The 144,179-nt window shown below is 47.6% G+C and overlaps 4 protein-coding genes across 5 annotated transcripts in view; 2 read left to right on the forward strand and 2 right to left on the reverse strand.

The window, feature by feature from the left end:
* Positions 1-647: 647 nt before the first annotated feature.
* Positions 648-32,776, forward strand: LOC8031077 (ethanolaminephosphotransferase 1). The gene is made up of 9 exons (XM_029969305.4): positions 648-868; positions 9,275-9,343; positions 11,882-12,074; positions 15,287-15,549; positions 17,688-17,793; positions 20,588-20,636; positions 21,601-21,781; positions 28,351-28,527; positions 32,258-32,776. Exons 1-9 carry the CDS (start codon positions 815-817, stop codon positions 32,324-32,326), a joined length of 1,161 nt encoding a protein of 386 aa, XP_029825165.2. The 5' UTR covers positions 648-814; the 3' UTR covers positions 32,327-32,776.
* Positions 32,777-43,188: 10,412 nt separating this feature from the next.
* On the reverse strand, positions 43,189-90,947 carry LOC8031076 (lethal(3)malignant brain tumor-like protein 1). The gene is given in 19 exon segments (XM_042286947.1): positions 43,189-44,836; positions 47,453-47,632; positions 47,634-47,725; positions 49,659-49,717; positions 51,906-52,088; positions 52,271-52,420; positions 55,026-55,125; positions 57,992-58,309; positions 59,409-59,640; positions 64,957-65,051; positions 66,961-67,201; positions 69,799-69,960; positions 74,322-74,403; positions 75,904-76,087; positions 78,405-78,582; positions 83,281-84,054; positions 86,945-87,051; positions 89,260-89,556; positions 90,932-90,947. Coding segments are annotated over 19 exon segments (3,582 nt in total). The 3' UTR covers positions 43,189-44,704.
* Positions 90,948-94,716: 3,769 nt separating this feature from the next.
* LOC115310820 (protein-L-isoaspartate O-methyltransferase domain-containing protein 1) lies at positions 94,717-120,473 on the forward strand. Of its 2 annotated transcripts, XM_029969281.3 has the most exons (7): positions 94,717-95,086; positions 100,224-100,318; positions 102,320-102,631; positions 103,544-103,815; positions 110,885-111,002; positions 114,231-114,499; positions 117,462-120,473. In XM_029969281.3, exons 2-7 carry the CDS (start codon positions 100,306-100,308, stop codon positions 117,804-117,806), a joined length of 1,329 nt encoding a protein of 442 aa, XP_029825141.2. In that variant the 5' UTR covers positions 94,717-95,086; positions 100,224-100,305; the 3' UTR covers positions 117,807-120,473. The 2 variants fall into 2 exon arrangements, with proteins under 2 accessions (XP_029825141.2, XP_029825140.1); XM_029969280.4 differs by lacking the exon at positions 100,224-100,318 and having other exon boundaries at positions 94,718-95,086.
* A 1,938-nt stretch (positions 120,474-122,411) lies between these two features.
* The window catches only part of LOC115310822 (putative inositol monophosphatase 3), a 30,126-nt gene continuing 8,358 nt past the window's right edge, over positions 122,412-144,179 (reverse strand). Inside the window, exons 2-5 of the mRNA XM_029969284.4 lie at positions 142,584-142,740; positions 136,695-136,790; positions 127,739-127,906; positions 122,412-124,082 (exon numbers count right to left, since the gene is read on the reverse strand). Of these exons, the coding sequence (XP_029825144.1) occupies positions 123,835-124,082; positions 127,739-127,906; positions 136,695-136,790; positions 142,584-142,740 (669 nt within the window). The 3' untranslated portion in view covers positions 122,412-123,834. The remainder of the gene's footprint in view (positions 124,083-127,738; positions 127,907-136,694; positions 136,791-142,583; positions 142,741-144,179) is intronic.

The raw sequence follows: 144,179 nt of genomic DNA on the forward strand, positions 1-144,179 counted from the left end.
TAACTAAATATCAGTGTGTCATATTTTAACTGGACGATGTGGAAACCTCCTCCTCCTACGAAGGCGCCTCGTGGTGTCGAACGCATGCGACGTGGGACGAAATCGTGACGTCGTTGGTCTGTCGTCAGCCGAGGAGAGAGAGTTGCCCTGTTCCCGGGCGGCTCTCTCTCCTCGGCCTCGCCTCCTTTTCCCGTTTTCCCCTCTCTCCCCACATTTCTCATTCCCTGCGGTCCGCGGGCGCGGCAAAAGGGGAACAGAGGACCAAGGACGTCATGAAGGAAATTATTTTTTTGCTTGTTTTTGCAATTTTAATATGCCTATAACTTTTAAAATAAAGCGAATTTCGAGAAAAGAAAAAGTTCACTAAGTTAGTACGTTCATTGCGCTCAAGTTCGGTGCAAACTGAAAACAAAACAAAAAAGAAACAATATCTTTTTCATAATGTGCATTGTAATAACTCTATGGTCTAAACATATACTTTTTTACACATAAATATTTACCGTGCGAATAAAAATCGCTATTATTCAGTAAAACTAGGTTACTAAAATGAAAAAAAAAAAAAAAAAAAAAAGAAAATATTGGGGATTAATAAGGCTGCGAGCAAAACCGAAACTATCGAATACTTCGTTTTGGGTCAGCCGCAGTAGCGTCGCCATCAATCACTGCAACTCTCGCACCCAATGCGCATCTCATCCGTCGCAAGCAGCTCTCGATCTCCAATCGAGGAAGGTTGATCCAACGGAGTTCCTACGATTTTCCGTGGTCACAAAATTGAGACTTTTCGACGGATGTGAGCCGTCGGTGCACCGGCAGGATGTACGTTCGCTACCTCTCCGAGGAAGAGCTCAGAGGCTTCGAGAACTACGAAGTAAGTGCGGAGAAATCTGTGCCTCGTTCCACGCCGCTCCCAACAATCGTCGACGCTCTCGCGTCGCCAGCCCATTCATCGGCGTGATCGCAGCTTGCGGGGGCTTCGAGGCGTAATACTTCCGCGCCCCTCGCCTTGTCCGGCAATGGGCGTAGAGCGAAACGGTGGCGCGTGCTTGCGACATGAGCCACGCAAATCCGCTGGCCGTCGATGGCCAAAATCCCATTCTCGTGCCGTCGGGCTGAGATCGCGTGAGCGGGCTGCAGTACGCTAACGGAACCGCGCTAACGAAACTGCGCTAACGAAACTGCGCTAACGAAACTGAGGAGGACCTCTCCTGCCGACTTTACTCCACTTGCTCGTGGAATAAAGCGGGGGCACGTCTCTTGGACACGCTTAATTCGTTTACTACTAGCGCTGCTGAGCTCTCCGGAGTTCTGAAGTCGGCTGCATAGAAGGGCGTGAGCGTCTGCGCGGCTCGGCGCCGCTTGAGAGTTTCCGGAGACGCGTCCGGCACGGCCGGGCCTTTCGGATATTGGACGTCGAGTTTCCCCCGGTAATCGCGCCCCTCGATGGCCCTGATAAACCGTATCGCGCCGCGCGCTTGGTCAGCTAGGGGAGCTGCGTCTCCAGAGAGTTCTCCTTTCAAGTATTCGGGGAGTTCTTCTTTCAAGTATTCGGGGCGCAGTCCGCCAGCCTGGTCAGCAGCTGCTGTTCGGGGCAGCCGAGGCATTCGTTGCCGCGACGCGCAGACTTCCAGGCCAGCGTCTGCCGGTGTCTACCATCTCGAACAATCTTCGCGCGCAGCTGGTGCGCGGGTTTTTCGGGGAACCCGCCTTGCAGGGAGGGCAGAGCGGAACGCTGCCCTGGCAATTGCCTGCTGGTTTGACTCCAGGGTGCACCAGAGCTAACTGGGATTCGCTGCTTTTTGCGTGTCTTGAAAGCAAGTGGAACATAGAAGGCGTCGTACCTTGGCCAACATCGTGACCCCCTTTGGCAATGAGCCAAGCGCCCTCGCAACCTGCATCTAGAGCACGTTATGCAATGCAATCGGCTGATTAAATTGGAGGGTGACCGTAAGATTCGAGATAAGTGGCACGCGTTCGTGAAGCAAAATTTTTATATCGATGCCCACTGCTCGGTTGATAGTTTGGGGTACTCTTGTCAGCTTTCTGTGCTCGCTGAATCAACTACCTGACTAGCTATAACCTCCCCCCCTTCCCCCCCAAAAAAAAAAAAAAAAAAAAAAAAAGAAAATGAGGAAGAAGAGAACCGAGACATGGAGTCTCATTGTTGGACAGCACACATGACGTGGATGCACGAGAAATCTTGCTGGGGTTCAACGCGAAAAATATTAACTTGGACTTTTCTTTCTCTGATATCTTTGTGGACTACTTAATGTGCACGTAAAGGCCCTGTTCACACACTTGCGGCTTCTTAGAACCGATTGCTTTAAAAGCTCTTACGGCTAGAGTAAAGCCCCTTGATAAAAGCGTTTTTTTACAAGTACCGCCAACCATTGTTGTGGAAGCGCGCGAGACACGTGCCATGAGCGGGTGCTCCGTCGCCATTCGCTTCCAAGGCCCGCTCATTTCAGTGCTGCGCCGCCATTTGCTTCCAAGGGCCGCTGGAGACATGGACCTTGTGCACTCGCACATTTGACGCTACTTGCAAGACAAACGCAAACACATCGAGGGGCTTTAGGCTAGAGAACACGCTGGCGCCATCTGTGCGGTGTCGCTGAATCTATAATTCGCTAGTGTGAAGATTTGGCGGTATTTGCGGGGTCAAATGTACCTACTACTTATGAGAACTATTTGTTTATAACTTTGACGAGAGTTTTTTGAGCCAAAAAAAGAAAAAGTGATGCACAAAAAAAAAAATATATATGTGATGGCCAATTGTTCCACTGCTACCCGATAGGTGGTGCCAGTGTGTCCTCTCGTCGCAAAAGATTTCAAGGCACTCAGTCCTAAGAAGTCACAGGTGTGCAAGCAAGCTTTAATACACCAAGTTTTGTAGTTTCCTAAATTTCAGAACTCTAGAAAACAGACTTTTCATTTGTGTGATTCCTAAATTTTTTATATAATTTTTTACTTGTCAACAATAACAGTTTGCAAACCTGTAGACCGCATCATGAAGGAAAGAAAGAAAAGACTGAGCAGGAATAAGGGTGATTGTGTGGGGAAGCTACCAAGCTGTCATACAGAAAAACTCCGGAGACGAGGGGATGCGAAAAAAAAGGACAAACTCAACGCCGTCTCATCCCAGAGGCAGAAAACGAAAAGAGGATAAACGCAAAACAGCTTTTTCTTTTTTGTTTGTTCCTTTATTGTGTCCCCACATCTCTTGGGTTCTAAAGTGAAAGCCGTACTGGTCCCATTGAGCAAAAAAGCGGCGTATATGGCCATAAAACCTGAGCATAAGATGAGCAGCACGCACCACTCAATCTTATGCTCAAGGATGACGCTGTCCTTGGCGTCGTCCTTGAGGTTGTCCTGGACCTCTAGGACGACCTTACTTGTTCCATTACTCGAAAAAGCGGTGTCAATGTGCCCAAAAGATGGCCTTAAAAATATGTCATCAAGCATGCGCCGCTCACGCTGAAGTGCGGAAGCGTGATGTCGCCACCAGAGTGCTGTGTGCAAAAGGTGCGCTTCGGGCTTCCTCTGTGCTCGTTGCGTACTTCGTGCGATGGACTGTGAGGCGACCGCGGCCTCATCTAAGGCCTCGACATCGGCAGCAGCGTTTTTACATTTACGGCTACTTTTGCAGGCAAACATGGCTACCCACGCAAATATGTCACAGCCTTCTTAAGTGTCCTCTAGGCGTTGTTCTCGACGCCATCCTAGACATCGTCCTCGACGTCGTCCTAGAGGTTGTCCTAGATGTTGTTGTAGAAATCGTATTAGAAGTTGTCCTCGACGTTGTGTCGCCTTGAAGTGGTCTGAGAGATGGTCCTCGATGTCATCCTAGACGCTGTACTTGGCGTTGATCTCTATGTCGTCGTCCTATACGTCGTCCCACACTTCAATTAATATGTGTAGAAACAAATATTATTTGAAAACATTTCTCCCGCGGGACTATAATGGGTGCATTAAGTTAGTGATCTCCAGACTCTGGACATCTGCGTTGGTTCAGAGCTTAGCTTAACAATTACACTTTTTTGTACCAAGGCCCCATCTGACGTCTATTTAAAAAAAAAAACGCTTCCGGTTCTGGCTTTTTGGCTTGTGCTTAAACATGGCTCCCGTCACTCAAAACTTGACTCATTAAGTGTTTGTTCGACGACAACTTCAATGAAATAAGTGGCGGAGACAATAGCAACAGCAAGAGCCTGCATTTGGGCTGCACGCGGTTGGTGCAGCGATTAAAGGTACGCCGAACGTCTTGTGAATTCCCAAAAGCCTTAAAGAATGACGGCTGAATGGCCATATTCATCGGCTCGCCTGATCCTGAAATTGTGGTAAGGCACATGAAGAACTTTACAAGCATTTATATACCTGTCTACATCAGTATTTTTTTTATTTCCCACGATGACTAATGATTGCACTAGCTGCCTTGTGATCGCTGTTGAAGTATCCATGTATCCAAGCGGGCACGAGAATAGAACGCGAGACATGTGAGACCACCGCGAGACTGGCCGCGAGAGCGGAAATGCTGTCATCTTACCGAGAACCGACCTGGTTGAGCTGTCGCGCACCATCTCCGACGACGGAGCTCATGGAACGCGCTTTGCCACTGTGCACCGGAAATGAGACAATGTCATTTAGTTTAGCTGGAGTGCACTCTGACCACTGAGTGCGCTTGTGCACGTTACCTTAATGTGCCCAATGCTTTCGTCTTCCTACACGTAAGCAATCTTGAGTGTCCTCCTGTAATTTTTTCAGTATCGAAACTGAACGGGCTAGTCTCGAACCCGCAACCCCAACGTGATTAGTCTTGCCTATCGCGATGCACTTATGGTGCCGAAAGGTGCTGTATCGCACGTACAGAACAAACCAAAATGCAAAATTGCTCGTGGGTTTTAGTTTTCTGTATTTCTTTCTGCCATGTTTCGTTGTTCGTGCCAGTTTCATTGCCGAGCGAGCCGTCGGTAGAAACGGGCTATTGAACCGGTGGACGGCAAGAGCGGAAGGGGCATGTCCCGCTTATCTTTACCTGCAACAGACTGTAGCTACCTTTGCACCTACTTGTTGCGCCGAGTGTTTGACTCTGTGGGTGGAGCCAGAGAGCAGTTAGTGTAAGTAACAATTTGAGCGAAACTAAGGCTTTGCTGGCTCTAGCGTTTGAATGCTTGTGTCCTTGGCGAAAGAGTGAGGCTGTCTAGTTGGTTGAAGCCACAGATATTAAGCCGAGATGAAGCGCAACACCCTCTCTTGCGTCATCCTTCATCTCGGGTTGCGGAGTATAAAAACAATAATCTATATTTTCTTTTTTTACTTTTTAATCGTGTGAGCTCTTTAGCCCGATAACAGGGTAGAAAAACAAACGGGACAAGGGCAAGGTTCTTTAGAAGGCCAGCAGCCCCTTTCGCAGAATGGTGTCCACTCACTTTTGGGTTGATGCAAAATATTATTATGATGAGATGTTTCTTCCAGCACTGCGGGCCTTTTCATGTCAGTAAAGACGTTCAATTCGGTTCTCGCCAATTCTCAGAAAACCTCCTTAGGTTTGATCTCTTGCTGCGCGTGTTTATGCGCCAAAAGAACTAAACAAACTTTTGAGAAGCTAATATGGCAGGCAGGTTCGTCCTCCATTTACGCAGAGGATACGGCGATGTCGAAACTCCAAGCTCCGATTGGAGGATAAAGTGGGTAGGCACAAAAGCTATAGTTTGTCTTCTTGCACAAAGGGTGCCGTGGCACCGGGCCCCGAGTCACCGAGCTCCGGCGTTGTCTGCGAGTCACGCCAATGGTCACATTGTATCATCGACTAACTACCATCGAACAATCTACAGCGAACAAAGAACTTGCAGCCGAGATGCTGTTTGCTGCCCTCTCAAGAAAATGAAGTTTGATGGTGCAGACCCTCACCTTTTCGCGCTTCCTTCTCTCATACAGGGAGAGACTCCTTACCTTCTTGTACCTCCTCCCCCATGTGCAAAGGGATGCATTTTGGTCGACCCGCTTGCTGCACGGTCGTAACGAACGGCAATATAGAAGAGTCTTTAGCGAGGCTGTCCATACACAAAGGCTATAGTCATCGATGAGGTGAGAGTGGCGGGGCTCCGGTTGTCCCGGCTCCGGCGGGAGCTTCCTACCCTAGACGGCGCCTTGGCGCCTCGTGCACCACGAAGTACGGCGGAAGGCGTTGAGCGTGTGCTGGAGGCTTTCCTAAGACGTGCCCTGCCGTTCCGATTCTGGGAGTGGCTATAGCCCACTTATGATGAACTATCAATTGGGCCAAAACATTTTTTTAGGATTTCCATTTGATTTTTTAGCGAACTGTGCTCCACTTCTCATAAGCACTTCACTTTAGCAATGTCCAGGAGCTTTCTCTATACTTTGTTTCACCCGACGATGGACCGCAGGGAAGCCTAATGGGGGGGGGGGGGGGGGGGGCAGGACCAATTGTAAGACATCTGGAAACTGTGCACGCATAACTGGCTTGTGATTAGACTTGGTGGCCCGTAGCTTTGCTCGTCTGTCCTTGGGCGAGACGATGGAATGAATTGCTCATTTTAATGACCAATTTATGGTTCTTTCTTTGGATGTAGTTTGGTCAATTCGAGTGTTGAGCATCCTCGCGATGGGGGTGTTGCAACCGCTGAAAGGTACCAAGAGTCCTCTATTCTTGCTTTCTGTCATTTTAAAGGGATACTCCACGGATTTTGTTTAGCTACCCAAACTAACTGCATTTTCTGAATACCCAGGCTTTGCTCTTCCCGGCACGCTAAATACATAATACCTATTGAGGAAACAACGAGCAAAGGCAATGCCGAAAGCAACATTCAGATGTCCCCACACTTTTCAGTGGCACAACGTCATTGGTGGGTATGAGCGGGAAATAACGGAGTATCTCTCGGCCCATTTTGTTCACGCTGCCGAGCGAGTGCTAAAGTGGGCTTTGGCAGCATTTCTTTCACATTATCGGCCTTGTAATCACTTGAAAGTGGATTTCACTACCCAAACGGCGATCCGGTGCCTGTCACTAGCGCCGCTTTTTTTGTGTTGCAAGTCAAGACTTTCAGTTGGCAGCAGGGGGCGGAGCTATGACAAAATTTTCATTTGTGATTACGTCGCTTCTAATAATAGCGTAGGAAAGAAAAACGAGATGTATCTTAGTGTCACAGATAAACTCGAGAGACACGGAGGGTGCATTGGAAGGAAGGGGATATTTGCCTCCTTAAAATTAATTAAAATACATTCACATACTTACATACATACTTTATTATTCAGTGCCCCAGAACGACTGAGTCTTGATGGGGGCACATTTTGTCCAAGCAATGTGAACGAGATATGTGCAGGAAAAAAAATATTAATGCGAGGTGAAAAGCAACATTTCTAGTTCATGTTTAGAAAACAAATAGTCTGTAAAGGCATCCAAGGAAGTATTTGAGGATATGGCATTGAAATTGAAAGACAGTTGAATACGTGAGATTGGACAAAGCTTCTCCTGAGAGTCAGCATAGCAAACTGGCTTGTTTACTGGAACGTAGAGGCACGTGAGAGTTAAGACAACACAGCAAGCTGTTGTCTACCTGGCCATGAATTAATCTGCGTAACAGCAGTAAGTCACGCCCCACTCTTTGACTTGATAGCATTTGTAAGCCCAGAGGCTCGGCTATGTATGCGTAGTCATAAAAACACTTATGTTTAAAAAATGATCATAAACAATTAGAAGAAACCGCTTCTAAACTTTTCCGATTTGCAATGCATCGGTTGCTGCGATAGAATTCCACACAACACTCGCAAACTCAAGCCGAGAACGGATTAGTCTGCAAAATAGGCGAATAATGCGCAATGAGTTAAAAAATTCTTTGGTCAAATGAGAAATCAAGCCCAGCAATCTTAAAGCTCATGCGACAATTTGAGAGACACGGTAGAAAAAGAAAGATCACCATCAAAATAAATGCCAAGGTCGCGAACCACAGAAACACGCAAAATGGTTGTGGAACCAAGAACATAGGCATTTAAAATTAATTCCCTCTTTTTGCACATTGATAAAACTTTAGTTTTGTCGGGATCTATTAACAAAACATTTGCCAAGCACCACTGAAGCACGTGTGACACATCGTCTCGTACAAGTGCGCAGTCATTGAGAGACAGAATATTAAAAAATAACTTTGAGTCATCGGTGAATAGCAACAACTGAGAATTCTTAGCGCACAATTGGATATCATTAATAAAAATCGGAAACAAAAATGGTCCCAGGTTAGACCCGTGAGGGGCATCAGATGAAGGAACAAAGGCATCAGAAAAACAATTTAAAATTTGCATACTATTACGGTTGGTAAGATATCACCTGGTGAGTGCAGGAGAAAACCAAAATAGCAGAAGCATTTCGTGGTTTACTCTGTTGAACGCCTTCGACATGTCTAAGCAAACTGTATCAACTTCATCGCGATTTAGGGATTTAGGATAATTGTTACTGAATCATAAATAACTGGTGAAAGTCTATAAATATTGCAGCTGCTTGGCAGTCTTTTGTTGTAGACTTTTCTTTTGCTACGTTCATCTCATAGAAGTCAACCATATTTGCACTGTATTAAAAAAAAGTTTTTTTTTGTTTTGTTCAAATTTTTACCATGTTTTTCTAATCCAACAAGTGCTTTGACTTTCTTTTAAAAGGTAGGTGACACTATAGTTGCGCCAAGGACCCAGTAAAAGCTTGCCTTTGATAGTAGCATGCGCAGCCAAAGCCTGGCAGAAGGCAAGGAGCATGCATTGGAGGTGGAGCATCTCCTGGGTTCCTAAACTGTCGCCCACTATAAAACTGAATGTAGGTGAACACAATGACCCGACACTCGTGAGCTAGAGACACTCGTCTGCTCTTCCCTGCTGTGAGGCCGGGTTGACATGCACCTGCCGTGTCTCCTCTCGTCCTACCTCGCCCGCAGGGCGTGTGCACCTGTATTGCCATGGCCCTGTTGGGGGCACGGGCTAGACAAGCTACGCTTTGAGCACTCCATTCGCCAATTGTCTCGTGGGTGCCGCCCTTTTGTTGCCCGCTACAATTGGCAGTCGGCACAATGTGAAAATGCGACTCCCCCGGCTTTAGATGTGCCATCGGGAAGCTCAGACGTCACATTTTTCGGAGGAGGAAAGAGTGTTTGCTGCCTGGCCGAATGGCAACAACAATTTTAAACAATGAGATGGCCGAACTGTTGTTACTGTCGAGCGTAGCCCGTTGGGCGACTCCGGGGGCGTCGTCCGAACGACACTTCTCCTTCTCCCCTTGCAGTACACGTCCAAGGACACCAGCCCGCTGAGCAACTATGTCATGCACCCTTTCTGGGACCAGGCTGTCAAGGTGGGCCCATCTTTCCGTGTTTCCCCCCGAGGCGGGACACTCTTCGGTGAAAGTTGCGCATTTGGCGGTTTGTGCCCTAACAAATTTGTTACGTCAAACTGTGCTAATTCGTGTGAAAATTAAATTTTTTTTTTTTTTTAGGGCAAATGTAGCATCTTTTACCTGGCATTTTAATTATTCCAAAATAATGTGACCCCTAGGTACCAAGTATAGTTGGCGATTCCAGTCGTCCATCTTTTTGACAGGTTCGTGGGGTTCTACGAACAAGTAGACGGATATGGCGACTTTCTCCACGGCGGCTTCTCGGAACCCACGTCCGTCTGTTAGATTCTGCGAGTGATCCGATTAGACGACTCCTTACGTCGGCAGCAGGCCCCTGTGCTTTAATTTGTCCATAGAAAAAAGCTTTCTCGTGGCTTAATGAAAAAATGTCAGACCGGGTAATCTAAAGACCGTGATTCCATCGATGCAATGCAGCTCCGACTTAAAAATGGACAGCAAGAAAAAAAATAATTCCTGCAAATGTTTCCCCGAACTAAGCGTAAATCACAATAATCTTAATAAAAAACAAAAAAACCCCAAAAAACTGAGGGATGTGTGCTTGTTAAGCTCAAGAGAAAAAGTGCAGAAGCCCCCTCTGCACATTTTCTTTTGAGCCTAACAACCACACTCCTTTCAGTTTTTATTTAAGATTATCGCTATTTACAGTTGGGTCGTAGGAACGTTTGCAAGCACACAATAGGGTGGGCTTCGCTGCTTTGCACCGTGGTGCTCGGAGGAGAAGCTGACGGGAAGCATCATCTTTGTTGGCGAGGTGGGCACTTGCGGGTTAGTGCATGCTCAGTATTTTACGGTATAGCACGTTTATTAATAAGATTAAAACTGCCGCATTCTCCACCAATATATATATATTTCTTTTTTATTGAGTTTTTAATATTACCAGCACTGTTTTGACATAGTTAAGTAAGACACTTAGACCTGGTTCTGCAACAGTGCTTGCTTCGACTTTGGAGATTGTCGCATGGAGTTTCAGGTCGGTGTCACTTGTAAAATGGCACCCTCTGAGTATGTTCTTTAGAGACCATGCAAGTGTTGGTCCATTAAAGCGCCCGCTCAGGGGGTCCATTTTTCAGATGATGGCGAGCTGCTACTCTATCTGACAATCTCCAAAGTCAAGATCAGAATTGAGCATCTTACTAAAGCAATGGTGCTCGCATTGCAATAAAAATACAGTGCAATCCACTTATAATGATACCAGATATAACAATGTACCGCTTATAATGATCAGTTTCTAGAGTTTCAAGACTAGAAGTACCCAGCTTCTAGTCCAGATACAACAATAATTGGTTATAACGATTAAATTTTTGTGTTTTCTTATTATTGTTATAAGTGGATTGCACTGTATTTTAATCATCGCATGCAACGAATTTCAGGTGTTGATTTGCCATCAGCCAGATGTGTGTTGAAGAGCTTTACCTGGAATTATGATTGTCTTTGTCAAAGAAAAGAGGGGGAAAGAATGACTTTTAGTTGGTTTTTCAGGAGCCGAGTTCAATGTCTCCTTGGTTGGAGTAACTCGCAGCGGCACAGTGTTGTCCACAAGGGACAGTCCATTGTAGACATCTGTAATTTTTCTGTGGGGAGTGCTTGCTTGTTAGACCAACAGTTCTCTTTCTTTTTACCACTTTTTACTAAGGTGTTACAGGTCCAAAGATATTTAAACCACTTTTTTTACTTCCACTTCTGCAACGCCAAGTTGAGCACTTTGCCTTTCGTAGTGAACCCTGTTTTATGATTGTGGAAACCACAAACTATATTTGTTAAATTATTTTCTTTTCGTGTCAAACACGAAGCAGAGAAAAGCCACAAATAAAAAGACAAAAAAGACAAAAAAAAAGAAAAGCACTGCTGACTCTTTTCACTTTTCCATAGTCTCTAGACTGTGGTTCGGAATCGCTGCGACGGCCGGGCTGGGAGCTCGTCTCGTCTCGTGTTGCATTCTTAGCTAGCTTAGCTATGGCGCCTGGAATGTGTCTTCGACCGGCGCGTTTTGTGTTCTAGAATGCTGGTGCTTCGAAAAAGGTGCAGAATAAAAGGAAAGAAATTAGGTCGCGGGAGACGGCGTGCCGTCGGATGTCGCAATCCTGGCATTCGATCGTACAAGTTCCGCCGAAAAAGATCAGCGAATGCAAGTGTTGCCGTCGTCGCGAGGCAGCTCCTGGCTTCTGAAGCTTCCGTGAACCGTCACGCCGGGCAGCGACCCGCAGCAGAACGGACGTCTGACATATTCGTCTGCATCGCCGTGTTGCTGTCAGGATCGTGGCAGGCAACAGCGTGGCACGAGCGTGACGTCACCGGTCTAAGATAGAGGAACCGCAAATGGGCGTGCGTTGAGGGCATCGGTCGGAGACGCGTCTTAGGGACCATAGCCCTGAGGAAGTCGAGTCACGGCGAAATGTCGACGTCTACCGTTCTGAGGATCTACCGCCGATTCCGACTATCCCCGCGCCTCGCGAGAGGCCTTCCCTCTCTGCGCAGCTGGTGCCCCGTAACGTGGCCCCCAATGTGCTGACCTTCTCGGGCTTTGCCCTGACGGTGGTGAACGTGGTGCTGCTCTCCACGTACGACTATGCCTTCTATGCGTCGAGCGACCTGCACCCCGAGGCGCCCCCCGTGCCCCCCTGGGTCTGGCTGGTCTGCGCCCTCAACCAGTTCCTCGCCCACACCCTAGGTGAGAAAGGCCGCACCTGCGGACCCCTTCTTCGTCACGCTTGGGTTTGCGAGTTTAGTATACGGTACGGGTCACTTGACCGCTATGGGTGTCGCATGATTAATCACAAGATTCACCGGAGTTGTGTAGTAGTGTCGGTCACACGAGTGCATCGTGTGACTTCGTGTGAATCGTGATCGGTCGAGTGCGTCATGCACCTTCTCGTGACATCACGATCGCACGAGCCCATCGTGCGACTTGGTGCAACATCACGATGTGAAGAGCATGTAGCGTGATTGCGTGATATTGTGATTTAAGGGGAAATATGTATATATTTCTATATAAATATAAATATAGGTATAATAACTCTTTGTCAACAGTTTTGTTTCGAGCTGTCTTGAAACACAAGCCCCAAAGAACTGTCTGCGAGGCTTCTGCCTTGAGAACCATACATCTCATTTCATTTCTTTTTCTTATTAGTATGGGGATGTTTTCAAATTATTGGGGACCGTGCCCTAATTTCTTCAACATAAGCCCCTATGATCCGTAATTTTTCATCCGACGTCAAATATTGATACTGAAAAACGCAGGATCTTTGGAAAAAAAACAGAAGCACCCAATGAACACTCCCGTATTCAAAGAAAAATAAACCTACTTGCCGTAATATCTTGAGAGATAGTCCACCTAAAAACAAGAAAAAAATCGGGTGGAAACTAAGGAGCGGGCTAACTTTCGATGAACAATCTAGAAAAGCAAGAAAAAACAAACAAACACTGTTTTAGATTATAATGTTTTGCCAATCTTGTTATTGGGGCGAGGCACAACGAAGCAAAGGTGACAGTACTTCCCAGTCAGCAATGCTTGCTTATGCACCGCCATAGCTAACTAGCCGCATTTACGGCGAGGTCGTCATTGACCCCAACACTAGGATTACTGGGGGTGGGCTATCTTTCGGTGTTTAAAAGAAAATAGCAAATCGAGCCAAAAATAGGGGGCGGGTTATCTTTCGGGGGTGGGGCATCTATCGGAATATCACGGTATATAGTACGGGGTACACAGAAAATCAGTTTGGTGGTGACATAATCATGCAGCGTGTAGTAAGAAAACAGTTTTGAAATGTTACTCGGGACAGAAGACTCGTCTCGCTTTCATGTTAGGGCATTTTGCAGGAACAGTAAAAGCTGCAGCTACATTTTGGCGGTACAGCAAGCACAGGAAGTCCTTGCATTTTGGGTTGCGAAGTTGAGGAGCCATCCTAAAAATCACTGGCTTGATCTTCGCTAACGTCGACCGTATGTGCCATCCACGATGTGCGACAATATGTGCAAACGACTGTATTTTTGCGAGCTTGGTATTTCACGAATTCTTTGGCGCGTGGGTTTCGGAACTATTTCATGAACACAAAATTTTTGGATTGGGTTTGGAATGACCACATTTCATAGCACGGGGAGATATAACCTCTGGATCAATTTTTCGCAATATTTTTCATGTTGCAATGTTGGAGGAAATTAGGCCCTCGCGAAAATAAGTCGTTTACAGTATTGGGTATAATATATCAAATTCTATGTTTTCATGTTTTTTTTTTTTTTTGTTTTTCTTTTTTTTTAATTGAGAAGGTATTTGTTTAGTTTATTTTTTAATGAAAAATTTGGGGCTTATCTAAGTTTATTTTTGCTGGATTCTCAATTCTCTGAATTTTGGAATTCAATTTTGCTGTGTTTTTAATTTTCCAAAATTTGAAAAAAAATAAATGATAGACAAACACAAACATACCCTGAAATCACCCGCACCGAATGATATTTCCTCGACTGGATGTCGCCTTTGCCTTCAAAAGTACTATCCATGCCTCGACAAAACTTGTAAACAAGTGTTGCTTGAATGAACGTCTAAACTTTAAAAGCACTGAACACCTGAATGTAGTCACAGGGGAAGTACAGAAACTGCAGCTGCCTTGTACGAAATTTATGGGTTCATATTTTTCCCTGTCATAAAAATATGACTCTCCTCCCCTAAAAAGCACAAATAGTGTGGTCCAAACTGGTAACCAGAATAGTGGCTTTCAGGCAATGGCCCATTGTCCTGAATGAACTTGCAGCTATTCGGTAAACACCCATTAATCAATAGTTCGAGATTTAAATGGAAACTGAAATGGCCTCTTCTTGAGACCACTGGCCCTGTGCTCCGGCCAAATTTACTGTCTTTTCTTTTTTCTTTTTCCATTGTAAATTTGAATGTCTTAAGTTTTTTTTTTTTTTTTTTGATAAATCTGAAGTGGCAACATTTTTACTGGCTAGTGTTGTTCGGATTTTTTTTCAAATTTATATGAAAACACGGAACCCTTGGAACCACAAAATACGAGAATTTATACAAAAACATGGAACCATTATAAAAAATTGGGTTGTGTGTATGTTTATTCGGCCTAGAACTTGGTCTACCTCAATGGGCGACGAGTCTCCCAGCTGTAGATGAGCAATTTAGCCAGTGCAGTACAACCGCTAGCCTGGGGTCTTTAACGTGCACCACGCAGTAGTGATGCACGACCGCACACCCAGATCGAAACGGGCAGGAGTGGGGATTGAACCCAGGATCCCTGAGTTCTGCACCGTGAGCTCTCGCTCCACGTGCTCCGAGCTGGTTATTATACTTCCTATTAGTTGAGTCAGCCACTGTGAGTCATGAAGTGCAGCAGTATTCTTGGCGCAACTGCTTGTTTGTATCTTGCCTTCAGTTCCCCCAAACAGCTCTCTGGAGCATTCTGTGTGTTGTGCAGCCGGAGACTTCTCATGTCAGGAAGAACAATGTCTTTGACAGGGGGCTAATGAATTGGTTGGGACTTAGCCCACCTGTGCCTCGGCTATGCTTCTCTGCAGAACGACTGTGCACTGCAGGGAAGTGTAGGCCAATCAATAGGCAACTACTAGAGTGTTGAATTACTTACAAGGGAAAGGGAAGGATTGGCTTTCTTATTATTACAGCAAGAGCCTAATAGGCAAAACCTACTTTAAATAAATAAAAAGAAATCAATTTCACTAGCTCCAACACTTTAACTTGCCATAAAAGCATGGCAAGGTGGTGCAACCAACCTTTATTATTTATTTGAAATAGTGCAGGCCTTTTCAGGCACGGGCAGGTTACACGAGAAAATACAAATTGTAATACAGCACCGCACAAAGTATGCCGCGGTTTTGCAGAATGGCCTCTAACGTTCCCCTCACCGGTCGCCCCCATTGCAGACGGCATAGATGGCAAGCACGCCCGGTACACGGGCAGCAGCGGGCCCCTAGGGGAACTGTTTGACCACGGCCTGGACAGCTGGGCGACCCTCTTCATGCCGGTCTGCCTGTACTCGGTGTTTGGCCGGGCCGAGCTGAGCTGCTCCACCTGGCGCTTCTTCCTGATCCTCTGCAATGTCCACTTCTGCTTCATCCTGTCCCACTGGGAGAAGTACAACACGGGCATCCTCTACTTGCCCTGGGGCTACGACATCTCCCAGATGGTGAGCGTCCTCCTCCGGCCGGGCAGAGGCCTCGGCTTCCCTCGGGGTCCTCGCTCTTGGTCAACTCGATGCTCCAGAAGCTGGTTCTAGACGTGCCTTTGTACCATTAAGTTGGTTATTATAGCTGCCTAATATATAATTAATATAATTTTAAATAACTATTATAATTTTTTGCTTATGATCTAATCAAAAGTGTGCTAATTAATCATCACTGGTGCCAAATGCACCATTTTTAATTGCCAAGTTATAATATAAAAATAGTCTAAAATCAGTCAAAACATTCTTGCTAACGTGAGAAATCCATGAAAGAAAATGTAATTTTTGTGGGTAAAGCGTATTTTCCTATCCAAGTCACGACTTTTGACAATCTGCAAGAATTACAAAGTCGCCGATCCTTCCAGACCAAATGCCCCAAAATAAAAAAATAAAAATAAAAAAGATATATAATTTTTTTTTGATTACCAATCTTTTCATAACATTTAGTTACTTTCATTTTTATGGCGGTCGTTATGCCAATCTCAGCCTTTCCAATTCGAAGGAATGCCCACCTGCTTTCACGCCTGTTCACTGCAGCGTGTTGCGTTGTCGTTGAAAGCCGGTGAAACAGTTGTGACTTTTAGTATTGCATATATGAGCGAACGCAAGCGCTGTGTGTTTGCTTTAGCGCGTGTGCGGAGCCCAAAATTGCAGCCTTGGGTTGGCCAAGGCGATGAGGCGCACGCACAGTGTGGGACACGGAACTCTAACGCAAATGCACAACACTTTCGTTTTCTTCTATACACAATACTAAAACTCTCTAGAAAGGTACAATCCCATACCGGCTGCAGCACTATGTTGGGACAGTGAAGAGTGTTGTTTGCGTTCGGAAATGACATTTCGCGAGCCATGATCGCGCGCGGTTCCGCCTTGCTCGCTGAACAGGAGAATCAGAGGACCCTCAGTAGAGCACTTCCCGTTTCTGCCGCGGGAGGGTGGGCGACAAGCTGGAGATGCGAATACATGTTTGCAAGCATGGCTTCCAGGTGCTGCCATCTTGCTCGCCTGGGGTGCACTTGGGCACGGCCATAATCCAATTACGACATTGCGACAGAACATAAAAATACAAGCTATGTATATATTGAAACTAACACCAGAATTATAGAGGAAATGATGCACTATAAATAGTCAAAATTTGATGTAGTTATCGTAAATAATACGAAAAAAATGTTACCCTGCCGCATGTCCTCTTAAGACCACGATAACAAAAGTCGACTTGTGTCATCGTCATATTTACTCTTTGCCTTTTGGTGCTTTTAGTGCAAATGCAGTCATTAGATTAGTACATAGAAGCAATAAGAGAAGGCCTATTACCTGCTGTTCTTTGAGCAAAAACCCGTATGTGCGCGGCGGTGAAGGATTAATCTCGCGCCAACGTGGAAAGTGTCAGGGTGACATGTGCTAAGGCGACATATGACTGCTCCCAATTTTGTAGCATGTGTGCTGCTGAGTCCATTCGGGCTGTGCATGTCCACCATCACACTACTCGTGCAAAATTTGTCACCTCTACAATCATATTTGATGTTGCGGTCGAGCCAGTGTGGCTAAATACGTGGCTCAAAATGGAGTGTGCAGACCTGAACTTGTGACGAAAACAGGCTAACCCACACTGACTAACCGCTGGTGTGGGGGTGACTTGTTTTGCATGGTTTTCTTCAGTGTATGAAAAAACTAATGTAGACACAAATTACCATGCAGCGAGTTTTGAGTAGTGCTGGATTATGACATGGACACAAATTTCGTAGTATCACGTGACTTGACTCAAAGTTGTGTCACATGACGTGGCACCATGACATCACGGTACCACGTGACATAACGTCACAACACCATGACGTCAAAGTGTCACGTGCCACTGCATCATATGATGTAGCATCACGTGACACCATTCCCATGACATACGTGACGTCGGGTCGTGACACTATCCTACCGACGTCGTCGCGTGGAACACCGTCCCCCAAATTGAGCGAGAAGTAAACCTGCTGAATTTTTCGGGCGCGTGGTGGGATTTTTATGGGGTCGAGTCAGACTTTTTCGGTACATTCCGGCCCACATTGTGCGGCCGGCCGGACGCTGTCCTAATATGCACCTTCCCCCCCCTCCAGATCCTGCTGTCGAGCTTTGTGCTGACGTACCTTAAGTCGTACCAGTTCTGGAAGTTCACCGTGCTGGGCTTTGGGGCTGGCGAGTGCCTGGAGCTCATGCTGCACGGTGAGTGAAGCCGGCCGTGGGCTGCTCCGCTCTGCCTCGTCCAGCAAACTTGATGGGCGGATAGATGGATACATATGCCGCCCCCCTTTGAATCCGGGGGGCGGCTTGCGTTACCCAGCGGTTGGATCTCATAGTTGTGTTTTTCGGGAAGATGTATCATCCAGGAAAAAGTAACAATTGGATAACGCTTTTTTGGAGCGGGTACCGCGCAGTCGGTGTAATAGATTCAAAAGCAAAGAAAATTTAGCATAAACACGAGAAAAAGGAATGCATGTCCTCAACTAGCAGGCCCATGTTACACTGAGAAGATGGTTTATGGCTTCGTGCATCATCTCCTTGTCTTCGGCTCTTGCTGTTCACTTCACTAATCTGTTCATTTTTTTTTTGTTTTTGGTGATGCGTGTAGTTTTGATATATACTTGTTATTTCTGCTTTTAAAGTGGGCGTGGGGATGTAGGGAACGCCTCCTTTTACTGTTATTTTTTGCTTTCCCTGGAGGCTGCCACGACCGAGTCTTCCAAGTTGTGCGTGTTTTTTTTTCTCCATAGCATGTCTGTGTGTTGTTGCAAACGTGGACCCTTGTGTATGAGCATTTTATAGGGTCAACTTGTGTCTCTTTAATATTGCTTTCGTTCTCCCTCTCGATGTCTGCCCAAAAGATCCTGCAACTTGTATTTACCTACACTCGAAAAAGAGCAGGCTTTGCTCGAAACGTCGAAAGTAAAGCCTCTGCTGCTGCTCACAATTTCCCCTTGGCCTATAGATGAGGCAGGAAGCAATACTCATGCAGACATTTATTTCACAACTTTCAAGGCTGCAACAAACTATTACACTTCCTCAAATGCAGGTCGACCTTTTGTTGGGTTTCATCTATAATCGCAACGAAAGAGTGTCGACCTAAAGAGCGAGTAAAGTTTGTGAGCCGATTGAGCTAACCGAAATGCTGTGTCATGTCAGCTGCTGCTCATAGCACGCCGGTGTGAAGTGGTGAAGCATCATGCCGGTGCAGAGCAGTGAAACTTGATGCGCACACACTTGCTTGGGGAGGTCCTCTATTATAAACGATGAACTTCATGCGAAATGAGACTATACTAGCGCAATGGGGCGGAGCCAAGTCACCGTGTGCAGCAGAAGAGTGTGAGACGAAAAAGAGACGGACAGGTTAATGACTTTCTGATCTGAAGAAGAAGAGAAGGACGGAGAAAAGAGAAGAACAAAGTGATGGTGAAGGAATTGCTGACCCTCCAAAAGCAGCACACATTGTGGAAAATTCTGGCTTTTCTTTGCAGAACGTTGTGATGGAAAGACTCATTCTTTTTCTACAGCAGAGCTGTTAAGGGCTAGGTTCCCCAGGATCGTGTCCGGTATGTCGACACAAACCTACCTGGACAGCTACCGCCATCTATAAGCGGCGGTGGCAAGCACACAACCAGTATGGTTTGTGCCTGCCGCCTGGAACGCACCTGGTGTCGCTGCGGCGCAGCGATACCGGGTGTGTTCAAAGGCCCTTCCCGCATGCTTTTCAATGGGCGGAAGGCGAACAAAAAGAGTTCGAATTAAGGACTTAACGCAGAAGGCTGCATTTCTCCAGCGCCTCATAATTTAACGAGCCTTAAACGAGAAACACGTTTTTTTGGCCATCCCGCTTCCTGTTATTTTTATCCGTAACATAAGTCTAGAGTATCAAACTGCCATCTTTTTTACTTAAAGCATACGACACAAAAAGTTTACATTTCAATCAAAGACAGAGAAGGCCAAAAAGTTGTTTAATCTCTCAAAACAATGTCTCCAGGGAACTAAGTTATTTTTTTTTACAAATGTGTTCTAGGAGGCGCCTTTTCCAGGCATTCTGCATGACTTCTAGCAGAGAGGAATGTTGAGTATTACTGTAGTTCTCTAATGATAGTTGATTAAACATTGTCGGTGTGCCCCTAAAAGACTACCACAGTGTCCTTCATAATAGATTTACCTTTGCATAGTGCGCTTTATTATGAATAACAGTCTACAGCAGTGGTACTCAAACGTGGGTCCACAAACCCTTTGGGGTCCCTCAAGGCCGCCTTAGGGTTCTTGAAGTCCTCAGCTGTCAGTAAAACTAAACAATAAAGTTTTGATGATAATGCAATTAAATGCAAAAGTGCAAGCAAGCTGAACAAGGATGTCACCCAGCCGTGTTTAGAGATTTGTGTTTGTTCTTTGTCCCCTTGTTCCCCTCCAAGGATTATTTTTGTCAATAAAGTTTTTTTTTTTTTTCATTTATCTTTTTACTAATGGTGGTTGTTTTACAAGGCTAAATGGACCATACCTTGTGTGCCGAGTGAGTAAGGCTGATTATTCTTAGTTTCCGAGCTTCGAAGTTGCATCAAAATAAACTTTTTTGTCATTGTAACCGTTCAGTAACCCCCCCCCCTCCGCCGATCCAGAAGGGGTCTCCAAAGCATTAGTGTTTGAGAACCACTGGACTATGGGGTAACTTTAATGAAGTAATTTTAAGCTGAGTGTTCAAAAGTTTATCCTCCTGGGTGTCCAGAAGTTCATCCTTCCCGTGCGTGCAAAATAGAGCAGGATTACACTTTAAATGGCGATTGGAGGGTTGTGCATTTGCCAAGCCAAGATCTTGGAAGTTTAGTCTAGAATGTTTATAGTTTTGGAGCTTGCGCATCAGTTTCTTAGTATGTGGGTCACATTAGTGGTCAAATGTGCTCGGCTTTTTCTTGCCCATTTATTATGTAATACTGAAGCGGCAGCCTGTAAAGTATCCCAGACTGAAAGTAGACCACTTTCTATCTTGCAGGGGGCTCCTTCTTTATGACCATCCCAATGTGTCTCTACAACATTCACTGGTGAGTCTGGCAGATGCTGAGCTCCCTCAGGTGCAGCCTGTCCAAAATGCGAGATTGTTTTGGTGGTAGAGGAACGTCGGGGGCACTATGCATCGACGACTACAGCGAAAGTGGGAGGTGTCTAATGCCTTTGCTAGTATGCATGTCCTCTCATCTGCCACTGAGCGAACAACAGTTGACTCGGTCACAGTCACAAGGTGGTGTTAACTGTCGTTAAGCCGCTAAAGACAATTGAACCCAACTTAGCTCGCCTGCCTCGGTTGAACCAGTCGTTAAACCGAAGGGATTTCGCTGACTGAGCTCGAGACGGCGGCGCCTGTTACGTTGTCGTTGACAAACCTACTGGTCCGGAATGCACGATGCAGCATCCAGGCACAATGGTGGCAGCAAACATAGTGGGAGCGAACATTGCAGAAAAGGAATTCCTCTGATTTTGGATAGACTGAGACAACTGACAACTATGATTTGAAACAACAAGATGACTGAAGTGTCGTTACTCTGAGGTATGGTGCCCGCAGTGTGTCTACTGACTGGTGCGCTTAGTGACCTATTTCGGGGGAATCGAAAGTGGTCCTAAAGCGGCGACAAATGACGTTGCAGAAGCCGGAGTGTCACGCCGCCGAATGTTGCGATCTTGGCAATTGGTGCTAGAAGTTCTGGCAAAAAGTAGGAGTTCCGGCAAAAAAGTAGGTGCAAATGCGAGCCTCGACTTCTGGCCACTGAAACTTGCGTGGGGTGTCAGGCGACCTGCACAGAACGGGCGTCTGCCACATCCGTCACCGCCGCTTTGACACCGCCAGGATCACATCTGGCGGCACGACACTTAAGTGACGTCATGGTGCGAAAATTGAAGGACCACTTTTTAGGGCGTGTTAAGCCAAACCGGTCAAAGACGCGTTGCACTCAGTGTGCTCCGAAGCGTGGCTTATCGAGTGGCTCTCGCCCGCCTCTCCGGCGGTCCCAGCGCGCGGGTGGAGGGCCGCCTCCGGCAGCGCTCGCTCCTGGAGGTGGTGCGTCCAATGGGCTCTGTGCTGGCACTCTTCCTGCTGTCCCTGGCCTGGGTGCTGGCCTCCAGGGACTCCATCCTAGAGAGGGAGCCTCGCATCTTCTACCTGGTGCTGGGCACCGTCTTCTCAAACATCTCGGTGGGTGGCCCGGGTGCATGTCTCCCCCTTCTCCGGTTGTCTTGCAAACTTTATTCTGTCTCGCTCCGGAGTAAAGGTTCTGTACCTTGGCGTGAAAACTTACTCCTGTCCTGCGAATGATGGCCATAAAAATAAGTCATCAAGCATGCGCTGCTCACAGTTAAGTGCGGGAGCATGATGTCACCGCTGGAGTGCCGTGTGCAGAAGATGCGCTTCGGATATTTGTGGATGGACTGTGAGGCAACCGCGTCTACATGTATGGCCTCGACATCGGCAGCAGCATCTACATCTACGGCGGCTTTTGCAGGCAAATGTGGCCGCCCACTCAAATGCGCCACAGCCTCCTTAAGTGTCATCCTCTAGGCATCGTTCTCGACATCGTCCTAGATGCCTTACCTGGCGTCGATCTCTAGGACGTTGTCCTATACATGGTCCTAAACTTTAATACGTGTAGAAACATTACTCGAAAACATTTTCCCCCCTTCCCTTTCGCATTCCTACACGTAAGCTGTTTTAAGCGTCCTCCTTTAATTTTTTTACATACACCACAGTGCCACCTCGGTGCTATTACTCAATGCTGAAAATAGCGTTGACTTCTTCCTAAATTAGCAGTGCAGTGCTTCATCACTGCCAAGGTCCATTCAAGTCAACACTGCTCTGTTTCTAGTGTTGATTTAGCTCTGTGATGCATGTGGGAACCAGCCTTAAGCCACCAAAGCCAAAAGGGCAAAACAGATCCAAACTGATCGGAGCAGATCATAACAGGTAAACACAAACATACAATGCATTCTACGCCGCTTTATGAAAAAGTACAAAGGTAAGTTAACTTTTGAAAAATACATCTGGTGCTGAGGGAGCTTTGGCTATGCTGCTTCGTAGCCACTTTATCTTTCTTACCCGAATGGTAGTCAGAGGGGACTTATGGTGTCCCAAAATCATCTGACTAAAACAAAAAAACATATAAAAAGTCAAAGCCATTTACAGATCCGTGTAATGCCGAATTGGAGCGCAGCTCTTAAGGAGGAGCAGGGCAGGGTACTGAGGGGAGGGTATACCCCTCCTCCTTCTCCTCCTTTTCCCCTCATTCTTCAATCTCCTCTGGGGGGGGGGGGGTCACCTGACCTCGAGGGGAGGGAGTCGCGTAACCTCAGGGGGGGAGGGGGGGGTCACGTGACCTGGGGAGCACGTGTCCTGGAGGGGTCTTGTGACCTGGGGGGTCATGTGACGGGGGGGGGGGGGTGGGGTACGTGACCCTGGGAGGGAGGGGTCACGTGACCTGGGGGGGGGGGGGTCACGTGACCTCGGGGTGTGGGGGGGGGTCACATGACCTCACAGTTACGCCGATGCCGACGCCGCTCAAGCCGGAAACAGGCCCCCAAGAGCTGCGCTCTAAAAGAAAATTGGGTATTTATTGCTATCAAATGACTGTGGAACCTGCAATCGTTGCTTACATTCATTTAACGTGCACCATTAATGATATTTCGGAATCCGGTGGAAGCCAAAAGGAATGAAGCAGAAAGGACCTTATAATTGTGAAACTCGTGATTAGTAAAAGATGGGCTACCTTCTGCCCTTGGTGGCTTACCTTTCCTGGTTGGGAGAAACTGAATGCTAGACCATGGTCTCACCCCAATGTGAGAGTGCATGTTTGTTCAAATATTTAATTTTTTTCTACACTAGGCGTGAGATTGATTTTCTTGGCACTGTCTTTACTTTGCCTCTCATTTCTTTGCGATCAGTTGTGGTTGTTCCGGCAACGTGGTGCACCAACAGTCGGGCAAAGGCAGGCTGTAGATTCTCAGATGTCATTTGTTGATTTAAAGATTGACTCGTTTGGATGTTCCTTTTTCTCTCGCACCATCAATGAACAGGTGGCGATAGCTTACCGGTAAACATCGCCGATCGGTCATTAACCTCTGCCTTTGACACGGCACTCACTAAACGTTTATTAGCACCGTAGGTAAACTTGTCACACCCGTTGACTTTAAAATTTGTCTGAGCCAACCCGATTATGGTTTGTTTAGTGTTAGTTTTTCTTGCCTTTTTGTCGAGCCATACATTTTACTGGATGTGTTACATTTACTGTCGTTGTCTTTTAGTGAAGCATGGTTCTTTCTTCTCTCAATTTAGTTTTGTATCATTTTCCCAGATACTTTATCCGTAGAATTCCACGTTTTAACCCATAATGTGTTTACGAGTCATTTTCTATACGAAAATTGTCATGGACAAGTGCCACGAACAAGTGACTCGCTGGTAGCGTTACGGACGTTAAGGTTATATACAGGTTTTTTTTTTTAAGCTTAACAGATTTGTTTAAAAAAAAGCCGTGAAAGTTACATTTATGCCACTAGTGGAGGTGAGTTATATGGCCAGGGGGACATATTATAGTGGGCTAATCGTAACGATCAGTCGGCTAATTAATTAATATTCATTAATTAACCTTTTAATTAATGAAAATATACATACAGTTCCAATTAGAAACTTGCTCAGCGTCGTCGAAAACCACGAAATCAGTAATTTTCAGAAAGACTTTGAGTGCGTGAGAAGTGTAGTATTGTACTAAAGTTACCACTCATGGAGCAGGTACAAGGCTGGGGCTAGGTAAGAGATGGAAAAATCGCACGGGTGCCTTAGTGCAACCGCTAGCTTTGTACCTGCTCCACGAGTGGTAACTTTAGTGCACTAATACGCTTCTCACGCGCTCAAAGTCTTTCTGAAAATTACTGATTTCGTGGTTTTCAATGACGCTGAGCAAGTTTCTAATTGGAACCGTATGTATATTTTCATTAATTAAAAAGTTAATTAATGAATATTAAATAATTAGCCGGCTGATCGTTACGATTAGCGTCATCTATGTTGATCTGGCGATTACTATGTCCCCCTGGCCATACAACTCACCTCCCCACAAGCGGCATAAAAGTAACTTTCACGGCTTTTGTTAAACAAATCTGTTAAGCTTAAAAAAACACCCTGTATGGAGGTATAAAGTTTGAGTGGGTCAATGCAGTTGGATATTATTGGGGAGGAGGAGCGACCGCGACGCCCCAAGCGGTTAACTTTAGAACTACACAGACGGGGACAACAAATACAATGACTCGGCGCTCGGCCGACATAACCGAACGCGGCGTCAGCGTTCGGCTGGAGTTTGTGTTCTCCGGAGAGGGGAAGGAGGGGCTCTTTTGTTTCGACTCCGGCCTGCATGAACAATGCAGCATGCACGGTCCCAACTCGGCACAAAAGCCGAGGTGGTCAAGCTCGCATTCTCTGAGGATAGACCCAGCACTTAACGTCGCTTCGTCGATTGTTCGTATTTTTTGCATTAAACTGTGCCCCGCACTCCATTGTAGAAGGTGATATGAACATGCCCATAAGGCCTCTGGGCATGTGCACAGGCCTTGTGTTGAGTAAACACCGAGTATGGGGACAACAAACGGGTCAGAGCGCCCCCTATAGTTCAATCTCTTGCCCAATAGCCACCGAGCTGCGTAGCACAGCTGCTCCAGAAGAATGGGGCTCCCGGCAAAACATGCCAGCAAGAGCGATGTGCCGTCGTATTGTGCGACCGCTCGCCTCGTCGACGTTGTGCGTCGTACAAGAGCCACATGCGAGGTAGCGCCCGTGTGGCACGCTCATTTGCTCTGTCTTGCCCCGACTACCGTCTGCGGCGCACATTGAAAAAACAAGCGCGAAACCCACACAAAGTGTGGTTTGTGTGGTTTTAGCAAGATCGGGGAAGTCTGAAAACACTAAATTGGGGCTGTCCTCTAATAAAAGAAACGAGCAGTCCCGCAATATTTTCAGTAGGGATGCGGCGATAGCTGGCGCAAGTCTGCTGCCTTGCGCCGTACTCTCGTCGAGCCTCGGCGTGTTTGCTGCTCGTGGTGGCTCGGAGATCCTTGATGGCCGCATAGTGCGCGGGCCCTTGTTCTGGGTCGTTTGAGTGGACGGACGCGACTGAACCCTTTTTATCGGGATGCGGCTCGCGCCACCCGGCGGTAACGGAAGCGGCGCACTATTTGCTCCGAACTGCGCCACGGTGGCAGGCTTGCTACACGTCGTGCCAAGATGACATTTTTGTGAAGAATCGTGTAAAGACGAGCTTGAGCGAAGCAAAAAGGCGAAAGAGACGGTCCTCAAAAAGGGGCGTGCGGCACGATTGTGACCTTCGTAGAATGGAAACGCTTCACTTCGGCCTGTTCTGAAAGTAAGCAGGTTGGTCAAATCGAGCCTGTAGCGTGCCTGGGTGTTGAGGACGTTTCCGAAAAACTGTCGCTCCGCCGTTCGCGTTGAGCTTTACCGCTTTGCACCAGAACACATGGGTCGAGCTTTGCATCGGCATGCTAGGAGTGGCGGCCGATGCGGAAAAGATTTTGCATTATCTCTATGATCTCGAAAATTTACTCACTAGTAGTAGAGATCAACCAACAATAAATGAAATAAAAAAAAAAAAATCTAGGGCTATTTTTTAATAATAATGATAGTCAAGCATCAGTCGACTCGTAAATTTTCATGTCAAGAAAAAAGGAAGTTTGGCTCATCATTGATGTGCTGCAGAAACTAGTTCTTACGAGAATTCGGTTGTCGGAGGAACAAACAATGTTTTTGGCATTGAAAACTTGTATGTCTCGATAAAATAAGGGTAAGCTAATCTAGAATTCACCCACATATACATTAATTCACCGCATAAAGGAGTGAATCGGTAGTGCTCTGCAAGAAGCCAAACTTGTTTTACAACAACTGTTGAGGTGAAGGCTCCACCAAACTCTGACTCAATTTAGCTCCAACACTGCTTTATATGCTGCAAAGTAACGCGAGACGGTGGTTCCAAAGCACACATGTGAGTTTATACACATTGTGTGGGTAGAAGGTGAATGTATTTTCATCAATCGGTCCTTTAGGGAATATGCATGTTTCTGAAATTTTGCTGAAATTTTAAGGGAGTAATGTTGGAGGGAGGGGCTAGATGCCTCACCTGAACTGAAGTGTTGCACTTGACCCCGTTAATTTTTTTTTATATCCGAGAAACCAATATTTTAACCTTTTTTTTCCCCCTAAAATAAGTCGTCTTATTAAAAAAGGCTTGAGGTACACCTAAGCACTTCTTATGAGTTGTAAATGCGAAAGCATGCACGCCGCTCTTCCACTCTCTTACGTGTGCGGCGTACTTGCGTCGACGATCGAGCTGGGGCGCGCTGGGCTTGGGCATGGAGCGGTGGAGCCGCTGCCTTGCGGACACGCAGCGCCTAGGGGTGGAGGTCATTGAAACTGACGCACAGCGGCCAATGGGAGCCTCATTGACGCGCGCCAGCCGATGGGACTGAAGCCGAAATCCATCAGCTTTACTTCGCTCCTTTGGGATCGGGGAAACTAGGTGCCGTGTCTAGGCCTTTTGCATGATTTCATGGCTGGGAGCTGGCTTCACTTGGAGAAAGGATTTAAGGTGCCGTTTGGCACGGCTCGCTCCATAGGACAGGTAATGCTTTTGCATAAAAAAAAAGAATGTTTTTATATAAAAATGTGAACCTTGTAGGAATTCGCGTACCACAGCCGATACGCCAGTTCCCACGTGGTCCGTCAACAACCCGAGTCCAGCCTGGTTCTTTTCGGGGAGTGGGGTTCCGCTCCCTTTTATTGGTTCATAAAACAAAATGCCCAAAAGACCCAATCTAAACTGCAAATACACGCAACATTAACAAAGATTCACACTCGCACGGAAAACCAAAGCTAAACACAAGGAGGCCCCCACGCCTTGTGACCCGTAATTACACAAGAGCAGTTGCTCGCACATGCCTGTTCTGGAGCCCCCCGGAGTCCTAAGAGGCTTTTTTCAACATGAGCCCAGATAAACGCCAAATTTTTGGTTGGGCTCGAGAAATAAATACTTAAAAACACAAAATCTTTGGGAGAAATATTGCCCCAAATCCCCCCCCCCCCCCCTCGAATTAAGAAGAAATAAAAAAACCTTGAAATCATGTAACCTTAATTTCTTCTCACGGTTCTATTCACTGCATAACAGTATCGCAACTCCGGATCTTGACATGCACGTATCAGCCCAACCTCTGAGTTCCACTGCCCGTTGAGCATTTGCGAGTTACCAACTGACCTAGTTTTTTTGTTTTCTGTAATAGTTTGTATATGTAGTGTATCTTGAGTGGGATATATTTTCTTACAGTGCTCTCGCGAAGGTAGTAGACCAATTAAAAGACTGTTGTGGCTGTTCTAATTAAGGCACTTTAAGTAAAATTTTGTATTAATGTTATGATACAAATATTCAGCAAACCAGCCCACACCCTTGCTTTGGCTGCTGTATAGGCAGAATACCTATGATGCCTGGAATGCATCTCCGGCTGGTGTCGGGCAATTGCCACATCCACTACCGCTGCCGCGACATCACCAAGATGGCAGCTGGTGATAGCACCACACTCGTTCGACGTCATTCGAGAGACCACCTTTTTGAACTCTAAGCACACCAGACGGAGATGCATTCCAGGCGCTGTACCCACGCCGTAAACAGATGGTGCCACCACTAAAGGGAGGGTGTTTCAAGTGGTTGCGCGTGTTGCTCTCAGTGCCGGCTCATCATCAGTCAGATGACGTCGACACGCTGCGAGGCCTTCAACCTGCTGCTCCTGCCGGTAGCCGCCTCGCTGGCCGCCTCCCTCTACCTGGACGTGGACGAGGCACTCCTACTCAAGGTCCTGGCCGTGGCCGTGACGCTGGCGCACATACACTACGGCGTCTGCGTGGTGAGTCCGGCCTCCTGGCGGCACCCGGGCCTCTTGGTACGATTCACGTTTCGGAAGTACCTCGGTGGCGTTGAGGCGAAGCGCTGGCCTACGGATCCCCAGGTGGCGGGTTTGAATCCCATTCGAGGTACCCACAACCGGTTGGTGGCTCGTGGCGGAGAAGGCACCGAGATTTCAGTTCCTGTCAAAAGGCCTCCGAGTGGTAGAAATTAATCCTCAATCCTTCGCCAGGCCGTGCCAGATGCATTTGGCACGTAAAACTCCCAAATTTGACAATTCTCGCTTCGTAAAGCTGCTGCCAGTTTCCCTTTCATTCCTGTTTCCATTGCGTCTTTCTCGCCTTTCGCGTCATGCAATGTTTAAAAACCGCATTTTAAGGCACAGCTGTGGCTTTGTGGCAAGAGGAAGAGCATGTTTAATGATATTGGATAAACTAAAATACACAGGATGCGTGTGTGATGTCAGCAGTGTTGGGAAGTACTTTAAGTGCCTTGTACTTTACTTGAAGTACATCTTTTGAGTATGTACTTGTACTTCACCTAAAGTACTTTCGGAGGAAAGTACAACTTCCGGCTTATACATTCTCCCAATTGGATCTCGTTAAATTTGTGTCACAAAATGATGCTTTGTCAATTCTGAAGAAGTACTGGGACTGCCCGGAAATTCGACTCTCATCAGAAGTGCTAGCAGACGACACATCACTCTGTTTGCGCTTTTGTACTTTTGTGCTGGGAACGGCTTTCCCACAGCATTTCAAACTCTCGCTACTTTTTGCTCGGACAGCGCAAGCGAGAAGGTTAAAAATATTAGGAGAGGACACTCATCCACAAGAGGAGTGCTTCTGGAAGCTACTGGGCTGACGTCCCAATTATATTCGCCGTCATTTCCGAGAATAACTGATGCACCCCTGATTACACCTAAAACAAAACATACCAGTTAAAAAAAACTGTAGGGGATTGAAAGGGTATCATGAATGACCGTGTTAAAAGTAATTGTACTGTGTACTTTAAAAGTACATTGTATTTATAATACTTGAAGTACATTGCACTCAGTGTGCTTACTATTATCATTGGAGTACATAACCACTCATTTACTTTGTATTTTCCTCCAGGTACTTTTTAAATTTACTTTACCCAACACTGGATGTCCTGTCATAGGATGTCATGGGTCATTCAAACTTGACACCGGGTGATGGGACCAGGGTGTCATGTGATGTCAGTCATGTGATGTCACAGTCATGTGATGTCATAATATCACTTCACATGATTTTGCATGACGTCACATGACATCCAAACTTGACATCAAGTCGTGTGATGTTGTGTGATGTCACGTGATCTGCACGTTGGTCAAGTGCATTGCTTGTCTCGTGAAACCCACCCCAATAACACATTCTGTGTTGAAACAAGAGAAACAAGTTTTGAGGCAAGTGTCGTGGCTTGCTAGAAACTTCGGTGATCTTGTCGAACGCTGCTAGAATGTCATCCTGGAAAGCAGAGGCAAAATGCTTGCATAACTGCTTTCGTCGAACCGAGGTGTCAGTTCAAGCACGATTGAAAATGGGCCAAATGTTTTGATTGTCTGAAGGTCATTTGTGGGCCTTCCTCTTAAACCAGGAAGGGAAAGAAAGGTTGTGGCAGAGTTGGAGACCTTTCTGCGCTTCTTCCCCTTCTTTGTTCTTCAGTCTTGGGATTCCACAATGTTGAGAGTTCATCCCCTAGCTTCTTTTTTGTTATATTTGTCAAGCTACACATCCTGATATTGAGTGTTTTTGCTCATTTAAACCTTTTGCTGCTACCGAACGTCCCTTTTGTGAACTCGAAGCTGAAGTGCAGTCTTTTCTGTGCTGAGGAACACTTTAGATTGCAAAGGTGGTTTACAGTTTTGCCCATGCATTTGGCAGTACCCTTTCGCCACATAATCTGTTCCTTTAATGGGGGCACGGCTAAATGCAGGCACTCCAGTTTACGGAAGCTGGGGGATGCTAGCTGCAGTAATGGGAGGCATGTTGCAGGCAGGCAAGCTTCAAGCTGTTTTGGTGCAAAACCTTATGGCCTGCTCTCTAGCCTCAACTAGCGTGAAGCCGCGTTTAACACTTACAGATCCCGTCGACTTCAACAGTAGAGTCAGCGTTATGCTCAGAATTGCGGTCCACATGGTTAAGATTTTCTGCGCATCACTTACTAATAGATTGCACACAAAGCCTAGTTCTGTATTTCGTCAAAGTATACAAGCTGCAGGCATTGACCCTATGGCGCACCGTGCATTCGCAAGGGCGCCCATCAAACCATTCTGCCAATCTTGGCCGCGAGGCAGCTATGTAGCTGCATCGCCTCAGACACGATCACATGGTCGTGTCGCTGCGGGGTCGATTGGGATCTCGAATTTGGCTCCTGACATGCCGCTTTCTCTCCTAGCCATTGGATGGGGCTGCAGGCGCCCCGTGGTGGGCGAGGAGAAACTTCCTCGCCCATCGATCGATATATACTCGGTGGGCCAGGGGCGAGAGCCTCTTAGAACTTCGGACGCCATCGAGCCCAGGCAAGTGTAGGGCGACCGGATCTAGGGTAATCGCGGGACACGAGGCCTGAAAGCCCTCTTTGTGTTTAGCTTTGGACTTAACGTGCGTTTGTAAATATTTGTGTAATGTCGCGTGTATTTGTAGTTTAGAGTGAGTGTTCTGTAGCGTTGTGTTTTATTGTACCAATAAACGGGGAGCGGAATCCCGCTCCGGTGAAAGAACGAGGCTGGACTCGGTTTGTTGAGGGACCATTTGTAGGAAATCGCGTACCGCCACCGATTTCCCATTTCCCACGTGTCCGTCAACAAGCCGAGTCCAGCCTGGTTCTTTCACGGGAGTGGGATTCTGCTCCCCGTTTATTGGTACAATAAAACACAACGCTACAAAACACTCAATCTAAACTACAAATACATGTGACATTACACAAATATTTACAAACGCACGTTAAGCCCAAAGCTAAACACAAAGAGGGACCCCAGGCCTTGTGTCCCGCGATTACCCTAGATCCGGTCGCCCTACACTTGCCTGGGCTCGATGGCGTCCGAAGTTCTAAGAGGCTCTCGCCCCCTGGACCACCGAGTATATATCGATCGATGGGGGAGGAGGTTTCTCCTTGCCCGCCACGGGGCGCCTGCAGTGCCATCCAGTGGCTAGGAGAGAAGGCGGAACGTCAGGAGCCGAATTCGAGATCCCGATAGACCCCGTGGCGACACGACCTAGTGATCGTGTCTGAGGCGAGGCAGCTACTTAGCTGCCTCATGGCCAAGATTGGCAGAATGGTTTGATGGGCGCCCTCGTGAGTGCACGGTGCGTCATAACCTGTATTAGTACTTCAAAGAGCAGGTCCTGGGACACGTACGATTGTCAAGCAATTAACCTTTTGCCACATTGCCCAAGCACAGAGGAGAATGCTGGGAATGTACTAGGTGCTGACACTGCATGCTTTTACTCTATCTGTATAAATGATTCCAAATAAATAGCCAAAATAAGGCACGGACAAACACGCATGCAAAAGGCCACACGTTCGAGATTTTTGCTTTAGAACAGATACTGCTGCAGGTGCCAATATGTGCAGTGTGCATAACTACACTCGCAGCACATTCCTTGGTGCTTGGGTAATTCGGCAAAAGGTATATCAAGAAGTGCCCACTTCACTCTTGAGGTGAAATATTTCTATGTCATTTTAACTAGCAGACCTTCCAACGCTTGTAGGTGCAGCAGATGTGCAGTCACTTCCGGATCCACTGCTTCTCCCTGAAGAAGAAGCCCCCCATCGAGTGACTAGGCGGAGTGCGGACCGCACTGTAGGCCCCTCCTTCTGCTGTGCATGCCCCCCAGGAGGGGCTCCCCCATTGGGCACGGTTGCCGGCCCGCCACCTACCAAAGAAAGTGCCTCTCCGCACGGTAGCGACGGCCGGCGGAAGGACGCAAGCGGCCCGTGGTACCTGGTGCCTCGGGCACGTGATGTCTGTGGCGGGCGGAACGTTCCGTCTGCTGAGGGGACAGTGCCGTAGCGACTGACAGTGAGTGCTCGTGCCCGGACATGCGCGGGGCTAGTCGCCACCGTTTCGTACGGCGGAAGGGTCGCTGCCGCGCCGAGGACGAGCCGCTCACGAACTGCTGAGTGTGTGACCGATCACAAACGAAGGACCGTGCTTTCGACGCCTTACAAATAAAGCATTTTTGTCGACTGTGCAGGCTGCAAGCCGGCCAGTCGGCGGTTTCTCGGTATCCTTCCGGAGCGTTTTTTTCCTGGCCGACGCGCGTGGCATCTTCCTTGTGGTCACTGGGTGTCCGGCTCTCTTGGTGTGCACACTGTCGAGGCCCAATTGCAGCGTCTAGAATGCTTCAGCCTCGAGGAATCTCCAGCCACTTTGAGATTTCCCATGCTAGAAAGCTCCCTTCTGGTCTTCTTGCAGCGAAACATGTAGGAAACTGTCGATTGTGCAGATTTATATAGTCTGGCTTTGAGCGATGCGTCAGTGCATGGCACGTGTCATGTTTAAGTTCAAAGGGCGATACAACAATTTTTGTACTTTCAGTAAAAACCGCTTAGAATTATTCCTTGGTGTTCATAACCTGTAGAACACACACTGTTTTTGTTTTTTTTTCTCCACACAAAGGCAGTCGCCAAAAAAGTTTAGAAAATGAGCAGCATTTTTTTTTACTCGCAGCCAGAACAAGCAGGCACACGATTTGGAGCCAATTATATTTTCCAACGTTTATTATCACCACGCGCTGAGGTTTCGAAAGTACATGACATCCAGTGAGTTCTAGACATTGTTAGGGTTCAGCTATTGCCATCATCGCAGTGATTGGGCACGGGCCACTACCTATATGCATGTCGATTCATTGATGGTCACTGCGGGAATTAAAAAACTTTGTGACGAAATCCTGGGGACCGCATTGTTGACGACGCTAACAATGCAATTTCGACAACTTTGTCATCAAGTTTTGCGAAGGAGAGACTGAAGGAAAACGTCCAATTTTATCCTTGAAATTAAGCGGCGACGAAGAAGAGACTGAAGGAAAACGTCCGATTTTATCCTTCAAATTAAGCGGCGACGAAGAAGCTTCTTGGTCAATGGCGTATGCAAGTATACTTTTGTCCCACTAGTGCCAATATGCTTGTGTAAAGTGAGAAGCATTCCTTCCAAATATTGTTGCACTGCCCCTTTCAACTGTCCGTATGCTCGGAAAGCGGCGGCATGCGGTTTAGAGAAGCTCGTTTTAGCGAACGCCTTTTTACCAACCCCGGTTTATCGAATGCCTTTATAGAGAACCCAGTTTAGAGAAAATGGCGATGAGCTTCCTTTTAGCGAATTTGGCCGCTGCGAAGCGATGTGTACGGGTAAATCGGGTGAGTTCACATTTTTGTAATGAGCCGCCGCAGACTGCCGCCGCGCAGCGGCGGGAGCGCAGCGGGGGGCATGGCTTAACACGCGCACCAGTGACACACGCGAGAAGTAGGAAAGCCCTTTTTTAAAAAGCGTCCCCTTTTCGATAAACGGCGTTTCTTTTAACTGAGGCTGCTTCCTCAAAACCGTGCTTCGATAAAACGTGCCCAATCTCTAAAACGTTCTTCGATGAAATGGCATTCGATCAACCGTAGTATACCCCACGGAAAGCACTTTACTTTTGGAGAATGCTGGATTGAGAGAACTGGTTTTACTACGGTTGATAGAATGCCATTTCGTCGAAGCACGTTTTAGAGAACGGGCAAGTTTTATCGCAGCACAGTTTAGAGAAAGCAGAGCCTCAGTTTAGAGAAATGCAGTCTTGTGTAGTAACGCGTTACTGTAATTTCGTTACTTTTTTGGTAACTTGTAACTATAACGAGTTACTTTTTAAAAATGTAACTTGTAACTGTAGTTCTATTACTTTTTCTTAGGTAACAATGAAAGTAACGACGTCACTTTTGTCGTTACTTTCCAGTTTCTTATGAATAATATATCACTGAACGAATACAATTTTGCCATTCTTTGCGCTTTCCGAATGGCATGTTCCGACATTTCGAGTGTCAAGTTATTTTTTGCACAACCTTGTGAATACGTTCTTTCTCGCCAGTCACGACCCGAATATAGCCACGTGTAGATTTGGTGAAAACAAAATGTAGTTATCTCCAGCACGCACTTGTACTTTGTGACTGAACACTTGCATCTTAGTATCTTAGTATCAAGTCGCCGTCGTAACGCGGTCGTGACGTCGCGTTGAGGACGACGCCGTTACGCGGCATCAAGTCGCCGTTGTGACGCAGTCGTGACATTGCGTCGCGTTGAGGGCGATGCCGTTACGCAACATCATCAAGCCGTCGTTATAACGCGGTCATGACATCGCGCGCCACATTGAGGACGACGAGGACGTGGCCGTCGATGCCAACGTGGACGTCGACAACCCACAAAACGTCAAACGTCACTATGACGTCACGTTAACGTCGTCCTGACGTCATCGTCAACGTCATGACGAAGCCTTGACGGCGTGCAACGTCGTCGCCTTCGCCAGCATCAACGCCGACACACAGTCACGACGAAGTCTTGATTTTGTGTGACGTCGTCGACGATGACGTCGACGTCGTGAGGCTGTTGGGTCGTCTTCGTGGCATCGAGTTGCGTCATGTCGACGACGTCAACGAACTGATACCAAGCGTCCTTATGACGTTGCATTGACAAGGACGCCGTCATCTTGACGTCCTGTGACGTTGTCGTCGTCGTAATCAGCGTCAACGTTGGACATCGTCGTCATTTGTCAAAGCAATATGACTTTAGAATGCAGTCTTGATGTCGTGTAAGGCACGTTGTCAATGTCGATGACGACGTTGACGTCAAGGCGTCGTCCTGATGTCGCATGGCGTTGTGATGACAAGGGAGGTCGCGGTGACTTTATGTATGTGACGCCCGACGTCTAGGTTGAGTAAAAAATATAATCCGGCGTTCCATCGTTTCTATGACCTTGACCAGTGTGCCGGTCGAGCTTGGCGTTGGAACGAAACGCGTTCTTCATAAAAAGTGGCTTGGATTAGCCGTTTTTTTCCACACACGGAGGTACCTAAATAGCACTCCAGTGGCCCCACTCGTCCTTTCTATACTTCGTCTCACCCTAGCATGGACTAACCGCGAAGGCTGTGCTAGCGCGAGCGGCCAGCCTTGCCTGCTTGACTAGAGCGCTTGCTGCACGAGTGCTCGTGCAGCCGTCGCGGCTTCATTCAAAGCGACTAGCTCGTACTTTTATCACGCGCGGCTAACAATAGTTCATACTAACGTGAGACGAAGTATAGAACACTCTAACGCTGAACTCGCACAACTCTATTTTGTATTTCGTCTTCTTCTTCGTCAATTAAACCAATAAAGAAAATTGACAGCTATAATCTCCTTGTGCAATTATAAAGCGCGAGGGACTGACACGGACATGAAGTAGACAGGACGGCGCTATTCCTGTCTACATCATGTCTGTGTCTGTCCATGCTCTTTGTAATTTCAGTATGTTGGACCAATTAGCCGATGAATTTATATTTTAGTATTAGGCCGGGTAAACAACTCTTTTTCTTACAAAGTGAGAAGTGGAGCAGTAATGCACTTATCGCAAGCCTAACAATATGTTTGGCTTCGGTGATCTCCCTGGTCATTTGGTTACTATGCCTATACCGTGATGAGAGATGGAGTACTAACACACTTATCGCAAGCCTAACAATATGTTTGGCTTCGGTGATCTCCCTGGTCATTTGGTTACTATGCCTATACCAAATACCCTGCACAGGAACCAAATGACCAGGGAGATCACCGAAGTGAAACATATTGTTAGGCTTGCGATAAGTGTGTTAGTACTCCATCTCTCACCTTTTCAGATAAAGAGTTAGTATACCTGGCCACAAGGAGATAATGGCGGACAATTTTGTGCATTGGATTAATACTGGATGTAGAAGAAAACAGACGAAATACAAAATAGAGTTGCGAGTTTAGCACGGTGTGTATGTTGCATTTTGTGTTTGCGCTAATTGTGTGCTGTGAAGTCGGTAACTTGAATAAGATGTTATTTGAATCGATAATCGGAAGTTATTGAAATTTGCACAAGCCTACCATAACGATTCAGCCGTGTAGTGGGGCCCAATTTATTATATTTTCAGCATTAACGGACCATATGGTGTACTCATGATCAAATTTTCGCCATATTGGGGGGTTGCCTTACCGACAGTTTCACCGTTTCACCCGAGAGACAATGGTCTCCTCGACAAAGTGGGAGTCGTAGATCTAAAATATGGTCGCATGGTGCAAGTCCAGTATGAACCCTTCACACATCGTCTTCGATAAAGACCGTTTACTGACCTGGATGGCCCAGTTGACTGCTTGAGTGACGAGTCTTGCGACCTCGTTACCGACAACTCCTTCTTCAGAATTTTGCGGCCGTCTTTCCTTTCTTCTTTGAGCCAAAACTAAACAGCAACCCACTGAGTGCCCAAATACATTGCCCTAATGTCGTGAAAACCGAGTTAAATGCAAATGCACCTTGTCCACAGCCAAAAGATGTGAACCCCCCCTCCCCCCAATATGTGGCTCCGAATGGCACGATGATAGCTGGTGAGAATTCTGCCTATGGCATACAGGGAGCATTCACCGGCGGCCATAGCCATGTGCGCAGCTGCCAAGAAGTGCTGACAGCGAGCTTCTACAGTTAGTTTGCAATGTGCATTTAATACCATCAAGATTTCCGGTCTTAGCAACCTATTAATGCATGCACTCTAAACATCGCCCTCAAACATGGCGTCCAATGAATACCCCTTATAAAGTGAAAATAAGTTTTGGCACAATTGGCACAAACTCCTTGCATTTTGGCAAAATGTAGTAGGATGTAGTGGAGTAAGCGCTTTGGTGCAGCAATCGCCCCGCTGCTCAGTATGTTCGGTGATTTGACGTTGCGAAACATCAGGAGGAATCAGCTTTGGCATCAGTGTTTCCTAAAGCGGCACATATTTCGTGCAATGTGCCACTAAACGACAGACTTGACCCGGTTTCACATGTTAAAATTTTACGCTCATTGAATGAAGCAAGTCGCAATCAACCTTTCCGACGGTGCCGCCAAGAATTGTTGTAGGCTTCTACAGTCAAACCCGTTTATAACGAACAGCAGGAAAAGCTATGATCAGTTCGATATATCAAGTAGTTCGATATGGCAAAAACCATTTACAACTAACTTCTATGATGCGTTCGTTGTAAGGCGAGAGCTTTTCTTTCTTTCTCATCTCTTCACCCACCACCCCCCCCCCCCCTTGTAACAATGCGCTATAACATTTTTTTTTTTTTCATGCAAGCAGAATTTTTTTTTTTTTTTAGCTTGTTGCCCTTTTTAAATCGCTTTTTTTCGTGGGCAAATGCTATGGGATGAAAAGTTTTTTTTTTCCGTGTGCGTTGTGGTCGGTTTGCCTTCCTGCATACCCGACCCCGAGGAATAACACGGAGCCAACAGTTTCAACAACAAGAAACTACATTTAATTGGACATGAACAAGACGATTAACATTGCTGCCGGCGGTGCCGGAGTCCAGGCAGCGACTCTCTGTGCGCCGCCTCTGATGCGCCTTATCAAGGCGGCGCACGCGATGTGTGCGTGGCTGGCGTGACGTCGCCGCCACGCGGGAAAAGTTCGGCACTCCTGCCTCTCAGTCGGGCAACTGGGCTGGGGAGCCGCCAGGGTGCCCACACTTCCCCCCCCTCAAGCTTCGTCCGGCATGTTGATGACCGAGACGATGTCGTGGGCGTCAGGGGGTGGATGGCGCTGCTGGGCGGACTGGCGTTGCAAGTCTGACCGGCGCCTGCTGAACAAGCGCGATGGCCCGTTGGAGGTCGCGCTCGCCAAGTTGGTGGACGCGTGCTCAGCGTAAGAGCAGCGGCTCGGTCAGCTCCAGCTTGTCATTTGAGCTCCTTGCTCAAGGCTCGACTGGCGGCCACCTCGTTGCTCTGGACCGTCTCCAGCAGGTGGCTGCTCTCCATGTGGTCCTTGATCTGAGCCAGCTGCCGCTCCATCCTGTAGAGGGTGGTGGCGGTCCATATGGTTCCCTGGGCCGCCCCTGGTGCGCCGACGTCCTTGGTGGCCCGGTCCACCATGAGACCGGCCGCCGTGTCGTTCCGGTGGCGGCTGTGGTGACGGTGTTGTCCAAGGGCCAGCTTCGTAGAAAAACAAGGAAGCAGACGACATGGGGCTCAGTTGAGGGTTGAGCCTGACGTTATCTTCGCACCCCTTCCAGAAAGTTTGAAATAACGGATCTGAGGTGGCTACACAATCTTCTCCCCCCTCTATTGAAAAGGGGGCAGATCCGTGGAAGTAGAAAACTACCCCCAAAATGCGAGAGAGGCCAAGGAGACAAAAAAAAAAAAAGATTCCTCTCTCTTTGGTGTCACCGACGTCGCAGGTTATACCGTCGCCTTGGTGGAGACAAGGGGGTTTCCGGAACGGGACTGCCATCAGTGTCGTTCCGGCCCTGCGAGGAATCTTCGTCTTCTGCTTGAAAAAATCGTTTAAGGTTGGTGACATGAATAGGTCCGGTTTCCTCACTAGACTCGCAGTGAACTAGTTTGTAAGTGAGCGATGAGCACTTTTTATGCACGCGAAACGGACCTTCCCACCTGTTGGCGAGGGAGGCTGCAAAGCCTCGAGCGGCGTCACTCAGTGTGTGAGTACGCCGGAGTACAAAATCTCCCACCTCGAACTGCAAGTCACGTCGGCCCTGGTTGTACTGTTCTGCCAAGGGCTCTGACTCGAGATTGGTTGCATGAGACCGGGGGGTTGACCACCATGTGGTTTTGCCTTCTGGCACACCGAGCAGCTACGAGCATATCGGAGCACATATTGCCTCATGCCTGGCCAGGTAGCAATTTGGGATAACTTTTCCTAAGTCTTGCTCCCACTGCTGTGTCCTGCCAAGGCAGAGTCATGCATGTATCGGATGAAAAGCTTACGTAGCTTGCGGGGTATCACGGTCCGGAACGCCGACAGGCAAGACGTCTGGCACCGTGGTGAAGTGGGCTGCAGTGGTCGGGTTAGGGATGCAGTCCTCCCGTTTGGTAAACGGAGTCGGCTCCGGTTGTTGTCCCAGCCGGTATCCACCACCAGAAAAGTCGAGCGTCTTGCTTTCGCCTGTAATGAAATCTCGGCCCAAGATCACAGGTACCACGAGTCCTGGCAGATAAAGAAATTGCAGACGCCGCTTCTTTCCATTAAACCGAATCTGCAGCCTCACGGCTCCTCCAGCTGTTATCGCTGTACCAGAAGCTAGCTGCAAACGGGTTTCGCACTCCCGGAGGCTTATCTTTTTTGCTTTGCAGAGTTCGAAAACGAAATCCCCTATGAGCGAGATAGCGGCCCCAGAATCCAAAAGTGCGGCAATGGGAAAATCGAGCAGTGAAATCGTCATGTGCGGTTCAATGATGTTAGGCTCGGGCTGGATTCGACATACCGATGAAATCTGTGCCACGGCCTCACTGCTTCCAGGGACTGCAACGGCCGTCGGCGAGTGGCTGTCTGGTTGCAGCGTCGCCGGCCGTAGTAGTTTCCCTGGTTCTGGTTCCGGCCCTTTGCCACCGTCTCGTGCCACCTCTTGCTTGTAGTTTCCAGAAGTCTTGGACACTGGTTTCGGTGATGGCCGGGCTGCTCGCAGTGGTAGCAGCAGTCCGACGACAGTTGCCTGCTTAGGTCACCCGCACCGAGGTGCCCGTCGGACCGCCTCCAGTGATCGGATAAGGAACCACTATGGGAGGGCCTCCACCAGGCTTGCGACTGGCTGTTGTGGGGAGGGCTTGTTCCGTTGCGGCGGGGGTCAATGCTGCTGGGCTGCAGGTTTGCGACCGCACCGTGCCAGTTTTCGCCAGCACTTGCAGGAACAGACTGATGAAGATGGTTCGCTTGAGTGGTGATCTCCGTTGGGCCCCAGCTTACAATAGGGCATGGCCAAAGACCTCCCACCTGTCGTGGCGACCCCCGCCCGAAACCCTCACGAGCCTCGCTGCGACCTCTGGGGACCTCTCGGGGAGAGTTAGGCGAACATATGCTTATCCCGCACGGGAGATCACCATGCATGCCACGCCAACACTCCTGGTTGACATGGTGGGGAAGGGAGGTCTCGTTCGGACAGTCCACTCAGGGCCCTGCCATGCGCATGCCGGTTCGAGCGCGTACTTGGCTGGTGGCGGCGGCATGTAGTTCCGCTCGGCATGAAGAGCTTCCTCGATGAGGCGGGCGCCCCGGGCTAGCTCTTCAAGGGTCGCAAAGGTGCGGTTGATCAGGTAGCCATGGTACCTGGGGTGACACTGTCTTCTGACCCGAACTACTCTGTCCGATTCTGGTGACTTTGGGTCCGCCCTCTTGAAGAGCTCTTGCTCTTCAAGCAAGAGCAACAGACCAACTTTCAAGCGGAGCAACGGAGCAACGTAACGGACCAGACTTTCATCCAGGTGCTGCGTCCTGCAAGCATTCCTGCAAGCACAAAAAAAGAAACGCCCCCAAAAACCCAACACAAGCGCGCAAAACGATTGCCGCAGTCACAAAGACACAGTCACAAACACGCCAATACAACAAACGTGGACATGACGGAAGCACGAAACAACGATAGGAAACACGGGGTATGGGAAAAAAAGCTTACCGAAAGAAAAAACCAAGCCCCGTGAAATTCCTGCGAGTGGGTAGCATACCACGGTTGGGCGCCATTGTGGTCGGTTTGCCTTGCTGCATACCCGACCCGGAGGAATAACACGGAGCCAACGGTTTCAACAACAAGAAACTACATATAGTGGGACATGAACGAGACGATTAACATGGTTACCACCGGTGCCCGAGTCCAGGCAGTGACTCCCTGTGCACTGCCTCTGATGCGCTTTATCAAGGTGGCGCACGCGATGTGCATGTGGCTGGCGTGACGTCGCCGCCATGCGGCAAAAGTTCGGCACTCCTGCCTCGCAGTCGGGCAACTGGGCTGGGGAGCCGCCAGGGTGCCCACAGCGTACAGGTTTATTTTTAGAGCGCAGCTCTTAGGGGCCCGTTCCCGGCTTGAGCGGCATCGCCGTCGGCGTAACCGAGGTCATCCCAAGGTAACGTGACCCCTCCCCAAGGGTCACGTGACTCCCCAAGGTCACCCCAAGGTCACGTGACCCCTTCCCCAGGGTCACGTGACACCCCAAGTCACGTGACCCCCGATGACGTCATCAGTGACTTCACTGATAACGTCACCGGCATCCGCATCGTCATCATTACTGATGACGTCACCGGCATCCGCATCGTCATCATCGCTGATGACGTCATCAGTGACGTCACTGATGACGTCACCGGCATCCGCATCGTCATCATCGCTAACGACGTCATCAGTGACGTCACTGATGACGTCACCGGCATCCGCATCGTCATCATCACTGATGACGTCACCGGCATCCGCATCGTCATCATCGCTAACGACGTCATCAGTGACGTCACCGGCATCAGTGACGTCACTGATGACGTCACCGGCATCCGCATCGTCACTGATGACGTCACCGGCATCCGCATCGTCATCATCACTGATGACGTCATCAGTGACGTCACCGGCATCCGCATCGTCATCATCGCTGATGACGTCATCAGTGACGTCACTGATGACGTCACCGGCATCCGCATCGTCATCATCATTGATGACGTCACCGGCATCCACATCGTCATCATCGCTGATGACGTCATCAGTGACGTCACCGGCATCCGCATTGTCATCATCACTGATGACGTCACCAGCATCCACATCGTCATTGTCATCATCACTGATGACGTCATCGGTATCCGCATCGTCATCGTTACTGATGACGTCATCGGCATCGTCACGTGACCCCCCTAGGTCACGTGACCCCCACCCAAGGTCACTTGACCCCCCCCAGTACCCTTCCCTCCTCCTCCTCAAGAGCTGCGCTCTAATTCGGCGTTACAGGGAGTTGTAAACGGCTTTCACTTTTTAGCTTTCTCCCCTTCTGAATGCTTCTCTTCGCTCAATTTTGTTCGTAACTTGAGCTTTTCGAATCTTTTCTTTCCTACTTCTTTTTTTGGGAAAGGGACAGACTAGAAGACGATTGTTTGCACGTTTCTGAAAGCATTCCGGGGGGGGGGGGCTTCAGGGAAGTTTGATATAGCCAATATGTTGTTCGTTATAAAAACTACTTTTACATGCATTTTTATTTTTATTTTTCGTGAGTTCAATATCGACAATAATTCGCTGTACGTGGGTTCGTTCTAAACGGGTTTCCCTATAGTGTGCGAAAAAAACTGAAAACGACTGGGAAAAATATGGGCATTGCAAGCGAGCCATTGGCTTGCCAGGGGGCGGCACAGCTAGTAAGTTTGTTCGTCCAAATCCTCGGTGCGCTTCCTTTTGCATGTAACGAGAAGTCCTCTATGCCCAAGGTACATTTTTTGCGCGGTTGGAAAATGGCAGTGAAACGGCCAACTGAGCTAACAAGTCGCCATGTTTTTGTAGAGCTCGGTCACGAAGCACGTCACCTGCAGCGATTGTTGGTAGAATTTAACAAATGCAAAATGCAATCTGTATCGAGGGGCTCGCTACAAGCGACGAGGTAAACTCTGAATGCGTAGTTGATTGCAACCGCCAGGGAGGCGTCATTAAAAGCGGCAAAGAGCGACGCAGGCATTCGAGAAAAGAAAGTTAGTATATTCTCACTGCAAACAACACTCGTTGAAAAGCACAGACATTGTGAAAACAGTTTGCTGTAGTTGACAGTCCTTTCACAGGTTCCATTGCTTGAACCCGGGAAAGCCTCCTTGTTTAAAGCACACCGCATGCGGAGGCGTCGAGCCACCGTCGTTGCCGTTGAGATGCACACACGGAGAGCCGGGCACGTAACAAAGTGTCCTTGCTGTTCCGAAGCGAAGCATCCACGGCGCAAGCTCCGTCCAGTTTTCGTACGGTGCTGCACCCCGCACCACACTTGCACCGGAGAGCGTAAATGTAAAGGTGCACCAAACGGGACTTGGACTGCTTAAATAAAGCAACAAACGCGTTTATTTCCCCCGTAACAGCCAAACAGGAAATGTTATTTAGAACGGAAACACAGTCCTAACTTTGACACTAAACACGGAAATTGAGCCCGAAGGAAAAATTCCTTCGTGGCAGAGATGGAAGTTGCATCAGGCGTGCTCTCGACGATAAAGCTAGGGATTAATTTATGATCACAATATTCATATACGGGGCGTTCGATTTCAATTCAGACAGGTTAGTTTAAAAAGAGCCACAAAAGATAGAAAAATTCGGCGCGTGCAGGCATTATATTGCCTGGAGGAAATGATAAAAGGGGACAATCCTCACGATGAGTCTTATCACTAAAACTCATTAATTAACCTTTTAATGAAAATAAACATATGGTCTTAATGAGAAACTTGCTGAGCGTCACCCTAAAACCTCTAAACCAGTCAAATCTAGAAATATTTGAAGCACGTGGTATACGTGGGGGTGTGCTAAAGTTTTTATTCGCACAACAGGCGTGACGCACTGGTGGTAGAACACAGCCTGTGAGAGGCACTTTTCTTGCTCTGCATCACTCGCGCATCTGGTTTGTTCACGGGCGAGCTTTTTGAGCTTAAACTTGGCTATCCGGTTTACCTGCTCCCCCAGCTGCACACCGCAGTATTCAAACGAGTGCAGCCTATCTTAAAACTCAACTGGAAGAAAGTATACTGCCCTGCACTTTTCTTCACAGGTGCAGGTAGATCAAATGAGCCCACAAAATTCTATCAAAATAAGTGTGCGACTTTTCAAATTTACTTTTATATCAGGTTTACTATCGTTTCAATTGTCTGGGATCGAACCACAGTGATATATTTATATAGTTTTCACTTCGTAAGTGTTTTTATGAAAACTTGTTGACGAGCGTTTCTGTATCACGCCGAAAAAAAACAGTCACCTAATCAGACCGACGAAGGACCTGCCACGTCCAAGACGTTTCTGTCCCTATCCCCGTCTCCTCAACGATCAAGGGCAGTATTATTTCGCTCTATTATGTAGAGTTCCTTTTCCATATTTGGCTGTCTGGAAGGAAGCAAAAAATAGCTGCCGTCCCATTTACGGCAAACCCAAGTCCCGTCTAGCGCGCCTCCCCCCGTGGGGCACCGGAGCGAGTCCTCGGCCCCGAAGCGTCCCCCTCCTCCGGTCAGTCCGGGCTGGAGGTGGCTCTGAAGCGCAGGATGCAGGAGTAGACCTTGAGGGCAGGCCCCAGCTTGAGCCGCAGCGTGCGCACCAGGTCGCCCTGGCCCAGCAGCAGCAACGCCTCCCCGTCGATTTGCTGCGCACGCACGGGCAAAGGTCACAACTCTCGCCCCCGTGCTACGTTTGTTTACTGGCATCGTGACGACAGCTATGCATAAAAAGAGGGACAACGTACCATCTCCGATGGCAGCAGAGACCTTATTCAGCGACAAACCCTGTTATCAATCAATCGATCAATCCACGTTTTATTCTGCCTTAAACAGTTGGTAAGGCCTTGGGAGGGTTACACTTGCACGAAGTGGAAGACAATCACACTAAAATATTTTCACAGTACAGAGCGAGCCTCAGTATTACAATTTTTTTTAGAACTTACGAGGGTAGTGAAAATGTCCGTGTCAGGATTAAAACACTCGTCATACATGGTCTGCATCCAAGTTAATGGAGGACTAGATTCTAAGCTAAAAGGGTAAAAAGAAACCCTAGACCGGTTTCGTCGCAGGGGGACATGAAGTAATATTTCACTCAATAACGGGGGAATCAATAACAGCATTGAGCAGTTTATATAAAAAAACATGTTGCGAACTAGACGTTTATCTGAAAGAGGCGAAAGACTAAGTGCAGCCAAGAGACACGTAATCATAAAAAAACTCTCCATCCAATGGAGCGATCATAGATAATTCTTGCAAATCGTCGTTGTACGCACTCTAACCTTAGCATTTGACTGACGCCCAGAGAATTCCACACAGAAAAAAGTTCAACCTTGACAAAACTAACGACCGAAATAGGTGCAGTATGCAGGTGTAACTGCAAAATTTACGGGTAATGCGTGCAATTACACCTAAAATGCAAAAGGAATCATTCATAATTTTCGAAACATGGTACTAGAATTGAGGTGTGAGTCAATGAGAACACCAAGGTCACATACAACTGAACATCTTGAAAGTCTGAGTCGTGCAGTTTATAGGGATAAACAATGACATTTGCCCTACGGGAGAAAGATCGGCAGATGTGCGGATACTACAATAAATTTTCTTGTTTTCAGCGAACTGTAGCATCCTTGAGTTACTGATACAAGTTGCAAGGTCACTTATAAAAATATTAAAAAGCAAAGGTCCAAGGTTCGACCCTTGTGGTACTCCGGAATCTAACACATCAGGATATTAATTTCATACTAAATACGACACCATGTTTGAGCGGTCACAAAGGTGGCTGCCAAACCAGTCACTAAGACCCGAAGAAAGACCCATATTAAACAGCTTCTTCAACAAGAGATTCTGATCTACGAGGTCAAACACCTTAGAAAAGTCAAAATAAATAACATCAACCTGGCCACGGGACCCAACACCTACAACCTCCACGACGGACAAAACAAGCAAGGGACAAAACATTGCCCTTTGGCATACAAATTAGACTCCACGCATCCTTCCAAGTCTCCCAAAAGCATTCGGGACTCTTCACAAACTAGCACACCCCCCAAGAAGACCTTTCACGCTTGCAGAGAAGTTTCCGTTTCTTCGACTCACCACAGTAGAGGGGACACACTTAGTACTTGCAGACACGATGCTAATCGTCTCCTTTACAACTAAAGGTAACTCAGATTTTGTCCGTGTTCCTGGCGTGACATCGCTCCCCATAAGAGTGGGGAGGGTGGCACAAGTGCAAGGCAAAGGGTTGTTGTACCAACAAAAGAGAGAAGTGAAAAGGGTAGAGTTTTCCTTTCCCACATTTGCACCACTCGCTCTCCATGTGCTCCATTTGCCCTTCGGTGTTCTGGTCGGTCAATTTTCAGAATTGCATTGGACGTGGAGTGGTAATGAGATGCTTGAGTTGCCATGCCCTGCGTTTTAGACTGTTTGTCTAAAAGAATGCGGTTTCAGCTTGCATCTCATTAGCAAAAGCTCGTACAAGTACAGTGCTATGGTAACTCCACTAGCCTTGACGATGCGGCGCAAAACTCCTCGATCCTATGCATAAAGCCAGAGTTATGTGGAATGCAGACTGCAGGGCTATCATAGGGCAAAACATTATTTCCATTGAATTCAGTAATCTGTGGTCACGTGACGTCATTGGTGCGACACGGTTATGCAATACCAACCCTGCAATGCAGCTTTACACAATTTTGTGGTGTCGCGCGACGTCGCATAAAACTTGATCGAGCGATGTTGTGTCACATGACACCGCGACATATTGGTGATGTCGGGTGACCCGGCGTCATGTCACGTGGTCGTGTGACCACATCAAGCGGCACCACAAGATGTAACGGTGTCGTCACGTGACCATGTGACACATAGCGGCACCAACCACGTGACCTATAGTGGTGCCAGCCATGTGATTGTCACGCGCCCCTTTCATTTTGCCGACTATACCAGTTTCTACAGTGCTGCAGCTCCGCACTGATGTGCGAGCAAGAGGCTTCGTCTTGCATCTCATTTGGACCTGTGCTTTCAACGGCACTGCAGAGACTATGCCACCCTTGACAACGTCTTGCGGAAAGGTTGATGCATATACCTTTCCATGCAGCTCTTAGCACCCAGGCGAAAGATGGGCCGTGAAAGTATTCTGGAGAAAGCGTATGCTCAGACTGTGGTCCCCAGCCCAGTAGACAAATGTTCCAGAAGGCCACTACTGAAACATGTTTTATAGACACACTCCAGACTGGGTCTTGCAAGCAGACGAGAGGGCGAGGACCCACCTCGTCCCTGAAGATCTTGGCAGTGGCCTGGCAGCCTGGCAGGGAGCCGATGAAGGTGGCCACCTGCGCCACGGACCACCCGGCCACCACGGCTCCTGACACCAGGTCCAGGTGGGAGAGCAGACGGGAGTGCTGCTCCCAACACACGGACTTCTCGGGGCCGGGGGGAGGGGCGGGGGGGAGGGGCGGAGGGCGGGGCGGAGGCGGTGCCACCGGGGGTGCAGAATACTGACTGGTGCACGCACCGGTGCAGTGTGTTGGTGGCCGCCGAGCCTGCGTGGAAATGCGCGAGGCATGTCAACGGTTGGTCCTCGGATACGCTTACTGGCCCGGCGAATTTGGCAGTTTCCACCCTTGTAAAGCTCGTCACCACGAGCAGTGCTGATGCAAGTTGAAGTAAAACAAATGTAAAACAAAATTAGAAGTTTAGAAAAAAAAAAATAATCTCGATCACTTTCAATAAATTTTTTAAGCAAATGTAGCATCCTTCGTTCGGCGTTTACATTATTCTGAAATAACACGAGCCTTAGGTGTTGAGTAAAAATGGTGTTTCCAATCGTCCAATTTTTCCAAAGGGTTTACGGGGTTTTACAAGAGAGTAGACGCGTCTGGCAACTTTCTCCACAGTGGCTTCTCCAAACCCACGTCCATCCGTTAGAATCTCCGAGCGATACGATCGTCCGATTCCTAACGTTTGCGGTGCACCTTGGGTGCTCCGATTTGTCCCTAGAAGAAACTTTCCCGTAGCGGAAAGAAAAAATTCAAAATTGAGTAATCCGAGGACATCATTCACGGCCCCGGAAACACTTGAGCACGTCCCCCCAAATCCTACGAGTACGGCCGCAGTCGCCGACGGCTCAAGAGATGCATGGCCCCCGCTTCGTGATTCGCTCTTGAGTGTTCTTATCTGCTCGTGCCACTGTCCGATTGACTGCGGAGTTGTATTAGGATATTCAGTACTCGCAAGGCTCCGTGCTTCGGCGACTATAATATTTAGGTTATCGTTCGTTTTGGCCCGCTTTAATCGTCGTCACAAGGTCGGAGTCCCATTTTGACACTTTAATACCTTTTATGCATCATTCATTTTTAGAGCTTTGCTCATTCCTAGAGCTTCAAATTATTTGGAATGTCTTATGTGTCGTTCGACTGTTGCCTACACTCTTTCTTGTAGAACTACACTGCCTGAAACATGTCTGACAGGCATGTTTAGCGTCCTATTCTGCCCAAGAATAGAAAGCAATCCCCAAGTGGCAACAAACGACGTCAGCCGGAGTGTCGCGCCGTCCGTGCCGCAATCCTGAGGGTAGGACGTACGGGTTCTGGAAAAAAAAGTGCAAGGGAATGCGAGAGTCGCCGTCGTCGAGGCGTTCCAACTCCGGCCTGCCAAAGCTTCAGTTGACCATCAACCCGAAGAACGACCTGCTGCACGGAGGGTGCCCGGGATCGCGACCGGCGACGGCATGACACTTTTACGACATTGTAGGGCGAAAATCGAGGGGCCACTTTTCTGGATGCGGGAGATGCTCGAGTCGGGGACGCATTCCAGGCAGCGCCGGGCCGCAAGGCAGCAGCTACCGGGTAAGTGAGGATGCGAAGCGAAAGGAGGAGTTACTTCAGCAAACTTCTCAACCCCACGAAAAAAAAAATAATAAAAGAAAGAAACCAGATGGTTTATTGGGATTATTTTTACATTGAATGAATACAAAACCAAACAACTCCGAGATAGTTGTTTCGTTTAAGAAACAATTCTGTTTAAGCGATTTCCGTTTAACGAGATTCTACAGTAGTTTTGTTCAGAGAGGAGCATCGACGTTGATGCTCCTCTGCGCTGCTCTCCTCAATGGGACTTTCGACGCTGTGGTGCAGACTGTGTACGGTGTCGCGTAACGGTGCCAAGATACGGCATGCGTGGCTGATGCAGAGCCACTTTTGTGAGGTGCGTCGGTGGTCTTTGGACGCAAGAACTGTACAGACAAACCTAATAAGCAAGAAATCAATACATGTGTTCCATATGGGAGCTCCGTAGGACTGGCGGTTTTGAACATAAAGGCCGGGAAAACGTAAAAACCAGGAAAGTATCAGTGAGGTTCTACTGTAAATTGAAAAAGTACAAGCGGGAATAAGAAATTGTGATCGCTTCACTACAGCCGCGCTGTTGCGTTATAACTGGCTTCGTTATAAATGGGTGCGACTGTACAAGACCCACCTTCCACCTTGGACACCTTTTGCGGTCCATTGCTGGTCGGCGTTGGGGGCACCTTGTTTCTGCGAGAAGGACACGGAGCAGGCTTGCAGTGAAACGCTTGGTCTTAAGGTATCCCCCATCTCTTTCCCAACACTCTTGTAAAGAACTGCGTGCAACTTTCATTCGACATTCTTAAACTGGAGGGTGGGGAAACGGAAGGACAGGACAACACAAATCTCCAAACGCAGCTGAGGTTTATTTCACAAAACACAACCTACTCCAACGGTCGCTCTCATCCAAAATATAGTAACACTTGTTCTCGGCTGCACGCCATGTGCATGCTCCCCTGAAAACCACTGTCATTGGCCAAAGGTAATGGAACAATATAGTTTAAATGATCATCCTCGAATAAATTGTTTTCGTTTGACTATCGAGAGATCTGCCCCTTAACTGCTTCCCCACACCTTACTTATTTTTGGTTTTACTCAAACACTAGCTTCGAGGCAGATCAACATCCCAAAAAACAATAAATGTTTTTGTGCTCGACACTACACTATGATGTCGAGACATTACCGAATAATTGCTTGGGTGCGGAGTGGCTCATTTTTAAAAAAGCAAACAAAAATCAGACTGAAACCAGAGGAACTGCACGAGGCACTGTGGCATGAGGGTGTAGAAGAGTCACCGAGAGGCTACCTCCTCCATAGTAAAGGGAAGTGATTGCGCATGCGCTCAAAGTTTCTCTAAGTAAAGGCATTTTTAGTGCTTTAGAGGTTCTATATATTATGGCTTATAAATTCTATTATATTCACCAATAAATATTTGCCTCGGGGAAGGTAGGGCGACTTTCTCAGATTTTTTCTTTTTGTTCCAGTGATGTTCTGCCATTCTTGAAGCGTGAGTGCCACTCAAAACACTTTGCACAATTCACCGCTTTTTGACATAAGCCTGCTCAATCATTGCAAAGGTCTCTGTATTAGATTCGCTGAATCTGACGCAGAATTCATGTTCGCTATTGCTCTGGTCTACAGTCTATGGTGAAATCGCCACTGTGCTCGTGCATGTGGTCACAAAAACTTGTGTAACGCAGTTTGAAATGTTCACAGATAAATGCCCTTTGGCGTAATGACACAGGAAGGTCCCAGCCCTCGACTGCTGCGTGTGCATCACCGTGCTACCCACTCTTTTTACGCTACAAAATCGGTCTCAGGACTTTTTTATTGCACCACATATATATGTGAGTAAACAAAGCACGGCAAATGCTGCCAAGCGATCGATGAGCTAAAGTCCTAGTGACGTGCGCCCGAGTAGCCTATGTTAACAACGTCTCCACTAACCAAACAAGAAAAAAAGAGAAAAAAAGGGGGGGGGGGGGGGGTTTGTTTCGGACTTTGGGCACGCACTTGTTCTGCTCAAAGCATCTGCTCTGACCTTGACAGCCACTGGCTTGAACACCGTGCCAGAGATCTCTCCACTTTAATGCTTTCATAAAACCATTACTGCCACCATTGAGGCACGAAACTAGGGTCAATGTCAAAGCTGCACCGAAGCAACATGCGTAATGGAAGTGCCAAGTTTCACATGACGTGGCCTACTCTGAAAACAACTTTAAAAACAAGCAAGTCTCCCACAGAAAAGCGTGGGAAACCGGGCCCACGAAAGGCTGCCCTTAGCCACATATCGAGGAACCACCTGGTGGTGCCGTTTGCAACCAAGGAGAGGAAAGGACTTTATGTGGCAGCTGCAATGCGCGCAGTGTCCGCATCATTATATCTTACGCCGTGATGTTGGCGAATTCCACGGCTGTGTCCTGTTTTCTTCAACATAAGCCTCGATAAAGGCCATTTTTTACATAATACACCCGAAATCGACACCAAAAAACATTGAATTTGTTTGGAAAAAGAAACCGAGAAAAAAAAAAAAAAAACACCAATTTCAAAAATAATAAACCCCAAAATCACAGAACTCTAGCAATAAGGTAGAGCGACGCTGTACGCGAGTAGGTGTCTGAACGTCAAGGCACACACTCTGCGACACTATTGGCGCGAATGAGCCATCATCAATTTTCTCTCGTTTTTCTCTGACAAAGGAATGTCATCAAGACTAATATAGTGGTGGAAAGTGCATTAGAGTACGAGCAAATTTCGTTGCACGCCTGTAGTTCGAAGTAAAATGCAAAAAAGCTCCGCAGCCGCACAGCTTCCGCGTTAAGATGTTGAGTCGGCCCGTCGAAAGCGACCTCGAAAGGAGAGCCGGGCGCGCACTCACTTGCGGGGGCGTCCCCTCCCGCGGGGCGCCTGTGGCGGGGCGGCGGTGCTCTGCACGCTGTCCTGGCTGCTGTCGTCCCCCTGGGCACTGCGCTCCGCCAGGGGGCACCCCGACGCCTTGTGGTGCACCGAGTACTTCTGGTTCAGGTGGCCACTGCCGTTGCAGCCCGGCGTGGGGCAGCGCCTGCACGGAACCCCGGGTAGGAGAATGGCCGGAGCCTCAGAGAGCGCTCGCAATTTAATGGGGGACAATTTAATGGCGGATGCCTGTTTTTGTTCAAGGACTTTGAAGGACGACTGAACGATGAGACATATAGGCTTTCGCGTTAATAATTAATTAAAAGGGACGCCGTCCCGGAGACCCACCTAAGCCCGTCCTTGGTGTCAGCCGGGGGTGCGGTGCAGACCTCCGCGTCCGGTGCCTTGGCACCAGGCCCAGGGTCCGTGCCGTGTAACCGGTCTGGCACGGGGCCGTCTCGCTCCAGGTTCTCCTTGGAGTACGGGCAGCCGTAAGCACTGCACAAGGACGAGGATTATTCATGAGTAAACACAATTGTCCCGCTTACTGAACTCCCAAGAAACACATCTTAAGTGCCCCTGGATAGTACTCGAATCGCATAAAATAAACTTCCCTGAAAACAGAAAAAATTTATCGTAATATATGTCGCAATATTTGTTGCATAAAATGTATTCCAATATGTATTGCATATTGAGTCGGGAGCAGTTCCAAAACACGCTTCTATTTTCGGGCCGACGTCTTGAAATGGAAGCCTTCTTTGGAACCACTTCCAACTCAAACTGTGCCTTGCAACATAAAAATTATGTTAAACTTTTTTTTTTTTTCCTGTGAGAAGCTTAGTTTGTGACATCCAAACACTTTTGAACACATTCTGCAGTCCCACGGGGCCTTAGCGACATCGGCGATTTATTGGGGAACCTTGCGTTTGTTAAGGAAACGTGGGAATGTTTTAATTCATCTGCTTCGTAAAACCAATCTGCTTCGTAAAACCAATGTTTCTTTGCCTTTGTTATTGCATATCTGCTCAAAGACAAACATCTTTGGCGAATGGGCAGTGGTGATAATTATAAATAAGGGGTGTGCGAATATTTAAATTTTCGAATACAAATCGAATTTGAATATAGAAAAAATCAGACTTCGAATATTGAATTGAATATAGAATATGTGTGCAGTAATAAGAAACCGCGACAAGGGCTGCTTCCTCTGTTGAACCATATTATTATGTCGGTTGACTCCTTGACAGCCTGCACGTAACATTCTTTTAATATTTTTTTTTATCAACAAAAGGGGTTGTTTCAGGTACTCTTGGAGCAATGTGCTTGTTCCTATCAACGTTTGAAGAACACTTTTTTACACGACTTGCACTGAGCTGTCACCGGCGAGTGTTTTGTGTGGTACTGCCAGAGAAGGCTTCCCGGCTTTCGTTTTTTGCTTGCTTGCTGGCTCATCAACTGCGGCTGAGATGATAATCCGAGAACATGTTCGAACAAGGACAGTACTAGCATTAAAGGGGTACTCCACCGATTTTTTGAGCTACCTCAACTAACTATATTTTCTGACTCCCCGGCCTTTAGCCTTTCCACTGTGCTATTCAGCATCGCGAAATTCATAACAGGTATTGTGAAATCGGCAAATGAAAATAGTGCAAAAACCAATATTCAAATATTCGCACACTTTTCAGTGCCGTGACGTCAGTGGCAGGCAGGCTTGCCAGTCGAGCAAGTAGTCTAAAAATAGAATATGCCAATCATTTGTTCCTTGCTGGAGCGCAGATACGGGAGCGAGCTTCCAAAGCACTCATTTGACACCAAGAAACTGCTTCAAATCCGTTGGGAACAACTTCTGTAGTCCAAAAAGTTAACCCCTGCCTTCCACTGACGTCACTTTGTTGTTGTTGCCAGTAGAGACTTTCAGTTTGAAAAACATGGTGAAGACCAAAACTGTAAATTCAATAACTTCGCGAAAAAACAATATTTTGACCTAATATTTGGGATACTATTTTAGCAATGTTTGTTGGTTAGTTTAGCAAAATTTCAAGCAAATCGGAGACAATGAAAAAACCGGTGGAGTACCCATTTAACCAGAGCAGCTAGCATGGCTTACAAATTACCAGACGAAACACACAAAGCAGTGGTAGGCTAGTACTTGTCTGGTAGGTGATGAACGGATGGACGGATGCTAATGGCTGCACTTTTTATAAAAGGCGGTATCTTGCGCCACCTAGTCATTGAGTTGTTATCTATGGCGATGAAATGTTCTTATAGCCTTTTTGTCTTTCTAATTTCCAAACATTTATAAATATTTTGAGACAAATAAGCAATTGTTTTGCTTGCTTCATAAAAACAGAAACTGAAACTACTGCTGTCTCGTGGGGCAGATAAAAGCCTTATGCAAAATAAAAACAAAGCAGATACAGAACCGATAATGAATGCAACATGTATAGATTTCGGTGAATAAACATTCTGAGATACTTCAGAATGTTCAGGGCCAAACGTGACTGCATGAAACACAGATTATTCCTTATTTACCCGAATATTCTGAGTTCTGTTCAACCATTTGCAGTTTTTTCGAATATTCGGTTGTGGCTGAATATTTGAAAACTTCCGAATATGCAGTTCTCAAATCGAATATGTATAGAATAAGGAAAATATTTGATTCGTATCCGAAATTCCGAATATTCACAAACCCCTATTATATATACGTTTACACTCCAGTTGTACGGAGCATATGTGAGAGGCACCGACTCGAGCGTGCAGCTTCCGAAGTTGCTCCTTTGCCCTGTTTCCAAGCATTCATACCTTTGATAATATTGCACGCAGCTTTTGTGATAGTGTTTTTGAAGGGGAACTGTTGTATTTCGTAGTGATGAAACTCAATCCATGGCCGAGTTTGTAGAAGGTTAAACTTAGGGGGGGGGGGGAGAGGGGGGGGGGGGGAGAGGGGGGGTGCACTGCAATTTGGGCACTCACGGAACCCATGATACCAGCTCGTGGAACCTGTGTTCTGCGGAACCTAGTTTGAGAACCCCAGCTCTAGTTGTAGCTCATTTAGAGCTTCTAAGCTGACCGTATCAGAGTTTGTGGAAGACAGCGGACCACTTGCCTGTGGTGTGTTGCAAACATGGGTCCCTTGACATGGCCCAGCCCAGTGCAGCCGGGGGTGGGACACGTCCCAGGCAGCGCGTTGGCACCCACAGGGTGGCCTGGAACACCGAAAGACTGAGTCCCAACAAGCCTGGAGCCGCTTTGAAACTCTTATGTGCATCTGTCTACACATGCTTCCTTCGTACATAGGCTTATTTTTATTTAAAACCCGTTTTGCATTTCTTTCTGAACTCCCAAAATTACAGCCCCCCTCCCCCCCCCCAAAGAAACACACACACACACAACAAAATTATTTTTAAAACTGCTATTTATATTAAAAAAAAAAAAAATCCTCGGAAAAGACAAAACATTTTGTGAATATTTATCTCACAATAATTATTTGAGCAAGTCCAAAACTTGCTTCGATTTCGGGATTGACGTCTTCAAATAGAAGCATGCTTCGAAAAGGCTCCAAGCTCAAAATAACTCTCGCGACAGAAGTGAGCTGATAAAATTCTTTTTGATTATGTGTCCTATCATTATGTGAATTATATGTCCCATCCAGGCATTGGAAAAAGGTTTCTGAGAGTTCAATGTGCCTATAAGTTCAACCAAAATGTCTGTTGTTCCTCCGAGTGGCCAATAATAAATACATTCTGGTACCTAATCAATTCACCTACCCCTTCAGAACTCATTATCTTCACAGTCTGTTACAGATACGGGGAGAAAACAATAATCACTAATCTGCATCAATGATAACCAGAATCTTCTCTTTGTACATAGTCATGTAGGCCGTCCTAACAAGTCACAATTATGCCCATTTTTCGCCAAAAATGAAGCAGAGAGTGAATGATCAATGCTCTAAATACCAGGCTAGTGATGGAACGGTACAACTAGGCAAATCCAAAGTCCAATTCAATGAAGGAAAATAACTAGGCATGTGGGAATATTCTATCCTTCGAGACACTTGGTCGAGTGGTATGCTATTCACAATGCATTTTGATTCAAATACGAACAGCCAAGCTCAGAGTGCTAACTTTCCACAGGTTCCGGTTTTGAGAAGAGCATTTCAATGTGGACTGGACGACTGTTGATGCCTTGTCAAACGGCATCAACTTGCATTTCGCTTCATAGCCAAGACTCAACAGCTCGAATAAAAATTATGATTATAATTATTTTAAAAAATATCATTCCTAACCAGGTGGACGTCCAGCAAAATGTTTACTTTAAAACCTTCCAAGAATAAAGCGGAAACAATAGTTGACTAATTTTAAACAAATACGACAGTTTGCAGCCGTGAAACTTCGTGTAAAAACATTGTTGCGCAAGAGTTGCCTTCTGTGTAATATCACTTTTTACATTTTTTGCTGCACCATCTGTGTTTTTACTTTTTACCAAAGTCACCCGAAAAATGTAGCCACAGGTTTCTACTGTATTCCCTGGTGCTTGCTTGTAAACAAGCTCACTAGCACCCACTATCGGTTTTCTACTTTTCTTTAATTTCCTTCTGTTCCCCGTCCTCAGAAGCGAAGTATGTATCCGTTGCCCAAAAAAATACTGCCTTTCCCGATCACTGTGCACTACGGAAATAAGAAATAAGCAGAATACCAAAGTCTACTGCGTCTACTGGGACATGAAATATTGCGGGGAACCCCTATTACCGACTCCCGCCAAACACGGCGAACCGACGGTTCAAAGGAGAATATCATGTCCGGTTATTTGAGCCAACATGTGGGGCGAATCCTGCACATCATATACATCAAAATTTTTTCCCAACATGATTAATGATCGAATTGTGTTACCTCCCACAGCTATATTCAAAATGAAAACATTCCTGCAGCGTTTTCTGTGCTTATAGAGTGCCTTTGTGGTAACTTGTTATTAACACTTTTGAAGTGTTTATATGAAAATCCTTATTAAAGGTTTTCAGTTACATCTGATGTTAATGCTGGAGTCTATAGCTTATTTTTGCTAAACCCAGTTATTAATTTTGCATATTAGCAATGTTTCTTTCTGCTTTTTTTTCTTTTTATTCACTTAGGTGCCTTGTTTTAGTGCTTTGTGTTGGCTATACTATGTCATATACTAGGTGCCTTATTTCTTTCCCTCAATAAACGCGCAATATTATTAAATAAAAGAACTAAAAATTTGCAACTGTAATTCAATTTGCGAATAAAACCACCGCACGCAGAATTGCAATGCATGAGCAACAGTGGGTCGACGTTCTTGTTTCGACATACACCGATTAATTACGCAATGTCCCGGCGTAATGCCAGTGATGTAACTGGCACCACTCTAGATGGTCACGTGACGTCACAATGTCAAGTGACATTACATGGTGTGCCATGCACACCATAAACCAGGGGTCCTCAGATATTTCAATCTCGAGGAACCTTGCCTAAACGGATAGCCAGGGGGGAACCCCCCTCACTTTCCATGTACCTTGATGCAGCAGACCAGTTCAGGGGCCTACAGAGCTTGTAACCAATAACAGACACACTAAGAAGCGTTTGGCTCATAGTTATGTGTAGCTGGGTGGCTTAGATACTGTAAATGACAAAATTTTCGTAAGGAGCTAATTTTTGCGAAATTCGCGAATCGCCTACAATTCGCGAAAAATACGTCCCGTGAACAATTCGGGCAATATGTGAACGCTACGGAAGCTACACTCGATTCGCGAAAATTAGAACCCGCAAATAATTTCAAATTTTCAGCTTTGGCCCGATTCGCGAAAACTTGAGCCCGCGAAAATTAAGTCGTTTACAGTAAGCTAAAATAGTGTGCAAACTGAGAAGAGACTTTACTCGGGGACGGTTGAGAAAATCTGGCAGCTCCTGCTGAGGGTACTCTGGGGAACCTCTAGGTTCCTGGTTGGGAACATGCCATAGACAAACATGAAATCTGAGCTAGCTTCCATTAAAATGCAATTCTGCATTAAAAAAAAAAAAGAAAAAGATGCCGAAGGAAGAGAGCGGGTGCACCCACTGGGCGGCGGCTCCAGGGGGTGTCCGGTCTTGGCGCACCAGCCGGCGGGGTGTATGTCCGGGCTGTCCTCGTCCACGAAGCAGTCCCCGGCAGGCCCCGGAGGCCAGCCGTCCCAGTGCAGCAGCAGGCCCTGGGGGGGCTGTAGGGAAGCAACCGTGGCAACCCGCACCAGGCGGGGGTTCAGGGGGTCCACCGCCTCCAGGCGCAGCCCCCTCCGCCAGCCGGGGCACAGCTGCCGCGGCCGGAACAGGCGCCCCGGCACGGCCGTGGCTTTTGTCTCCGACAGGTACTTGTCCCACGAGAAGGGGCCCTTGTGGCCTGCAGAGGAAGACGCAATGAGCGCTTGCCACGGCCTTAAAGAGCGGTCCCGGAATCCAAGCCTACTCCCCGGTCCTGGATTTCAGGTCTGAAAACTGGTCCCCGAGTCCTGTCCTAGATTCCAGTTCGGTCCTAGTCTCTAGTCTTAGATTTTGGCGTAGGACTGAATTCCAGAATTGTTTTGAAATTCAGTCCTAGGTTCCAGTTCAGTCTCATTGGATTTCAGTGCAGCACGGAAATTCGGTATACTAGTCTAATTCCACATAGCTGGTCTTCAGTCCTGGAATCCATTCCTATAGTGAAATCCATGACTACAGTCTAGGACTGAATTCCAGTCCTCTACTGAAACCCAGGCCAGCAGACTAAGGCTGAACTGAAATCTAAGACAGGATTCCAGCAGTGAACTCCAGTCCTCTACTGAAATCTAGGCCAGCATATTAAGGCTGGACTGAAACCTAAAACTGGATTCCAGGAGTGAATTGCAGTCCTCTACTGAAATCCAGGGCTGCAGTCTAAGACTGAACTGGAGTCTAGGACATACGGAATCGTAAAAATACTTTTTATCGCTAGAATTTGTCCTATGTTGAAATGCAGGAGTACATACTAGTCTCCAGATGTGGATTTCAGCATGGGACTGTATTCCAGTACTGAAGATCAGTCCTAGATTGCAGTTCTGGATTCCAGTCCAGACTTAGTCTCCGGTCCAGGATTTCAGTAGAGGACTGGATTTCAGCACAGGAATGGACTCCAGAACCGAAAACCAATCCTGGAATCCAGTCCACGTTTTTAGATCTGCTCAGAAGTGGATTTGAGGCTCTAGAATTAACCCTCTGTAGGTATCTCAACACACACACACAAAAATCAATGCAGCCCATGTCGTGCCACATTGCCCAGTGCTATCATACTGTGCTGGCCAAATTGTGCATCTATGCACAATTGGCCAGCACAGTTTTCCTTCCATCAGACACCTCCAGCATGTGTTGCCTTTCGTCCAGGTTTGGCTGTGCGTGCACGCTTGAAACTCGTGCTCAAGTGTTACAGAAGGTAGGAAGCTCGTGCTGGACAATTCCTTTCGGGGACCGGAGCTTGGGGGCCTCACCGCTGGGCGGCGTGAGGGTGTGGCCGTGCTCCTTGGCCCAGTGCACGGGGTGCACCCAGGGCGAGCCGGGGTCCGCCCAGTAGTCGTAGGCGCTGTCCCAGCCGTCGAAGTGCACCAGGAAGCGGCCGGATTCCGGGGCCACGTCGGCCAGGGTGGCCACGCACACCAGCTGGGGGTCCTTCCGGTCGTGGGCCTCCAGCTTCATGCCCACGCGCACCCCCAGAGGCACCGCCTGCGCCGCCGTCCGAGACCACCCGGTGCGTCACACGGAGCAGAGTGCAACTGCTCCCGGCAGTTTCTTGTACGAGGCGGTTCTACAAAATGCCTCTTCCCTTCCGGTGAACCACATTCCACCAGTTTGATGAACGGCGTTTTCCACTTTTGGCATTTATTTTCACGCAGCCACTTAGTAGTTATTTCGCGACGTTTTCAGTGTCGGTGAAAAGCACGCGCACGGTGAGTGGCTTCGTTGACGACAGAACTCTTTAAGTATATGGCCTAGGACGTTTTTTTGGTTGATAAACTCACGCTTACTCCACCTCTTTTCCTTTCAAAGTCACCCTGACAGTTTCTACCGTGGTATATTTTGGACACCGACGGGTCGACCTTTCTTTCACCAGGCGTGTCTTAAGTTTAGTGTTTTACGAATATTCGAATTTTCGAATAGTAGTTTCAAATATTATGCTATTCGATATTCACTTTGAGATGAACTGCGATACAGTATAGACCACTTACAACGTAACCGCTTATAGTGCAGGACCGGGTATAACGTGGCTTTTTTAAACCACCGGTTCGCCTCCCATAGAACTCCACGTAATTACATACCGCCTAAAATGCAGGCGCGGGAAGGGAAATACCGGTTATAGTGCAGTTTCTGGAACAGCCCGCTGACCGCACGCTTCTCTGCGCGACACTAGATAACGGCACTAGCTGCGAGCTGCACTCGGCGGGGCAAGGAGGTTGCTCGAAGAAGCGGGGAGAAGCGAAGAGGGAGGCTTCAGTTGCCATAGCGACTGAGGGAGGCATGGACGTGTCGTAAACGCGCGTGCGTCCCTCCGCTGCATTGGAAACAACCGCAACGACAGACCAATCGCAGGTCGAGGAGAAGTGTTCGCGCGCATTGCATGCCGGTCACGGGCCGGCTGCTTCTGTCCGCAAACAAGGCGTCGGTTGTGATCGTCGCTCATCGTTCCGCGTAAAAGCGCTATCCTTGACAGTGAATTTTCGTTGTGTGTCGCTATGATAACCTAGCACGTACTAGAAGGGAATATCCACCTACTCGTGCGGCGATGTTGTGGCGGCACTCTCAAAACGGCAGAAACGCCCGTGTCGTCGTGTTTGTTACTTCGACTACAGTGGTCCTTTCTAAGCATTTGTGTTTTCAAACATCGCCCGGATTTCTTATTTGGAGCATTTCGTGCCTGTGCTCAAGTTGAAGGTATTACTGGCGCGTACCGTATAAAGGATGCGAATTTTCACGTGTTTTCATCGCCGGAGAAAAGTGATTAGGGTTAGCAATTCTGACGTTAGCAACGTCCGTCCGCAACCCGCGACGCCGTTAAAAGGCTGTGCCAGGCGAAAGTCGCTCATTTCTTTCAAAATGTGTGACACACTTGAGAGAGAAGTATGGTGAAATAAAGACTTTCCTCAAACTAAGCTTTATTTTTCATCTAACATAAAATAAATTGTTTTACAAAGGTAAGTTGTCTGATGGCATGTATTTTGGCCTGAAAAATTGATGTTTTGGTTATAGCGCGGTACCGCTTATAGTGCAGATTTTCGCGACTCCCGCGACATACGTTATATGCGGTCTACACTGTATTCATACTTTTTGAAGTGAGCACGCTTCTTACCAAGCACTGGTGCATTGCGGGGAAGCAATACCGGCGGAGCTTGTTTCAACGGGTGTGGCTTCTCCGCAGTCAATCGGTGCTTGGTAAAAAGCACACCCAAATGGCCTAACCAATCACAACCAACACTTCGAAAAGTATGAATATTGCAGCCACGTGCGCAGTAAGAAAGCTTATTTCCAGAGCGGGATGGTGCATGCACGTGCCTGGTGTATTTAAAAAGAAACAGAAATTTCGTGAATGTTGATATCCACATTGCATTAAAATTTTCAAAATTAAAATGGCATGCATATGAGTATATGTTAAGCAGGGACCCCCTGACAACTTGTGTTAATTATACAAAGGAATTTTCCTTTCAGGGTTTTACCGTATTTACTCGCACAATGAACGCACTCGCGTAATGAACGCACCCCCCCAAGTCGGCTCTCAAAATTTCGACTTTTTTTTTTCACTCGCGTAATAAACGCACCCCCAACTCGGACGTCAAAATTTTGACCCCCTCCCCCCACGAGCGCGAAATGAATGCACTTTTCTATCCTGGTGCAACGAGGTCGCGAATGCATGGGCAGCGTGGGCGAACAAAGCGCCTTGCCGAAGGCGTTAAAAAAAAATCGCAAAGATCTAACGGAAGCAAGAAACAAAACATAAAGAGAAGCTCTTTTTTTTTTTTTTTTTGCACAGCGCAGTTTGGATTTTAAGTTCGCAGGCCGCCGCGCGCAAGGATGTAAGAAAGAGAAGCGGAGAAGCGCTCTAAGCGAACGAAACAGCTCGCGAAAGGCGGCAAAAAAAAAAAAAAAACACAACTAAAAAAAAACAAAAAGGTTTTTTTTCTTTTTTTTTTTCTTTTTGCACAGCGCAGTTTCGTTACGGGGGGTCGTGCGCCGCGCGCAAGGAGGTAAGAAAGAGGAGCAGAGAAGCCCTCTAAGCAAACGAAACAGCTTGCGAAAAGCTGCAAGTAAAAAAGAAAACAAGAAAAAAAAAAAAAACAACCAGGGAACTGAAAACAAAAGAAAAAGAGTTTTTTTTTTTTTTTTTTTTTTTTTTTTTGCACAGCGCAGTTCGGTTATGGGTGCCGAACTGAAAACAAAAAAAAAAGCTTTTTTTTCTTTTGCACAGCGCAGTTCGGTTATGGGTGTCGCGCGCCGCGCGCAAGGAAATAAGAAAGATAAGCGGAGAGCCCTCGCCTAAGCAGACAAAACAACTTGCGAAAGGCGGCAAAAAAAAAAAAGAAACAAGGAACTAAAAAAAAGAAAACGAAGAGGATTTCTTTTTGCACAGCTTAGTTTGGTTACGGGATCGGGCGCGGCGCGCAAAGAGATAAGAAGTTACTTCGATTTTTCAGGATGAAAGGTCCGTTCATTATGCGAGTAAATACGGACACAAAAATTTTACTTCGCGTAATGAACGCCCCCCCTAACTTTGCATCGATTTTTCAGAAAAAAAAGTGCGTTCATTCTGCGAGTAAATACGGCATTTTTATTTTCATGTCCGTGACATCACTCCCTGAACGGGGAATTGTTCTTTTCATTTTGACGTAACTTTACCAAAAAATATATATAGTACATCTTTTTAATTGTTTTAGAAAATGGAAAAGCACACAAAACAGAATCAAGGTTAAGCCAGATGGCCCCAGCAGGAAAATGGGCAAAACCCATTGAAGGCTTTGGAGGCTTTGAACACTAAACTATAGGGGGCACAAAAGAGGAAGCGGAACTCTAAATGCGGAGGACAATAGGGACACAGCCATAGGAACAAGATAAGACTTCAACTAAGTTTTATCTTGTTTTAATGGTCATCTCCCCATTGTGCTCCAAGTGTCCTTGTTTAGGATTGCCCTCCCCCTAATAATTTAGTTCATCACGCTGACCCTGCAATTCTCGAAACTAAGTCACCGTAGTCTTTGAATGGACGATAAAAGGGTCCTTGACAAGAAAATAAAACCCGAAAACAAAGAGCCCTAATCATACGTGATTGAAGAAAATATATTTGCCATATAGCAAGAATATTTATAAATCCCCTCGATTAGGTATAGCTGATCATTGCTATAGGTTTGATTTTATGTCAAATGCATAGTCTATTTATTACCACCCCAACGTAGGCATTGGACTTTCAGAGGCCACAGTCAATAAATATGGTTAGATTAGAATTAGCATAGAAATGGACAAGGGGAAGCTTGGCAACAACTTTCACAAGTTCAGCTGGGTTTTTATTTGATCATGTTGCAGTAGTGAAATGCTCAGTGAAGCGATTTGAAATTCGATCAGAAAATATTCGGCCAAAACCATTATTCGCTTCAAACTCAAAATTCACTATTTGCATACAACTAGGGTAGTACTTAAATTAAATATTAAAAAAATGGTACGTATACAATTTTAGTTTTAGCCTCTTTTATGTTCATGACTGCAATGCAGAAGTACTCAAGCGATCTGGAAAACACTCCCTCCCCACGTAGAAAGGCAGAAGACAAAAGTTCAACAACACAGAGTTCGGAGAGATTTCGAACCGGGAATATGCGACGTGAAACTGCCCTATAGCTCTTCCTGCAATGAAAGAATGTGGTAGGAAAATTCATTGGACACGAGTGCTGCGTCAGTGTTTGGCCGGAACTCGTAACCTCACCGAACGAACACGAGTTGAAGACTGGCCTCCGATGAGTGACGAAGTAAGTCCAGCCCACCACGGCCTCATATTCGCGTAGGTGCCAAACGAGCGAGCTCGCATAGTTGGTGGAAGAGCGTGCGCAAGAGGCGCGGGGGAAGAGAACGAGCAGGTGCTTCGGAGCACACGGGTAAACGTGAAATAGCCGAGTCAAAGCTGGGCTGTGCAAATGCAAAAGAAGCACACTTCACGTTTTACTCCTGCTGGAGGGCCAGCATTGCCATGGTTTTATTTCAGAGATGCTATGTGCAATGATGTTCATGCCATCGAGGCATTAAATATGGAGCGAGTTCCTGTGTGCAACGTCACAGTGAAGCAACACGCAATACCTTCTATGTTGTGAGAAGGGTTCTGAATTTTGATCTAGAGTGCAGTAGTGTGCCAATAATTGCCCGCAAAAAAGCATCGTGTGAAGAGCATCTGGTCTGTACAAAAATCTTTTAATGCATGCCTGGCAAAATAGAACAAACTTCTCTACCCAAAAGAATGCCTACTAGCGATTCGTCCCTGGATGGCTCAGCTACTCAGATACTAGCGCTTAAATGAATGCTACAGGTGGGGCACAATCAAAGAACTTTGGGGGGAACTCCGGGGGAACAGAGCTTGGAAAGTGATGAAGTAGGCCATGACGACATTTGGCTGACCACTGCTGCACAATACGTGTCCAAGTCTCCAAATTATCCAACTTAAACACCAGCCAAGCTGGCCCTCATCAACAAGTTGCTGTATTTCACGGCAAACTAGCTTCCCTCATTTAAACGTCGTTACAACTGACTCGCCCCGATTTTTTATCGTAAATTTCAACAGTACTACTTTCAAGCATGCACGTGACAATGCATGAATTTCGAAAGGGACAAAAATGAGATAGGGGGAATACGGCAGTTGGGGATATTTGGGTGAAATGACATGGCATACGCAAGAACAGATGTCATGCTTACCGAAAGAATTGCTGGTTCTATTTGGGCCACGTGGACGCACCCTCAGGCAACTTATCACTTCACATGATGAAGTTAAAGAGCGCAGCCCAGTCCAGTGCCTACCTGCACGCTCCTGTTGGAGAACAGGTGCTTGGGTGCAGCCTGTGCCCTGCATGCCTTGAGGTACAGGGGCCAGCTGAACTCCTGCTGCGAGTAGCCTGAAACACAGTATGAGGACTCCCTGATGAGACATTCGGGACAGTAAGGGATGCACAGAGAGCACAAAAGCATGGTTTGAACGATAGTCATGCCACCGCCTCTTCGATACAGGTGTATAGAGAGTTATCAATACCGAGGCTCACTCTAAAATCGGCACCTGAACGTAGTGATCTCAAAATTTCGTCAAAAGTGTAGTATTTAAGTGGTGCATGTCAACTGGCGAACTTTGAAGGCGTATCACCCCACCTGAAAAAAATGAGACCACTATTCTTGCTACAGTCAACAACAGGTGTCGAAGCAGACGGTCGAGTAAACCGAGAGTTATGCTTGCGGCACCATCTCACGAGTGGTGTAGTAAGCAGAAAACGCCACTGACTGCTTTCAATTGAATGTGTCGTCTGCTTGCTGTGCCTATTGTGAGATGGCGTAGCAAGTGTGACCGTTGGTCAGCTCTGTCGTCTGCATTGGTATCCGTCATTCACCGTGGCTGGTGCGTTGGTCTCATTTTTCACGGAAGGGAGCTAGGCTCAAAAATTCACCGGGCAAAATGCACTAATAAAAAAATTTCCACTTTTTTTTTACTTATTGATTAAAATGCGTTTTATGAGGAAGGCAGCAAACAATAAATCCAGTCTCAGCCTTCCAGGCACGCGATGCAGTGTCAGTATTGCCACGTCCTCATTTGTACTGATTTTTTTTTCCTCCTTGTTTTCGAAGTTTTCGCAGCTGGCAAAGTTTTCTCGAAGCGTCTCGGAGCCCTCTTTCTTGCCTTTTCTGTTTTTGTTTCCTTTCATCTTTTTTTTCGCAGCTGCATTGTCGTTAATTGGCAGAACTTGCAGCGCAAGTGTTTGGCAGCCGGCCAACTCTCTTCGGCCGTGACACGCTTTACTTTTAAAAGTTAAATCAGAGCTAGCTTCAGTAAGAATGCGATTCTGCATCGGTGCACCTTCGTAAGTAATTTGAGAGTGCCACGTGCACGTGCCAATTTTCGGGGACGATTTTAGAGTGAGCTCTGGCACTGATAACACTCTTTGTTGTCAACGGCTGAGGAGCTAAAACTATGAACCTGAACTATCCACATCTGGGGAGCCAGCACGAGACTATGAACTGGCTAGCACCTTCGATGGTAGCAGTTCCCAAAAGCAACCCACATTATTGACAGCCATGTGGAGCAAAATTTTGTGCTGCAGAGCCCACGGATCCTGGGTTCAATCCTCACCCTTATTGATGCGGAGGAGCACAGTGCTCATGTGTGGTTGCACGTCAATGCAGTGCGATGCACATGGTGAACAGAACAGCGCACAAAAAGACGAGGACAGAGAAAAGGAACATGCACAACACACAAGCACGTTGCAGACCCCAGGCTAGCAGTCATACTGCACTGGCTAAATTTCTCATCTACAGCAGAGGTCGGAGAAATAAAAATATCGCAAAAATGAACGCAAGGATGAAGCCGCAGACAAACACAGCGTCTTCTACTAGTCCTTGCGTTCGTTTTTACGCACCGACTTGCCCATCTTCATGCCTTACTACAGCAGAGATGCCCGTTGGGGCCGATTAACTTCCCACCATCGAAACTACGGTGCCTGGAACGTACCCCAGGCAAAAATCAGTCCACTTCCAGGTGGATTATGGAACTGGAAATGAGGCGGTCCAGCTGGATTCCAACTGGGCCCACCTGGATTCTAGCTGGGTCCAGCTAGATTCTAGCTGGGTCCAGCTGGATTCTAGCTGGGTCCAGCTGGATTCTAGCTGGGTCCAGCTGGATTCTAGCTGGGTCCACCCGGGCCACCTCATTTCCAGTTCCATAATCCAGCTGGAAGTGGACTGATTTTTGCTTGGTTTGTGGCTTTGACCGGATAGTGTTCTATCCAGCACTTATGCATCAAAAGCGGTTGCAAGACATACCCTTAGGAGGCTGCAGGCGGTGCCCCGTGCGCTCGCACCAGCCGGCTGGGAACACGTCTGCGGAGTCGGCATTGGCCCAAAAGTCGAAGGCGTCCGAGTAGCCGTCGAAGTGCAGCCGCATCCGGAAGCCCACCACCTCGGCCACCGTGACCACACAGAAGAGGGACGGGTGGCAGGGGTCCACCGCCTCCAGCTTCATGCCCGCCCGGAACCCGTTGCGCGTCACGGGGACCCCCTGGTGCTGCACCCGCCAAAGGAGACGCCGACAGAGTTCCCAACTTTTCTTTCCAAACATATGCGAGGTATTCGCGAATGATGTTCGGTTGCAAAGAAGGTCAAACAATATAAATCAGTAAACAAAGTGCTATGAAGTTTTACAGCGGAGCTGTTAAGGGCTCATTTCCCCAGTATCGTGTCCGCCAGCAAACAAATGATGACGTGAAACTTTTGACAACTACCGCCATCTATGAACGACAGCGGAAACCAGACAACCGGCTTGCCGGTTGTCTGGCTGCTGCCGTCGCTCATAAATGGCGGCAACCTCTACAGCCTTTCCACTCTGGATTGCTGACTTGTGGCCGGGCATTACTTCATTGCCACCATAGTAGAGCTTTGCTGGTCTTCCTTGTTCACCAAATATAATGAAAATAATAATAATAATAATACAGTCGACTCACGGTAATTCAAACAGCTATAATTCATACTTTTCGGTAAATCGAACAAAACGTGAAGTTTTAGTTGCCCATTTGTATTTACTATAGCATTTTCTTTCGATAATACGAACTGCACCCTCTATAATTCGAACTTCACATTGTTTCGTATTCAATCGGCTATCGCTAGAATTTCATCCGCTATTAATTTTTTTTTTCTTCCTGAAATACCGACGAACAATAATCGGGCCCCAAAATAATTCTTGCTGCTCTCATCGCACGCTGTTGGCAACCTATGCCTGGCTACAAACGGCTTTGGAAAAGACGAAGCCATAATCCGTATAGCAATCCGAAACTTTGTCGCAATGGTGCGGCGTGGGCCGTACAGGGCGCTAACATTGAAGGAAAAATTGGACACGATCGGAGATATCGAACGCGGGGTTAACTGACAGATGTAGCCACGAAATTTGGGGTTTCAAAAAGCACCCTGTCGACGATCATAAAGGCGAAGAGCCGATTGCGCCAGGAGGCGGAGGACTTCACACCGAGCCGAAAGCGTCTACGAAAAGGAAACTTCCCTCAGCTGGAAAAGGCACTTCTGATGTGGTGCCATCAAGCGTGGGCGTTGAAAATCCCGATCAGTGGGCCCCTTCTTCGGGAACAAGGTCTAGCATTGGCTCTTTGGATGGGCCTTGTCGACTTCACCGCCAGTGATAGGTGGATCGACAAGTTTAAGAAGTGCCACGGTCTGATGTTTTAAAACCGTCAGTGGGGAGTCGGCGGGCGTCAACACGGACGTTACGAAGAGCTGGCAGGAAACGCGCCTTCAAGAAATCCTGCGTGACTACCAGCCAGCGGACATCTACAACGCAGACGAGTGCGGACTGGTGTTCAAGTGTCTGCCAAATAAGACCCTGTGGCCTTGTAACAGAAAGTGCGCAGGTGGCAAGGCAAGTAAAGAACGTTTAACGGTACTGGTTTGCCCAAATATGGATGGCAGTCATAAGCTATCACTCCAAGTTATTGGCAAATCTAAGAAGCCGAGGTGCTTTAAAGGCATCCGCAGCTTGCCAGTAGACTATGAAGCTAACACCCGAGCGTGGATGAAGCAAGAACTGTTTGAGAAGTGGCTGCGCCGTACCGATAAGGAATTACAGAAGCAGAACAGAAAAGTCTTGCTAGTGCTTGACAACTGCACTGCTCATGGTGTAGTCAAGGACTTGCAAGCAATCACTTTGGAATTCCTGCCTGGGAATACAACCTCCATCCTTCAACCACTTGATCAGGGCATTATTAAAAACCTGAAGGTTCTGTACCGTGCTCGGGTGCTTTCCCGAATGTTAGTATGTATGGAGAACGAGAAATCTTATGCTGTTGACGTTCTGTGTGCAGTTCACATGCCGGCAGCAGCATGGAATGATGTGAAGGCCACAACCATTGCTAACTGCTTTGCCCATGCAGGATTCTTGAAGGAACAATGCCTCGGTGAGAGCTCCGACGACAGTGAGGTTATGCAAGATATCGAAGATCATGATGCAGTGCTCAGCTCTTTGAAGGAACATGGCCTCGATGTTGATCTTGCAGAGTATGCTGCAGTGGACGATGATGTTGTCACCTGTAGAGAGGCAACTTTGGACGATATTGTCAGGGAGATTCGGGCTACTGAAAGTGAAAGTGATGAAGAGGATGTTGCTTCTGCCCTCGAGAAGCCACCAGTGACAGCTCCAGAGGCACTGGATGCAGTTCACAGACTCCGACACTTTCTGCAGAGTCAGCAAGAAGCCAACTATTGAAACCTTAGTTTTCAAGTCTGCTACTAAAAAAGTGCAAACAACTCTAGACAAGTATCCACATGCACCTTCCACACTGTAAATAAACTTAATTTGTTTTAAGAGCATGTCATGTATTACTATAGCCTTAGAAAAGATGTTTATTTACCCACTTTCTATAAATCAAACTTTCTTTAATTCAAACACATTCTTCGGGCCCCAGAAGGTTTGAATTACTGAGAGTTGACTGTAGTTGATAATGAAAATAAGACCCATCTGAATTTGAAGCAGATGGAAAGATGAACAGGGCTGTCATGAAATCTGTGTTCCATTTGAACTCAATTCAAAATCATGCCTGCACCTGCACCCCCCCCCCCCCCCCCCCCCCCCCCCCCCCTCCCCGCCGAACGGCCACTCACCTCCCTGAAGAGCTTGGCAGGTACTGCGGTGGCCTTCTCCTTCTCCAGGTAGTCGTTCCAGGAGAAGGCCTTGGGAGCACGGACCACGGGGGGGCGCCTGGGCTCGGCGGGACCGTCTGCCGAGGCCAGCCTCCGGATGATCTGCTGCTCCTGGTGCAGGTCCTGACAGGGTGCCCAAGCAGTCACAGGGCGAACACTACGGTCGTGTTCCGATGGAACGACGTCGGCCCTTTCGAGGGACCGCACAAACAAGTTTCTTAAAAGTAATTCCCTATAATTTACTACAGGTGCCCGTAGCTGATGTATTTCTTCTTTGGAAATGCCAAAGTATCAACCCACACAAGTAAAAAAAGAAAAAAAAAAGCTTTTTTGATGGAGAAACATTCAGCTAAGTCTTTGTCGTCGTTTTTTTTCGAAATCCCGAAACAATGTAGTCGGTTAATGTGGCATCTATTTTCACAGAAAAACTGGTGGAAGAAAGTAACTAAAACTCAATTTATCTCCTTCATTTTGCCAAAATAAATAGAATGGCACAGTAGCCCCCACCATGTCATTTGATCGTTATGCGTGGGCAAAGCCAAGTACCTGGGAAAAATAAGTCTTATCTTTGCCATTTTTCACTCGAGCGAATTCATCTTTTGTATATAATAGTATTTAAAAAATTCACCAAATAATAACGTTTCTCTGCGCTACATTAAGCTGCAGTCCCTAGCCTGAGGGCTTCTAAAGTTCCCAATACGAGTCGTTAGAGATGAGCCATATTCTCAAATGACCTGATGTTTCCAATGGATGGCAGCTAAGCGAGAGTGCCCCATTTAATTGGTCACAGCGATGTCACTGTCAGCTAAAGTTTCTACGCCACTCCGACCCTGAAATGCTTAAATACGAGTCTAGAAAGCCTCCTCCTAAAACCTGCATTTCACAGCTTGCGATTTTAAATCAATGCTACTTTTAACTACCTGTTTACGTTGTGAGACACAATGCACTACACTTGCTCTCTTTTTTTTTTTGTGTGTGTGTGTGTGTGTGTGTCGGAGGGGGATTTCTTGTGGCATATGTATCCTAATCACGCACTTAAAAGAAAGATGTTACTACTCTTAAAGAAGGATTTAGTGTGACAGGTTCTTAAAGGGGCAGTGCAATGATTTTCAGACTTTGGCCAATTAACTGCGGAAATTAATCTGCGTCACCTATGGAATGAAAAACCGAAAGCCGCATTATCTTTTGAGTGCTAGTTCTTATTTAAAAGAAATGAAACAAATCGAAGGTCGAAGTGCCTCTCAACTCTCCACGCCGACTTTCGAGTGACGTCTCTGGGGGTTTACGTGGTTCCCCCTTGGGCCCTCTCTTCAGAGACCCCAGCTCCTTCCTCCGCGATTGTCGACTTTCAAAGGATCACCCTCGTCGAAGGTCGCGGCGGGCGATGGACACAAAGGAGAGTTCGCCACGGGGCTGACGGCGAGTGTAGCAGCGAAGGGGGACAGGGTTTGTTGACTTCCGCGTATCCCCCAGATGCCGTCATTTTAGTTCCCGTAGCCGCCACCGGCGGCTGCAGATCGGCAAATAATTTGTTTTTAGAGCGCAGCTCTTAGGGGCCCGTTCCCGGCTTGAGCGGCGTCGGCGTCGCCGTCGGCGTCGCCATTGACGTCGGCGTAACCAAGGTCATCCCAAGGTCACGTGGCCCCCAAGGTCATCCCAAGGTCACGTGACCCCCAAGGTCACCCCAAGGTCACGTGACACCCAGTCACGTGACCCCCCCCAAAGTCACGTGACACCCTCCAGGTCACGTGACCACCCCCAGGGTCGCGTGACCCCCGCCGAGGTCACGTGACCTCCCCGATGACGTCATGGGCATCCGCATCGTCATCATCACTGATGACGTCATGTGACGTCACTGATGATGTCATCAGTGATGATGACGATGCGGATGCCGGGTGACGTCATCGATGACGTCATAGGGGAGGTCACGTGACCTCGGCGGGGGTCACGCGACCCTGGGGGTGATGACGTCATGTGACGTCACTGATGACGTCATCAGTGATGATGACGATGACGATGCGGATGCTGGTGACGTCATCAGTGACGTCACTGATGGCGTCATCAGTGATGATGACGATGACGATGCGGATGCCGGTGACGTCATCGGGGAGGTCACGTGACCTCGGCGGGGGTCACGTGACCTGGGGGTGTCACGTGACTTCGGGGGGCATCCGCATCGTCATCATCACAGATGACGTCATCAGTGACGTCACTGATGACGTCACCGACATCCGCATCGTCATCATTGCTGATGACGTCATCGGAGTCCGCATCGTCATCGTCACTGATGACGTCATCAGTGACGTCACTGATGACATCATCGGCATGGTCACGTGACTCCCCAAGGTCACGTGGGTCACGTGACCCCCCCCAGGTCACTTCATCCCCCAGTACCCTTCCCTCCTCCTCCTCAAGAGCTGCGCTCTAATTCGGTGTTACAGGGAGTTGTAAACGGCTTTCACTTTTTTAGAGCGCAGCTCTTAGGGGCCCGTTTCCGGCTTGAGCGGCGTCGGCGTCGCCGTCAGCGTAATTGTGCGGTGCATCATGGGAAATGTCCCATAGTGCACCGCGCGAGCCCCCCACCGGGGTCACGTGACCTTGTGGGGGGCAACGTGACCCCGGTGCATCATGGGAAATGTCCCATAATGCACCGCGCGAGCCCCCCACCGGGGTCACGTGACCTCGTGGGGGGCACGTGACCCCCCCCCCCCCCCCCGAGGTCACGTGACCCCCCCGAAGTCACGTGAGTCCCCTGAGGTCACGTGACCCCCGCCGATGTCGCGTGACCCCCTAATGACGTCATCATCACTGATGACGTCACCGGCATCCGCATCGTCATCATCACTGATGACGTTACCGACATCCGCATCGTCATCATCACTGGTGAAGTCATCAGTGACGTCACTAATGACGTCATCAGTACCCGCATCGTCATCGTCACTGATGACGTCATCAGTGACGTCAGTGATGACATCATCGGCATTGGGGGTCACGTGACCCCCAAGGTCACGTGACCCCCTGGTTAGTTTAACCCCCCCCCCCCCAGTGCCCTTCCCTCCTCCTCCTCAAGAGCTGCGCTCTAATTCGGCGTTACAGGGAGTTGTAAGCAGCTTTCACTTTTTGCCTAGCGATTACGCAGCAGAATAGCTGTTTTTTGGGGAAAGGTGACGCGTTTTTGGTCACTCGGGCTTGTATGAACAATATAAAAAATGTACACTGGCAATTCTTTCAACATTAAAACCGTTGTACTGCCCCTTTAAACTGCCTTCCTAGAAACCCTGGGGGGGGGGGGGTGCCCCTGACTCCCAGATGTCTGCGACCTATCTCGAGAGTGTTTCTCTCATTTTAGTATTTCTAAGCCATTAATGTGTAACTTTGTGCCAAACTCTCCCTCGAATGTCTGCTATTGTTTACAAGGTCCTTCTGCACTACTCTACTGCATTAATGCCCAGACCAGGCGGTACTCCTCGAGATTGTAAACGTAAAAAAAATTCTGCTTTAGGTAATAAAAAAAAAAAGATCAACACCCCATGTTCAAGATTACACAGCCGTAGAACAGCTTGCTTTCGATTAAATGGGCTACGGACATGAAATGACATGACCGCGAGCTCTCTGTCTTTCGCTTCAAAATTGGCCAGCGAGAACCGCAATGCATTTCGCGCTCGTGACTTCAAGGGCTGCTGCACAACAGGTACGGTAGTTGCGAGCGTTGCCGCTTGGTGGCGTCAACAAGTGACAATATCACCTAGTAGTAATATCCGAGGACAGTATGCCCCATGGCCTATGCATAGCTTGCACGTAACGTCATTCACGGCCGTGCCAGTATTTTATGTGCCACCAGCATTCGGTTCGCAGCGTTCGTTTCACATCGCAGAAGTAGTAACTCGAATAAACCAGCAAGTAGAAATAACCATCAGTACCCAGCGATGGGAACACCTGCAAGCTACATACACTGGGTGCCATATTTAAACGCGTTTTTCAGAGCGCATCCGAGGGGGGGGAGGGGGGGGGGGTGGCATGGTCGGCCTGCCAGACGTCCTTGCATCCTCCAGATCAAGCTCCTACCTAATGTCGGCAGAACGACGATCTTGATGGTGTGGAATGTGCGTTGTGCAAGCCTTGTGGAAGCTTTAACATATATAATGTAGTGTGTTAGCGTTCTCTGCCAAGTCACAATCAGGACTAAGTAACTTTACGAGAGCCATAGTGCCGCCAACTGGCGCTGCTTCTTAGGCACTCGTGACGTGACGCCATTCTAACGGAGCTTCACAGACTGCCACCAGGCGCAATTTTGAAATCTTCCAGTTCGTTTTAAAATGAGTTTTCTCGACTTTTCTGTTGACAGCCCAGAAACACTTGTCTAGACCAGTGTTTCTGGGCTGCCAACACAACATAGGCCACATCTAAACAAAGAAATAAGTGCAAACATTTTGTTTCCATACCCCATATAAAATAAATAAATGAGGGAATGAATTCTGGCCCACCTCTTCCCCGGCATCCTCCCCATTGGGCGTAAACTTGCGCTTCTTGTGCTTGAAGTGTTCCTCCTTGCGCTTGATGCGCTCCCTGTACCAAGAAACAGCTCACGTTATTCAATCTTTGACGCCTGAACATGGACCAGAGAACAGAGGCTGACCAGCCGGCAGTCAAGAGCGGAAATCTTGCCGCGTCAGCAGGGAAACTAGCTAGGGAACGTAACGTAACTGGATATATTCCCTATCCAGTGAACCTAGGGGGTCTTTCATGGAATGCTAGGGAACCCAAGGAATGCAAGCTGCAAGAGCACCACATTGCAGAGGCTTACTTGCAGGTCAGGCAAGTACTGACCACTGGGAAAAGGCTTGCATTCTCAGTGTCATGGAACAAAGTTCATAAAACCGCAGTAACAAGACCACTGCGACGATCACAAACCAAAACACGGTCAACAAGGTTCTCGCCCAAGGAGTTGAGATTTTTAACCCTGCTGAGGTTAGGTTGCACACAACACACTTCCAAAGCTTCAATTTGTGCAGTGGCAGGAGCCAGAAGTTAAAAATAAGGAGCATTCGTTTCCTGTGGTTGGGTGCCCTATTAAGCCTATTTCTTACGAAATAGCACTTTAGAACATTGAGGCGTTCATTAATAATAAAAATAAAACCCACACAACTGCACTCAATTTTGCTTTTCTTGTTTTAACGAAAATGATCCCTTTTTATAAAAAGAAAGTAGCAGCAACGTTTTACACATGCCCCGTCGGCACATTCCAATAAAGGCAGTGCCTGCTGATCAAAGATTAAATGAAGGAATTCCGAGACTTTCTTGCCAATTTTTATCTCGAAGAAAAAAGACACATTGCAGGGACGATTAGGCATTTTAAGCTTAATAATAAAGAAAAGAACCATCTCCCCTGAAGAGCAGTCATTACAATGATCTCCTCCCTTTTGATCCAAGAACCACGGGAGGTGACCGACGCTTTTTCAAGAGACACGGTAGCATATGCGGTGTACGACCCTGGTCGACATTGGCACGGCGGTGTGCCCTTTCCCTCCAGTGTGCATACATACTGCGTTGTCGTTCCTGGCCACTTTAAAGCAGCACTCACATTACAGAGAGAACAGAACTGGACAGTATCTAACTAGCAGAAATAATGTTCAAAAGTTCAAGATGCTTCCTCACCGTCAAATTTTAGTGAAAGACTTACGTTTCACAAACACAAAGCGAGAAATATGTTTCACCCAAAACTCGCCACTCTGCAAGTCCGTTTCTCCACACTGCTTCAGTGGGTGGCTCGGTGGTGTCAACACGTGACAATATCACCAAGTAGTAATATCTCAGGATTGTATGCCTCATGGCGTATACATAGCCCATACATGGCGGTGTCAACACGTGACAATATCGCCTAGTAGTAATATTCGAGGATTGTATGCCCCATGGCGTATACTGTACATAGCCCATACATGGCGGTGGTGACCAATGGCGAGTTGGTGTACAAAAGAAAAAAGAATGCGATGCTCTGCCATTTGGATACTCCAGGTGTCCCTACAGGAGCGCAATTCCCCGAAGGCCACAACTGGCCATGGGGCTCACCTGCTGGCAAAGTTGACGTAGCACAGCTGGCTGCAGAAGTGTCCGTCCCGGACAAACTCGCTCTGCAGCCCGTGGCAGTTGCAGAACTGGCAGCAGATGATCACCTGAGAGCGACGGTCCCGAGAAGGGCACTCCTCCGCGGCTGCCGCGGGGGCTGCGGGGCCCACCTCTCCGTTGCCGGACACTGTGGCGGTCAAAGCAAACGGTCGGAGAAGTCCGTCGAGGCGAAAGCAGTGCCAACTCCAGATGAGACTAAAGAAGCATTAAAGGGGCCCTCCGGAGCTTTCTGCGATCGTCTGTTTATGTTGTTATATTGCGTAGTAGGTGCAAGTTAATATGTATACAAAGTTTTAGATTACAAAACCGTTTATTAAGCAGATGGCAGTAGAAATATATCGGGACTATTTCCTCTTGGAAGACAATCCTCCATTCCCTGCCCATCGCTAAAACTTGCCGAATGGAAATGCTGCATCTCGCGGTGAATGCGAACGTTATTATTGCAACACTTTTTACGCTTGTTGTAAACTAAGAGTTTGAGAAAAACGCAAACTGAATGGGGTGCGGGAAACATAGTCCGCAATTATCGTTCCAAAACCAGCGAACTATATGTTTTTTTCCCCGCAAGCTTGTTGCTAGGGGGTGATGCGTCGGCTCGTCTGGTTCCTGGAGGGTCTGCAGGCGTGAGTTTGCGGGACAAGCGTTCCTTCTTCCCGTGGATCCCGACTCCGAAGCCAGCTTTGCGATCCTTCCACGTCAACGGGTCAAACTTTTCCTAGTCATCTGTGTATTGCGACTGCGTATTGCAGTAGCAGCGCGACGGTGCGACGAACGACGACTGCCGAGCACTAAGTGCGGAGAGATTCCTCCGCGGGTCGGCGGTCGGTTGCGTTGGTGACGCACAATGACACCGGAGTCCTTAGTTTGCTATTGGCTCACGCGTAAAGAGATGCCCCTCCCGTTTTCCGGGGTCATCTCAGTAAGGGGGGCGTGCCGGGGACTTTGATAGCAATTTTAGTAGGGAAATCCGCCGCACATGACCGTAATTTTATGATTTTTAGGATCCTTAGGGCCTGTGGATTGAGTTACCGCCATAAATAGACCATTGCAGAATGCTCCGGAGGGCCCCGTTAAGCTTCCGCTAAAGTGCTGCCCAGAGTTGCCAAAGGTGAGCGTGCTAAGTTGAGATTTTCATAATAAGGTAGGAGGCACAAATGGGCATCTTGGCACAAGGACCTTGCCACGCCCTTCGAACATTAAAGGCCCATGTGATGCCGCACAAGCAACACCATTATTGGCCGGTCTAATGTCGTGTGCAAGGTCTCTTAAAAATGCCGTACCACGCAAAACAGCCCAGAACAAGATGTGGTACAAGGAGGTGGTGTAGCCAGAGGTCGGCATTTTAGGTCGCCCTCACTCACCCTCACCCTCACAGCCACACTCACCTAAGCCCCTCACTCACCCTCACCCTCACAGCTACACTCACCTTCAGCCCCTCACTCACCCTCACCCTCACAGTCACACTCACCTTCAGCCCTTCACTCACCCTCACTGAACCTCACGGCCCTCACGCCCCTCACTCACTCATGGCCCTCACGCCACTCACCGTCCTCACGGCCCTCACCGCCCTCACGGCCCTCACAGCCCTCACCGCCCTCACGGCCCTTACGGCCCTTACGGCCCTCACGGCCCTCACGGCCCTCACGGCCCTCACGCACTCATAACCCTCACGCCACTCACCGCCCTCACGGCCCTCACGGCCCTCACCTCCCTCACGCCACTCACCGCCCTCACGCGCCTCACCGCCCTTGCGGCCCTCACACCCCTCACGCCCCTCACGCACTGATGGCCCTCACGCCACTCAGGCCAGCTTCAGATGGGGCAATTTCGCCCAGAAACTTTACGTCGCAACACCAGCAACACGGGCCGCCCGCGATCACACGCAGCAACGAATTGCTGCAATTTGCCATCGTCATCATAAAATTTTATTTTTCTTGCACTATTTAGACACAATTACGCGTTATAAACGTGTTTTTATGCATTTAAATCTCGTTAAGAATACTAATGCACCTTTCTGAAACAGTTTATTTCCAAAAAAAACGATCGATTTCAAACCAGAACCAAGTCTTTCGGTGTCATCATCACCGGCACGAGGTATCACGTGAAAATTTCGCGTCCCTGATTGGATGCAGCCGCTTCAAACGCATTAGAATTGCTCTGAGTTGCATGGCCCTCACGGCCCTCACGGCCCTCACTCACCCTCACACTCATGAATTTTCCTGGTTCAGAAACTCACTCACCCTCACCTCACCTGTGAAGATGAGGGTGAGTGAGGGTGAGTGAGGGCCCTCATGAGTGAGGTTTGCCGAGGTATGGGTGTAGCATGCATGCAATCCTTTCTATTGCCTAAGACAAGTGATGGGGGATGATGGATGAGTGATGGAGCAATGATGAATAAGGAATGGGGTGATGATGAACGAGTGAAAAAAAGCAAAGGGCGGCACCTTTGGCGGGGGAGTGCTCCTCAATCCTGGCTGCGTCCACTGTGTACTGGGGCACCACGAAGGACTTGAGAGGGCTCTCTGGGTCCGCCTGCTTGGGAGCTATCTTCACCTCCGACGAAGGAGGCGCCTCGCCGTCCTCCGTCACCACCTCCAGAACCCCAAACTCTCCCAGTCGGAACTAAAGAGGAAAAAGTCAAGCTTTAGATCCTGGGTTCTCAAACTGGGTTCCCAATAATCCAATATCTACCCCTTAATAAAGTGGTTTAACAATTTGAGCACTGCTTTAGCAGATCTCAGACACCCACTGATGCATTACTGTTTACAAGGCCTGCAGGGTCCTTTACTACTTTACTGCATCCATGCCAATACCGGGAGGAGGTCTTTGGCTGCCGCCCAAGGCAGACGGGGGTTCGAGGACCCAGTTTGAGGGCCCCTGCTCCAGAGGTGTGCACGTGTAAACCCCCAGCTCGCACTGGCGTGACACAGTCCAGCAAGAACGGCTAATTTATTTGACACGCCTCTCAAAAAGCAAGCACATCGAATTTTGTTACGAGCATGGTTACTAGAATGCGTCTGGCTGGTGTGTTTACTGCGTCCTAAAATTAGTGCCTCCATCAGACGCCTGTTCTCCTGTAGGTGAACCTTCCGCTTAACTGTGCGTGAAGGCTTCAGCAGCCAGGAGTTGAGACTATACAATGACAGCGACGCTCGCATTCACTCATACTTTTCACTGAGATTTCTAACACCAACCGCCAGGATTGTGACATCTGACAACATGGCAAGCTGGCTCGTGTGACGTCATTCGTTGCCACTTCGAAACTACTTTTGATGTATGGGCGAGATAGGACAGTAACCACGCCAGCTGAAGACAAGTTCTAGGCACCGCAGTTAAGCGTTGCGTTGCCCCAGGTTTCTTGACCCAGTTTCAAAGCATGGAGAATAAAGAAAAAAGACATCTATCGTATATAGATCATTTTATTTAGATGTTTTTCTTTATGATCTACACACAGGGGTGGAACTCATGAAATGTACCTGGGAGCAGCCACGGGAGCAGCTGAAACAGCTGTTTTGGAGCAGGTTGGGAGCGGCTAAAACTACGTTCTGGAGCAGGCTAGGAGCAGCTCAGATCAGTTTTCATTGCACTTCAGCTTGCGTCTTAGACAAGCACGGGAGCAATTTCAATCGTACTTAGCAGAACAGATGAACATGAATGGTTAGGGACCTAGGTAGATGGGATAACAGTGTAACAGATGCGAACACTTGAAACTTGGTGAGCCTTAATGAGAATCATAAAGCCAGTACCCTGTTTCTCAAGATAGCGTCCTTGATATTTTCCGAGCGGCTTTCAGCTGCTCAAAATGCAAACCAGCACTGCTTATCGCACAACCCACACGTGCTCGACATAGTAATTATATGTGCGAACCCCGTGACGTGCGCAAGCAATGGACGTGCAGTTGCACGGAGGAACAGGGCAACAAATTTCGCGTTTATCCTATTGCGCAACTCGATTACGAAGCAGCAGACTACGATTAACGAAGTTATCGTATTTGAAGCGATAAGCAGGAGCAAGGTTAAAGTACGCCGAGCAGATCTATCACTCGCAAAAGAGCTGCTGGCCGGCAAGGTTTCGGATCGGACCGCGTTTCAGTTCAATCAAATCACGATTTATCTTGCGAGAATGCGGTTCCAACTTCTAACGATGAAGTACTAAAAGGAATATCTTGCTCATTTGTTTTCAACTGGCTGACGTCCGGATCCCGGGCCGCAGAGCCTCAGGCAATCTGACGCTTAACGACTCGACCTCACCTCAGCCGACTTGCTTAACCGCTTATGGTTGAAGAATAACAATCCAGTCGCAGGTGGTGTGGCGCTTAGAATCCGAGTTTTTTCGCGCGCTTCCGACTCGGGATACCCAGGGAGAATAAACAGAACAAAGGATTGCAAGGCCAACCAGGCTGAACGCGCTCATTGTTGCCAATCGAGTCAATAAAACCGAAACCAAGACAAAATAAAAAGTTTCTTGGCGCACGTTTTGCGATCTGGCGCATAATGGCGCGAGGTATTGGCTGTGGCGCAGTTTCTGCAACATGGCGCAGGATGGCGCAGACATATGCATCTGGCGCAAAATGGCGCAAATGGCGCAGCCGTTCCACCCCTGTACACATGTTCTATTTTACATGAAGTGATCAGTGGGCCCCAGTCACTTCATTGATTGGCACCTCGTTGAACATTTTATAAAATCACTTCATACAATTTCAATGCTTGACCAAATTTGGGGCAATCGGTGTTTTTTAGAATTTTTACATGTCTGTGACTCTCAAGGAACCTTAGTAGCTACTTAAAGGAACACCGAAAGGGTGTTTATGCTCGTCAAGGTTTTTATTTGAACATGATCGACAAAAGCCCAACTACCCAGAACACAAATTGCGGCTCGAAATTCGTATTCTTTCTGCCCAGACACAGCTGGCCGAGAATTGGCCGGTTTCAGAGGCTCTCACCCTTTCCCATGGTCACGTGCCCTTCAAGCTGGTGCATACCAAAGATATTCAAAGTCGTGGGTCAGCAAGGCACACATTCAATATTAAAAATAGAAAGATATATGAACCCCCGTTTTTGTGGCTTCCAAGAAGCTGCAGATACGGTGATAGAAAAAAATTGTTGCACAGATCACAGGAGTTAGATATACACAGGATCCTAAATTTGGCGACGTACCGCGGGCTAGATGATGCGATAGTGGAGCAACGACAGACTAACGTTGCGATGGACGTGGGATTGCCACTTTGGAACTGTGGTTTCTGGTACTGGCCAGTCCATCTTTAAGCACAGAACGGCGAGGAGAAGGGATAGAAGTGCGAAAATAATCGCACGACAAACGGTTCAAACAACGTCCTCGTCACTGTCCGCTTCAGACGGCCGAGAAGTGGAGGAAAGGAAAAAAAAACTGGGTAGGGAGTGATAGCCACGTGACTTCCGGCAACTCTCTCCTCCAAGCCTCCATGCACATGTTTCGGTTTTGAGCAGTTGAGTTTTTTTACTTCATTAAAAATATATGTCATTCTGTAGCAAAATATTGACTGGGTAGATTTTTAACACTATACTAAATCGCCTAAAAAAAAATTGTGTGTGTGTGTGGGTATCAGTGCTCCCTTAAAGGCCGATCTACAAAATCGTCTTCTCCCGGACAGAAAACCGGTTCCAAGTCTCCTGCTCTCCCTTCCCTCTCTTCCCTCCTCTTCATACAGGAGTGGGTCTTCAAGCTACTCCCTGCACAAAGGAGGGTCTCCCTCTCCCTCAAATAGAAAGAAGGAATATAAGGAGAGTTTCCTCCTTTCTAATTGCTCATCAACAATTAACCCCTTTGCGGTCGGGATTTTTTTCATAAAAAAATGTGCCCCAGTGGTTGGGTTTTTCTCCAACGGAATACTACCGGGTGATTCAAAGAGACGGCAGGCCCCCTAAATCAACCGGAAAATTCGGTTTCCTAACCTATCGCGCTACGACTTTGTGCGGCATTGCCCACAGATGGTGCATTTTTTTTTGTAAAATTTGCAAAGAGCGAACTTACCTGAGGAAAAAGTTAAGAAAGAAAAAGGCTAAGCTCCTATGGAAACACGGCGACGCCACCAGTCTTCAAACAACACGGCGCCGTTTCGTACGGGACACAAGAGATGGTGCAACCAACGTTGCCAACGAACGAGCATACGGCACTGAGAGCCAGCGTCTTTAGCAGACAATCTTTTCGACTCAAAAGCGGAGCGCGTTCTGCGGGCGGCGACTGGCACGGTAACAACAAGGAACTGCAGTTCCTTGTCTGCTAAATACGCCGGCTCTCGGCGTCGTCTGCTCGTTCGGTGGCGGCAGTTGGCGTCGCGACCGCTTGACATAACAGATAGCAGCAGCTCCTAGAATGCTTGCAGTTTCGTGTTTGGGCAAGAATTTTCCAATCTGTAATTGCTGAAGTGTTGTAAGTTGGGTGAGTTCCTGCTGTACATGTACATCAATGACCGTCAAAGGGTTAGATTATTTCGGTTTTGCAATCAAATCTTAAGATAATCACTGCACTGGTCACTTTTTCACCTGCGTAACATTTGGTTGCTGACAGGGTTGGCCGAGCTTGTACGTCGGCCCATAACGTCAATGGCACAACCCGAGGTACGTCCCTCCCATATGGACCGAAGAAAGTACCTAAACTCGATGCAAGAGCCGTCAGAAGAGTCAGCCCCCGAATTCCCAGAGCAAAGAGATGTCACTCCACACGAACCAGGGAGGTAAAGAAGGGAGCAGAACGTGGCAAATCCTGAGTGCCAACATCGAATGTCCCGAGAGAAAGAAAAAAAAAAAGAATGTGACAGAAGAGAGGAGACAAAAAACAGGCAAAAGGTTAGTTGTGTGTTTGTTTTGCACCAATGTGTTGAAGTTGCTCAAGCACTTGTCAACCGTATTTATTTTTAACAATGTGCAATTCCGATATTCTCAGGCAAAGTAAGCTAGAAAAGAACTTGGTACAAACCTTACAGGTGATGTTTTGTTGCTTTTTTGTATATATTAAGGTGTTGTCAGCAATATGAGCCTATCAAGACCACCAACTAGGACCTCCGACTTCTGTGACCCACCGTTCCGAAGTGACGTGAATGGATGGGACCTTTCCCTCTCGATTATTATATTAACTTTATGATACAAACACACCCTTTTTTTTTTTTGATGTCGCAGAAAGGGAGAACATATCTGCCTCCAAGACTGGTGCTCACTAAAACAGGCTCCGCCTAGTGACCAAGCACGCATTGGTGCACTGTGAACCGAGCACAGCGGTGTTATGTTGTGGACAGAGTCTCACCCACAGTAAGTTAATGCGAGCCCCCAAAAGCGCCCGGCTCACCCTGATGTTGCTGCCCGGAAGACTGGCGATGCCGTCCTTCCACTCCATCGCCTGGATCGGGTCGAAATCGGGCTGCGTCGGGTCCGCGTCGGACCCGCCCGTCGTGCCGCTTGTCATCGTCTGCGGAACTGCATTCTGCACGGTCACCACCGAGGTCGGCAGCACCACGGGAATGGGCGTGGGCACCGACGACACCGTGGCCAGCGGGGCCGGCACCGTAGACGTCGGCACCGTAGACGCAACCACCATCGACGCTGCAGGCACGGCACCCCTCGCTGTGGGGACTGTCGCCGACGAAACGGTCGTCGCGGGAAACGTCGTCATAGAAACCGGCGCCGTAGAAAATGTTGTCATGGCAACCGTGGTCACGGGAACGGTCGACACCGCTGGGGAGACTGTCCCCATAGAAATGCTTGCGGTGGGGACCGTGACCACGTTGTTGGGCAGGAGAGCCGTGGCCACCGAGGACATGGGCGGCGGCGGTGGCTGCGTGGTGAGCACGGCCGTGCCAAAGGATTGGTTGCCGGCCAGGGTGGTGACGGGGGCGAAGAGGGTGCCGAAGGTGGCCTGGGAGGCCGGGATCACCGTGATGGGCTTGCCCATCAACATGGTGGTCGTGGTGACCGGCGTCAGCGTGCCGCCCGCAGACACCGTGCACCCGATCATCTTGTTCGGGGTAAGGCCCGTCTGGGACGTGGCCAGGGACACGACACCCCCAGGGCCCCCAATGGAGATGGGGGTCAGCTGCACACAGTTGTCCACCCCCGTGCAGCCCTAGGGAAAGCGGCAACTTTTATTCCCCAACTCCTATATATAATACACAATCGCAGCCGTGTAACCGACCGTTTGCACTCAAAACATTGCACTGTGCCCTGGGATTAGCACCCATCAAAGATTCGTGGCTAAATTGAGCGTATGGTTGTGTCCTGAACTGTTCCCGAAGCGCTTGCTATTCTAGCGGACGGATATGTTGCCGGGGTGGACGTTTGTCCGAAGGTGGTTGGTTCCAGAGCAGACGACTCTTGGCTAGCAGATGACAGCCGGTTCCTCCGGGGCTCATGCCTCACATCTGGCGTGGTGACACAAATGCTCACGTAACATGGGGTCCCGTGCCTCGCTCCGGTGCTCTTATTGGCTCGCGGGGCCCTAGCCTCCACAGTTCGCCAAGTTATCGTAGAACGGAGTATAGTGTCAAGCTGTTGCCTGCCCTAATCCTGGAGGCAGCACAGCAGCAGCAGTGCAAAGAGCAAATGCCTGCTCTTCTGTAGGTCACTCTCTGGCTCCACAGTTCATGGAAGCTTCACTAGCCACAAGTTGGGACGCAGCAACAACAGCGACACTCACATTCGCTTGTCCTCTTTGGCAGAACTTCTAAGACTGACCACCAGGATCAATATATTTTTGCACTCTAAGTTACCTTTGAAGCTGAGAGTTAAACATTTAAATTAACTTTACTCAACTAGGTCATTGATTACTTCAAAAACAAGTTAGTTTTTTTTTTAAATGCTTCTTTTATGGGGGCACTGGTTAGCTCAAGTGTCCTGCAAGGATCTGTGTTAGGGCCCCTGTTACTTCTTATTTATGTTAAAGATTGAATTGAAGCTTATTTTTTCCGAAGCAACCAAAAGGAGAACAGACATTAAAAGCACAAATGCCTGACAAAGGTCTGTGACCCCTTTGCAGGTCATACATCCAGTACACAAACAAGCAAAACATTCAGATCTACTACACACACATACCATAACGTTCCGAAAGAATGCCCACCCCAAATGAAGAGATAAATGGGGAAAAACATGGGGTTGGCTATCTTTCGGGAGGCCACAGCAAAACTTTTCAAAAATTATTGATAAACACCGGTTTGCAGCGGATTGATAAACACTGCTAGAAACCACATGACGCAGGAACTGATACTCCAGATCGTGGACACTGCAAATTCGTGTTTCATGATGCGATAAACACGCGGGAATTAACTACGAACTCCTGTGTCACGGGAAAGGATACCGCAGCTTGCGGACGCAGCAGATTCGCGTTTTACCATGCGAAAGACCCGCTGAGAACTCATATCTCACGGGAATGAATACCACAAATCGCGGATGCAGCAGATTCAAGTTTTATGGTGCAATAAACACGCGGCAACGCACCACAAAGTTGCCTGTCACGGGAACCGATGCCGCGTGTGCAAATCGCCAACAAAAACGCGGGAATCCGCTACAAATTCATATACCACGGGAACAAATACCGCCGATCTCTGATGCAGCAGAATCGCATTTCACGATGCAATATACACGCGAGACCAACTCGCATGTTACGGGAATCGATATCGCGCATGCAGGTTGCGGACAAAAAGGCTCGAGGTACACCTGAGCATTTGTTATGAGTTGTGAATGCGAAACCATGTACGTCATTCTTCCGCTCCCTTGCTACAGTGTATTTACGTCAACGGCAGAGCGGCGCGCTCTGCCGACAAGAAGAAGGCGCCTCTCCTCACCGCTCTGACCTTGAACGTTTCGTGTTAGTGGCGCGCTGACAGACACACAGCGCCATGGGGTGGCCGTCGTTCAAACTGACGCGCAGCGGCTAATGGGAGCCTCGTCGACGTGCGCCAGCCAATAAGACCGAAGGCGAAAATCAATCAGCTTTACTCCGCTCCATTGGGATCAGCTGGGAGCTGGCTCCACTTGGAGAAAGGATTTAGGGTGCCGTTTGGTGCAGTTTCAAAGTTGAGGACATCGGCTCGCCCCATGACAGTTAATGTTTTCGCATTAAAACGTGGTAATTCACTACAAACTCTCATCTCACGGGAACAAATATCGTGGATCGCAGATGCAGCAGATTTGCATTTCATAATGCATTATACACGCGGCAACAACTCGCGTGTTACGGGAGCTGATATTGCATGTGCAGATCACGGACAAAAACGGGAAACTTGCTATGAACTCGCTTGTCAGACGTACCAGTACAGCAGATCGTGCGGCAGACGCGATTCCCGTCGGACATCGCGTGACGTCTGACAGGAATCGGGGGGTGGGCTATGTTTCGGAATTTTTATGTTACAGATATTTAGCCTGAAAAAACGGGATGGGCGAATTCTTGGGGGTGGGCGTTCTCTCGGAACTTTATGGTAGTTGTACATGAAACAAAAGAGACACCATATTTAGTCTTTATACAAATCATAAAATAAAAAAAATTTTTTAAGGCAAGCAAACAAATTTACAATTGTAAAGGTGGCTAAAAATAAACGTCATTGCCATCATAAACGCCTTTAGGTCTTTTTTAAATTTAGAACAAGATTTGCTAAAATCAGGAAAGATTCTGATATTGTTCAATATTTGAGCCTCTTGGTAGTCCTTAGTGAGCTTCCCATAGTTTGTAGGAATTTGTGGAAGTTGTTGCAAAGAGTGCCCAAAGGTGTACGTACATATTAATGACAGATTATGTAGTCAATTTACTGGTCCATCTTGTGCTGACAATTGGGCAAAAAGAAAGATGATCTAGGTGCTCGCTTCTATTCAAGTTAAAGCAGCAAAATTTATTTTAACAGGTACGACAGAGGGTGCCAAACAGACCAGTCGGAGACGCGTTCCAGACACCAAGCTAAGGCTGCCCGACACCTCCAGGCTTTTCCCATGGTCCTGGTCGGCAGCGAGTAGCACCAAACACATACCTGTGCCTTGGACACCGGCACCATGCCCGGCAGACCGGAGACCGTGACGATGATGGGCTTCTGCACGGCCGGGTTCAGCTGCCCCTCCGTCCTCATGTCCCGAGTCACTGCAGGCGACACATCGGCAGTCAGGAGAAAACATACTCTGCCACAATGCACAAGAGGCTGTGTTCCTTCTGTTTTAAGGCGGAATGTAGATTACGACCCGTTTTCTGCGAGAAAATTTTCACGAACGAGCATCATGGACGAGGGTCGGAGACGAGCGTCGTGGACGAGTGTCAGGAACAAGCTTCATAAACAACCAACAATTACAAATGTCACTTTCGTTTTTTAGGCTTCCGTTCTTTGATAGCCATTGCACAGGCCATCGTAGGCAATTTTCAACCCCCTCTCACCCCCAACTGCTACAACAACGAAATGCCATAAGTTCCGGCGTTGCACCAACGCCTGCTTTGCACGTTTTGCACATCACAGCCTGCGGGCCTCACAGAGAAGAGTAGCTCAGAAAATTGGAACGACCCCTGCACGGGAGTATCTACATTTGCGTAGTACTTCGGGAGGTGCCTATCCCTATATGGTACCCAAACGACAAAGTGCCATTTGGGGTGGTCCACTGGCACATCACCGTCAAGCGCCCGACAAGGTCGGAGGCAAACTACCATGGTAAGGGCTGTGGTAAGACAGGATGCATCCTGTCTTACCACAGCCCTTATTATGATAGTTTGCGGCGGGAGTCGAACCCGAAGTTCACGTTTCTCGCTGTCGTACGCCTCAGCTTTGACCCCGCTATTTCGCGCCTCCCCGTTTCTTCTGCAGCGAGTGCCCATTCCCTTCCTACGCACACTCTCATCGTAGATGCGAGCACGTCCCCCTTGATGGCTGCAGTGCCGGACTTCGAACGTCCCCTACCAGAGGCCAGAGCAGGTGCTAACTGGGCACGAGGGCGGGGTCGGTGTTTGGCTAGCATTCAATCAGCGAGGTCGGGGCCGGCGTTTGGCTAGCATTCAATCAGCGAGGATGCGAGTTCCAGCCGAAAGCTGACACAAAAAACATTGCGACGCTCTCACGTAAAGAAAAGTGCATTTTAGAAAACTGCTAGGAGCCAGTCGTATCGGACACTCTGCATTGAAAGTGTGCAGGGCAAGAGCCACGTTTCTAGTCTGCAAAATGTAGCGAGACTATGATGCCTGCAACGAGTCTCCGACTGGTGCATTTAAGACATTTAAGACATTCTTAAAGGGACACTGACAGGGTATTACTGGTCGCTGGGGTTTTTATTTGAACATGACCGACAGGAGACCACCCATCCAGAACACGATTTGTGGCTCGAAATTCATATTCTTTGCGCTCAGAAACCACCAGGCGAGAATTGGCCAATTTCAGGGGCGCTCACTCTCTTTTCTACAAACTGAGTAGGGAGCGATAGCCACGTGACTGCTGGCAACTCTTTTCTTCGAGCCTCAGTGCACACGTTATGGTTTCGAACAGTTGCAGTTTTTGCCCTTATAAAATATATATGACACTCTATAGCAAAAAGATATTGATTGCGTCGTCTTCTGACACCATACCGAATCGCTTGGCAAAAAATAAGAAAATTTTAAAAGGGGGAGAGTGTTCAATGGGTTCCCGCATAAACGAGTGGCAGACCAGTTCCACTCGCCCACGAAAGAGCTCATTGCTCGCGAAACATTGACAAGCACCTTTCGTCGTTCGACCACATTCAGCGGGGTTCGATAGTGCCTGCTGTCCTTCTGCGACTAAGTGTTGCAATCTTTGATCAGTCTCCTAAAATGTAAATCGGCCGTGCACGAATGTTATTTCGGGATTTTTAGGATGCTTAGAGCTAATAGATTGAGTTACGACATTAAAACGAGCATCTCAAAAAGCACTTTAGTGCACCTTTAAAAGTGGACCCCGATTTCCGCTTGATGGAATCATGGAAGCGTCACACTGTCGCTGCAGCCGCAATCCTGGAGCGGTGGTGGAAGTGTTAGACGCCCATTCTGCCGCAAATCACTCTACAGCTTGACAGTCCCTGGAAGCTTTGGCAGTCGGGAGTTTGAATGCTGCGACGACGGCGACACTTGCGCTCCCTCCTACTTTTTGCCGGGACATCCAGCGCCAACCGCCAGGATTGCAACACCCGACAGCGTTCGGCTGACATTACTGACATTATTTGTTGCCACTTGGAGACCCCTTTTGATGTTTGGGCGGGACAAGACGCCAAATGACCCGAACGGAGACGCGTTCCGAACACCGTAGCGAGACATTCGTCCAAAGGGAGTCCAGATACGCCGACTGCGAAACGTCCTCACGTGTGATGGTGGTCATCTGCGGCGGCACTTGGCTGGACAGAGGCAGCGCCCTCTGCACCAGGTCTGCGTTGGCGAAGGCCAGGTTGATGAGGGCGGTGCCACTGGGGCCTGCCAGGGGTCCCGCCAGGGGGCCCTGGGGGACGCCGGGGAGGGGGGCCTCCCCCTGGTGGGGCTGGTGGGGAGGGCCCTCGACGGGTGCGGACATCGCCCCCTCCGCGGGCTGTGTCTGGCCCGACGAGACAGGGGTACCCGTCTGCACCATCCGGTCCTTCTCTCGGCCAACGCTCTCGGGGGCGACTGCGGGAAGAGTGGACGGCTTTTAAATACCCTCTCCCAACGAACGAATGTCGTAGCGTGTTCTGTACGGAGTTTCTTAAAGGGGGTGATGGAATGATTTTCCGACTTTAACCGATTAATTGCGGGAATTAGCCTACGTCACCTATAGAATGAGGAACAGAAACCAACATTTTCTAGCGCGTGCTGGTTTTTATTAAAAAAGATAAAAGAAATTTAAGGCTGGCTACACCGAGTTTGGCACAAGTGGTGCGGCAATTACATCAACGATTTGTAGGACACGTATAGCAACTCCACCCAGTTGAAAATTCCCATTAGATTCCAATTGGTATTTCCAATTGGTACCAGCTAGGTTTTGGGACAACCAATTGGTCACCCATAGGGACCAATTGGAACCCATTAAAATTCCAACTGGAAAATTTTTTCCAATTGGTGAGACCCATTGGCTAGAGTGCTTCCAATTGGAACCCACTAAAACCAATTGGTTCCAATTAAAACCAGTTAGAATTCCAACTCAACCTTATTGGAATTTTCAGCTGGGCAGATTCAGTGTATTTGTGCACCCCTGTTTCGTTTAAACAAATCACCCTGCACATCTTTGTTCTGTTACCTCAATAGCAATGACATCTGCCTGCAGTACTGCCGTCAACCACTACTTCTACTGCGTCAGCCTTGCTTGGTTTCTTCATGCAGTCATGCAATTTTTCGTATTTCGGGTATAGAAACCCAGAGCGCTTTTCATTGTGTACAAAGCCACAGGTGAAAAAAAGTTTTTCTTGTTAAAGACACACCATCACACGGAAATTAGCTACTTTACACTTACTTATATAAATAACAGTAAACAAACAACTTCTGAACAAAACATACAGTTCAACAACACACTTATGCACACCCACGGCATTAGGTTTTTTTGCGGCGCACTGAAGTTGTGTACTAATTAGTTGCTTCCCTAATACCACATATGTGTAAACATCACAAAAAAGGTATTTTTATTACGAATATACTACAAATATCAGCAATATTGTAAGCACTCTAACACATTCTTATCCAAGGCTTGGCAGGCATAAAGTTCTGTGCAGATTTCATGTTAGCTAACGAAGATTAATGCAGTTGTTGCTGAGCACGTTTTCTTTAACTAGACAGCACAGTCATTGCAACCACATTTGTTTTTTGCCAGAAAGAAAGACAGACCATCCACACTGTTTACAGAATTGTCTTCCCTCTGCATTTTCCTCCCTCCCCTCAGCCAAGTGCTCTAGAGACCTTCAAAACTGGGTGCTCCTTGGCTCTGTGGTCCCTCCCTTAGACGTCATTTCCACTTTCAATTTTGGGGTCGGGCTGCGTTTAATTAAAGCTTTCCATCTTATGAAGGTTTAACCTTCTCTGGTGCTCATTTTTGTGAGGCAAACGAGCGCTCACAAACTCGCAGCCAGTTTGTATACACAGACGCATGGCTCTGACGTCATGCGCGTTGGTCTATAAGCGTTCTGGTATACTCTTTTTAGCTATAGACCCCTTAAAAAGTGACGCCCTCTTAGATCTACAATTGCTGCAAAGTAGCGCGCACGAAAGACACCATAAAAATGGCAAGTCTATCAATATAGTCTCCTGGAAGTGACTATTATATCGGTTATAGACTTGTCAGCTTGTTGATGTTTTTTTGCGGACGACACTTTGCAGTATTTTTAGATTGATTGTAAGGAAACATGATATTCGAAAAGCCGGGTCTATAAAAGATATATCTGTTGTTTGTTTAGAAGGTGCCTCCACAGAAGTTTTTACGTGTGTATTCGTAATGAACATGTTAGTATAAGTATACATTTAGCGAAAAGAATAAAATAGAAAAAGACACATGAAACAAGGTGCCCGTCTGTGTCTTGTCCTCTTTCTGTTTTAATCTTTTTGTGAGAGTCCATATACCCACCCAATTAGGACCTCTTGTTTTCAAGCACGGAAGAGTCAGCAGCAGCCGTGATCACATTCCGGACCTTCTGAAGCATCTGTTGAAATATGACTGTTAGCATTCCAGTACTTTTTGTTTTCATGGCACAAACCAGGACATAAGTATGGTTCCACAGTAAGAACAGTGACATACAAATAATACATATAATGTTCACTTAAATATGTTGCTCTAAAGAATACGGAACACATGGATAAAGCACTCAATATCCAGTGGAACTGAAGTGCACCAAGTGAGAGTGATGCACACTGCATGCACATGCTGCCAAATAAATGTTTAGGTGCCAATCCAGGTGCATGTTTAGCTTCCAAAAGAATATATGCTCAGATTTCGAAACTAGGACAATACAATAAGTGTCAAATACGCTAAATCGCAGAACCCTGTTCCCAGGGTTCCTGCGAAAATGCCGAAGCACAGCTAAGCGAATACTATAATTAATAAGAGAAATGATCGAATTAAATCTGGTATTTTAACGTGATAGTATATGTGTAGAGGTATTTGGATAGGGAAGGCTTTTGAGCTCGCGGGGTGAAGCAACGACGAAACAATAATACTTTTGATGTTTTAAGCGTAGCACGTAAACGACAGCGAAAAATATAGTGGACGCAAATGCCGTAGGTGGCTCAAAAGGCCGCGTGTGCATCGGGCACAAGTTGCGCTCGACGAGATTGACTCGACGATAGGTTTTCAAGATCGTCGCTCTACGGGATTTTGGCCGTTACAGGAAACATCCCACCGTAAGTTGTGCTCTGTCATTGGTTTTTAAGTTGAGGAAAAACAAGGTGCGCCAGAGTTTTGTTTCAACACTTGCGTTTTGGAGAGATTTGTGTTCTCGCCTGGGGAATGGTCTCCAAATATGCGCGATAACTGCTGGTCGATTCTTCGTGCGGCGCAAACTGTCGCGCAGAGAACTGCCAGCGAAACACAACGCTCCCGGTTTAAAACAAAGAAGCCTACGAGCACTGAAATTGGATCTCAAGTATGTTGCGTTAAATTTTCAGCGAACCAAGATTTTTTTTCGACTTTCCCTCTCCCCTTGCCCTCTCCTTCGCGCTTTCCCCTACCCTAGAGAGCCAAGGGAAAAGTTTCGCAGGACCAAAACTAAAAGCCGACACTGCGACAAGTGTCCCTGAAAACATCGGCTCAACAACCTTGCGTGTGTCGAACTCGTCGTACGGGACCCACTGTTCATTTCTACTTTTCAAAGTCAAAGAGAAAATATTCCTGGCGAGTTGTCGAAAGGCAGAGAGGAAAAAAAAAAAAAAAAAAACGGGTTAAAATGAGCGATTGCAAACTACGAAGTTTGCCGCAGAAACAGAAGCGCGGACATAAAGAAAAACGTTACGACAATTCCGAGCGAGGTTTTACGGTATTATTGAAATGGTTCTCTCCTTCGGCAAGCCGAGATGTTTCGAGAAATACTTTAAAACGGTACGTACAAAATGCAGCCGTCGCCATAACAGTTCTTGTGACAAAAAATCCGCTCGCCCTTCTGCGCATGCGCGGGCCAATGGACGGAGCCGATTCAGCCGATTTCGCGCGTGTACTCTGCTATCCTCTGCGTGCTGCGGGCACTTCTGTCCAAACTTCTACGGGCTAGGAGAAACAAAAACTTACCGACGCTTATTTCATTCTAGAAATGCATTCGTTTGATTTTTCTGACGGTGAATTAGACGGAAAAATTTTCGTATTTTTCACTCGATTATTAAATTTACGGGGACTCACTATCCGCACTATCCGGTTTCGTTTTATGGAATCGGGGGCGATATGCACTCACGCTGAAAAGCATGAATGCTTACGCCTAAGTTACTTTGGCTGTTTTTCCTGCCTTCTACACTTCACGTGGTTTATTTTCTTTTAATTTCCACTTCAATTTTATCGTTTCTGCGCGCAATGTCCAGTGGCATATTTATCGAATCTCACTCCAAACGTGTGCAAAGCAAATCCCCTGCGCGCCTCGCTCAAAACATGACACGTTCTTGTATCTTATAAAAACAAATATTTAAAAGAAAAGAAATGTGTGAATGTACATTTTCAAAAGGGTGCGTAATTGTTTTTTTTTTTTTTTTGTATCTTCGTTTGATGCAAATGTACCATCCTGCCGAGAAAACGGAACTATAAAAATTAGTCAACAATAAACGTTGGTTATATTTTTGTTGAGGGCTCCATAAGTTTTCTTGGTACTATCGCAGTTTTTGTTGCCGTATTTATCTTATCGTCCCTGTGTTTGCGAACTTTAATACGATTGTCAGCTGAGCCCAACCTTGAGCTCGAATGGTTGCAATGGTTGGAAAGCGCCTCTGACTGCGATATTTCTGTTATTTAACGTTTATTATTTTCTTATTTTGACTTTCTGAATTGTTCAGATCATCGGTAGAAAAGGCTAGAACGCGAACGAGCTGGTGTAGTTGAACATTTTAGCACAGTTCGCTTGCCGACTGAACACTAGCAAACTGCAACTACATGTAAAAAAAAATAATAAGAAAATAATAATTTTAAAGTGAATTTTGCATTGCCGCATTCTCCGCCAAAGTGTAGCACTCAGTAATTCAAAAGTAAATTTCTGAAAATTTCAACGGAGAAATAAAGGGCCCATTCTTGCCCGTTTTTTTTTTTTTTTTTTTTTTTTTTAAATTTATTTTACCATTAAAAATTTGAGAAAATCACTTATAACTTTTGATGAAAATACGGGTCAGTGCTGGACCGCTAAACAATCAATAATAAATAATTTTTTTTTTTTTTAAGGATTGAGGCGTTACAACTTGCAACGCCAGTGACACTGGTTCCCGCTGGCGAGGTGTTGCCTGGTCGGCCTGGTCCCAACGGCCTGGTCCAAGCCATAGGTCCACACTAGAGCCCATTGCTAGAGCCACTGCCACTAAATAGCTTATTTTGCTTATTTTGTAGTTTAAATACAAAAGCGCAAAGGGCAAGGACAGAACAAAGACAGGGTTCTGTACCCAACTAGCCCAAGAGGTAATTTTAATTTTATTTAGTGGTTCGAGTCTAAACCATAGAGTTACTATAATGTGCGCACATGAATAACTCTATGGTCCTTTGTTCTCAAAAATCTCAAACATCCAAGGAGGTTGCAAAGGTTGTAAACATCAGTCCAAAATAAACATCGATAGCTCGGCTTGGCTTGTGTAGGCTTCTTCCGGATCTAAATGGCTCTGGGGATGAGTGGCTCCATCTGTGACAAGCGAAACGAGTCGTCACAATCAACAACCACACTGATCGTCGTCGACTTTCGTTTGCTTCCGTGGTCGACGCCTGTGGTCGGCGCAGTGGCGACAGGGTGACAGTGGTCGAGCTGCCTGGGCAAGTTTCCTCGGAAGTGCCTAGACTGCCGTGGCGTGTACACCGTAGACGATTGGCGCTCACGCTGGTCGAGATTTGCGTCGTCCGTATCTGTGGGGGGGTCGTGAAAATCGGCAGTGCCCTCGTATCAGCGGACCCCGAGCCTTAGCAACAACAAACGAGGGGCAAGTGTGCCCGATGCCTGCGCAGCCGAGTTGTCTCGCCTCGTAGCCGACTGCCTGGGGCCAGCTGTTGGGCACCGAGGCCACCGAGGTCAGTGGGAACTCCTTGGATGTCCGGGAGGGCCCCCGCGCTGCTGGCTGCGCCTAGGCCGCACCAGCTGCGCCGCGCGTGTGTACGCACAACATCCCTTGTCGCCCCGTGCCACGGTCTGGCCTGGTTGGTACGGGACGCAGAACCATCGTAGCTCGAGACCGAGCCTTTCCGAAGCTCTGTGCAGCGGACGCGAAGATCGCGTTGCTGCACAGAGCTTTTGGGAACCACGTCGTCCGAGTGTGGCAACTTTCCCTCCGTTGGCGATCACGGGACGGAAACTTGCGCCGACGCTGGAGGCAGCTACGTTCCCACAGTGCGAGCCGATCGCCTCCCAGATGGCACAAATGGTCCGAAGGTCGTCCCTGGGATCCCCGAAGCTCGGATTGTGTCCGTCATCAAAAACGGATTTCGTTAAAATTTCCATATCGAAAGTGGATTCTATCAGGAAGGGGCAACTTCAGATCCCGAAGTTACTTTGCAGGTCGTGACAAAGGATGCAGTGCAAAGTTCGGTACATTAATTGCGAAGTCAATTAAGCTAATTTGGATCACACACACTTTTTTTCTTTCTAGCAATAAATTGGTAATGTGGTGGTGCAAGACATAGCCAGTTTATTGTTAGAAAAGTAATAGTGGCCAACCTTTTTCTTTGCTAAATGCCAGTTGCAGAATGTCTGGAGAGCGAGCGTGAAAACATTCGGTAAAAAACTATTAGTTTCATTATAATTTCTTCTACAAGGTCGAACAACTTTTAGGCCTTTTCTGACTTTCACAATCTCTTGACATTTCTTTACTTAGAACAAAAGATAAATTTACAAAAAAGGAACTCCAGAGGAGCATTCCTCCTTAAATTTCACTCGGGAACGAAAAAAATAATGACCCTTTTCTTTAGTCCTAATACTACATTGACGAAAGTGCAGTTTACAGTGAAAAAAAATAAAATAGAGAAAAAAGCTTTGAAAGTGTTTAGATCCGTACCTTTTAGCACCGTGGCACCAGAAACATTCAGGGACAAGTCAGCTGTGCAGCGGAAACAAATGAAACTGTGTAGAAGCTAATCTTCAGGGTTTGGTAATATTTATTGTCGAAACCTGAATAATAATTGCAATATTTCTAAAAATTAATTTTTTGTTTTCAAGTTGCATCAACAGGAGTCTCCAAATCTCCGAACCTCTCTAAGGTGAAACAAGCATTAATCCTGCTTGCACCTATATATCTTAAGGTTATAGCTCCCAAGTGCATTGCAACCATCTTGTGCGCTGTAACCCTAAGATGAATCACCAGCTCGCCCAAGCTTCCGTATTAATGCATCTATATACTTCCTTTAAAGGCTGGCCTACAGAATCATCTTTTGTCAGGCAGAAAACCGATTCCTTGTTTCCTTCTCTTCATTCCTTCTCTTCTCTCCTCCTTTCCCCACAAGAGCGAGTCTGAACTACTCCCCACAAAGGCCGAGTGTCTCCCTCTTTCTTGAATGGAAAGGAAAAATATAGGGAGTTTCCTCTCTGGCTTCTCATCGGCCTTTAAGAAGAACATAAGCTCGCCGTGTTATAAGTGCGTCCCGACAAAACCTTGCGGAGTGAAAGGCAGCCGTGGCTTATTTAACACGAGCCTTTTACGAGCATCAAGGATGGCAACTGCATTGTGACATGGCACAGGCAGAGCCTTCTATGCTCCGTTTCACCTTACGATAGGCTGCAGCGGACGCCACGACCCACCCCAGCCGACCCAGCGCCGTAAAGATATTGCGTAACTATGCCGTGCGCCAGGTCGCGCGTCACTGCGCCGTCTCTCTCATAAAAGGTCATGTGGCGCATACGTGTCACCGAATTGGCTTCTATGGCTCGTAGCGCCTGCTGCTGTTCTTCGTAATTTTAAACAGAATTTTGAATACCAGACGGGGCAACCCGGTCGAATAGCGCGGCAGCAGCCACCTTAGAAGACAAACGGTAGCTGCTTCATATCTGATTACAATCTATTTTTGTACCTCTCATCAACTGCTCCGTTGTCGAAATGCGTGTCACTGCAGCTGTACCACGTCGGAGCGAGCAATCCTCTGGCAGCTAAGATAGGCCAAAGCCCCTGGTTTGCATTCCCCGTTGATTGTGTTCGGCGAGACCACCGCTGGTTTGACCGGTCCAAGTTTGACTTCATCGTGTAGGCTAGCCACCACTGCACCCACACAGTCCTATTAAGAAGGAGGGAGATAAGATCCAAACCTAAGTAATTAGAAAAAAATTTTGATATGCATGCATGCACTGAAGCAGCCTTCCCCACCCGGATATATTAAGCGCCCCAATTTATTTTTTTTTATCTAACAAAGCAAGTCTTGAAGAATTGTCGGCGTTTTAATTAAGTTCCATGGCCGCGTTTTTACCCTCCTCAAATATAGTGTGGATATCTGAATTAGGCTATCAGTAGTAACGAGTGAAGTAATCTAAATATCGAAGGTAAAAGAACCTGCGCTTACTAGGGTGACCACCTTCCCGCTAGCGAAATGCGGGACACGCTGACGGGGGGGGGGGGGGGGGGGAAGGGGGGGGGGGGGGTGTAAGAGAAGAACAGTATTATATTTTGACTGTGGCAACTGCAAAAATAAAAAAAACTTCGTGTGCAGTCGGACTGGTGGAAATTTATTATGATGCCTTTCAACCCGAGACTGGAGCAGGAGGAGGAAACATTTGTTTGTGCCTTTTGCCCCAATTTTAAATTTAAAAAAAAAAAAAAAAACAGTACGGAAAAAGTAACAATTTAAGGAAATTTATCAACACACGCCACGAAATGTGGCTCTGCTAGCGCATTTAATATCCTGTCTTGACCAAAAGCATATACAGCTGAAAATTGTATTGCGGCAATTAAGCCAATAATTTTCAGTCCCAGTGATATATTTTAAGCTTTCATGCCACATATGCTGACCAAAGGGGCCTAAGTTGAAAACATAAAATCGACAGCAGCAGGACTCAATGCATCAAAAGGATAGAAGAAGCAGTAAATCTTTTAAGGCTTCTGATTTCCTGTCGATTCTTATTTTTTCCAACATTTTCCTAATCGAATTTCGAACCTTATGTTGTTATTTTTGACCGTTTCAAGTTGCAGTTTTCTTGCCTTGTTTAGTCGTCTTCAATAAATAAAAAAGGGCTTCTTACAGCAATCTTTTTGCATTGACATAGCACGATTTGAAAATAATTAAAATAATTTTTTTTAACTTTTGGTGAGCCTGTCTTTTTTGCAATATTTTGCCACCAAGGGTAGGGAGGCACAATGGCGCATGCGCGTCAGTTCTCCTGCAAGAACGCAGTCGCTTCCCGCTATGCTTGGATAGACAATGTTCTACAATCGCGATTCACATAGTGTTCACCAGGGATCTCCGCGCTTCCCCGCGCCCCGTTGTTCGTCAGCGCCATGAGTTGCGTAGTGAATTCTACGACAGTGTGAAATGCGGGACATTTGGGAGATTTGGGAATTTCTCGCGGGACGCGGGACACGAGCCCTCAATGCGGGACAGTCCCGCGAGTCGCGGGACGGGTGGTCACCCTAGCACTTACAGCAGGCTATTCATTCCTTTAAATTATTGAAGACAAATTAAAAATGACCATCTATCAAAAACAAATAAATGATTTTAATAGAAAACATAACTTTGTACATGTAGTGTGTAAATATTTGTATTCAGCATATTGACAAGTTTGAATGCAAGCACACATTGTCTGAGCAACAAGAATACAGAAGGCATCTGACACCGATGACAATCTTATGTCAGTATCCATAAAGTATAGCATTTTATGAGGCACAGAGTCGGTAAATTAGAACGTTCCGGTTTTAATTAGTATGTGTGGTGAAACAAAAAACGAGATGCAATAAAAAAATTAATATACAATAATATGGTACGCACAAAGTTCTTCAATCGTTCCTTTTTCCAGAAAAAAAGATATCCACCAGGCAGTTATTTTAAATTAAATAATTTGTGTGAACGACGATAAATATGAGGAGGGACCGTTCAGAAACAGTTCTACTCAACAACGAATTGTTGAGCAATCCGTCCTACCATTAACGACAAGTTTGCAATATGCTGTACAGAAACAAAGTATACACCTAAGGTGGTATTGGAATAATAATAATTCACACCTAAATAAACAGTGATGCAGACACCTACTTCATACTTGCAGAAAATTGTTGTAAATGCTTGAAACAAACGGTGCACATCGTGAAGAGTACTTTACTAAACTCGCGATGATGCGCCCTTGTATCCCAACGAAGTGTGCCTTCCTCAAGCGCTAGGCCGGTGCGCGGCCGGCGCGCGGAAGGTGTTGAAGCGAGACAAACAAAAAGACAAAACATTTCTACACTTGGTGACGCGACGGCTAGCGCCGGAGCAGCGGACAACGGCAGCGATCATGGCAGAGTTGTGAAAGCCGCACAACCTGTGCGGAACACGAGCGCCTGCGGTGAGGGCGAGAACTACTGAGTGAGGTTGATGAGTAAGCGAGCGAGGGGCGCGAATTTGTGTGTTCATTGGGTTCACGAGTTTGATGAGGGGTGCGAGCTTCTGAGTTTGGTGAGGGGCGTGAGTTTTGCGAGTTCATCAGTAGGGTGAGTTCGTGAGTGAGGTCTTGAACGTGAGTGCGACTGTGAGGGTGAGTGAGTTTTTTACTTTTTATTTTGAGGTAGCTGTGAGTGAGTTCAGCCAAAAATGCCGACCTCTAATCCTATCCAGCCGCACAAAAAAAAGAAGTGTTTGGGGGAGTTCAGTGTAAGTGTGAAGGCCAAAAGCCTGAGCTCCTTGCTTTATAATATATTTTGGGGATACAACTCTAGTTGTGGCACCTACCGACACTTCTAGCTGATGGCTTTATTGTCATTAAATGTGCCAATCAATGTTCTTCACCAGGAAGGCCATGAACACAGGGAAAAGTCGGAAAAGCTGCAAAGGTTTTATTGCACAAACTTGTCGGGAAGAGACTTCCTGAAACGTTTGTCAGTTGAAGTCTCTGCATCTGCTCTAACGTCTGTCTATGTGCTGTCACTGTAAGATGAAATGTGCCTAGATGGCGCCATTAAAGAATACCTGAAGCCATATAATCTGCTCAGATTAATTTGACCAGCAGTGGGGAGAAGGTTCTTTACTAACGACTTTGCAGCTCTAAAATACAGCTCAACTTGCACAGCCAGCCTCTCCGCCTGAGGGGCATGCCAGGCCAACGAAAGTTGACGGAGTAAAACATGCTGCAGGGAGGTGAGATAGTGGAGGCTTCTTCCCGTTATGCTCGTAACAAATGCTTCTGAAGGCACATTCATCAGACATTATCTTTGTGCCCAGCTTCCATTGCGGGAATAGCCAGCAGCTGCTTTCCTTCCGAGTTAGTTGATCCACCAGGTGCAGCCACACAATGGACCTTATCCCCCCCACACTCTGCCCGAGTGACTACAACCGAGGCAAAAGCCAAACAAACTGGATCGACCTTGTGTTAGTGCTCTGAGAGATCGAGAGAAGTGGCTGGGATATCTCTTCTCCAGATTCACTGACACCAGGTATTGTCGCGAGCTTCTCAGCCTTCAAAAGGCTGGTTCATAGCACACGGCATTTTCATATTTTCGCTCATCATTCCTTCTTTCTTGGCTTAAAAATATTTTGACAATGCTATAAACAATCATTTCTCATAAATAGTATGTACATTTGATCTCACCAAAACTGGGAAACCTTTGCTCTAGTGCAATCGAGTTGCACAGTCACCTTGTAGATGGCGCCAGCTTTTTCTCTGGTTCTAAGCAGATGCGAGTGTGTGAACGGGCCTTAACTATTGCGCGTGTAGCCGAGGGCACACTCATGTGGTCTGTTGCAGACTAGAAATAGCGGGGCAAGCCCCTTCCAAAAAGCTCCCTGCCTGCCGCGATTGGCGGTTTCCTCCTATCCACTCGCCCCCTCCCCAGCTCCACTATTCTTAACCTGCGACTGGCTACGGTCAGAGGAGGCTCCCCCATCTCCGACGAGACAGCCTGTGCCGAGCAAGCAACTCGCTCACTTTCCGACTGATTGAAACATGTCGCCACACCAGACTCCACCCATAACAAGCTGCAATTGCTTAAGCGGTACATAACCCCACCGATGGATTTGTTACTGCGTGTTGTTAGAAAGTATGCCACAGTTATTGCCAATGAGCTCTCGGTATCGCCGGTACCTGGACATGGCTGTTGCTCAGTCTGTACGACAGCATCCTGTTGTACGCTGAGAACTCTTTTGTTACATGAAATGCGTTCAACACCTTTTAAAGCTGCTTAATGACCTACCGGAAAAGAACGCACATTGGATGCAAGTGCTGTGTGCTGCAAGTGCAAGTGCTGCACTTGCAAGTGCTGCAAGGGCTGGGACCCTGCAATGATTGAATACGAATCCCAGCCGAACGCAGAAGTACCTTGTGTCCATTGTGTCACCCACGCTGACTTCCGGTAGGCGACAGAAAATCCAGTGGTCCCCCCATTTACCTATAGCAGTTGGAACCAAATACTAATGTCGGATGATCCCTACACTGTAAAGGAAAGCCAGCTTGCCTCTTCTTGCTTTGCATTGTCAGAAAACAAGACACTGCTTGCGCAAACTTTGTCGATGGTTTCCGAGGCATTCGAGACGGTCACAAATTCTGGCCACGCTTGCCGAGGCCAGAATTTGTGCTCCGCGCTTGCTGCCGAGGTCACGATGGGGCGGTGTGAACACTGAGATGGCGTCTAACCAAAGTTCCCCCGCCCTACACGCTTCCCCCTGTCGTGACCTCATAGAGTTGCTAAATAAACCACGCTTCGAAGTAACGACACCTGAGCCGATCCGTCTCATCGATTAAAATCACTGTTGTCGGTTGTCTAAAGATTTATCTGAAATCATAAGTAACGCTTTTTCATCTTCTAAGAATGTTAAAACAGCCGGAAACGGAGCAAAACAATATCGCCCGAGTTTTCCGACACCGTACTTGAAGCTCGAGAAGTCTAGTTTTCCAATTGTAACTGTCGCCAACTGCGCCTGCTTTGGGCTAGCAGGCAATGGAAGGGTGGCACCCACAACGTAATTGAGGAATAGGGTGTCGTTACTCCACACGTGACTTGTTTGATGGCTTTGTGGCCTCGCCTGGCTGCTTCTAGAGACCATAAGTGGAACTTTACCAGGCAGTGGCACCCACAAGACATTTGTGGAAACAATGTGTAGCCGCTCCATGCGTGGCTTATCAGTGGGTTGGACCGCTTGCAGAGACCATGGGCGGTGCGGTGAGCGCGGGCGAGGACAACGATGAGCTCATTGACAACCTGGTGGAGGCGGACTACATCAAGAGCCCCCTGGTGGAACGGGTGTTCCGTGCGGTGGACAGGGCGGACTACTATGCCGACGGCTGCAAGGAGAACGCCTACCGGGACCTGGCCTGGAAACAGGGCAACCTGCACCTCTCAGCGCCCTGCATCTACTCGGAGGTGCTAGAGTCCCTGCTGCTCGAGCCGGGGCTCTCCTTCCTCAACTTGGGCAGTGGCACGGGCTACCTGAGCACCGTGGCTGGACTCATCCTCGGTGAGTGGGGGCGGGGAGCGCTCGCCCAAACCTAACTGGACGTTGGCGCTTAGCCGTCGTAAAGTCGGTCTGCCTTTAAGACATTGCAGACGAGAAATTTTTCCAGTGTGGCATTGCTGCCATCTTGGCGATTTTAGCGTGCATCATGTAGCGGTGGTAAACGACCGTGCGCTGGTGCGATGCTCACCGGATGCTCACTCCTACGGCGCGAGCTTTCACCTTACGTGTTCCGAGTTGCAGCGCATTAATGCACTCGGCAACCGATACTCTGGAATGCCTGCCTGGTACAGGTACGGCGCTTGGAAACATGTATCTACGATATTTACTTGCATAATGGACGCACCCCCTCACAACGGGTACCAATATTTGGACATTTTTTTTCCCTTCCGTAATGAACACACTTGCAATTTTCGGCTCCGTGAGTCTCGAATTGCATCCAACTCACCAAACCAATTTTCTTTTGCCGCCAAGCGGTCTGGCCAAGTCAAGCCAAGCCAAGCCGCCCTCGTAATGGCTGCAAGTGCGTAGTTGCGGAAGTGATCAACTGTGAAACCGAGCGGCACATACACTTGACAACTGGAGCTTAAATTAACATACTTTTGTATATCAAATTATCGATATATCGAACTATTCTACGATCTGCTTTGAATTTAATATATCTGGGTTTGACCGTACTCGTGTTCTCTCATGCTTTTAGCCGAAGCTTCTAGCACCAACTGCCGAGATGGCGACAACCGACACCGTGGCACGCCGACTTGTGCGACGCCATTTGTGGCCACTTGGAGATTGTTTTAATTGCACCCGCAATACAGGACCTTAAACGCACCAATTGGAGCCACGTTCCAGGCACTCGTGCGAAAACGTGGCGGTCTGGAGCGAAGGAAGGAGCTGACGCGGCGCCCCCCCATGCAGGCCCCTATGGGGTGAACCACGGGGTGGAGCTGCATGAGGACGTGGTGCTGTATGCACGGCGCAAGGTGGGAGAGTTCATGCGGGGCACGGAGGCCCTGGACGAGCACGAGTTCTGCGAGCCCCGCTTCGTGGTGGGCAACTGCCTGGCGCTGGACCCCGGGCGGCGCTACGACCGGGTCTACTGCGGCGCCTCCTGCCCCCCCGAGCACTGCGCCTTCGTCAAGGGCCTGGTCAAGGTCGGCGGCATCCTGGTCATGCCCTTCAACGACCAGGCAAGCGGGCGTGTCCTTTGCCGGCCCACTCTTAGCCCATTGAAGAGCCCATTCGCATGGTCGGCTTAAGGGTATTTTTATTGTAGGTCCATTTTTAATCGGTCAATCGGCCCGCGCTCTTGGGTCGCCAGCACACTCCACACACTGAGGATCTTGACCCGATTCGCTACCGGCAATAAAGGTCCCTTAGCTAAAGGTGCCTTTGTAATCGCACGATAATTTATTCTGCATAAAACATACCACAAAATTTTAGTTAAAATTGGAAATTTGCACGAAAAGTATATGAGACATTCGTTTAGCCTTCAGGTGTTTGTTGCTCTCACTACTAATTTCTGGCCATCTAATCTATCGATTGAGGAGTTCTTAAGGCGATACGCGGGTCTTTAAATGGTAAAAAAACATAAAATTTGGGGTTTTTCAAAAATCACATGTTTGGATAAAATATAGTCTGAAGTACCTGCCTGCAAAGTTTTAATGTCCTATTCGACGTCTAAGTATGAAAAAAAAACGATAAATGCGATGCCTCTGCGACGCTCAAATCGCGAATCCAACGCAAAAAATAGTCAAACTGTGCGCCCGCGTCGCTTCACGACCGATCGTTGGATCGCGGCCATCTTGGTCTTGTTGAAGAGCTGCTTCGCTTCCCTACGTCCTCATCCCACTCACTATCACGACAACCTTGGAGAGCGTCCGCATTCCGCGTGTTTTCACGACCGGAATAACGATTGCTCATTGGCCCTCGCGCGTACGTCACAGGTACGTCGTGCCGCGCGCGCCTGTCATGGGCCAAGACGCGCCCCTTTCCACTTTTGCTCCTTTCTTCCTCTCGGCGCTCGCGCCTCCAGCGGCGCAAGGGGAGCATGGAGAAGTGTCGTCTGCTTCGTCTTGGCCCGTCTGCTTTGTTAGTTCCGCGGCTCAGTGCACGTTGTTTCGAAATTCGTTTACGTTCGCGTCGGACATCGTTGGTTTCTCGCTACGAAGTTGCGGGAGTTTTATTTCGAGCGATCGAAATGTCAAGAGGGACTCTCGATTGAAAGAGAGCACGCGGCGGACGTTCGGGAGGAAGACGCGACGTGCGTGGAACAAGCGGAAGACATTACCTGCAAGTGCGCCGCTACGATCTGCGCCACTGCCGAATGCATTGGATCTGCCGGGAGCATCGGCTAGCCTTCCCGTTGACGATGTTGTGGCCAAAAGCTCTGGTACAGATGGCTCAAGTTTTGCCGGCACCACTCGCGTCGACTCTACGTACTACTCTACGGCCGAGCAAGCGCAGCGCGTTGAGCGATCGGAGCAATGCAAGCGCGTTTTATTGGGGAAGTCAGCGACCCAGCGGAAGTTCAACCTGCTTGAGGTCAACGGATCATGCCAGACAAGTGATGCCGGGACCCAGTTTGTCATCGTCGACATGAAAGTCCCCAACGACCTCTTTGCACATGCGAGGTGTGGAAGCTGCGGTGTGGGATCCCTCACGCTCAGCAAGGCCGCGGACAAGGAGTACGGCTTGGCCATCAAGCTTGTGCTCGTCTGCAGCACTTGCGACCTCTAGAAGAAGCAGTTCTCCTCTCCCAGAGTTGCTGGAACAGCAAAGATTTGAAGTGAATATGAGGGCCATGAAGGGGATCCAATCCTTTGGCAAAGGAGTGACAGCCCTGGCAGACTTCTGTGCCTACATGAACATTTCTCATCGGGGCCTGCACCACAAGAAGTACCAGGGACACCTGAAAACGTTTGTTCGGGCATGTGAGAATGCGGCCACCGACAGTGAAGCCGCCAGTGTTGCTGTGGTCAAGGAGCTCTACACAGGCTTCATGAACCCCATTGGCAACATCGATGTCGTCTTCGACGGATCATGGATGACCCGAGGACGCAGGTCCCGCATTGGTGTAGGCTGCGTAGTGGAGCTGTACTCTGGCCTCGTCATTGACCATGTCGTATACTCTAACTTCTGCCTTGGATGTGCCTTGGGACCGGAGCCCGAGGACGATGGCTACAGCGACTGGTACGCAACCCACGACTGCCAGAGGAACATTGAGTGCAATGCTGGCCGCATGGAGGTGGAGGCTGCGCTCACAATGTTCCAGAGGTCTCTGACCAAGCACGGTCTCCGCTACACCACCGTCCTTTCGGATGGAGACAGCCGGACATTCCATGCCTTGTCCGAAGTGAATGTTTACGGCTTCATCAAGATAGAGAAGAAGGACTGCGTGAACCACGTCCACAAGCGGATGGGAGCTGCCTTGAGCAACGTTGTTGAGAAGAAGAAGGCACAAGGCGAGTCACTTGGTAGGAGAGGAAAGCTGACACAGGAAAAGATCAAGAAGATCACTAACTATTATGGCTATGCTCTCAGGAGCAACAGCCATGACGTTCCAGGGATGAAGAGGGCGGTGGAAGCCACACTCCTGCACATGACCTCCACAGACAGTGCCCCAGACCACAGCAAGTGCCCCGACGGATCGGATTCCTGGCACAAGTTCAACAGGGCCTTGGCAAACAGTGAGCCTCCGCCGCCGCACAAGAATCCTCTTCCGGATTGTGTTCGGGCTGCACTTGAGCCAGTGTTTGAAAGGCTCAGCAATGAAGACCTGTTGGCATGGTGTAGTGAGGGAAAGACGCAGAATGCCAGTGAAAGCCTGCATTCGGTGATCTGGACGCAGACTTCAAAGAATGCGAATGCCTCCCTGGACAGCGTGAAGAGGGCTGCGGCTGAAGCTGTTGCTGTCTACAACCAGGGAAGGAGGGCGACCAACGAGTCCATTGCCGCAAGCCTGGGCTACGCCACCGGTGACTGCCTTGTCCGCCGAAGCATCGAAAAGGACAGTTTCCGTTTGCGTAAGGCAAACGCGGTGCACCAGAGCAGCAGTAGCATGAAGGAAAGGTTCTCCAAGCGACACCAGGCGGGAGCATCACGAGATTTCAGCCCCGGATAGCTGTAATGGCTTTTTCCAGTGCCATGTGGAACAAAGGCCCTTTTCAGGGCCAAACAAAATTGCGTTTGGAGCTTGAAACTCTTGCTCGCCCCTCCCGTTGTCCAAAGTTGTCGGCTTGTCACTTTAGAAGCAATTTTTTGCATATATCAGTAATTCTTCACCATTTTTGCAATGTTCTTGAAAACAAAATATTGCAATTTTTAAATTCATTTGTTCAGATTGCACTACAATGCATTTTGATAACTATTACTGCATAAGGGCTTTCACATAACTTACTGTAGTCGGCGTCAAAACAGGAAAATGTGATTTTATCAACATTTCACTCATTCTTTACTTCTTTCATATTTTTTTTCTAATGTTCCCTTGAATAGATTACATCATTTTTTATGTCAAGTTGTTCATGAAGACTTACACTACACCTTGGCGGCAATTATTATTGTAACAAGTATGTAGCGCCCCCCTCCAGTCCGCCCGTCTGTGGCCGCCAGGCTCGGCGGGCAACATTGATCACCGCGCCCAATAAACACCGTTGAGCGTTTCTATGTTCAATGTCAAAACTTTAACTTTGATTTTCTCATCTTCGTGTTTTTTGTCAACATGCTTAGCCTTACGGGGGTTTTCATAAAGTTCTTATCATAACATTTTGAAACTTTTTATACCGTTTTAATCAGAAAGGACTGGACTACAGAGTAAAGCTATTTTTTTGCAGTTTATAATGCCAAAGAAAATTTTATGATAAATAATGTGACCTCATTAGTGTCATAATTGTCATAATTAGCATATTTTTATATAATAATGTAATTTTGTGAAAATATGAATAGCTTTATAATGCATGGCAGACCTTTAAATATGCATCTACATCAATAAAAAAAAAAAATTTTGTTTGAAATGGCCCTAACGACTCGTAAGAAATTACCAAATTAGGCACCGCTATATTTTATAACTTGAAAACTAATTGAGATATTTTAAAAAATAATTTTATATTTGAAAGCAGGAAGAAGAAACACATATGCACAGTAATTTTCATTAGTATAGCTACAAAAATAAAATAGTCCATTTTAGAACCAGCGTCTCGCCTTAACTGTATGGTGCTGTTTATTTATTTATTTATTTATTTATTTTTTCCTCAAGGCCAGAGGCATTACAGAGGGGGGGAGCAAAGAAAAATACAGAAAAGGAAAACAAGCCTAGAAATAAGTTAAACACGCTCAACAAATAAAAGATGAAATGGTAATGGAGGACAAGAGGAGAGCTTCACCCCAAAATGGAAGCGTGTTTTGGAATAGACCGTTTCCGGAATTCAGTCTGGCCACTTTGATCACTATCATCATCTGAAAAATGGCATATGTGCTATACTAATGGCGGCCTTCTGTTAACTGGTGAAAAAAGAAGTGAAAAATGCTCCTGAGCAGATAATTCGAGACCTATACATTCTGGACGTTAGCGCGATGTGAAGCAGGAATTGGATGCAAGAACTACGTAAGCGTTCATTTCTAACCCGAGCCCAGTCAATATGTTAGTAGCACACGCTCGGCTTCAAAGCCCCTTGAGATATAGAACTTTATCAAGGCGTCTATGTGGGTGGACACTTCGTTCTGACTGGTTGTATTTTTTTCACTATCGACACTGATAGTTAGAAAAAGAACTGTACAGTGAAGCTCCTATTCTCGTTTACCGTTGACTTGTAAAAGTGACAGTGCCCCATAAAACACTGCAGGTCACAGATTCATTGCCGCCATTGGTATGGTAAAAGTTAAACTGCCATTTGGGTCACCAGATGGCACTGAATTCCGGAAAGGGTCTATTGCTCGAACGAATTGCTCGAGCCTTCCAAGGCTTCATGTAGGTGCACTGTGTGACATAGTCCCTGTGGTCAAGACATCCAGGAGTCATTTGAGGCCGTGGTAGCCTAGAAAGGATTTTTCTGTGGGGTCCATTCCCACTCCTCAAAATTGCCTTTGGTAAAAAAAAGACAAATCAAGGACTTTTAAGAATAGTCTATTCATTCAATAGTTCTTACCCCGACTCTTTTGCCCTGACATCCGTTGCAGTCGATAGGGACATCTCGAAGGAATCATTTTTATCATTCCCCGTATAAATATGCATCTATATTTCGGTTTGAGGCAGTGAGGCGTGAACATATTCTTTATTAGTCTCTAAATGTTTATGTGCTGTAGCTTGGGCTCTGTTTTCTCAGTTCACTTTTGGTAAAATTTGTGGTGAGTGTTTCAGTTTCTTTTTTAGTATAAACCTAGAAATTATTATATTCTACTTCTCTTATCGAGATTTCTCAATAAGAAAAATAATGACTATGCCCAAGCGCAGTAATACCCCATTCACACGGCGGTGTAAAGGTACCTTTAGTCAAGTTCCCTTAGTTAAAGGTACCTTTAGTAAAGGTACCTTTAACTCTGAAATGAGGTCCTTCCCTTCAAAAGCTTTGAAAATAAACTTCCAGCACTGCGAAACATGCCAATGCTTGGAAGTGAGTATGATAACATATAGACTTTTATGCTCGAGGGTGTTCTCTGTGTATGCCGTTGGTTGTATTTTAAGTTGGGCATAATTTTGAAAGACCGATTTAGCGAAACGTGTGATGACTGAACTGCTAGCGTGAGTAATGTTTCTTGCCAGCGTATTACACCACATTCGTGTTGAGAATCCATTAATTGCTACTTGGAAATATTTAATTTGTTATAACAGATTAAAGATAAATTTATATATCTGTCATTTTTATTTTGAGTTTATGGGTATGAAGCTACTTCCTGTAGTTGTAAAGGGAGGTTGGCAAGCTCCCTTTAACATTGGCCCTCCCTTAGTTAAAGGAACCTTTGTGCACCTTGTAATAAAGATCTCCAGCTTCCTTTACTAAAGGGACCTACGCTAAAGGTACCTTTATGCTGCCGTGTGAATGAGGTATAAGAGGTACAGAAAGCAACTTGCAAACTATGTACTTCTAAAAACATGGCACTGTACACATCCGAGGCCTTAATGCTGTCCGAAGTAAATCAGAGGTTGTTCTAATGTAATGAAGCATGTGTGACAAGGCTGTTGTTGCTGATAAGCCTCCTTTCAATGTTTGCACGGAGACAGTAAGTGCCATGGGCCTGTGTTCACTGTGGGAGCGTCGGCCGCTGGACAGCGTGCAGTCGCTGTTCACGGCTTTCACGGGTTGCAGGACTCATTTTATAGCATATTGCCGCGTGCATGACCAAGAAAAAACGCTTCTCCATGCATCTAGAAGTTTTGTGTTTATTCTTACCCTGAGCGTAAACGATAAGGAGGCCAGAATGACCTTGCCTAGTCCGTCTCGCCCTAGGTCTTTCCCGAACATTCAAGATCGAATATTTGAGATGACGAGCATAGTAGATGAGCTGAGCGCGTATTGCCTATTCATTCACCGATTCACCCTCATGATAACCAGTTGTCACACCGACGAACCGTTGCTCGCTGCTGCTTTCATGATGTGTGTTCTTCCCTTTTTGTTTCTGGCACAAGTTTGCCGATTAAACCTTTATCTTCAGTTCATTATTCATCATCTCATCACCTTCATTCGTGGCAATATATCATGACTTTTTTTCTGTTCTTTGTTACATCGGCACACATTCATTCAAACTTCAAAACTCAATGTGTCAGACATTTCGGTACCTAGGGAACTCCTGGGCTCCTAGGGAACCTCTGGAATTTTAGGGAACCCCTGGGCTTTTAGGGAACTTCTGGGTTTCCAGGGGCTCCCTGGTCTCCTATAGCCTGGGACATCTTTCTGTGGAATCTCAGAAGGCAAGAGCAGGCATGCATGGCTTTTATCAATGCTACAGCTGCAAGAGCATCCCAAACCTTTGAATTCATTGCCAAAGAAAGTTGTCTCCAGGTATAGGGAACCAGTGGGTCCCTAGGGAACCTCTGGGCCCCTGGGAACTTCTGGGCCCCGGGGTACCTCTGGGCTTCTAAAGAACCCCTAGGCACCTGGGAACCTTTGGTTCTCTAAGGAATCTCCGGTTCCTGAAGATCTCGTTCTCTTGAAATGCCTACATTGTGAAGTGACAGCTGGAGGGTGCTCCTTGAAGTTCCTGAACGTATCAAACAGGTTTGTGCCGTGTCGGCTTTAGGCACTGAGCCGGCCCCCCATTGTGCAGCTGGTGCAGGTGAAGCGGACTGGGGAGAGCTCCTGGCAGGAGAAGAACATTCTGCCGGTGTCCTTTGCAATGCTGGTGCAGCCTTCCTCCAGGGACCCTGTGCAGGAAGTGACTCTGCGTGAGTGGCTGTTGAGCCTCGTATGGGGGGACCGCATGGGGAGAGAGTAGCGGGGAGAGAGCTGGTGGCGAGAGTGTTTATGTTTATTTGTTTTATTACCTTCAGGGCCACGGTGTTACAGAGGGGAATGGGTTATAAGAAAAAAAATCATGAGCCATTCTACTCTGTGAAGGTGGATGGTCAGCGAAGCTCTTTAGCACGCGGCACAAATCCGCCATGTGGAGCCGAAGGAAAGTGGACATGGCATGGCGGGACCGTTGCTTGGCAGAAAGTAAACAAGCGCGAACGGACCGCCACCTCGGGAGAGCGGAAGGAAAGGAAACTAGGCATGCAAGCGCTTGGAACAACGACAAAGAGAGGGCGGTGCGAGCGTAGGCATGGCCGACGTGAGTCGCACAGCGGCAAACCTTTGAGAAACCTTTAGTATCTACCTGAGGGTCTACTGATCTTGAAAATGGTGCCTATTGATAACTAATCTACTGAATAGACCTATTGCTAAATTACCCAAGCATCAAGAAGGATGCAGGGAATGGAGTTCCACGCACCAGACTTTCCGGCATTGCAGCACGTCATTGGATCACGAAAAATCCACGGAAACCTTAGCCATAAACAGCTTCGCTGTAAAAAAAAGATGACAACAAACAGCACAAGGAAACTCTGTAGCAATTTTTGTGGCTTGTTTTAGGAAGCGAGATTAGTCACGCCTATCCTAAAGCTGTCCGTATCAACAATGTCAGGCTGTGGTGTGGGAAGGTAATTCCAATCTATGAGTTGTTGGGAATAACAGAATTATAGAATGTATTTGTGCTGCGGAACGGGATGCAGGCTTTGTTTATGGTCGACGTGTGCCGATCAGTAATGGGGTAGGTGTTAGCAATGCTTGCCCGAGAGAAGAATAGTAATACTCATGAAACAAGCACAAGCCAAACACTTTACTTACTTGTACTTGTTTGCTTTTCAAAGGCAAGATAGCTAAACATAGCTCTTCACTATTCAACGATCTCGGCGAGCAGAATCAGCCGTGCGAAGAACTTGTCCCTGGGTTACTTAGAAGCTGCCCCGTGTAATTTACTATTTACCTCGTAAATTCAGTATTACATATTCTGTGTAAAATTTTCTATTCACGAATCATCTTTTTTGTTTTTAGGAAAATGTGAAACTTTTTTTTTTTAAAACATCGGGATGTTGATTTTCTGACGCAGAGTTGCGCTTATGAGCTGACTGAACTGGAAAGAAAGTGAGGCGCACAAATTCTGTAGCTAATAAAAATTTATAGCTGTATTTGGCACTCTAGCATACTTATTAAAGCCTCCCCAGCGATCTGAGCTCACTGGCACCACCGATCTCTGCCTCTATGCCCAGCCATTAAGAAATGGCGCCAAAACCTAGAGCCGCTAAATAAGCTACACATTAGAGTAACACTTCATCCATCTCGTTGCTTAAAATTAATGATGGGGTAAATCACCAGAGATTCGGATTCGGACAGTTTTGGAAGTTTCCCAACTTAGAACGATTATTTGGAAGATTTGGAGTTCTTCGGTCAAGTGGCTAGGTGGCGCAAGCCGCTGCCCATTACAAAGGGTATAGCCATTACCGTCCATTCATTCATCCATTGTCCAAATTGCTACGAGATTCAGTCAGTTATCTGAAGCTTTCCGAATCTCAGTTCGGAAAAACGTTTGCCTCATTACTTAGTCGTTCTTGCCAGTTGACTGAAGCTTCACCCGAAATCGCAGCAAACGTGCTTCCGTCCTCCGGACATGTCAAAACAGTCCGCGGCAGAGGAGAACGACATTGCCCGAGCTTCCCAACAAGGCATCTAAAGCTCGGGAAGTCGCAGTTTCGAAAAGTGACCGTTGTCCGTTGCGCCCGCCCTGCACTAGGCAGCAAAACGGCGGTGCTCCAAGCCGCAAGGTCTCGAGCTGGGTTGCTAGGGAGGCAGGGGAACCCCTTCGACTGTCCTCTAAGTATAGTGTTCTTCCAGTTTAAGCACTATTTTAGCAGATCTGAGCACTAATCTCTATGTCTATTTGCTGGATCGCGTTTGACCGTCTCTGCCTATGGATGGGAATGCGGCCACGGTCGGCTATCTTTTTGGTAGAGTTATATTGTCTCTATACTTCGTCTCACCCTACGATGGACTAAAGGCAAAAGCTACGGACCGCCAGATCCAATCATGACCCACTTAGAAATTGCGTATTCCGCTTTGATGCACGTATCAGTGCCCGCGTCTCGGATCACTGATGGGCATGGGCGGACAGGGGTTCGAATCATAATAGCACTGAGTGACTCAACAATTTTACATTGCAAAAAAGAGGCTGTTTACAGTGCCGAAGCTCTAGAAATTATGCAGCGTTTTTGGTTTCGGAGCATTTTTCGTCCCCCCCTAATCAATGCAAGGCATATCATAGTGTAGCGTGGAACGTGATTGGACCTGGCGGCCCGTGGCTTTGGCCTTTAGTCCATCGTAGGATGAGACAAAGTATAGCCATCATAGTAATGTGGCGGACAGCGCAGTGGTGGCAGTCTGCCATAAAATAGCCGTAGATCTAGTACACTGTACCGTGGGTGACATTTCATGCTTGATTGAAGTTGTACGACGGAACAGATTCTTGAAATTCGGCGTGAACGCTAGCCTCATCTTTGAGGACCCGGCAAAAGTTCTACGAAATCGCAGCACCGGGGGAAAGCAGCGCAGCTCGCATCGAAAGCAGGCTTCGTATCGGCGTCTGCTTTCGATGCTTTTTCTTATTCGACTTTCGATGCGTGCTGTGCTGCTTTTCTCCGGTGCTGCGATTTCGTGAGACTTTCACCGGGTCCTCAAAGATCGGTTTACCGATCACGCCGGGTTTTAAAAACTTGTTTCGTCAAACAATTTCAATCAAGCACAAAATATCACCCACCTTATTTTTGCCGGCGGCCTGCCACAACGCTGTCTGCCATGGATGGGTGATAGTGGCCGCAGCAGCTGTACCTTGGCTAGAGGTAATATAACTCTAGCAAAAAGATGGCCGCCAGTGGGCGCATTCGAGGAGCGGGCAAACGTGATCCAGCAATTGTCATTGAGATCAGTGGATCTGAGCCACCCCTTATTACCTAACCATGAACAGAAAGCTTCCCAAAATGTGTGTCATTGTTTGCGAGGCCCGCGGTCTCCCGTACCGCCCTGCTGCGCCAGCACAAAGAGTTTGAGAGCCCGAAGTGACCTCGCGAATTTGGCGCGTGCAGCGGACTACCAGCCGGGCTCGCTGCAGGCCCTGAGCCGCACCCGCATCCGGCGCGTGCTGCGCCAGCTCCTGGAGCGGGAGCACCCCTCGCTGGGGCAGGTGCGGCGCGCCACCCCTGCGGCCAAGAAGAAGAAGCAGCAGCTGCGGCGAAGGGTGCAGCGCATCGTCATTCCCATCTTCGAGGAGAGCGACGACAGCAGCAGTCACCACGACCAGAGCAACGACGAGGAGCGCCGCCCGGGAGCCACGGAGGGCACCCCCAACGGCGAGGTAGGGCACGAGATGCACCCGCCGGCTCGCAGAGACGTCGCCGTTCGCGCGAATTGTCATCTTTAGGAAAGTACTACCGAGAGCCTTAATCTTAATGTTTTGTAAGTCGGTGGTCAGTTAACTGTTCAAATTAAAAGCTTGGGCTAGATGGTGCGAGCCACCGTACAATTAAAAGGGTTCGACCGTATCCATCCATCCATCCATTGACTTGCCGGCATCCTTGGCAGGGCTCGGTCGCAGAGCTTGGCACACGGGTCGGTTGCAAGATAGTATGTTTTCCGCGGAAGTATGATGCCTGGAATGCAGCTTCAACTGGTGCGTTTACCGCATCCTTAAATGTGGTTCCTCGATCTCCGCTCAACGACGTTGCGGAAGTGTCCCGCTACTGCCTGCAAAGTTCCTGGCCATGGCACGGCAGCAGAGGTGTATGTGGCCCCTTCTGCTGCCGTTGTTTTCCAGCCGTCCATGGAAGCTTTGGCACTCGGGGGTTAGGACGCCATGACAGCCGCATTTACTTCTACTCTTTGTTGGGGTGGCCAACTGCCGGGATCACAACATCTGACAAAGAGACACTTTCCAGCTAGGGTAGACTGTTTTGGCCTCTTTCGCTGCGGGGATGTCGCATACTATATTGTAGAATTTCGAGCTTCGACCGGTCTGCCGTCCTCTTAAACGCTTTTGCAAACTTCAGTAAACTTCCAACTTGGAATAATGTTGTCCAACTTCTGTGCAAATAATTCAAAATTTAGGGGAAAGACACGGTGGTTGTATTTTCAATTTTAGAAACTGATCACCAATGTTTATGCAGTACATAAAGGCTTTCGAGCTGTTGGTGAGTGTAATAAAAGTCAACTATCGACTGGTTCATTGATGAAAGCCAACAATCTTTTAATGTTTTTGCCTTTTCGTGGATGACTGTTTAATTTTACGCACAGTTGCAGATGTCTACTACACTTATCCTTGCAAACCGACTTATCACCCATAGGTCGTGGGTGTGAATAGTGGGGGATGTCCTTGAACATAAACAAATGCAAGGTGCTTACCTTTTCTCACCTTTCGTTTCCATCTTTCGTGTACCGCAGTGGTTCTCAAATGGGGTTCTGCAGACTCGCTGGAGTCCTCAAAGCCATTTTTGGGGCCTGCAAAACCCTCCCCTCAAACCCACCCCCCCTTTTCCCCCCCATTTTCGTGAAAATAAAAATTGTTTTTTGTTGACCATGGCTAGGTAGCGCAAGCTAGTGCACACTATAATGTGCAGTAGTTTGTCTACAACAGTAAAGGATGCCCTTTTCACACCGCAATTAGTTGTCTTTATTTTATGCCCCCTTCCCCCACTGGCTGGGGGTTCCCCCATCACTTTGGCGGGTTCCCAATGGGTCCCCGACACATCCATACTTGAGAACCACTGGTCTGCAGTATTAACGATACCATCTTCATCCGACAAATACGTTTTTTCTTCATATAACGAGCGATTTGACAGGGGATTATGCACATTGGTCATATTATCGTCAGTAAGCCAAACAACACATTGGATTTTCTACAACGACCTCCTCTCCAGCGTTCGTCCTGCTAAAGTGGAAAGGAGTGGGATGAGTTTCCCTTAAACGCTTTAGCTGTCACCTGCTATAGACCCTCCCAATGTTAAACGCATTGCCTATTTCAATTTAGAATATTCAGCACCTGATGGTCTCTGTGGCAAAACTATCTTTCTAAAGAATTAGAACGCGTCCAAAAAAGAGCTTTACGATTGAGTTGTTCCGACAAGTACTCATTTTACGACAGCTTCTCTGAATTGCGTCAGCTAGCGAGTCCCCCAGAACTAACTTTAAGACGAAAAATATTTCAATTACCACTGTTTTACGAAATCTCCCATTAGATTAGATCCACTCTACCATTAGTAATCAGTGTGAAGAGAATTTCTGCGTTTCACCCCACTTAAAATGCAGCATTTGCCACAGGAGCCCATCACGGGCTCTTGTGACACAGATGCATAGTGCATCTGCATCTTTACCCGTTTTGCCCTTTTGGCACAATATGTTACGGAGAGACATTATTTTTATCCTGGAGAGTGGGGACAAGGAGGACAGCATGACACAAATCTCCAAACACAGCTATTGATTGTTTCACGCTTCACGACCTTATGTAGGTACGTAGAGGAAGAAAGAAACTGAAAGACCAAAAAGCAACAGGAAGACTCGGACAGACAAAGCGAAACAACCTTGAACTTGGGTGAGGGAGCGACACTTGAACAATCGGAACAAATTCATACTTCGAACCGGGGCAAAGGGGCCAAACCACGATCAAACAGAAAAAGAAGCTGCTAGGGGGATAATCCACACAATAAAAAAAAAAAATAACTTAAAAAAAAAAAAAATCCTGGTTTAGGATTGTTTTAATAAGATTTCCCAATGAAATGGACATATTGCTAAAACAATCCTTTGCTAGGCAATTGTAACAATCTTTTTCTTTGTTAAGGACCTTAGTGTTCTCCCAGACAACTACGCACTTACAGTGCAACCCACTTATAACGATAATGAGAAAACCCAAAATTTCAATCGTTATACCCGATTATCGTTGTATCTGGACTAGAAACTGATTATTTCCAGTCTAGAAACTCTAGAAACTGATCGTTATAAGCGGTGCATCGCTATATGTGGTATCGTTATAAGTGTATTGCACTGTTCTATATGAAAAAAGGTGTTTAGCCAGTTCTGAAGACTCAGCTTTGTTTTTGACTGCACGCTCATGTTCAGTTAACCTGTCAATAATGCACCTGGCCGTTCGTCCTATGTAACAAGCCCCACATTTCACTGGAGTTTGACAGGCGATGCCCAGATCGCAACTTACGAAACAGTCCCTGCGGTTGTTGTTACAAGCGATTTCTTGCAACGAAAAAGGAGTTAAAGGAGAAAAAGGAGTGTCAGGGATGCCGGTGTTGGTCAACGCTCCGCTCTGCCCGCAGGACCCAATGGAGGTGAGCGACCCGCGCAAGCGGGCCGCCCAAGACAGCGACGCCGAGGCCAGATTTGGGGGCGGTGCTGTCGCCTACCGGTCGGGCAACCCATCGGTGGTGTGGAAGCGGGTGGCCTTCGACGAGCTCAACCTGCAGCTGGTGGGGCTCGAGAGCGACGCAGCGCCGGTGGCCGCCGAGGCCGCCAGCGGCGGCAGCAGCGGCGGCAGCAACGCCGAAGAGGAGGCGCCAGCGCCGCCGGAGCTCAGCTACTCGACGCTCATGCGCCAGAGGATCGTGGCGCTGCCCCTGCCGCCCCGGCTCAAGGAGTACCTCAACTACGACCGGCCGCTCTGAGGGCACCCGCCGCGGCCGGGGACTCTGCGTCTGCCGTGGCCGCGCAAGGGGACGTCAGGGCGCCACCTCTCGCGCGTCTTCTGCGACGAGCCTCGAAGGAGCCAGTTGTCAGGATCGGCCGGAGGAGCTTGGGGAATGACCGAGACCGTGCAATCTTCCAACCTATTTACCTTAAAAACACTCGAGTACACCCGGTTGCATGGGCCCTTTGAACAGCGAAGCAGGGGTTCTTGGACACTTTATAATCTCGATTGACGGCTGAGGAGCCCACCCCGATGTTGGTGCAGACACGATAGAGCAGCCCAGAAGCCTACGTATACTGTGTAAATGATGGTGCACATACTCCCGGGTAAGATCGAAAAGATGATACCCGGTTTTTTGCGCCGCATAAATGGACTACGTTCTGCAGAGAGGTGAAACTTTGTGAGAATGTGGCTGTTGCAGTGGCAATAAAATGCAAAAGTTCGAGCACATGACGTTACCTGGATCAAAAGATACAATAGTAAAACAAAATTTCTGAATGAGCCTATGTCAACCCGAGCCTCATATTCGTCGAGCCGTAATTTAAGAGTGTTTAAGATAATTTAGCTCAATGAAAAAAAACTGGCCACTTAGGAAGACCACATTGTTTTCTTTCACGCTGACAAGTTTCTTCACAGTTCGATGCAAATTGGGCTCGGGTGGACGTCGGCGCAGAGAAATTTTGTTTTTGTTTAATATCTTTTGACCCAGGTAACGTCGTATGCTCCTTATGAATTTGATCAGCGCCACTAGCGTCACATTTTCACGGAGTTTCGGCTTGCTGCGATGCATAATTTATTTACGCAAACTGAAAAACCAGGCTTCATTTTCTCGATCGAACCCTCTAGGAAGTATGGCTTATCCAGGGTGTCCCCGTAAAATTCACAGTTTTATCACCGCAAAAATAAACTATACATCGCCAAATGCTCATTCTCCGCCCAAAGGTAGCGCTACAGGTCTGCACCAGATGCCGAAGTTTCAGTACAAACCGATATTTTATTCAAAAGTTGTAAGCGATTTGCTGAAAGTTTCAGTGAGAAAATGGTGACCGACATTGCTCTGCAATACATGGAGCTCTATGGCGTCGGTAGCCGAAAACGGGCCGCCATTTTCTCATAGGAATTTTCAGAAAATCGTAACTTTCGAATAAAATATTGGTTCGGACCTCTAGTGTTACCTTTGGGTGGAGAAAGAGTGTTCGGCAATCCATAGTTTATTTTTGCAGTGAAAAAAACCTTGTAAATTTCTTCCGAGGGGGGGACACCCTGTAGTTATGCGTCACTGGGTTGCTCAGATCTGCTAAAATAGTGTTTAAATGAGAAAAGCACTTTAGTTGTGGGGAAGGGATCATAAATGACATTTTGGGAGAACCTTTGAGGGTACTTTAGGGAATACCTTGGTTCATGGGAACACAGTTTGAGGGCCCTCGCTCTAAAGATGGGAGTCGCATCAATGCAGAATCCGAGTGTTATGGGATTCGTGTGTGTATAGCAAGGGCCAAATGGATCTACAAGACGCCTTAAACACATCTCAAAGGCCAGGTTCGCATGCTCAGACATTTTGATTTAGCAGGAAGGTATAACTGAATGGTGCATTTGCTTTTTTTTCTGTAAAGTCAGTTAACTTGAAACAATAAAAAGTTATCTAAAAATCACAATTTTCTTACAGACCAAAGTGGAGTTGTCTCGCGCCTACATAAAATGTTGTAGGTGTTTAGGACGTCGCGAGTTAAAAACTAAAAGGTAAAGAAGAGCATTAAAATCCACTAGTTCTTCGTTTTGTCCTACACAAGAATGCTCTCACTTTTAATCTAAAAAGGTGTAACTGCGTACCAAGCCATAGCACAATTTTGACTTTTATTTAACTTTTGATGGGAGGCCAGTTTTTATTTCAATATTTTCATCGAAAAAATGCACCACCTAGCCACATTTTTGTGGTGATTCACGGTGTCCGAGCTTGCGAGACCGATTTTCGGGATTTATTTAAAGTGGGTTGGATCCTTTTGGCCCTCGCTGTAGGGTTGTACTATTGCCCAAAGCAAAACCACTTCTTGTTTAACGGTTGCATGAAATCCAGCCTGTAATGGGAGCATCAGCCTTGTGCTCGGTGCTCGAGCGCACATGATAGAATTGGCATGTCGTTTTCCAAGCTTCTGCGGTAGACCCCCAGTGACTGGTTCTATGCAGTCTGTCTGGTCTGTGAAGGAAGGAGCTCTAGTTTGCTTTCAGCACGATGCTGGCTGGGACAAGAAAGTAGACATAGATATTTTCTGTCTTCTCAAATATCTAGAGTCTGCTAACAAAGAAACGCGGGTCAGGCGTCCAGCAAGACGGCTACCGCGAGCCTGCGTCGAGTCAAAGTGTGTGCCGTTGCGTGGCGAGCGGCACTCCTGCCCTAGCCAGGCGTACCACAGGTTCTGGCTGTGGCCATTGCAGACAGTGCCGGGGGAGTGTAGTGCCATGTCGCGTGCATCGAGAGAAGGTACCACGAACCTTCCCGGTTTTCGTTTGTTTCTCTTTCGGGGTTCACAAAGCCGCTCGGTGTACAGAAGGCGCCGCCGGCTGTAGTGCGGGCGGCCTCCAGTGAAGTAACTGTAGCTCCCCGCGGTTTGGCCATTACCGAAATAAACGACGGCTTCTTTTTCCACCCGACTCGCATTTATTTGGCAGCTGCCAGGAGCTACAACTGGTTTCGGCGAAGGTTTTATCGGTTTACGCCCGCTTGCATTCCTTGTTCAGAAACCAGTCATACCCTCAACAGCTAAAGCAGACCTCCATAACTCAATTTCTGTGTGGACTCCTAGCACATGAACAAACGTGGAAGTAGACAAGGTTTCTTTTGAGAACAGCTTTCATTGTTTTAAAGGGCACAACAGAAATTTAAGCTTGTCGATTATATTGGATCGACATGCTTAAATGTTGCAGACATTAACTGTGACACACAGAATGTGTTGTGAATGAGCCGGGCATAGGCATCACAGTGCTGCACGATATTGAAACGTCGCATGACGCCCTAACATCAAGGCCATATAGTCATTACGCTTATATGACCTTGACCTGTGTTGGTCAAGCGTAACATTGTTTTTCTCCTGAAACCCACAACCTTCAACAAGTCTGCCCTGTCCTGCGGGCAGAGGTCGGCATTTTAGGTCACCCTCACAGCCACTCACCTTTTAGCCCCTCGCTCACCCTCATCCTCAGTCACATTCAGCCCTTCACTCACCCTCACTGAACCTCACCGGCCCTCACGCACTCATGGCCCTCACACCACTCGCAGCCCCTCACTCACTCATGGCCCTCACGCCACTCACCTCCCTCACTCACTTATGGCCCTCACGTCCCTCACGCACTCACCGCCCTCTGGCCCACTTCAGATGGGGCAATTTCACCCAGAAACTTGACGCCGCAACACCAGCCACACGGGCCGCCCGCGTTTACACGCAGCAACCAATTGCTTTAATTTGCCATAATAAAATTCTATTTTTCTTGCACTATTTAGACACAATTACGCACTATAAACATGGTTTTATGCATTGAAATTTCGTTGAAAATACTAATGTACCTTTTATAAACAGTTTATTTCCAAAAACGATCAATTTCAAACCAGAACCAAGTCTTTTATGGTCATCACCGGCACAAAGTATTGCGTGAAAATATTGCGTCCCTGATTGGATGCAGCAGCTTCAAACGTCTCCCAATTGCTCAGAGTTGCTCGCTTGTTTCGAGCTGGACCCGATCTCAGCAATTCATGTCGATCTAGGGAAAGCTAGAGAACAACCCGCCAGCAACACCGAAATTGCTGAGAAAGTTGCTCCGCCTGAAGGGAACCTCTCGCCCCTCACGCACTCGTGGCCCTCACACCCCTGACCCACTCACTGCCCTCACGGCCCTCGCACCCCTCACGCATTCCTGCCACTCAGACACTCACCGCCCTCAGGCACTCATGGCCCTCACGCACCACCGCCCTTACGGCCTTCATACCCCTCACGCCACTCACCGCCCTTCACGCCCCACATGCACTCATGGCCCCCACCCACTCACGGTCCTCACAGCCCTCACGACCCTCACTCACCCTCACACTCATGAATTTTCCTGGTTCAGAAACTCGCTCACCCTCACCTTTACCCGTGAAGATGAGGGTGAGTGAGGGCCCTCGTGAGTGAGGTTTGCCGAGGTATGCCTGTGGGCAGAGCGGACCTGCATTCTAGGGCCTGCGCCGCTCTGCAAGAGATGCAAACAATTTCAGTGGGACCCACTAAGTATGGATTTCTTTGGCTCGTTACTGGGTTCCTCGTTTGCCGCACTGGTTCTTTGGATGGTTATTTTGCCCAGAACAAAAAAAGGGTGTTCAGTGGTTTCCATTTTCCACAAGCGCTACCCAGCACAAAAACTGAAGCAGTCAGTTTGGCCCAATTGCCTCGGTCTTCTAGCTTCCCATGTGCATGCGCTCGGAAAAGCTCTCCCCTGGTATGTCTCTTCTATGCTTACCAATGTTGATACTGCGGTGCTCACATACAACACAAAACAAAGTTGATAGGAAGTGCGGAGTACTCCCATTCAGCTTTCATCAAGGTCAACCATTTAGTAAAAAGGAGAAAATCATTTTATAGTTTATTTGGAATGGTTTTTGTGCGTCACTTCATTTGATGAGTAAACATACTCAAACAACACCGAATTTTCGGTGAAAAATTTAACACCTAAATACCAGAACCCCCAAAAATTGTAATACTGCAGGCACAGATTCTAGCTCCTTGTCCAGAGGCTAAATAATCGGGGCCGAGCGAAAAACTATTTGAGGACCCAAGAGTAGTAGCTCGGTCGAGGCTGAAGGGTGTGGTGTTTGTAACTCGTCTTCAACTTTGGGCATTCCTGCCGCCCACGCATTCAAAGCAGTCCCGGAGTACATAGTGTCGCAGTAATCGGAAGCAGGCTACTCGGTCGCTTGCTGGGATCCTGGCGTTTTAGAAGTGCTCGCAAAGAAGGCGATGAGACAGAACTGTTGCCACCGTCGACCGGTCGGCTGCGGAGTGACCTGCGGAACGAGTGTCTACCATATTTACTTCTGTTGCTCCGCCCCCACTACGATCGTGACCGGCGACTAGGCGTGCCTGCGGCGACGCGAGGTGGGAATCGATGAACCACAAATGGAGTCTGGGCAAACATACCAGTTGGCGACGCATAGCACCGTTCCTCCACAGAGCCCAATAAGCTTCGACAAATTATGGAATACTCTCGGAGCGCGTGGGGTTTTCAACACACGCAACCCGAGCACGTAATCTATAAAATGCAAAATACCAAATCGGGTCTTCGGGACATCCTCCTCCGTTATCGCGAGGGGAACGCTCGACACGCATATGCGGCGATCTTTGGTAGGTATTCGTCGTCGTTTTTTGGTTTTCATACATCTGAAACTAAAAATGGGACTAGGAAGCAACATGGAGTCGCACTCGCCAGTCAGAAAATGCTCGCAGAGCCTCTGGGTCCTGCAAGAGGCAACCCGAAAGAACCACCACGCAAGTGTTAAACGAACGTCCGGACAAAATGTGGCCTGCACCTTGCGGTTTGCCGAACGGTGAAAAGAGTTTCGAGCATGCCCCCTGGCACAACCGGCAAACCTTTTGGAACGGCGCTGGCTGTAGTCGCCGGCAAGAATGGCAGAGGGGTCCTCAGTTGTCCCAACTCCAGCACGAGCTTCGTACGTTCGAGAAGGCTTTGGCGTCTCGAAAGCCTCCAGTGTGCCCGCACAGATGAAGCACGAAAGGAGAAAAGTGTGTGCTGCAGGCTGGGTATTCGATAGAGACATCCCGCCGTCGACTATAATGGTTGCAGACTTTCTGCTTGCAGTTCCAAAGGTTGGCCCAGGATTTTCCAACGTTGCGCAGAGTGCCGACGTCGAACACAAGTAGCGTCCGCGCTGGTGGCCGACGGGTCACGACTCGCGTCACGCACGATTTGCATCACTGGGCAGAAGGGCGGGCCAAGGTCACCCGGCAAGCCGGAATTGACCGCTAGGCGTCTCGCTGGCGACGCAGTGCGCCAAGATGCGCGGCGTGCCCGTGCAGTGTGGCCAGCAGTCCCCCCTTGGCCTTGGGGTCGTCCTGGGGACCGTATTGCAGGTCGCTGCCATCCAGGGCGCTCAGGCGGCCCCCCAACGCCCTCAGGAGGGCGTCCCCCGCGCACACGTCCCACTTCTTGATGAGGCTGCTGTGCAGGTACGCGTCCGCACGGCCGGACACCACCTCCAGCACCTTGTAGCCTGCGACGCCGGGAAGCGAGCCTCTGTTACGGTGTGTTGCGGGTGAAGAACAGTATGGCAACCTCCTGCCCAGAAAGCTCTTAAACTCTTCTCTCGGTACCAAAGCTAGTAGCCGAGGTCCTGGTAGGTGGCTGGATCATTACGGTAGGCTAGCGAAAATGTTTAAAGGGTTTTGATGGCTGCTTAGACTAACAAACTACTATAAAGTTTAGACCTTTGCATGAAACGCCGACATCACTGGGGGGTTTCGATATATTTCTTGTTTGAGGTCACGCACTACATTAGAGGGGTGTTGAAAATGAGTGTTGGCATACTTTTTTTTATTAATGCGAAAGCATTAACTGTCTCGTAAAGCGAGCTGACGTCATCAGTCTAAAGCGCGAAGACATCGGGAAGTTTCCTTCAGTTCCATTAGCTGGCGCGCGTCGACGGGGCTCCCATTGGCCGCTGCACTTGTCAGTTTCCATGACCGCTCACCCAATGGCGCTGCGTGTCCATCAGCGCGCTGTTAACACGGAGCGTCCAAGGTCACAGTGCCCAGGGGAGCACACACGCTGACCAGCGACGAAAAGTACACAGCAGACAAGTGGCTTGCATGCTTTCGCATTCACAACTCGTAAGGAATGCTTACGTGTACTTCAATCTTTTTTTCTTTATTGAAACCATGCTTCAAATAGTGTTGCTGCTCTACCAGTGCTGGGCAAAATGTTGCCTGGCCCACAAATTACGGTAGCAGCACAAGCTTGATAGCTTGATTCCAGCCAGCTCTAGTAACCTCCGACTTCCCAAGAAATCTGTGGTTGTATTGCCATAAAACACGACCAGGCCAAACACCTCACCTCCATAACGAGATATGCGAAGTTGTGCATACACGGATACTATGCAACGCACAACAATCGCTGATGTAGACTTGTCCATTTACCCACAAAAAAATGTCACTGTTTTACGTGACGGTTCGAGGTAGTTTTCAGTGAAGAATTTGTAACTGCGCCGCCGTTTATGGGCTCATATTCAGGGTGACATAGTAGTCCTTAATTTTACAAATTATAAAGTGATCCAGTCAAACTCCGGCATTCCCTGCAGCTACGATCAGTATAGCAATGGCAGCATTCACTGTAATCAATGATGCCTGTTGTACCCTCCAATGCTCAACGTAGTCAAACACAGCAAGCATCTTATGGCTGCTTTTCAGTTAAAAGATACTAGCCACGTAGTTTATTACATAACCTTGGATAGTAAAACTACCCCGGGCTGGGGTAAAAAGAATTGGCAAAACTTCTAACGTTCCAGGAAAAAGATGTGGAAAGAGGTGCAAGATTCTTTTGTGTCTTTTCCCTTCAACATTGAACGTGTTGTTTTTACCCGGCTTTGGGAAGTTTTACAATAGCGGAAATCGTCGAGAGGTAGTCTGCTTTAAATAGAGTGCTCTTGAGCGAGCACAGGTGCACTGTAGCAAAGCGACACCCACAGAGTGAAAGATGTTGCTATTTCGCTTCATTGCAGTGCATGCATGTGCTTAGAGGAAAGGCATTCCTCTAGAATGGGGTGATGCATGCGCATGCTTCGAGAATAAAATTCTGAATGAACGCCCGCCTTTCAAAAAATCGCCCATCCCAGTTTTCTGGCTAAACATTTGTTTCAAACACTACCGAAATCTTGCCTGCCTCATCAAGTTCCTAAAATGTCCAACAGGGCTCCCTCTGGGAGTATATTGGTGAGACACATCATTTAGAGGCAAGGGAGCTGGACTTTGAAGATAAAATGTGAAAAAGATATCGTCAGAATATCACAGTCACATATATAGTAGCCGCAGTTTTAATTAAAAAAATGTGAGTAACGTCCCGCTCAGGGGGAGTGCTTTTCCCTTGCTACGCGGGTGCACTGCGGCAAAGCGGGATGTGCACAACAGCAATGCCTACTCAGAGGCTGTCGCTTCACTGCAGTACACCAGAGCGTGGTGAGAAGTGCAATCAACAAAGGCAACCGACCAGGCAGGACAGATCATGGCCATGAGAAACATTGCGAAACTTCCACAATTGTCATTGTTTAATACAGAGATCAAATCGAATATGATGCTATTTAAGGCAACAATCAAAAGTTTTGAAAATTCGCACGTTTACCATAATGATCCAGCTGTGTAGTGGTGCCTGATCTATTATTCAATAGTTTTGGCGTGACTCTTTTGCAAATTCCTCGCATTTGGGTGAAATTTAGAGGGGTGTAGCAGGGTAAGGCAGTTGGGCAAAAGTAACGCAGAAATCGCATTATTGAGTTCCGAAGTCGAGAGCGATTTGTTAAAGGCACTGGGGCTTAATAACGGCGAGTAAAAAATAGAGGTTGGGAAGGGGGCAGATACCCAAGCAGAGGCTATCTGACAGGCGGCATAAGTCGAGGGAAGGATTGACACAATCTCATTCTTTTCCTGTCGGTCTATTGGGCGGAGGGTGCAAGCACATGCAGTGATGCATTCCTCTGCGCACAAGGGGGTGAGCTAGGCAGTGAGGAGTGTCTCCACACACGAGACGAGGGGAGCACAAAGGTGAGAGAGTGATCATGCATGCAATGCAGAGTCCCATTTTTATGAGTGGGTAGCAAACATCTCGGCCATGGGTTTTTCGTCAGCCGACAAAACACAGCGGCCATTGCTACGGCTCTGTGTTTAGACGTCGTAGCCCCCTGCATGGAGAGCAATGACAAACCTCCGCTTTTGCGTCTGCCTACTGTCCGAGTGGACATAGAGGTGCTGCGATGTTCCGCCTTTGTGCCTACCCACTGTATCCTTCCAGTCAGGGCTGGCTGCTGCGATTCTCTGCGCAAAAAGCAGAAGCACCTCCGCCATTCTGTCTGCCTACTACTATATATCCTCCAACCAAAGCTCACCACTGAGATGTTCTGCCACTGTGCCTACCTGCTGTGATGTCCCTGTACCCTCTGCGCAAGAAGCAAACAAAATTCCGCCGTCCTGTCTACTCACTAAGTAATCTCTAACCAAAGTTTGAATCTGTGAAGTTCCACCTTTCTTGCTACGCATTAGTATATCCTTCGGGTCAGGGCTTGGCGCTACGACACTACTTGCAACGTTTGATTTACTTACATCTACTGCACCGGCTATAGGCCTGTTTTTGTTGGCCAGGGGGCACTATTGGCGATTTTCATTGCATGCTTTTCCAAGCTACTTTGACGGTTTTCTATTTAGACCACGTGTTGGGAATATCTGATTCGCTTGAGAAGGCTGGCAAGTGAACTTGCTGCCACGGCTTTCTGTTCTAGTCGCTAGGTGCTGCTGATTTTGCTGGAGTCGCCAATAGCGCCCACGATACGTGACCTCAAAAGAGGCACGTTCGCAAGGAGCGACCACGTAATGCCGACGTGAAGCGGCGTCCTAGTCCCATCGTGCACAATCCACGGGGATAAAGTAGTGTCTGTCGGCGGCCCACGGCGTCAACTCAAAACTTGAGCTTCAGGTCTATGCTTGGCGTACACTGTTGTACTCGACTTACGAGCACAGCCCTTCTTAAAAAAAGAAGTACACTGCCCTGCGGTCTTCTGTGCTGGTGTACGCTGGTGCAAACGAATCGAACGATTCCAAAGTACTCTCTGTGCAAAAAGCAGGCGAAACAGAGCCGCCGGTGCGGTTCCCTCCCTGCGCTGCTTACCTGCCCCTCCTGCAGGCACCAGCTTGACGTTGGGGCCGAAGGCGTTCCTGGCCAGGTCCTGCACTTCTCCGGCGTGCGAGCGTGACACCAACACCACAGGGGGGTCCCGGTGCGCGTCGGGGGCCACCACCAGGCCCGGGGACGTCCCGTGGCCCACCCAGGCCCACACTGCAAAGAGAGGCTCAAATTAGGGGGCTAATATGCCAAATCAACTGAGGGCACCTGGCTCGCCCTGGCGGAGGACCGAAGATTAATTTTGACCACCCGGGGATCTTTTGACGTAGTACAACCGAAATCTTGATTACAAGCCTTCTTTGCAAGAAGCCTCTGTACACACATATATATATGAAAAATGCATTCAAAAATGCACCTTTTGTAATATTACAATATACATAAATAATGCTATTGCAATATTTCTTGGGTGGTATGACAATTTACCGAGGATACTTCAATATCATGAGAAAAAAAGTGTTTAATAAAGCCGATAATTTAAAACGGTATCTTTGAGTATAAAAATTTTCTTTGGTACTCAAAGATGGGCACAGGGATTACTTTTTATCTAGTTTAGCAAGATCTAAAATAATTATAATATTTTCTTTTAGATTGTTGATAGTTGCAAATTAACCTATAAAAATAAATATTTCATGTAGTATCAATGATTCTGTTTTTCAAAAAGAGAAAAAGAGATGATCACGAGGACATTTTAAATTATTCTAAGAGCTTTCTTTGTGGTCACAAGTTGTCTAAGTTACTCTTTGTGGTCGTTCTCCACACTACATGGGTGTAACAGATAAGTGAATAAAAAGTGCATTATAAATTAGCTGTTTATTGTTTGCTGGAAGAATATGTCTAATTATTCATTATTCCCACAACTTTACAAAGTTTTTATGAATATACGTTACGTGAGCATTCCAGGACAACTACAGTGGTCCCAGGATACTACCCTGAGGAACCCAAGTGTAAATGCATCCCATAATGGATTAATAACTACTAATTTAAACATATTGGAATCAGTTCTGTAAATATGTTATGAGCAGTAACACTAACCTTGAATTCTATAACATTTGAGTTTATCTAGGAGACTTTTGTGATCTATACGATCAAACACTTAACTAAAGGCTATGAATATCCCTAATGTCAAAAGTTTATTCTCAAAAGTTTCTATTTTTTTTTTTGTACAAATAGACTTGTTTCTTTAGATCCATCTGTGACTCAGTCAATGAGGAAAACTTGTAAAAAAAAAACTTGAAAGTCGAGAATGCACAATTTTTTCAATTAGCTTTGAGAAAAAAGGAAGGATAGAAATGGGATGATAATTGCACATATAGTTTTGATTCCCACCTTTATACAAAATCAACACCTTAGCAGTTTGTATTTTTTTAGGAAATGTACTGGATGAAAATATAAGGTTGTAGACAGGGCCGTACCCAGAAAAAAATTTCGGGGGGGGGTTTTCGGGGACAACGGCGGCCATTTTGAAAGTGTCTATTGTCTTATTTTCGCCTATGAATCATGTGCATCGGTGGTATATAATGGAGAGTTGCAGCAAACCGGAGAACCGGTCCCGGTTTGGTATCCGGTAGCCGACCGCCGCCACTGCGCGTGCGCAGAGGTGGAGATTAAAATCGGCTGGCTGCAAGTGCACCGACCAGGGCCGTACCCAGAAAAAAATTTCGGGGGGGGGGGTCAGAACCCCCTATCCCCCCCCTGGTTACGGCCCTGGTTGTAGAGATGAGTTATAGTAAGTCAATTACAAACTTCACTGCTCCCATTGGAAGGTCCTCACAGTCATGATTGTGACTTTTTTTCATGCTCATAAATATAGAAAGCACTTCCACAGTATCAGTAGGATTTAAAAATATTGTCTCGTTTTCTCCGATGATATTACTTGCTGCAGTACTGTTATACCCTAGTATTCCCCACGCTCACAAAATATATGAATCGGTTTGCATCCGAAAAAGGCTCGCCTGAACCCGACGCTCTGCCGACCATCTTTGAAGGTAGGAGGGCAGTTCAACGCATTAAAAGGCACATGCAAAGAAAAGACAAAAAGACCGTTTTAGAAAAAAGCTATTACGCTGGCTCCACTGGCTCTTTTGTTCAAACCGCCTTTTGTTAGTGTTCTAGTTTTGGTTTCTTTTTATATTGCTGAAGTGACCGTATGTCCCGGACCGACACCGCTGCCCAAGATTGTTTTCTTCTGTTTTTTTTAATCTACTCCGCTACCCAGTCTCTTGGGAGAGGATGGACTGTTGTAATACCTGGTCATGCAATTCATGATGCATCTTTCAGGGTGCAACTTGTTTTAGCATGGACTTTTTCTTTTACAGTTGCTAATACTACTTAAGGTCAAATATTTTTTAAATGTAAACATAAATTTTGTTAAATTTTCCTTCCATAGGTACATATTCTCCTCAGGAGCACTTTTTGGAGATACAAAGCATGCGACATTCTGTTGTGAATAGAGTTCTTTTTTTTACAAATTATGCAATGCTTTCCATATACAGTATTGTATGTCATGCAATGGTTCTTTGGGCCGTGGAAATGTGATCGGACGATGATAATGCTTGGTGGTGGTCTAACGCGGTCAACAAATCTTTGGAGAAATATGCGAATGTAGAGGCCCAGGAAGCTTTCACGGATTCAACATCAAATTAAGGGCTGCCGGGCACACATCTCCGCTTTTTCTCGAGCTGTAATTGTGCAATAACTGGTGGCAAACAAATAAAACGCAGCAGAGGGTAACACTATCACAGGGATGGACCTTTTTCTGCAGTTAGGTATTCGCGAAGTACGCAAGGGCATTGCGGTGGCAGAACGGCGACTCTGTCTCATCACCCGTCTCATTGTGCTCCCTTGTCCCCCGAAACCAATTATACTGTCCCTTCAAACCACTTCAGCCTTGCTGAACAATGCAGCCTGCACGCTCACATGTCCAGCAGCTGCCAAGCATGAAGGCAGACGTCTGCCGAATTCTTGTCCTCTTATGACTGTTTTGGGGAGGGTTACACTAATCCGGCCTGACGCGTCCCATCAACAGCACTTTGTTTACTGTCAACATTTTACCTTACAATAAGTAGCACTCAGTATGTTCCTGAACATATGAAGCCGGCCATGTCCTGTCGGCGCAGACGGTGCCTCGTGTCTGCCTAAATTACTGTGGGGGAGTCACTTTTCTGATTTGCCAATGGCTGGAACACGTACTCTGTCACGTCGAGGGACCTCTGGACAACCTTCCCCTTACAAATCCACCGAAAGGTTTCGAAAAATCAGAAGCCTAACTACAAGAGCAGAAGCCACGGCGCCCGACTACTTTTGCAAGCGAAGGAGCGCGCGAGGAACAAGATGGTCTTTTTATGACGTAGTGGCACATCACGAGCGACTAGCCAATGGTGTTCTGCTGCGGTAATCACTTCTGTTTTCTTCACTTTTTTTGCACGTTTTAAGAATTAGTGGGGGTCAAATGGTTGTGATATTTTGGACTCGGCAGGCACAAACATGTCAGAATCAACTATTAACTCATTTTTTTTCTAAAAAAGCTCTTCAGCTTCCCTTTAAGTGTCCTCTTGTAATTTTTTTTCACATCTCTATAAAACCTTGCCTATTCCTTGTTCTTTGTTTTGTTTCTTTTTGTGGAAGGGGGTGGCAGGAAGAATGTCAACCATTGTATTGGATGGCTCCCATCATGAAAGAAAAATCTGAAGTGGCAAGCTGAAAGGCCGATCTCGCAGAGAGATTCTGAAAATCATTTAAAAAAAGACAAGAGTTGAAAAATAAGAAACAAAAAACGGCTCTGTGCATGTCATGGCATTTTATTAATGTTTATGATGATTGATTCTCAAACTTTTACCATATATTGATGATCGATACTTATAATTTTACCATATAACGCAACTGACACGCGAGGCGGCTGAAATGTGAAGCAACTGACCCGTGACGGGACTGACCCGTAAAGGGACTGACCCGTGGCGCGACTGACCCGTGGCGCGACTGACCCGTGGCGCGACTGACCCGTGGCGCGACTGACCCGTGGCGCGACTCACCCGTGGCGCGACTCACCCGTGGCGCGACTCAACCGTGGCGCGACTCACCCGTGGCGCGACTCACCCGTGGCGCGACTCACCCGTGGCGCGACTCACCCGTGGCGCGACTCACCCGTGGCGCGACTCACCCGTGGCGCGACTCACCCGTGGCGCGACTGACCCGTGGCGCGACTGACCCGTGGCGCGACTGACCCGTGGCGCGACTGACCCGTGGCGCGACTCACCCGTGGCGCGACTCACCCGTGGCGCGACTCAACCGTGGCGCGACTCACCCGTGGCGCGACTCACCCGTGGCGCGACTCACCCGTGGCGCGACTCACCCGTGGCGCGACTCACCCGTGGCGCGACTCACCCGTGGCGCGACTCACCCGTGGCGCGACTCACCCGTGGCGCGACTCACCCGTGGCGCGACTGACCCGTGGCGCGACTGACCCGTGGCGCGACTGACCCGTGGCGCGACTCACCCGTGGCGCGACTCACCCGTGGCGCGACTCACCCGTGGCGCGACTCACCCGTGGCGCCCCAGCTGAAAATTCCCATTAAATCCAATTGGAATTCCAACTGGTTTTAACTGGAACCAATTGGTTTTAGTGGGTTCCAGCTAGAACCGCTCTGGCCAATGGGTCTCACCAATTGGAATTATTTTTCCAGTTGGAACCTGAATGGGTTCCCAACGATTCCCATTGGTTCCCGTTGGTTCCCATTGGCAGTGACCAATTGGTTGTCCAAAAACCCAATTGGTACCAATAAGTAACCAATTGGTACCAATAAGAAAATTCCAATTGGAACTTAATGGGAATTTTCAACTGGCGCGACTCGCCCGTGGCGCGTGGCGCGACTGACCCGTGGCGCGACTGACGCATGATACAGCTGACATTTTAAGCAAATTAAGTTTTCAACAAAACTCTTTGCTCGAATTGAACAGTTTTAGAACAGTAGGAAGGTGTATTGGTTTTGTCAATGCTCCTTGTTTCCGATCAATAAATTTGCAGGGAGGGAATACTGAATGGAGCTTTAAGTGCCGACATGCTGACGGTGTAAGAGTATGGCGATGTTACGAAAGGAAGTGCCCTATTTTGCACAAATTTTACGCAATAGGCATGCCTGCGACGCATTCTAAATGGCAAATGCAAATTAAAGTTGGGGATGTGGGCATGTTTCGTAAGGCAACTTTCGTATGCAGGAAGGAGCCGAATTTAATATTCACTTAATGTATCCAAAGTGTGCATGACACGTTTTCCGAGACACCTCAGAAAAGAAGAATGTTGTAATGTTAGGTTGCATTCTCATTCATACTGCTGGCTAATGCACTCTATCGAGATAGAACCCTTTGAATATAGACTTCGGAAGTTTTAATCCTGCCTACACAAGGTGACCAGGAAAAACCTAAACAAATTTTAGAGCCTCCTAGCAAGAATCATCTATATTTGTAAAAACTATTAACGAATTTAAATGCGGCATACTTCTTTGTACTAGAACAGTGGTTCTCAAAAGGGGGTCCGCAGACCCTTTAGGGTCCGCGAAGGCAGTCTAGGGGTCCGCGAGACCCTGCCTCATTAGTCAAGTCCGGCAACAAAAGTTGTCTTTCTTCAGGTCGAGATGAAATGTTTCAGTTTTCTGGCGCGTTTTCTAGTGTGTATTTCAATAAGAGAGATCTACTTCAGACTAGCCCTTAGTTATATAATTTTTTTAATCATTATTATATTTAATCTATACCTTTCCTCTCCTCTCCCCGCAAATGGGGTCCTCCATAACCTCCACCGATTCCCAAGGGGTCCGCGTAACATCAATGGTTGAGAACCACTGTACTAGAAACATTAAAATTTTTTTTACTGATCTCTTAACTTTTACGTTTTTCAGAATGCCAAGCCAACGTGCTAATGTTTTGGAGCCGTTTCAACAAGGTTTTTGTCAATGTGAAATTGTCTGATCGCTCAAGGATTCTCGCCCAATCATGTCCGATGCCATTAGGAGTTTCCCTGAGCTTGGCCATGAAGGCGACTGCCCCAAAAGAAGAAAGCGCACTGCAAACGCCAACAGTCAGAACATCCGAAAGCAAGTCGAGCAAAATCCAAGTGTCTTCCTGAGCGAAAATCGCTCACGAGACTGGAATCAAATGTGAATCGATGCAACAAGCGGTTGAAAAAGGAGCTGAAACTCAAGCCCTACCAGCCTAAAAAATTTCAACTACTCATGAACGAAAATAACCTAGTCTAGCTTGAAAGATGCCACCAACCTAAACGCCGGGCCACAGGTATGTAACGTGCTGGGAATGTACCCTCTTCACAGACGAAAATCTTTATGGTCGAGCAGGCCCACAACTGCCAAAACAACAGGAACAGGTTCGCAGAGGCCCCCGGCACCTCGGCCATTGTCGAATACCGTTAAAATCTGCAGTCCGTCATGGTCTTAGGTGGGATTTCTGCCAGCGGCGAGAAACCACTGGTTTTCGTGGGACAAGGAGTCAAAATCAACAAGGACATGTAACGACGCGGATCTCAACCCAACTTATTACAGCATGTGGTCAGTTTTGGAAGCCAAGGCTTGTGCTAAGTGCCACAAAAGTTTGGAGTCGCTGAGGCAATCACTGCACCAAAGTGGGACCGAATCATGCCGAAGAAGCTCCGGCCCGTCGGCAAAAATTTCGAGAAGCCCCCGAGGCTCTGCATTGGCGCTGAGGGCCGCCGCTTCAAAACCTGCTAAGAATGCAAATGCTAACGTACCATAAAATTGTTATTAAAAAATAATTTTGTAAAATTTCCTCGTTTAATATAAATATAATAAAAAATGTTTGTCCGTGTATTTTTTTCTGGTCACCCGGTATAGACAGAAGTAGCTAAGTTTTCACGAAGCAGAATTCACCCAGCATTATTGGGCTGCAGGCTAAAAAGTTAAAGAGGCCCAAGAAACAGAACGCCACACTGAAAGAAACCTGAGGAGCATGCATCCAAAGGGGTTGTCAAGTCTTAGCATACCGTATTCACTCGAATCTAGGCCGATAGTTTTTCCAAAAAAATTAAATCCGAACCTCGGGGGTCGGCCTAGATACGAGGATCCGGCTCCGCCATGACCGCGGGACGCCATCTTGTCTGCATCGCTTCGGGAAGATACGCTGTGTACCATGGAACGCACGGAACGTTCGTCTCTACTCGACGCTATGGCATCGACCAGTCGATGCCACTACTCCGCGGCTTTTAAGAGGAAAGTTGTCTTGGCTGCTGAACACTCGTCCAACCTGCAAGCCCAGCGTGCCTTCGGCGTGGACGAAAAAAATGTGCGTCACTGGAGAAAGCAGCGTGGTCAGCTCTTTGCATGTGCGGCAACAAGAATGGCGTTCTCAGGACCGCGGAAGGGAAGTCACCATGAGGTGGAGATCGAGGTCGCAAACTTCATCAGGGCCCAAAGAGCAGCAGCACATCCCGTAACAACAGAAATCATTCAGGCAAAAGCAAGAGAAGTTGCAAAAGAACGAGGTGTGCCTCGGACGCAGTTCAAAGCAAGCAGAGGCTGGCTGCAAAGATTCGTGAAGAGATTTGGATTCAGTCTCCGACGACGAACGTCGTCGGAGACATTGGGTCAGGTGGCTGCTGGATCGCGGCCGCATGGGACGACATCCCGGCGGAACTGGTAGTAAAGTCGTTCCGAAAGTGTTGCATCTCGAATGCCCTGGACGGTACAGATGACCATGCGTTGTGGTAAGTGGACAGTGACAAAGATACCAGTGAGGACGACGAATGATCTGGAAAAATGCGGACATTAACCATGAGCATACCGTCGGAATCGTGACCGAAATAGTGCTGTACATTGCGGATAAATTCCGTGCTGTGTTTAATTTATGGCGCTTTTCCTATACTTTTTAATCGGCCTAGAATCGAGAATTTTTTTTTTTTTATTTTTCGGCCCTGCCGTTTTTGCGGGGTCGGCCTAGAATCGATGCTGGCTTAGAATCGAGTAAATACGGTAAATTGGCACAAGAACAGAATAAACAAGCTTCGAAGTACTTGAGAAAGGAAAGTGTCCTCCTTGAATTAAGGACCCGTGGGTGTGTCTAAGCAACATGACAGAATCTCCACTTAATGTAGGAGGAACGAATTTTACCCGAGCATTTACACCGTAGTAGTAAACAAAATTAAATGCGGTGAAACTTCAGATAATAAAGGCACTGAGGCAGACTCGCTCTCCGTAGCTACAGCCATCGTTGTAAACTCGGGTGTGGAACTCCGCTTTGGTCCTTTGCGTATTGTGTGCGAGGGTGCACACTTTGCATTAGGAGACATTATCATCATTAGCTTCGCTTTTTTGTGCTTTTGAGTGACAAACTATTTTCAAAATGTATGAAGCTGTATTCGCCCTAGTATGTTTGAAACAATTGCTCGTCTCAATAATAACGCATTTTTGGCGTATTTAGAACCTTTGTCTGCTAAAGTTGCAAAAAGAAAAGCGTCGCTGCACGCGCGATAAATTTTGGGATAGATTTGCCTATATTCACGGAGTCACTGACAAAAAAACTTCCTTATGCCTTTCACCATAATCTAAAAAAACAGAGCTGCCGATACACATTCCTTGTCCAAAACTTATACCTAGCAGATGACACATGTGTGATGTGCCGGCCACACCACTGCTACAAAATGTCAGACACTGTTTCGAATGTTCTCGGTTGTGCAGAGTCTACGGGAAGTGCCACAAGTCAAGCAATCTGTGCCCGTTAGACCACTCGTACGTCTATCTTTTGCCACAAGATCACGCTCCTGCCCGCACCCACGATCAGAGACTGGTGTCGGCTGATAAAAGGGAGGCGAATGGTGGGTCCGGTGAGAGTGGGGCTGCCACTGCACTGTCAACTTAAGGGTGAACGTAGTACAATTACGTTGGCTGCGGTAGTGATTTCGTGAGAAAGGTTGGGTTGCACTCACCAGTTCGGTTGTGGAAAGGCTGGTGGATGACCCCAATGACCGGAGAGCCGTCGACTGCGACACACACCATGGTGGTCACATAGTCCAGCAGGTTCTCTGCACGCCGGACAAATGCAAGTCAGACTGGCAGGTTCAGGCGAGGCCGAGTTTTACTAGTTAGCGAGTACCAAAGACACTGGTAAAAGAAAAGTTTTTCATTCCCTCCCCCTGAAAACAGAAATAGTGAACTGTTAGTTGCCTTTAAAGTGAAACCCCACCCTCGTTAGGTGCGATTTTGAAACAACAGATGGCTTTTGGATAGCCGTCCAGGCCCCATGCAGCCCACAAAAATAAAAAAAAACAATTTTTTTTTTAATAAAATAAATGAGGTATACCCATGTTGAATAACCTGAGACTGGGGCAGAAGTGAACAAACAAGTCGAAGGAACAGAAAAGGACAGGACGACGTCTGAAACTCAGCTACCAGGTTTATTTAGTCCGCCTCCTTATATAGCCCGCAATCAGCCACCACCAACACAAAAGGGGCAACCTCTAAATAGTTAAAATGCCAAACCCTCCAATCACCCACAACCTACACAAAGGGACAACCTCTAAACAGTCCAAATGCCAAAGCCTCCTTCAATTCCAAAGCCTCTGGACAACCCTTCATGCCAATTCACAAAGATAACTAAAATCTCCCCAAAATTTAACAAAAAAATCAGTACCTACTTCATTCAAAAAAAAGAGAAAAATGTTTTCTTTACAAAAAAAAAAGAAAAAAAAAAAACTGAGGTATATTGGATTCAAACAAGATTTATTTAATATAAATAAGATTTATATGATTTAAACGACTTCTGCTAGACCAGAGTGATTTTTTGTCAATAAACATGTTTTTAAATATGGCTGCCTAATATAAATCCTTGCTCGATTATTCTCCGCTTTAAATGCACAATAAATGAAAATGGAAACCATAAAATAATACACAAATGGTAAATAGTAAAAATAAATTTTTCCGGGATTGCTTTGTGGGAGTGTTAGACTTAAATCATTGTACCGTAAAATTCCGGGAGATGGCCCACCCCCAAAAGATACCCACCTCTATGTTTGGCTTGATTTGCCATTTTTTTTAAACACCGAAACATACCCTTAGACTCCTAATAATAGTAGTATTGGGGTCAATGACGACCTTGGTGTAAATGCGGCTAGTTAGCTGTGGCGGAATATAAGCAAACGCTAGCTGGGAAGCACAGTTATCTTTGCTTCGTTGCCCCTCGCCACCATGACAAGCTTGAAAGAAACATGACCTAAAAATAGTAATGTTTTAAAATTTTCTTCATTGTACACCGAAAGTTAGGCCACTCCATATTTTCACCCGATTTGCTCTTGATGTTAGGTGGGTTATCTCTCGGGATTTTACAGTAGTCAAATCGATGCAATTTAAACATGGCTAAAGATGCGCACAAAAAGACAGCGCCAGAGAAGAGAAACAGGGAGACAACAGACAAGCACACACAACTCGCATGTATTTGAAGGAAGAAGGAAAGAAAGAAGTACAAACAGCGGAATCGACTCAAGCGAAGGCCACACAGGAACAAGGGCACACGAGCTCGAGGGAGGCACTGGGATTCAGCCATGCAAAAAGGATTGCAGAAAAGCCATTTCCTTTTCTGCTAAAGACACGGACGGCTGGCTGATACATCTCTTGCCCATGCTATGGATGTTAAATGCTTCAAAGATTTCCCTGGTGTGTTTGTCATGGTATTTACCTATTACCTTGGTTTTTTCTAAGGATGGTGTACAAGAGCAGGCTTTACAGTGCAGGGGTAGGTAACCCCCCCCCCCCGTAGATTTTAGAGGTTGTGTTCTCGTAGCCGGTTGTTAACACACCATATTGTTTGTCCTATGTGGCATCTACCACATGAAAGTGGGATACTATATATGACAATGAGGGAACAGAGTACATGGGGTGGACATGATATTTCTTGTGGCAAATATGTTTTCTGATATTAGGTATCTGCCTTAAGTTGGACTTTTGCACAAGTTTATCCATTTTTTGGGGGGGGGGGGGGGGGGGGTGCTGACAACAGTAAGGAGACACCACACCTGTTAGATGATGTCAGCTTCCAAAAAAATGGGTCAAATTTGAGCAAAGTTCAACCTAAGGCAGAATATATCAGAAAACATACCATTTGCCACAAAAACCATGTCTACCCCAATGTCCCTGTTCCTTCCATGTCACCTATAGTATCCCACTTTCATGTGCTAGATGCCACGTAGGACAGACGGGACGGTTTGTTAACGATCGGCTACGAGAACACAGTCTCTCTCTAAAATCCACGGTGGGGGTCACTTACCCTGCACTATCAAGCCTGCTCATGTACTATCACAATCAATATTAGAGTGAACACAGCTACGCGCGGCCCCCAGTACTATCAGTGCCCCCGGTCGATAAAGGGGCTTTGCGGACGAGACAGAACGTCTCCATAGGGAGCCTACATGTCTGTCTGTCTGAGGGTGAAGACATCCATTGTTGCCCTGAATGTGCCAGCGCGTGACGCTCTTGCGCACTCGATGTGCGACTTGGGTGGTAAAATGGCGTCTATGCATTAGCGAAAGCTACGTGCTCGAGCTGAGTGACACTGGTTTGCGCGCACTTCAAAATGCGTAAAAAAACGATTGGGCGGAAAAATGGCTGAGATGTCACCACTCAAGCAAAAGCACGCGTGTGTATGAAGGCACTTCGTCTCCAGCAATCGTTGCATTTCTCTGCACTTCTGGATCGTCTGCTAGCGAAGAACGGTCGGCGGAACAGCGATACTGTTGACCCATGAGCGAGAGCATCTTTCGCTAGGAGTGTGTGCTGGCAAAAATAGCTTACATATTTTCTTTTGTAGGGTAACATTTTTGTTAGGAATTTTCAGGATTATTTTTATGATTCTGATAATGATACCGCATACTCCACCGACGCCTTTGCGCATCCATCATGTTGTTATCGGAGGTGTCGGAACAAACTACTAAATCTGCCTAATATTTACTTTGCGCGAGTTTTGCGAGAACAAAGGGCTGCAAATCCGCACTCTAGTGCAGAGCAAGCGTAGACCATCTTTCGCTCCTTGGAACCGTAAAAGCAACATGGCACAACATAAATCAATCGCAAACTTTACTGCAGTGAGTTCAAAGTCACTCAAGAGTCATTATCATGTGACAACCAATGAACCACTTCACCGCTCAAAAGACTATTACGAATGTTTGCACCGTCAAGCACGCATAAAATGGTGTGCGTGCGTACAACAAATTGCGGAGGCCATGGTCGGTTCATCCAGACGACCCGGAAGTGAAGGAAATCTCAACGAGCGGAGGAGTCTACTTGCCTCAATCTCCCTTTCACCTAAGCATTACGGAGCATTCGACAGGGGGCACTGATAGTACCACGGGCCACGCAATACGGTGTTCACACTCGTATTGATCGTGAGAGTACGCCATCCTTACAAAAAAAACGAAAATAATAGGTAAATACCGTGACAAATGCACCAAAGAAAGCTTTGAAGCATTTAACATCTGTTGCATGGGCAAGCATTGTGTCAGCGAACTGTCTGTGCCCTTAACAGTGAAGGAAATGGCTTTTCTACAATTCTATTATTATGGTTGAATCGGAGTGGCCCCTTCAAGCTTGTGTGCCCTTGTTCCTGTGTGGCCTTCGCTCGAGACGATTCCACTGCCTGTGCTTCCTTCTTTCCTTCTTCGTTCAAATACATGCGAGTTGTGAGCGTGCACTTGTATGTTGTCAACGTGTTTCTCTTCCCTGTCTCTGCCTTTCTGTGCGCATCTTCAACCATGCTTAATCAGTACCAACTCGCCTGACTGACCACCTTACACTACAGTTTTTTTTTTGTGATGCAATATCACAATTTAAATCAGCTTGATGTTTATTCTCCATTCTGCCAAAACACAATTTCAACTCGCTGCTTGCTTTCGTGCAGGCAGCGAACCTTCCCTTGCACCCATCTATCTCTCCCTCGCTCGCCGTGCCACCGCTTCAGATGGCTGCAGTTGAGCGACACAGCGGCTCATTTCAGTTTTACATAAATAAAACATTTCAATGATAATCGTGCAGCCTCGTGCTTGCTGCCCTAAACTCTGTGGCTTGTTCACAACAGGCGTCCAGGCATGAGGTGCATAAATTCTGCAACACGTCATTCTACTCTTTACCTATCTAGAAAGTGCTTAAGACCCACTAAGTAGAACACTGCTAAGAAAAGAAAAATCAAGCTCAAATGGGATGTGTCTGCTGCATCTGGAGAAAGGTCATGTGCCAAGTGCACAGCAAAGCAGGCACACAGTCGACCAATGTCACCAGGTAGTTTGGCTATGCCATCGCTGCCGCAATGCATCAATGGTAGTCTATCTGCACGTGCGACAACCAAGCTGGAGCTCTGCATGCAGAACCTGAGGCGGCAGGAGCCGTCTCGTGCACTGCCGCCTGCTTCTCAAGTAACTCAGTGACTTTGCTTGCTTCCTGCGAATTCAAGTTATGGTGGCATCACGCATACGCCGAACGCTTGGCGACATCGGTCTATTGACCGGTTGGCAGACGAGAGCGTTCGTGATTGATGAGAGGGCAGAAGGGAAAGTTAAACGACACTTCCTGTTGGAAGCGATCCAAAAAGGCAAGGAGTGCACCATTTCGCAATGTACGATCCCTGGAAATCATATTCAATTGTTCGCAACAATAAAAAATATTCACGCTGGGGATAGCAGCGGCCCTTTAAGTGCGGCAATACTTCAAGAGTCACTTCGACTGTATGCCAGTGTTGCTCCAGCAAGTTCTAGCTGATCTAATTCCAATCTCATTTCATTCCTCCCAGCGCTGTCACCATTGCATTCCAAGTTTGCATAAGTACGGAATGATTCCAGAATCGTGGCAACTCTGCAACAATGCCTTAGATTGCCCGGTCCGGTCATCTCCTCAAGGGAAAAGTTTCCCTAGGGACGAACTGAAGCCCCAGAGGTGCGCTGGCAATGCTAGAAGTCAACCGATCGGATTGCTCAAAGAACCTAAAGAAGAGGTTCTCAGCCATTGATGTCCGGGCCAGACCCCTTTGTGATCAGCAGAAGTGACGGGGGGACCCTATCATCGGAGGAAGGCAGGGTGGGGGGGGTTTGGACAATTACAATGACGAAATGGTGAATGAAGAAAAATAAATGCGTGCAAACCAACTTTGAAGCCCTTAAACGAAAAGTAATGAATTCACTCACTCGGTGCACACGGTCTGGTCTGTCTAGCTTTGAAGGACAGCTAGCATCAATTAAAATAAAGGTTTATTGCTCGGGTTGACTGATGGTCGAGGGCTTCAGGACCCTAAGAAGGCCTTCAGGAACCCCAAAGGGTTTGTAGACCCCAGTTTGAGAACTACCGACCTAAAGGATGGAAACGGGTTTGACGAAGACAATGCGAAGAAAGTTGTCGGACGGATCTACTCTTTCCGTAATGTACACGGACCCACCGAAAAGACGTAAGATTGCAAACGCCGTCTACACTGGAGACATAGGGGTCAGATAATTTCGGAGTAATTGAAATGCCATATGAAGGGTGCTATGCATCTTTAAAAAAAATATAAAAATTTGTCAATTTTTATTATTTTATTTTGGGGGGGGGGGGAGTTTACGTGACCACTTGTGGCAACAAACTTTACCATGTCCCTGACAACTGAAGAAACTCAGGACATGTCCCAAACATGATCTTATTACTCCACAGCCAGGAAGAGCATTAGCCAATAAGGATGGCAAAGAACAAATGGAAGAAGCAGAAAGCGGGAACATACTGTCGGTAATTAGGTGGGGGAAACCAGCAAAGTTGCCCGATCAGCGAGTGGTAAGTCGTCCTTAAGACGATGAGAGTGCAGCCTTTACCGGTGTATTCCTGCGTCGCGTCGAGAGGGTCGATCCAGACGGCCACCCTGCTGCGGGGCACGGCCACGTCGTCCAGCGTGACCCCGCGGAGGGAAGCGGACTGCACCATGTCAGGGGATTCCGGGTCCCCGGCCGCATCGTGCTCCTCAGAGATGATCTGCAATCGGAAACGCGGGAGCTGGAGTCACCAAATAGACTATGCTTGGTACGTCGACACTCCGTTCCTCGGAACATCTCGCGAGCGTCATTGTTTTGTTGCTTGGTGCAGGGCAGGAGTAATTGATGACAGCCAAGACCAAAAGATAGGAATTCCTGAGCTTTAGATGCGGTGTTGGGAAGAGGGGGTGACGTCATTTTCCTCTGTTGCGGACCAATTCTATGTGTCTGAAGGACGGAAAGGCGTTTTCTGCGATTTCAGAAAAAGCTCTGGCAAACAGCAACAATGGTCGGAATCCCCCTTTTTGAAATCAGATTTCCGGACGTTTTGATATGAAAATGCACCATCACATTCCACCAACTCGTGAGAGACCGTTATAGGCTTTCAAGCAAGAGGCTCGTGCCGGCATTCGTGGTATGCACCGGGCGGCGGATGTTCAGCCGGCTTGTCAGCAAGCTGGGACGTAGAGAGCCCTCGCCAGGCGCTCGAGACTGGCCTGCTAGAAGTCAGCAGCCCATGGAGACCCAGCGAAGACCACCGTCGCGAAGGCCACTGCTAGGCCCGATGCTCTTCACCCCTCCCATCATCATCATCCACACAATTCATTCTTACAATACCATTTCATCATCATTACAAGCAGCGCCGCAGGCCTTCATTTGCCTTTCTGTGACGCTGCGGCCCTCCCGAGCTAAAATAAATATATCATGCATCATATATTACATTGTATCGCACCGAACACCTTGGATTGGCAATTTCCGAGAAATGTAGATTAATAAGCTAGCATAAGTGTTGCTGTTCCAAAGCTTAGTTTATTTAGTGGCTCTAACGGGATCGACACATTGAAGGGGGGTTTCACGGCACGACAGACAAACCACAGTACCTGGAACATGTCTATGACTAGTGTGCTTAGTGTCCTGTACCACCAGTGCATCGAAAGTGGTCTCGAAGAACTACCAAACACCCTGGGAGCCAGTGTGTCGCACTGCCAAATATTGCGATTTTGACAGTGGGTAGTTCAAGTCCCGGCAAGAAAAACAAAAAAAACAAGCAAACGCGTTTGTAGCTGCTGTCGTCCCAACAGTCCTGGCTGCCCAAATTTCCTTGAACTGTAAAGCTCCAAAGTGGCATACAGCAGTATCTGCCTGTGCACTTCCGCTGCTGTGCCCTGACAAAACTGCGTCGGGCAACTGCCCGACTTGAATTTGAAGTCAACCGGTAGGAGAGACCACAAATGAGGATGCAGTAAACACTCAGGTCGGGGACTAGTTTCACGCTCCATACCAATACTGCCACTCCAACACTTTGGACACACTCAGGTGTGCTGGGAAATCGGTACAAGACAAACTGGGATTGTTGCCGAGGTGCATTTTGAAGGTCAGTTTTACCTTCTAAGTACCAAAGGGCAGCTCCGCTCCTATATAAAGTAAGAACAAAATCCA

The sequence above is a fragment of the Ixodes scapularis genome, unplaced genomic scaffold (assembly GCF_016920785.2).
Source record: "Ixodes scapularis isolate PalLabHiFi unplaced genomic scaffold, ASM1692078v2 PGA_scaffold8__174_contigs__length_109621045, whole genome shotgun sequence".
NCBI classification, from domain to species: Eukaryota; Metazoa; Arthropoda; class Arachnida; order Ixodida; family Ixodidae; genus Ixodes; species Ixodes scapularis.

Coding starts and splice junctions, on each gene's coding strand:
- LOC8031077 (XM_029969305.4), top strand. CDS start 815: ATGTACGTTCGCTACCTCTCCGAGGAAGAGCTCAGAGGCTTCGAGAAC. Junction 21,782..28,350: donor CCGTCTTCTCAAACATCTCG/GTGGGTGGCCCG, acceptor TGTTGCTCTCAG/TGCCGGCTCATCATCAGTCA. Junction 28,528..32,257: donor TACACTACGGCGTCTGCGTG/GTGAGTCCGGCC, acceptor CAACGCTTGTAG/GTGCAGCAGATGTGCAGTCA.
- LOC115310820 (XM_029969281.3), top strand. Junction 103,816..110,884: donor TCATGCCCTTCAACGACCAG/GCAAGCGGGCGT, acceptor CCCATTGTGCAG/CTGGTGCAGGTGAAGCGGAC. Junction 114,500..117,461: donor AGGGCACCCCCAACGGCGAG/GTAGGGCACGAG, acceptor CTCTGCCCGCAG/GACCCAATGGAGGTGAGCGA.